We start from the raw sequence: 144,179 nt of genomic DNA, 5'->3' as shown, positions 1-144,179 counted from the left end.
TCCACACAGTCAGTCGCCTGAGTCGGGAATTGAACCCGGGTCTCAGGCGCTGTGAGACAGCAGTGCTAACCACTGTGCCACCGTGCCGCCCACATGTGTTGTAAGTTTTAAAATTACATTGGGAATGTTCGGAGGGTAGTGGAAAAGCCAGTGATGTCTCTGAGACAAAGATGGTGGTGTAGGAGGAAAGACTGAGGCACTTGGGGCTGTTCTCATTGGAGAAAAGAAGGTTTAGGGGAGATTTGAAAGAGGTGTACAAGATGATTAGGGGTTTAGATAGGGTAGACACTGAGAACCTTTTACCGCTAATGGAGTCAGCTGTTACAAGGGGACACAGCTTTAAATTAAGGGGTGGAAGGTATAGGACAGATGTTAGGGGTAGATTCTTTACACAGCGGGTTGTGAGTTCATGGAATGCCCTGCCAGTAGCAGTGGTGAACTCTCCCTCTTTATGGTCATTTAAGCGGGCATTGGATAGGCATTTGGAAGTTATTGGGCTAGTGTAGGTTAGGTAGGATTTGGTCGGCGCAACATTGAGGGCCGAAGGGCCTGTACTGCGCTGTATTTTTCTATGTTCTATGTTCTATGTGTCTCAGTGAGAAAGAGTAGGCAGTAGAAACTTAAAGGTGATAACGAAACTGCTGATAACTTTAACTGTAAGAGTAAGTTGTTTGGGTGTATTTTATACAGATTGATTCGCAACCGGATTTGTTTTGATTGGGTTGGGTGCTTGGCTAAATTAAATATAAACCGATTGGTTATTGGACAGGAGGATTTTAAAAAAAAACAGAAATACATAAAATGGTAGGGGAATTTGATAAAGAGTGTGAAGAAAACGGAGGATGTTCTTCTGATTTAGTGCTGTCCATAAAACAGCAGTGGGGTAAAGTTAGAGGTCAGTTAATTAGTGGGCTTGCAAAGAACAAACAAAAAAACAGGGATGCAGAAATATGGGAAGATTTATAAAAGCAGAGCAAAGTCCCTAAAGAAGAGGAGAGGAAGAAATTGTCACCGTTTTTGGGAAAAGCAGAAGAGTAGGTTAGATTAGAAGTAGAAGAGCATGTGAAGGGAAAGAAAGGGTCGATACTGGTTGGAAGAAAGTGGACAAAAGAAGCCGAAGAGAAAGAAGAGAGGAGGAGTCAAGGAGTAGCACAGATAGTGAAGACGAGTGGTCCCGCCCAGGGGGCGGTCCAAACACGTACCCTGTCACTTTAAAAGGCTCACTTACCATGCATACTGAACAAGGCTTCTCAGAGGTACAGCCTCCGTTTGAAAACAGTTATGATTTGTGATGGAGGGAGATATTGCGGCTGCCCATAAAATATCAGCACCAACTGCCTCTAGATTATAAAGGCTCTTTTATGGGGGATGTGTATCAGCCCTTTACCTATACGGATATGAATTGTATTTTGGATAAAATGTCCCCACCCATGGAGGGAGGTGGACCCTGGATGACTAAAGTTTGCCAGTACACACTAGGCTTCAAGTTGGCCATGGGCAATTGGAGAGCATTTGTGGGCAGACAATTGAGTATGTGGGAGGTACAGCAGATTGAAGTGTCTGCGGGGACCACCTTAGTACCTGACTCGGACCCGTTTGCGCAGCATGCCAACTGTGTGGGAAGGGCAATGAGGGATAGATTCCCGATTCCACCGGGAGTGATGCACTCGCTCACCTTCACAATGAAGGAGGGCGAGAAGATGCTTGCCTTTTTGGCTAGATGTAAAGGCACGTGGACAGATACTGCGGGGACCAGCCAGGGTCAGGTCAGCTACAGACCATGTTATTTAGGAATGCCGTTATGGCAGGGATGCCTAAGGAAGTAAAAGAGGTAATGGAGAGTAATCCTGATATCCCAGGGTGTTCTACAGAGCAGTGGGAAAAACATTTGATGCATCATATGAAGCGATGTAGGACAAAACAGAATGAAGGTAAACAGAGCAATGGGTCAGCACAAGTGCAGTTGCTGAAGTTACAGCTGGATGAGGCTAGACGGAAGGTTAATGAGACAAAGAAGGCCTCCCAAAAGACAACTAATCAGATGGTGCAGCAGCCGTTGCCACAAAATAACCGGATGCCATACTACCCCCTTTTAGGAGGGCAGGCCAAGAGGTGTTCCAGGAGGAATGAGTGGTAGAGGAAGGGGCCGTGAAGGAGTCAGAGGTTAGCCACCGGACACTTGTTTTGAATGTGGCCAACCTGAGCATTGGAGAAGAAAATTGTCCCCTGCTATGGGGCCCCCAGGGACGCCAGGGATTGATCCGAGGACAGTATGTCCCCTTAAATCAGCCTCCTAATCTGCCTTTGACATTGCCACTGATCACATCAGTGGCCGGGCAGACTTTTTATCACCAATATATTTCATCACCTGCATGCCCTATGAATTTGATGGGATGTGATTTGCTGGAGAGATGCGAGGTCCCGGTTCTGTGCTGACCAGACGGACTCGTAGTGACCTTTCCAATTGGCTATTCTGTTAATTGTTCTATGTCAATGATTCACTCTGGACCCCAAGTGATATTATCACCCAACGCATCACCAATGGTAGAAGGGCAATGGGCAGATATATACTGGGGACTCCTTGAACCTGAGGAAGGGCAGAATAACGGCATACAATCTTTATATAACCAAGGGCGACCCTTTGGGTCAAAGGGTCCCTCTAGGGTTCATTTTGTCACCTGGGGTGTTTAATCAGGTACTGAAACAGCAGCTGAAAAATCTGATGCTCCCAAAGGGGGTGGTATTGATCCGATATGTGGATGACATTCTTATGGCAGCACCCAACCATATTTCTTGTTTGGCAGCTACAAACTCATTGCTGTTACTCTTGTATAATGTCGGTTTCAAAGTTTCACGGGCTAAATTACAATGCTGCAGACAAACGGTGTCTTTTTTGGGCAGAATTATTTCCAGTAAGGGAGCAGGTGTGTCTCCATCCCATAGATCCTCCATTCTGCCTCATGCCAAACCAGTCACTGTAAAAGACATGCTCTCATTTTCTTGGGCTGGCAGGATACAGAAGACAATTTGTTCCCTCATACAGGGAGCTTACTTTCCCTCTAAGAGCCATGGTAAATGAGCAAGGCATGAGAAATTTGTTTGCCCATTTGCAGTGGACCACGGAGTGGACGACAGTTTTATATCTCTTAAACAGGCCCTAACGCGGGCTGCTGATTTAGTGGTCCCAGATTACAAAGAGCCATTTTTCCTCGATTTCTGAAAAAGAACACACAATAAATGGTGTTCTTTTTCAGAAAAAAGGGGGAGGCAGGCAGGTGCTGATGTATGTAAGAGTTACCCTTGACCCAATAGAGGGCGGCCAAGAATCAGCCCAATTGGCTGAACTACAGGCAATGAGTGAAAATTATATCAGAGAATGTAAAACATGTTCAGAATATAATGTAAAAGCAACAGTGAAACCACAAGAGGGAAAATTTCCTCCCCCAAGAATGCCAGGTCAGGAAATAGTGATTGACTACACTGACATCGTAGAGAGAGTAAACGGATACCTTTTGGTACCAGTGGATGCATACACTGGTTGGCCAGAAGTGATACCTGCGAAAAAGGAAGATGCGAAGACAGTGATCAAATTCTTGATAAACCAATATATTCCAACACATGGGTTTCCAAGGAAAGTCAGGTCAGATAATGGCACACATTTTAAGAATAAAGACCTGCAAGAAGTAGAAGCAGCTTTAGGACTGAAACATGTGTTTGGAACGGTGTACCATCCTCAGTCACAAGGAAAAGTGGAGAGAATGAACCAGTCCATAAAGGGAAATAGGAAAAGTGTGTGCACAAACGAAGTTAAGCTGGGTGGATGCCCTACCTTTAGCCTTAATGTCTATTAGAAGCTCAGTAAACTCTATTATAGGGTTTACCCCGTACGAGCTAACAACAGGGCAGCAGTTTCTGGGACCAGGGGCTGGAATACAGATGTTAGAGGGAGGAGTCTCAATAAGGTACAAACCTTATTATGATCAACTAACAGCTTTGGTCTCAGCTTTCTCTAAACAGGTTGGATCGGAAAAGGGGGACCTACAGAGCCAGGCGCCATCCACCACAGAGTGGGTCCTGCTGAAGGTGATCAAACGGAAATGGTCGGAGCCACGGTAGACAGGACCTTACAAGGTGGTGGAAAGGACATTTCATGTGGTTCGACTACAAGGGAAAGGAGACACTTGGTACCATTGGAGCCAGTGTGCGGCCACAGAACCGCCAACGAGAACTCTAGAACAAATAAGAACAGAAAAAAAGTAGAAAGGTCTTAAACTTTTAATTGTTGTATAACAAATATTATGTTTATTTTAGTAATCAGCCCGCGTTATTCTAAGCTATTAAGCTTGGGAGTTTTCACTATTTTATGTATACATTTATGTATACTATTAATAAGGGGATCAACCGCGAAGGACGAACACACACACAGGGTAGGGAGTCCCAGGAATAAGAGATCAATAGGACAAGAGAGGGACAAATGTTTAAGGGAAGCAGGGAGCCGGATACACATCAGACATGATAAAAAGCGTGATACAATATACCAGTTTGACTTATGCCAAGTAATTGACTGAGGCCAAGATACAGGGAGCTGGAGGAGGTATGATGTATATCTTTGCATCTACGCCATTAATTCTCATCCATGCCCTTCGTGGGATGATGTATAAACATGGACTGGGGAACATTGGACCTAAGAAGTCGTCACCCTCGGATAATAGATGGGAGTTTAGAGACCAGGTGAGCTTGAAAAAGGGACCACTCGATCATTCCTCAGAGTTAAAAAATCCACTCTTGTTAACCCTGACAAGATTCAACACCAACCCTAGTCCCAAAGAGGTACAGTTTTTATTTTATAATAGGGGTAGATCAATCAGGAGTAGATAACATGGGACTAGTGAAGGTAACCTTGGTGAATCCTCCTACGAACCAGCCACAGATTGAAAATACAACAAGCGTGGTGGCCGAATCAAGTTCAGGAGTAGTGACAGTAGATTATAACAACCTCACGAGAAGGGACATTATTAAATTTAGAGGCTTGCACGGTGGCACAGTGGTTAGCACTGCTGCCTCACAGCGCCAGGGACCTGGGTTCAATTCCCGCCTCAGGTGACTGACTGTGTGGAGTTTGCACGTTCTCCCCGTGTCTGCGTGGGTTTCCTCCGGGTGCGCCGGTTTCCTCCCACAGTCCAAAGATGTGCAGGTCAGGTGAATTGGCCATGCTAAATTGCTCGTAGTGTTAGGTAAGGGGTATATGTAGGGGTATGGGTGGGTTGCGCTTCGGCGGGTCGGTGTGGACTTGTTGGGCCGAAGGGCCTGTTTCCACACTGTAAGTAACCTAATCTAATCTAAATTAGTTACCGGATATGGGGATAGGAATGTATGGCTGGACTGGATAACAGTGACTGCAATCTCAATTAATATGAGTGATTGCGTCGCGTGTTCTTCGGCTAGGCCAACTTTAATTACTACCCCAGCCCCATTGTACCCGAATGCAGACCCAGTAGGATTTCACTGCATGATGGCTTTCACCATGCAGGCGGACCCTCCAAATTGTACCGCCTTAAGTGCTATTTTTCCACCTGTCAAGAACTCTACGTTACCTCCAGTGTTTACCCCAAAGGCTAGCAATTATACTTGTTTTGTTCGAAGATCTAATACAGTCATGGGACATATCCCCGCTGACTGGTGCCAGAACACGATTGATGTAACCGGCTGGCGGAATGCTAGCACAATGGTTTGGGCCAGAGCTGATCTTTTTTGGTACTGTGGAGATAGAACACTACAGATTAGTTTACCTCCGGATTGGTCTGAAACCTGTGCAATGGTCAGGCTAGGGGTACCCTTAACACTCTTAGGAGAACGACGACAGGAAATAAATCAGCATGCACGAGTACGCAGGGATCTGTTTGACATTACCTCTGGCTCAACCACGTATATAGATGCAATAGGGGTTCCCCGCGGCGTACCTAATGAATATAAGTTGGTAGATCAGGCAGCAACAGGATTCGAGAATCTCCCAATTGTTAGTGCTCTATTCCCAATTACGCCGAAGAAAAACATTGATCGAATTAATTATGTACATTACAATGTACTCAGGCTAGCCAATAGAACTAGAGACGCCGTGGCGGGACTCTCTGAACAATTGGCAGGAACCTCATTGATGACAGTACAAAATAGAATGGCCTTAGATATGTTGTTGGCAGAAAAGGGGGGGGGAGTGTGCTCTATGTTTGGAGATCAATGTTGTACGTTCATCCCCAACAATACAACACCTGATGGCTCGGTAACCAGAGCCCTGGAAGGATTAAGAACCTTGTCTGAAGAAAATGCATGAACATTCAGGTATTGACAACCCTCTAGGAGGCATTTTCGATTCCTGGGTAGGGAAATGGAAAGGATTAATTGTGTCTGTGTTTATGTCCCTCGCTGGTATGACCATTGTGTTCGTGTTGTGTGGATGTTGTTATATCCCCTATATCAGATCTTTGTTGAACAGGGTAATTATTACAGCAATTGAAGGGAAGGCTCCACCGCCCTATCAGATGTCACAAATAGCGGCGGAAACCATGGCACTGGCAAGAGGGGAGGACTATGCATCAGAGAGTGAATGTGATGCATAAAACTGGTTTGTTGGTCTCATTTTCATGAGACCAAAAGGGGGAGTTGTGAATATATATATAAAAAACTTACCTGGAAACTAAATTGTCGAGTCTGAGGGGCGTGTCCTCAGCGCTCGGAGGTCACGTGGTCCTCTGATGCGCGCGCAGAGGATGATCACGTGATGCTCCGAGACGCGGGCGTGATCACGTGGTCTCCCTGTTTCGCGCTCCGGGAGGTCACGTGATCGGCCGTTTTGCACCCCGGAAAGTGTGCGAGACTGCCGTTTCGCGCTTGAAAGGAGGCCGCATGGTGGTCCGTTGTCTCCGAAAAGGGAAGGTCACGTGAGGTCGGACAGCAGGAAATGTGAGGAGCCGGGGAATGGAGTCGGAGCAGCAGCCAATTAGAAGACAATTTCACTTGAGTGATGGTATGATGTTTTCTTTGGTATAAAAGACTGTGTCAGGGACAGATTTATGCCTTTTGTTCTTTCTGAACTGACTGACTGAGTAGTTTGTCAGGTCAGAAAAGTTTAGACCCAGAGCTCTGTATACTTTATCCACTTACTGCTAGAATAAAACTAAAAGTGTAAGATTAGATATTTTTTCCTATTTCTTTATTTAAAGAGCACGCAGGACTTGGCTCACACATAAAAGATAATAAGTTTGTAGATTGAGCCTAAAGTCCGTCAACTGTTAAAGGCAGAATTCCTGGCAGTGTGGAGGAACAGGAGGATTTTGGGGTCCAGGTCCATCGATGCACAGTATATTATAGAGAACAACAGTCTCTGTGTATATGAAACAGAACAGCAATATATTACAGATAACAGGAGTTATTAGAAAGAACAACAGTCCTGTGTATTTTGAGGAGGACAGCAGACCCCGGGCATAGTGTGTTGGTTGCTGTGTTATTTACAAAGAGAATCTGTCCCTACTGATTTATACAGAACAACAGTATCTGTCTAGAGAACAGTAATCTCTGTGTATAGTATGGAGATCAGCAGTCCCTGGGAATGTTATAGAGAACAACAGTCCCTGATTATTAGATTACCTACAGTGTGGAAACAGGCCCTTCAGCCCAACAAGTCCACACTGACCCGCCAAAACACAACCCACCCATACCCCTTCACCTAACACTACGGGCAATTTAGCATGGCCAATTCACGTAACCTGCACATCTTTGGACTGTGGGAGGAAACCCACGCAGACACGGGGACAATGTGCAAACTCTACACAGTCAGTTGCCTGAGGTGGGAATTGAACCCAGGTCTCTAGTGCTGTGAGGCAACAGTGCTAACCACTGTGCCGCCCACCAATATTACAGAGAAGAGCATGCCCTGTCTATACTAGAGAGAACACCAGTCACAGTATATATTACAGACAACAGGGAAGAGCAGTTCTTGTATATAATGTATATAATGCAGAGAACACAAGTTTGTGTGTATTGAGAAGAACAGAAGTCCCTGCATATATTGTAGAAAGCAGATGTCATTAGGGATGTTATCAAGAACAATGGTCCTTGCCTATAGAATAGAGAACAGCAGTCTACGATGATACTCCAATGAACTGCAGTCCATGAGTATGTTATAGAGAACAGCAGTACCTGCGCATACAAAACAGCAAACTGTCACTATGTTGTTTATCAATAACAGCAGTCCCTGTGTATATTATAAAGAACAACAATCCCAGACAATGTCCTGACTATATTACAGAGATCAGCAGACCCTATGCACAATACAGAGAACAATAGTGTTTGATTATATTATATTGAACAGCAATCTCTGTGTACATAATTCAGAAGGGCAGTCAAGTAATTTTGAGTCAGACTGAGATACAGACAGACTCACACCTTTAATGCATTGTTTGAGCTGAGATGTCACCTTATTTTATAAAACCTTAAGTCGCATTTTCAAGATAACTTAAAAGAAGTTCTGGGGTTTATATATTAATGAACTGAAACCTGCAACGCATTCTAAAAAATGAAAGATTTAACAACAATCTAGATTGTTCAAGATATCATTGCAGTTACATCACACTGTAAACTTTTAATATAAATTCTGTGTGTTTTGGTTCCACTCCACAACTACCTGAAGGAGCAACGCTCTGAAAACTAATGCTTCCCAATAAATCTGTTGGACTATAAAACGGTGTTGTGTGATTTTTGACTTTGTCCACCCCAGTTCAACACTGCCTCCTTCACATTGTAGTGTAGAGAACAGCAGTCTCTGTCTGTATTGCAGAAAACAGCAGTCTCTGTCTGTATTGCAGAGAACAGCAGTCCCTGTCTAGATTGCAGAGAATGGCAGTCCCTGTCGATATTGCTAAGAACTGCAGTCTCTGTCTATATTGCAGAGAACTGCAGTCCTTGTCTATATTCCAGAAAACTGCAGTCCTTGTCTATATTCCAGAGAACTGCAGTTCCTGTCTATATTGCTTAGAACTGCAGTCCCTGTCTAGATTGCAGAGAACTGCAGTCCCTGTCAATATTGCAGAGAACTGCAGTCCCAGTCGATGGTGCAGAGGACAGTGAAGAGCAGTTCATATTATGCACAAAACAGGTGTTTCTGTGGATATTGAGAACAGCAGACCTTTCACAGATTGTGGAGAACAGCAGTCCCAGGGAAAGTTGGAGAGAAGAGAAGACCGTCTTTCTTCCAGAAAACAGCAGTCCCTATCTATATTACAGAGAACTGTAACATAGAGAACAGCAGACCGTGTGCATGTTATAGAGAACACAATCCATGTTTACACTGTACATTTGTTGTGTACATGAAGGAGAACAGCAATATCTGTTTTTATTACAGAGAACCACATTCCTTATTTATATTACAGAGAACAGCAGTTGTATTTTTGCATTCTACTCAACAGCAGTCTCTGTGCATATGAAACAAATTAACAGTCCTTGTTAATATTTAAGTGAAGTGCAGTCTATGCGAAAATGAAACAGCAGTCCCTTTGTCCATGATGGAGAACACCAGGCCCTGTGTATGTTATTGACAACGGCAGTTCATCCCTGTGAATACTACAGAAAACAGTTCTTCCTGTAATTCTTGCAGATAACAGTAGTTCTTGTGTATATTTTAGAGAACTGCAGTCCTCATGTATATTGAGTACCAAAGCAGTCCCTGTGCAAATTGTAGAGAAGTCCCTGTGAATGATGTAGAGGATAGCAGTTTCAGAGTATGTTACAGCCCGGTCCCAGTCTACATAACAGAGAACAAAGAGCAGTTCCTACATGTAACGCAAAGAACAGGACTCTCTGTGTATATTGAGGAGAACAGCACTCCCTGAGTATATTGTTGAGAGCAGCAGTCCTGATCTGTAGTATAGAAAACAGCAGTCTCTGTCCATATTATGGACAACAGCAGACTCTATCTATAGAATCGAGAACCAGTCCCTAACCATATAAAGGCGAACAGCAGTCAATGTTTGTATTATACAGTCTCTCTGTATATGAAACAGAACAGCAGTCCCTGTATACAGTATACATAATAGCAGTTACTGTGTATATTGAGGAGAACAGCAGACCCCGTGCAGATTGTGGACGACAGCTGTGACTATCTATATTGTCGAGGACAAACTTTATTAGAGACAAAAAATAGTCTGGATGCTGGAATCCAAAGTAGACAGGCAAGAAACTGGAAGAACACAGCAAGCTAGGCAGTATCAGGAGGTGCAGAAGTTTTCTTCAGGACTGGGGGTGGTTGTGTGGGGAACCTGCAGATAAAGGAGGTGACAGGCGCAGAGTGGTGAAGTAGGGACGGGTACAGGGTTCGACTTGGTTGGTGAATGGGAGGAAAGAATCTGGTTGGTGGCAGGAAACAGTGTGAAAGGATGGGGAGGGGATGGGGAGGGAGTCAGGGGATAGGGAGGGGGTTATTTGAAGTTGGAGAACTCAATGTTGAGTCCTCTGGGCTGTAGAGGTGGAAGATGAAGTGTTGTTCCTCCAATACGATTTGTGGTTTGTTTTGGCAATAGATGAGGCCAAGGATGGTCATGTTGTGGAGGTTGAATCACAGCTCCCCTTTAAATCGCCACAGGGGAGGTATCTGCATTTAAGTACTCTCCATCTTTGATCGGTTGTTTAAGGCTAACTTTGCCCATTTGATTGACAGGACTAAGCAAGATCTTCAGCGATGGGAGACGCTTCCAATATTTTGGCTGGACTGAGTAGCCCTTATCAAAATGAATTTCTTTCCCCTTTGGCCGTACTCTAAATGAATGCTCCCTTTAATTTTTCCTCGGTAAACATTCTAGAGACTTAATGGCTGGTTTAGCTCCTTTATCTGGCACCGCAGGTGTGCTCCTCTTAAGCTGGCTAAATTGCAGTTGCCCCATGGGTGTCTCACAAATAGTAAAAGATACCAATTAAGTTTCCTTCTATCTTTTGTTGGTGACTGGGCTTGTGAGAATCCAGCATCAATGTGGCTAGATATTGTGGCCTCCCAGGCAAAATGTCCCCTCGTTAGCCTGTTGTTCTTAGAAAAAATGAAGATGGTTATGGAATATTGCCGTAATCCAATAATTATTATTACTGTTAAGGCATGGAGGGCAATGTGGCAGAGTGAGGGTAATTTATCCAAAATTCCTTTCTCACCAGTGGTATGCCAGGTTTTCAGCCAGGTTTAAGTTTTGGGCAGCTGAGGGAGTCTCCTGTTTGGGTGATTTATTTGAAGGTGAAATAATGATGTCCTTTGGCCAAATAACCCTTACGTACGGCTTAGCTAGCAGAGACCTTTTTTGCTTTTTCCAGGTCAGGGATTATATTAAAAAAGGGGCCACACTTTTGACTGACCCCTACAGATCTGTTAGAGGGTACTTCATGGTAAAAGTACTCTCTCCACGAGTACTTTTTATCGTATGACTTGGAAGAGCTGGTGTTGGACTGGAGTGGACAAAGTTAAAAATCACACAACACCAGGTTATAGTCCAACAGCTTTAATTGGAAGCACTAGCTTTCAGAGTGCTGCTCCTTCATCAAGTGGAGGTGATGATCACGCTCACAGAACTTAAGGCCATAGGAGTCCAGTATCATGGAGATTAGAATCCCTACAGTATGGAAACAGGCCATTTGGCCCAAAACGTCCACACTGAAATTTCAAGGAGTAACCCACCCAGACCCATTCCCCAACCCTATATTTACCCCTGACTAAAGCACCTGCAACTTAGCATGACCAATTCACCTGACCTGCACATCTTTGGATCATGGGAGGAAACCAAAGCAAACCCACACTAACACAGGGAGAATGTGCAAACTCCACACAGACAGTCACCCGAGGCAGGAATTCAACCCAGGTCCCTTGGTGTTGTGAGGCAGCAGTGCTACCCACTGAGCCACCGTGCCACTCTAAGATGTGATACAGTAAACAATCTTAGATTAAAACTTTCATTTTTTTATAATGGGATATGCTGGTTTCTGTTCTTTGATATGTAATTCCCACACTTCTTTTAAATTATATTCTCAAATTAGCTCAGCTTTTTAAACAATAGGTGTCTGTCTGTGTCCCAATGCTATGTCAGACTGACAAACCCTCTGTATAGTCTTACAGAGTTTTCCATGGATTCGTGCAGTTTTTGAACAAAGCGAAATGTAATTCTGCAAAAATAAATTCACTCCATAAGCTTGTATGTGTGCGCATGTAGGAGTGACAGATTGAGTGTGCGTGTGAGTGTATGCATGTGGGAGTGAGTGCGTGTGATAGAGTGTGTGTGTATATGTGTGTGTGAGTGTGATGGGGTATGTGTGAGAGGGTCCAAGATATTCAGCCTCTGAGCTTCGGGTGACCATCCTCCAAGGCGGACTTCAGGACAAGCAACAACGTAGAGTGGCCGAGCACAGGCTGATAGCAAATCACTGGGACCTTGGCTTCATGCCACACTACAGATGACCCCACTGCACAATACACTCTCCCACACACATACTTCTAGATACTCATGCACCCATGCAGACCCTCTCTGATACACAAACTCTCTCATATGCACACACATATTCCTCCTGCACTCACACCAACACACGCACCCTCTCACATGTAGGGTCCATTTGGCCCCAGACAGTCTCTCAAAATTTAAGGTGGGAGTATGTTCATTATGTCCTCAGTGTAAAATAGGTCTCGGTACTCTCACTCATTGTTTATGGTCTTGCCACAGGCCCCATACATATTGGAGAGCTGTGGCAGGATTTATAGAGAGGGTCTTAGGGACCAAGGTCTTTCTTCTCTATCTCTCTTCTCCAGGGCCTACCCAATATATCTTCTCTGGACACTCATGAGAAAAAACATTTTAATATTCTCACTTTTTATTCAAGGTAAAATATTCTGATGCGATGTGAGCTGGGGCGGGGGGGGGACGGAGTCTGTTAGGTTGGCACATGCTTGTCATGGAACATACCCCCCTGGACATGTTTAACAAATATGGTACACTGGAAAACTGAAACGTTTCAAGGGATATGGCAGTCCTTTTTGGACCCATCTGGATATAGATTGATCTGCCATCTTAACAAGGGCTTTTGTGTAGCTATGACAGTTTGATCTAACGTATTTGATATCCCTGAAGGAAGAAGTTTGAATAAATTCGAGCTAATGTTTTATTGTGCTGAGCTGTTTTCTTTCTTTATTTATTATTACCTTTACTGATTTTCTTCTTTTGCACAAGGGTATATTTGTGTTGTTTGTTTTGTTGGTCTGTTGGTGTTGTAATCTTGTGTAATTTTATTAAAAATCTTTCTTTCAATAAAAGTATCTATTAAGAAAAAAGGACGTAAAGGGCAACTTTTTCACGCAGAGTGTGGAGCGGGTATGGAATGAGCTGCCAGAGGAAGTGGTGGAGACGAGTACAATTACAACAATTAAAAGGCATCTGGCAGCATCCAGGACTCCTAACATGTGACAAGCAACACATTCCACTCAGCTGGCCTCTCCTGACATCTCCAATTTGCAACTCATGCCTTGGACTAGAATTATTAGACTTATTTTGTTAGACTTATTACTCTATCACTAAGCTTAGGAAAAGTTGATTTGCAACTAAGTTTCCACTGCTCTTATTCTGGGGAGAACCTGAAGAAAATTGGTAGTATTCGGGAAAACGTGCTGGGAAACCTGCATGGATTAAAGGATGGCTTAATCCTCAATAATCATAAAATAGAGTTCAGTTTCCATGATTAGCCAAGGAAGGGTTGCTCAGATTTTCTGGGGCACTGATAGAAACCATGAAACATTGGTCTTATCTGCTTTCCTTTATGTGCACTACCATCTGCGTGTAAAAGTTACTCCTCAAGTCATTTTTGAATCTTTGGGACTCACCCACACCAGGAAAGCAAAACTTGGCTATTCAACCCATACATGCCCCTCATGATTTTAAACACCTCTCTAAGGTCACTTCTCAATGAAAGATGCTCCAGGGAAAAAAGCCCCAGCCTATTCAGCCTTATCAGCTAACTGAAACCCTCCAGTCCTGGCTAGTAAATATTTTCTGCATCCTTTCGAATTTAATAACTTCTGCCTGATGAAGGGCAACCAGAATGGTCCATAATAATAGAAAATTGGCCTGACCAACATTCCGTACCACTGCAACCTTTCATTCCCTATTCATAAATTCAATATTCTGACCAATGAAGGTAAGCAGGCAACACAGCCTCTTCACTACTCTGTCGAACTGCAACTCCAGTGTGTCTGAGAGAGAACTGCAGTCCTTGTGAATATGAGAGAGAACTGCTATGCCTGCTTATCTGAGAAAAAAGCTGAAAATGTGTTGCTGGAAAAGCACAGCAGATCAGGCAGCATCCAAGGAACAGGAGATTTGACGTTTCGGGCATAAGCCCTTTTTCAGAAATGACTTGCTTATGCCTGAAACGTCGAATCTCATGTTCCTTGGATGCTGCCTGACCTGCTGCACTTTTCCAGCAACACATTTTCAGCTCTGATCTCCAGCATCTGCAGTCCTCACTTTCTCCTATCTGAGAAAAAAAATCACAAACTGCTTACCTGAGAGAGAACACCATTCCCTGTGTATCAGAGAGAGAACAGCAGTCCCTGTGTATCTGAAAGAGAACATCATTTCCTGTGCATTGAGAGAGAAAAGTAGTCCCTGGGTATCTGGGAAAGAACAGGGTTTAGATTAGAGTGGTGCTGGAAGAGCACAACAGGTCAGGCAGCATCTGAGGAGCAGCAAAATTGACATTTTGGGCATTCCTCATCAGGAATGGAGGAAGGAGTGCAGTACCCACTTCTGCCTATCTGAGAAAGAACCTGTGTATCTGAGGGAGAACAGCAGTACCTTGTGTCTGAGGGAAAACACCAGTCCTTGTGTATCTGAGAGAGAACAACAGTTTTGTGATTCTGAGAGAGAACAGCATTCCCTGTGTATCTGACAGAGAACAGCAGTGCCTTTGTAGCTGAGAGAAAACAGCAGTGCTTGTGTAACTGAGTGAGAATAGCTGTGCCTGTGTAACTGAGAGAGAACAGCAGTGACTGTGTATCTGAGAGAATAGCAGTCCCTGTGTATCTGAGAGAGAACAGCAGTGGCTGTGGATGTTAGAGAGATAACCAGTCCTGTTTATCAGCAGTGACTGTGCCTCTGAGAGAGAACAGTAGAGCTTGTATATCTGAGAGAGAACACCAGTCCCTGTGAATCTGAGAGAGAACAGCAGAGCCAGTGTATCTGAGAAAGAATAGCAGAGTCAATGTATATGAGAGAAAACTGCAGATCCAGTGTATCTAAGAGCAAACACCAGTGCTTGTATATTTGGGAGAGAACTGCAATGCTTGCATATCTGGAAGAGTACAGCATTGCCTGTGGATCTGTGGGAGTACAGCAGTGCATGTGCGTATTAGTGAGAACAGCATTCCCTCTGTATCTGAGAGAAAACAGCTGTGCCAGTGTATTTGAGAGATAACAGCAATCCCTGTATATATTAATGAGAACAGCATTCCCTGTGTATCTTATTGAGAATGCCAGTGCCTGGGTATCTGCAGAGAACCTGAGTGCCTGGGTATCTGCAGAGAACATGAGAGCCGGTGTATCTGAGAGAGAACTCCAGTCCCTGTGAATCTGAGGGAGAACAACAGAGCCAGAGTATCTGAGAGAGAACTGCAGATCCAGTGTATCTGAGAGAGAACACCAGTGCTTGTATGTTTGAGAGAGAACAGCATTGCCTGTGGATCTGTGGGAGTATAGCAGTGTCTGTGTATATTAGAGAGAACAGCATTCCCTCTGTATCTGAGGGAGAACAGCTGTGCCAGTGTAATTGAGAGATAACAGCAGTCCCTGTATATAGTACTGAGAACATCAATCTCTTATTGAGAACACCAGTGCCTGGGTATCTGCAGAGAACACGAGAGCCTGTGTATTTGAGAGAGAACACCTACCCCTGGAAAACTGAGAGAACAGCAGTGCCTGTGTATCTGACAGAGAACAGCAGTGTCTGTGTATCTGACAGAGAACAGCAATCTCGGTGTATCTGAGAGGGAACAGCAGTGCCCGTGTATCTGAGTGAGATCAGCAGTCACTGTATATCTAAGAGAGAACAGCAGTCCCTCTGTATCTGAGAGAGAACAGCCATGCCTGTGGACGTTAGAGAGAACACCAGTTCCTGTATAACTCATAGACGACAGGAGTCCCTTTGTATCTTAGACAGAACAGGATTAGCTGTGAATCTGAGAGTGAACAGCAGTCCATGGGTGTCTGAGAGTGAACAGCAGTCCCTGAGTGAGTGAGAGAGAGAGAGAGAGAGAAGCAGTGGCTATGTATCTGAGGGAGAACATCAGTCCCTGTGTATCAGACAGAGAACAACAGGACCTATGCATCTGAGAGAGAACTGCAGTCATGGTGTATCTGAGAGACAACATCAGTCCCTGAGTATCTGAGACAGAACAGCAATTGTTGCTGATCTGAGAGACAATATCAGTCCCTGTGTAACCGAGAGACAACAGCATGTCACTATGTATCGGAGAGAGAACATGAGTGGCTTTGTAATTGAGAGAGAACAACAGTGCCTGTGTATCTGAGAGAGAACAGCAATCCCTGTGTATCTGAGAGAGAACGGCAGCCCCTGTGTATCTGAGAGAGAACGGCAGTCCCTGTGTATCTGAGAGAGAACAACAGTACCTGTGATTCTGAGAGAGAACAGCATTCCCTGTATGTCTGAAAGAGAACAGCAGTGCCTTTGTATCTGAGTGCATGTGTATCCGACAGAGAACAGCAGGACCTATGCATCTGAGAGAGAACAGCAGTCATGGTGTATCTGAGAGACAACATCAGTCCCTGTGCATCTGAGAGAGAACAGCAATCGTCGTGTATCTGAGAGACAATATCAGTCCCTGTGCATCTGAGAGAGCACAGCAGTACCCATGTCTCTGAGAGAGAACAGCAGTCACTGTATATTTGAGAGAGAGCACTAGTCCATGTGTATGTGAGAGAGAACAGCTGTCCCTTTGCATCTGAGAGTGAATAGCAGTCCCTGAGTATATGAGAGAGAACAGCAGTATCTGTGTATCTGAGGGAGAACCCCAGTCCATGTGTATCTGAGAGGGAACAGCAGTCTTTATGATTCTGAGAAAGAACAGCATTCCCTATGTGTCTGAAAGAGAACAGCAGTGCATTTGTATCTGAGTGCATGTGTATCAGACAGAGAACAGCAGGACCTATGCATCTGAGAGAGAACAGCAATCATCGCGTATCTGAGAGACAATATCAGTCCCTGTGTATCTGAGAGAGAACAGCAGTGCCCATGTCTCTGAGAGAGAACAACAGTCCCTGTGTATCTGAGAGAGAACAGCAATCCCTGTGTATCTGAGAGAGAACGGCAGTCCCTGTGTATCTGAGAGAGAACAACAGTACCTGTGATTCTGAGAGAGAACAGCATTCCCTGTATGTCTGAAAGAGAACAGCAGTGCTTTTGTATCTGAGTGCATGTGTATCCGACAGAGAACAGCAGGACCTATGCATCTGAGAGAGAACAGCAGTCACGGTGTATCTGAGAGACAATATCAGTCCCTGTGCATCTGAGAGAGCACAGCAGTACCCATGTCTCTGAGAGAGAACAGCAGTCACTGTATATTTGAGAGAGAGCACTAGTCCATGTGTATGTGAGAGAGAACAGCTGTCTCTTTGCATCTGAGAGTGAATAGCAGTCCCTGAGTATCTGAGAGAGAACAGCAGTGTCTGTGAATGTTAGAGAGATAACCACTAGTCCCTGTGCCTCTGAGAAAGAACAGCAGTGCTTGTATATCTGAGAGAGAACACCAGTTCCTGTGAATCTGAGGGAGAACAGCAGAGCCAGTGTATCAGAGAGAGAACAGCAGAGCTAGTATATCTGAGAGCGAACACCAGTGCTTGTACATCTGAGAGAGAACAGCAGTGCTTGCGTTTCTGAGGGACAACAGCATTGCCTGTGGATCTGTGAGAGTGCAGCAGTGCCTGTGTATATTAGAGAGAACAGCATTCCCTCTGTATCTGAGAGAGAACATTTGTGCCAGTGTATTTGAGAGATGACAACAGTCCATGTATATATTACTGAGAACAGCAATCCCTGCGTATCTTATTGAGAAAGAGAAAGTGAGCGCTGCAGATGCTGGAGATCAGAGCTGAAAATGTGTTCCTGGAAAAGCGCAGCAGGTCAGGCAGCATCCAAGGAGCAGGAGAATTGACGTTTCGGGCATGAGCCCTTCTTAGGAGCCCTTCTTATTAAAAACACCAGTGCCTGGGTATCTGCAGAGAACATGACAGCCTGTGTATCTGAGAGAGCACCTCCCCTTGGAAACTGAGAGAACAACAGTGCCTGTGTATCTGACAGAGAACAGCATTCCCTGTGTATCTGAGAGAGATCAGCAGTCCCTGTGTATCTGAGAGAGAACAGCAGTGCCTGTGTATCTGACGGAGAACAGCAGTGCCTGTGTATCTGGAAGGGAACAGCAGTGCCCGTGTATCTGAGTGAGATCAGCAGTCACTGTATATCTGAGAGTGAACAGCAGTCCCTGTGTAACTGAGAAAGAACAGCAGTACCCATGTCTCTGAGAGAGAACAGCAGTCACTGTGTATCGGAGAGAGAACATGAGTGGCTTTGTAACTGAGAGAAACCATCAGTGCCTGTGTATTTGAGAGTGAACACCAGTCCATGTTATATGAGAGAGAACAGCAATCCCTTTGCATCTGAGAGTGAAAAGAAGTCCCTGTGTATCAGAGAGAACAGCAGTCCCTGTGCATCTGAGAGTGAAGAGCAGTCCCTGAGTATCTGAGAGAGAACAACAGTACCTGTATATCTGAGAGACAACAGCAGTCCCTGTGTATCTGACAGCGGACAGCAGTTCCTGAGTTTCTGAGACAGAACAACAGTACCTGTGTATCTGAGAGAGAACAGCAGTCTTTGTGATTCTGAGAAAGAACAGCATTCCCTGTGTGTCTGAAAGAGAACAGCAGTGCCTTTGTATCCGAGAGAGAACAGCAATTGTCGCGTATCTGAGAGACAATATCAGTCCCTTTGTATCTGAGAGAGAACAGCAGTCACTGTGTATTGGAGAGAGAACATGAGTGGTGTTGTATCTGAGAGAGACCAACAGTGCATGTGTATTTGAGAGAGAACACCTGTCCATGTGAATGTGAGTGAGAACAGCAGTCCCTTTGTATCTGAGAGTGAATAGCAGTCCCTGAGTATCTGAGTGAGAACAGCAGTCCCTGTGTATCTGAGAGAGAACAGCAGTCTTTGTGAATCTGAGAAAGAACAGCATTCCCTGTGTCTGAAAGAGAACAGCAGTGCCTTAGTATCTGAGTGCATGTGTATTAGCAGGGCCTATGCATCTGAGAGAGAACAGCAGTCACAGTGTATCTGAGAGACAACATCAGTCCCTGTGCATCTGAGAGAGAACAGTGGTCTTTGTGAATCTGAGAGAGAACAGCATTCCCTTTGTATCTGGAATAGAACAGTAGTGCATGTGTATCTGAGTGAGAATAGCTGTGCCTGAGTATCTGAGAGAGAACAGCAGTCCCTGTGTATCTGAGAGCGAATAGCAGTTCCTGTATATCTGAGAGAGAACAACAGTACCTGTGTATCTGAGAGAGAACAGCAGTCTTTGTGATTCTGAGAAAGAACACATTCCCTGTGAAAGAGAACAGCAGTGCCTTTGTATCTGAGTGCATGTGTATCAGACAGAGAACAACAGGGCCTATGCATCTGAGAACAGTAGTCACGGTGTATCTGAGAGACAACGTCAGTCCCTGTGCATCTGAGAGAGAACAGCAGTACCTATGTCTCTGAGAGAGAACAGCAGTCACTGTGTATTGGAGAGAGAACATGAGTGGTGTTGTATCTGAGAGAGACCAACAGTGCAATTGTATTTGAGAGAGAACACCTGTTCATGTGTATGTGAGTGAGAACAGCAGTCCCTTTGCATCTGAGAGTGAATAGCAGTCCCTGAGTATCTGAGTGAGGACAGCAGTACCTGTGTATCTGAGAATGAACAACAGCACCTGTGTATCTGGAAGAGAACACCAGTCCCTGTGTATCTGAGAGAGAACAGCAGTCTTTATGAATCTGAGAGAGAACAACATTCCCTTTGTATCTGGAATAGAACAGCAGTGCATATGTATCTGAGTGAGAATAGCTGTGCCTGTGTATCTGAGAAAGAACAGCAATGCCTGTGGATGTTAGAGAGATAACCAGTCCTGTGTATCAAAGAGAACAACAGTGACTGTACCTCTGAGAGAGAACAGCAGTGCGTGTATATCTGAGAGAGAACACCAGTTCCTGTGAATCTGAGGGAGAACAGCAGAGCCAGTGTATCTGAGAGCGAACAACAGTGCTTGTGTATCTGAGAGCGAACAGCAGTGCTTGTGTATCTGAGAGTGAACACCAGTGCTTGTATATCTGGGAGAGAACTGCAGTGCTTGTATATCTGAGAGAGAACACCAGTGCTTGCATAACTGGGAGAGAACAGCATTGCCTGTGGATCTGTGGGAGTACAGCACTGTCTGTGTATATTAGAGAGAAAAGCATTCCCTCTGTATCTGAGAGAGAACAGTTGTGCCAGTGTATTTGAGAGATAACAGCAGTCCCTGTATATATTACTGAGAACATCAATCCCTGTGTATCTCAATGAGAACACCAGTGCCTGGGTATTTGCAGAGAACCTGAGAGCCTGTGTATCTGAGAGAGAACAGCAGTGCTTGTGTATGTGACAGAGAACAGCAATCCCTGTATATCTGAGAGGGAACAGCAATCCCTGTGTATCTGAGAGGGATCAGCAGTGTTTGAGTATCTGAGTGAGAACAGCAGTCACTCTATATCTGAGAGAGAACAGCAGTCCCTCTGTATCTGAGAGAGAACAGCAGTGCCTGTGGATGTTAGAGAGAACACTAGTCCCTGTATATCTCAATGAGGATAGGAGTCCCTTTTTTTATCTAAGGCGGAACAGGAGTAGCTGTGAATTTGCCATTCCCTATAATGTACACAGACACTGTTGCTCTCTATAATATATACAGGCACTGCTGTCCTCTGTAATAAAGTCAGGGACTCCTGTTCAGTATAATAAACACAGTCTGACTGTACTCTATAATATGCACAGGAAATGTTGTTCTCTGTAATGTTGTCTGGGACTGCTGTTCTCTATCATATACACAGGCACTGCTGTTCACTGTAATGTCGAAAATGACTACTGTTCTGTATAATATACATAGGGACTGCAGTTCTCTATAATATACGCGGGGACCAGTCATCACAATGCTATAGAGAGGGATTGCTGATTTCTCTGTTATGCACAGGGACTGTTGTTCTCTATAATATATAATGGGACTGTTGTTCTCTATAATATACCCAAGTCTCTGCGTTCTCTAGAATCAGGACAGGGACTGCTGCTCAATCTGATTTGCACAGGGGTAGCTGTTCTCGATAATTTACACTGGAACTGATATTCTCCATATTAGGCATTGGCACTGCTGTTCTCGTAAGTATAGACAGGGCCTCCTGTTGTCTATAGTATACACAAGGACTGCAGTTCTCCGTGATAGATAAATGGACATTTATTCTCTATAATATACACAGGGACTGCTGTTCTCCGTATTATAAACAGGCACTGCTTCTCTGTAATATGCACAGGGGCTTTCTGTTCTTTGTAATATACACAGGGTCTACTATTCTCCGTCATATACACATCTACAGCTGTGCTGTAGAAACATGACAAGACCTGCTGTTCATTTAATAAACACGGGCAATGCAGTAATATACACAGGGACTGCACAAGATGTGCAGGGACTGCTGTTCTTTGTATTGTGCACAGGCATTGCTGTTCTCTATAATATATGCAAGAACTGCTGTTCCCTATATTATACACAGAGACTGCCATTGTCTTAATATACACAGGGACTGCTGCTCTCTTTAATATACACCATGACTGCTGTTCTCTATTATGTAGACAGGGACTGCTGATCTTTAGAATATTCACATGCACTGCAGGACAGTGCATAGACAGGGACTGCTCTTCTCTAGAATATGCACAGGCATTGCTGTTCTCTATAATCCAGACAATGACTCCAGTTCTGTATCATATACACAGGCTCTGCTGCACTCTATAATATATACATGGACTCCTGCTTTCTATATCATACACAGGGACAGCTGTACTTTGTAATATACACATGGACTGCTGTTCTCAATCATATACACAGGGACTGCTGTACTCTGCAATATATACGGGGGACTGCTCTTCGCGACAATATACACAGGTTCTGCTGATTTTTCTGATCAAGGTGCTTTGACCTCTATTGCCTCTCTCAATAATCTGGGATAGACACCGTCAGGCCCTGGGGAATAATCCACCTAATTGCTCTTCAAGAAATCCAATACCACTTCTTTCTGGATCTCAAAATACCCCAGCATATGAGCATGCTCCACACAAGCCTCACCATCCTCCATATCCTTCTCCTGGGTGAATACCAATGCAAAGTACTCATTTAGGATTCACTCACATCCTATGCCTCCAAGTGCAAGTTATCCTTTATCCTTGAGTGGTCCTATTGTCTCCTTAGTTATCCTCTTGCTTTAGTGTATTTACGGAAAGCCTTGGGATTGCCTTTAACCGTCTTCCAAGGTTATTTCATGCCCCTTCTTGCTCTCCTAATTCCCTGTTTGATTACTTTCCTGCTTTCCTTGTATTCCTCATGGGCTCTGTCTGATTTTAGTTTTCTAAACTTAATATTTGCTTCTTTTTTTAACATTTTGACTAAATTCACAAGTTCCCACCTTATTCAAGAGTGCCTTGCCATCCTTGTCCTTTCTCCTTGCTGGAACATGCTGATTTTGATTTCTTCCCAGCAGACCTTCAAACTGTTCCAACTAAGTACCTTCCCACAAAGTCCTGACTTACCCTTATATATATAGTTATCTTAAAACTTAGGTAGCTGTGATCAGTGTTTAAGAAATAAGACAGCTTAATTTAAAACTATTTATGAATTCCGTGCATTTATCACATTTACATAATCCCAACAAATTCACTTTTCATCACTCCTGAAAGCTGTCATTTAGTACAAAAATCACAGTCTGGGAAAGATGAGGGTGAAAACCTCAAAAATTGCTTTTCAGTCTGAGAGTAAAAAATGAGGTCTGCAGATGCTGGAGATCACAGCTGAAAATGTGTTGCTGGTTAAAGCACAGCAGGTTAGGCAGCATCCAAGAAATAGGAAATTCGACGTTTCGGGCATAAGCCCTTCATCAGGAATGAGAGCCCTTTCAGTCTGAGAGCTAAATTTCAAATCCTGGAGAGTGATCCCAATCTTTGATGGCTTCCAAAGCTGGGAGTAGACAGAAACTGTTGAAGTACTTTTGAGTAAGTGGTTTCTTCCCTTCTACATTAAAACACGAAACCAGTCAAACACCTTCCTGTCATTTCAACTGCATGCCCCAAGCCTGAACCTGATAAACCCAGAAGATGCAGAAAGGAGCCAGGCAAAGGGTATTTTTGAGATTATGTTAACATCTGTACTGATCCTAACCCAAGGGATTGCATGCTAAAATCCTGCTTTAACTATGGTGCCAGAAACAGAGAACCTTTGCCATTCATTTCCATTCGGCTTTACCATTCCTCACTTCCATAAAATGTGATGGGGATTGTAATTTTGACCTGGGTGCAGCGGTGCATCTTCTGGTGACTATCACTGAGTTTGCACTCCATCCATTCAATGATTATTATTTCCGGTTAAATTTCCTGTATGCAGTGTTCACCGTGTCCTTATTCATGTGGCCATAGATTGTTGCCTTCACTTTCGATCACTTTGTCTCCATTTGTTTGTCAAAAACACAAAAATCTAAATATTGCACGAAGAAAACTGCTGAAGTGGTTTTAGATTTACAAAAGGCCCATGATAGTTTTAAGAGGAACATTGCCAGTTGGTATCACACAACAAAGGGCAGTGTTTCAGGCACTAGGAGGGTCCAAAGGGATGGAACATGCGTCACAATGGCTCACTAGTTCGCAGTGGTGCTTCACAGCACCAGGGTCCCAGGTTCGATTCTAGCCTTGGGTGACTGTCTCTGTGGAGTTTGCACATTCTCCCCGTTTTTGTGTGGGTTTCCTATAGTCCAAAGATATGCAGGTCAGATGAATTGGCCATGCTAAATTGCTCATTGCATTAGGTGCATTAGTCAGAGGGAAATGGGTCTGGGTGGCTTACACTTTGGAGGATTGGTGTGGACTGGTTGGGCCAAAGGGTCTGTTTCCACACTGAAGGGAGTCTAATCTAATCTAACTGAGTTAACAGAAAGCAGAGCTTCTCGAATATCGATACTAACCGGGAAGATGATTTACACAGAATCCAGTGAGAATGGACAAAGCTGAGAACTGTCAGCTGCCAGTCCACAAGTGCATTGCCTGGTAGAGTCACACAGGTTGGAGAACAAGCAGAACATTTCCTGAGGAATAGGGAAGATAAGAAGCAGCAACCTGCCCCTTTCATCAGCTCTGCTTCAATTCTCACCTCCACCCAACAAGGAAACCAATCCATTACTTCTAAATGTAAATTTCACTGCCGATGCTGGAAATCTTATGAAGATGATTGGTCCATTTTTTGACAGAAAAGTCTTAATGATCTCCTGGCCCTTTCAAATCTCTGTGATCTCTCTTGCCTCTCTATCTCTGTTTTGACATGCATCGCCTTCTGCATCTCTCTCTTCCTCTCTCCCGCTGCTTCAATTGAGAGATAACGTCAAAAGAATGGGGTCTAAAACCACATTTGGAGAACCCAAACCCAATGAATAAATACATTTTACTTGATGAAGAGACACCAACAAAAGTCAGTGTTGTCAAAGAGCTGGAATTTGAATCTCGAATTGTAGATATCCCAGAGATTTATGAGTTGGGGAAATTTACAAATACTGCATTAACATTTGAGAGGGAGGCGGGAACCTGAATGTTAGTTCCACAGACAGAGACTAGCTGCTGAACATCGATATTTTACTTTGCTTTACAGACATCAATTGTCTGAAATAATGTTAATTTTTTTCAGTCTGATATAACAAAAAAAGAGTTTACTTACATATTTTTGTTAAATGAATGCAAATAATTATGATGATGATCTAATCTTTTTGACTCCCTGGAGGATGAATGGCTGCATAAATATAGATTTGTTTTCATTGCCTCAGGTTGTGAGTCAGTCAGATTAAATTAGCTCGTATACAAATCACCCATCCTCACAGAAAATGGGGAAACAAGCTATTCTGCTGTTCAAAGAGATTTACTATCCGATTCTTGCAACACTTGCTCTCCCTGGTGAGTCGTTGCAGGTGCTTGTTGTTGATCAATGTTAACTGTCTCCTTGTTCATACCATTTTGGATTAGGTAACCTGTTTCCTGATATTAGTAATCGACAATGAATATTCTACATAACAAACTCATCAATGTTCTGTTTGCATTGTACTGAAAACCTTTTTACTGATAGGATGCTCCTTGATGGTGCAGCAGAAGGTGTTTAGTAGATTATTGGGCTGTCTTGTCATCCATTACAGGGTCAGCTCTGGAGCAGCTTACTAAATACTTGAGTAGCTTTCCTGTTGTGATAATGCAATGCAATGATTGTGAATGCTGTCAGCAGATATATCCATATCTAATTCAACCAAAAATTCAAATGTTACTTTTCTCTCTCTCTTACAGCAAACTTGATGACTATTGTGATACTGTCACGAGGAAATTGTGGTCTTTCAAAGTGTATCTTAGTTTACATGATGGCCATGGCAACAGCAGATCTTCTTGTTATTATCCTGTATGTAAAAGTGTATTACATTTTCAGTTATCACCTTCCATTTTCATCCCTGTCACACACATCTTCGTGTACGGGAATTATATATTCCTGCGCTGTCTGTCTAGATTTCTCTGTTTGGTTCACTGTCTCCTTCACATTTGATAGATTTGTTGTGATCTGCTGTCAGAAGTTTAAAACAAAGTATTGCACAAAAAGAACTGCAACTATGATTTTAACAACCATCTCTTTCCTGATTGTGTTGAAGAATATTCCACTTTTGTTTGCTTATGAACCTCAATACATAATCAACAAGGTGCAATGGGGCTGTCAAACAAGTGTAGCCTTTTTTTCCTCCTCTGCAGGTATAGGGTACATCTGGTTCTACAGTGCTTGGGTTGTTTGGATTCCTTTTAGTCTGATTGCCATGTTCAATTCTTTAACTCTCCAACGTATTATAGTGGCCAACAGAGCCCGTGCCAGACTGCAGGGTCACAAAAGTCAGGGTAACATCAATTCAGAGACAGAGAGCCGACGGAAATCCATCATTTTATTGTTCTCTATATCAGTCGGTTTTATATTGCTTTGGTTAACCAATTCAGTGACTTTGGTGGTTACCAAAATTGCAAATGCCAATCATTACCAAGGTGGCTTCACAAACCCAAATTATATTGCCACTGAAACTGGAGACTTTCTGAAATTGTTAAGTTGTTTGCTCAACCCATGTATTTACGCAGTGACTCAGAGCAAATTCAGAGAGGAGCTGAAGGCACTGTTGAAATCTCCATGGAGACTAACTGGTAAATTATTTGAAAAATGTCAATAAGAAGAATCACTCCCAGCTGTTTTTGTTAAATTTCAACCACATCCTTTTCATCGTAGAAACCCAATTTCAACTCATATACAATATGATTGTGTTTTAGAACATTGAACATGGAACAATACAACACAGAACAGACCCTTCAGCCCTCGATGTTGCGCTGACCTGTGAACTGTTCTCAGCTCATCCCCCTACACTATCCCAAAATCATCCATGTTTTGTCTGAACTTGTCTTCGGTCTTGTGTCAAACAGTCAATGTAAGCATTACTTTTAGTTTTTCAGAGTCATTCCTGGTCCAAGAAACGTATTTCTTCAAATGTAAAACATTAACGATTCAGTGTCCCAAACTAAGTATTGTTGGGTTCTGCTATGATATCGGAAATGTGGACAGTTTGAAGGAAGCTACTGCTGATGCTGAGATTTGAGGCACCAGCCTAACATCATCAGTCAAGGTTCCTTAGGTGCCAATAAATGCTTTGTATTTGCTGACCTCGACAATTTTTCTCAAGTCTTGTTGTGAATATTGCACATGAAGGCTTTGCAAATGGGCATAATTCCTCAATGATGAATATAACCATGCTGCTGTCAAGTGATGAGTCTTGGAATGCATGAATCCTGCAGATGTTATGGAGACATGGAGCATGAAAACAGCATGGAAATAGACTCTGCGTGCCAACTTGTCAATGCCGACCAGATATCCTAACCTGACTGAGACCATTTGCCTACATTTGGCCTACATCCATCTTAATCTTTCCTATTCACGTACCTGTCCAAATGTCTTCTAAATGTTGTAATTGTACTTGCTTCTAAAACTCCCTCTGGCAGCTCATTGCATACACACACCACCTTCTGTGTGTGATGAAGCTGTTCCCTTAACAAGGTTAGATTGTCCTTGGCTTTTTTCAGAGAGGTTGTAAATGACATAGGTTCTGGAACATCTGTGGTTGGATGAATTTTAGGGCCAATTTGTTTACAGCTAACAGATAGTGCCTCAGGCTTTGAAGATTTGGAATAGGCTTGCATAATGAAAAGGGAGTGGCCAGTTCTAGCAGCTGTTCTTTTGGTTTGGTTTTAATGCAGCAATGTGTATTGTGTACGAGCTGCTGGTTCTCTTTCCCTGACTTCAAACCAGTAAGGACTTGTGCTTCATTTTACCTTTTGTGCCAAAGGGTGTTTACATGGATTGTTACAAGTATTTTGGAATAGGGAGGGATAGAAATTGTGAGGGATAGAAATTGGGGAAAAGAGAAATCCTCACGTGTTGGTGGTTTCGGAGAAGCACTGGAAAACCAGATATGGGACAACAGGATAAGCCAGTGAATTTTATTGGAGTGGGAACAGAAAGCACAGTCGAGGCTAGGAAGCTGCACAAGATTGTCGAAGGTTGGTTAAGGAAGAAGTGCCAGATCTTCTTAAAACATATACCTGGCGAAGATAAAGTTTATCCACAGAGGCCAGGGGCTGAAGGTAAATAGGTTAGAGACATATGAAGAGACATAGGATCCTCTCAGTCTGTGATGCTCAAAAATGAGGAGATATGTACTTCTGAAGGACTATTGCCAGAATCATGATTGTAACAGGAATTCATGGTGAGACAAAATGTGCTCAATTATGTAAAGTGAGGTTAGAGTGTCCGGAGAAGAGTGCACAATTTGTGGTAGGATTACTGAACAAACTCTCAGCTCCAGGAATACAATTTGTCGTTGCTAATGATATAGCTGATTCAGTAGGAGTGCTGTCAACTATGGAAACTCAGGCAACTGGGAATTTTCTTGACTGTGTGGTAATGAGGTCACAAAGTCACTAGTTGAAATAGGAGAGATCAAATGTATACATAAGAAAGCTGAAGTGAAATTAGCAGAGACCATGTTTGATCAAGTAGTTGAGATAAAAGCAGATGATAATGCTGACATCTTTAGCTCAGATAAACTAATTGAGTTACAGCAGAAAGATGAAAATTTAAAGCAATTGTATCAAAAGACATACATTGAGAAAGAATCAGAATGTATCCCTTCATGTTATGACCTTAAAAATTATGTCTTAATGAGGAAATGGAGACCATCACATATTCAGGCAGATGAGAAATGATCAGAAATTCATCAAATCATATTGCCAGTGGGGTATGGAAAGGATGTACTGGGGGTGGTGCAAGAGCTACCACTAGGGGGTTATTTAGAAGTGAGGAAAACACAAGCTAAAATACAAAAAAAAACATGGTTATGTCTTGGAGTGTACAAGGGTGTAGTTGAATATTGCTGGATTGGTCATACCTGTCAGGTAATTGAAAAACCATAGGCGGTAATAAAACCTGCACCTTTAATACCTATTTCTGCATTTGAGGAACCTTTTACAAGAGTATTAGTTGATTGCACAGGTCCCCTACCTCAAACAAAAAGGGGGGATCAGTATTTGTTAACAATAATGGATGTGTTCCCTGGATTTTCAGAGGCTGTCCAACATGCAATATCACAACTAAAAGGATTGTAGAGGAAATACTCAATTTTTTCACTAAATATGGACAATCAGATCCAGGGTCAAGCTTGACATCAAAGTTATTCAAAAACGTTATGGACTGCTTAGGAATAAAACAATTCAAATCTACTATGTACCATCCAAAATCGCAGGGAGTGCTAGAAAGGTGGCTTATACTCATGGAAAAGCGCAGCAGGTCAGGCAGCATCAAAGGAACAGGAAATTCGACGTTTCGGGCATAAGCCCTTCTTTTGAATTTCCTGTTCCTTGGATGCTGCCTGACCTGCTGCGCTTTTCCAGCAACATATTTTCAGCTCTGATCTCCAGCATCTGCAGACCTCACTTTCTTCTGGCTTATACTCATGGCTATCCAGATGATTGGGAAAGGGAATTCCTTTTGTGGTTTTTGCAATCAGAGATTCACCAAATGAATCAACCAAAGTCAGTCCATTTGAATTAGTTTTTGGACATGAAGTGGAAGGACCATCAAAATTGATTAAGGGGAAATTGGTAAGTAGACCACATATTTGGACAATGTGTCAATTTTAGGGAATAATTAATAGAACTGGGGAGTTGGATAGACAGCATTTAAAGTATGGTAAAACAAGGACTGCAGATGCTGGAAACTAGATTCTAGATTAGAGTGGTGCTAGAAAACTCTAAGCACCACTCTAAACATTTAAAGTAAGACAGCATACAATGAAACAGGAAGCAGACAAGAAATCAAAAATTTGCAATTTTGCTATAGAGATAAGGTATTAGTGTTATTTCCAGTGATAGGCGAACCATTAAAAACAAGGTTTACAGGACTTTATCCAATTGAAAGAAAATTGAGAGAGGTGAGCTACTTGACAGGAACTCCAGACAGAAAGAAATCTCACAGAGTGTGTCATGTGAATATACTCAAAAGGTATTTTGACAGGGAAAGCAAGCAAGAGGAGATGTGTTATTGATTACAACACAGAGGGAAGAACCAAGTGCAGAGGATTCTGAATTAGACATTTCTCAAATTACATTGGACAATGAGGAAGTTGTCAAAACTTGAGACAAAGTATTGAGGTACCTTCGCAAGGAAAATTGAAATGACCTGAAAGAATTATTACTATCACATAGGGAGATAAGTAGAAATAAGCTGGAAAATACTAACATAATTAAACATGATGTTGACATAGGAGCTACTGTTCCGATTAAGCAAAATCCTTATTGGCATAACCCTTTAAATTTGGCACTGATTCAAAAGGAGATTGAATGCTTGCTCCACGATGACATAATCGAAGTGAGTTATAGTGACTGGAGCTCACCCATCATAATGGTGCCAACACCAGATGGTACCCAACGGTTATGTGTGGACAATGCAGTTACACAGACTGATGCATAACCAATTGCACATTTGGAAGACTGTGTTGAGAAGGTGTGACAAGCAACTTATATTTCTAGGTTGGACTTGCTCAGACGTGACCTTTGTCAGAAGGAGCAAAGTCAATTTTGGCTTTTGTAATGCCAAATGGATTGCACCAGTTTAAAATCAAGGCTTTAAATAGCTTAATAATGCGCCAGCCACAATTCAGAGACTAACCAATAAAGTCATTGCCAGACTACCCAGCTGTCTCATTTATATAGATGACCTGGTGACTTTTAGTCAGACATGAATGAACATTTACAACGTTTCTCAGACTTGTTCAATTGACTTCAAAAGGCAGGCTTGGTGATAAATCTGGCTAAAAATAAATTTGCCAAACCCCAAGTCACCTTCCTGGGCCACATTTTTGAACATGGAGAAACGGTTCCATGGAATGCAAAAACAAAGGCATTTGGGAAGTTTCCCATACCATCGACAAGAAGAGCAGTAATGGTTCCTGGGATTGAGTGGATTTTAACAGTGTGGCTGCTCCACTCACTGAATTGCTAAAGAAAGGCAAGAGGTTGCATTGGATAGCCAACTGTCAGAAGGCATTTGACAGCCTGAGTGCTGTCTTAACCACTGCCCCAGTATTAACCACACCTAATTACACAAAGCCATTCAAAGTGGCTATCGATGCAAGTGATGTGGGTGTTGGTGCTGTGCTCTAGCAAGAAGATGACAAGAAGCTAGAAAGATCCATTGGGTATGTGGGATACAGGTAAAGCAGTGTTACTTCTGCAACCATAATTGCTTATGCAAAGTGAATGAACTAACCTACACCAGTGTATAATTGTTTCAGTAAAGAGCTGAGTTACCTAAAATGTGCATACAAGAATGAAGACTATGTAAAGGAATACATAGTTTCTTCTGAGTTAGCTAAAATGTGCATACAAGAATGGAACATGCCTGCAAACAATGGAAGATGTTACAGACAAATAGATAAGTTGAAAAAGAACATCAAGATATTCGAAGCTCAGCAAATTTCCCTCATGTCAGCACTGAGGGAAGTCACTTATAGGGGGGAGGGTTGCCTGGCTTGGAGTAGGGGGAGAAATAAACAAGGGTGGAGTGCACCTGGGCAGGGGCATAACACAAGAAGGAATACTGATAGGTTTGAAGGCCAATGGGGTAAACGGGGAAGTACCGAGAATTAAACTGTATAAATTGTGGAGTAATTTCTGGATCGGGGTGCCTATTTGCTAGTCACCCCATCTTGCAAGAACATTTCAATAAAATTTGCTGCTTCAGAATTTGAGTTGGACTGAAATTTATTATATTGTAAGCTCTGTTTCTCACAATTTGGGCACTCGTCCGGGGTGCCCATCATCACCAGTGGGATAGGCACTGTCGATGGCTGGGAAGATGCATCCTGTTCCTTTTAGAATGGTTCTGTGTTCCTCAGCGGTGGGTTTCCCCTTCTGGTTGACTGATTGAGATCTGATGAGAGTCTATCTGAACAAGGTGAAAGGTTGTAAGTAGGCACAGGGAGCCAGGCAACTCCGTGCATAGACCAAGGTAGGAAAATTGACTTTTAAGTACTGCCTTGGTGTCTGGGATTGAGTTCTAGCACTTAATAAGTGACTAACAGAGGAACTCAATATGGGCTGTGCGGAGGGAAAGGAAAAGGCGTCTGGGAAAAAGAAAATGGAAATAGAGGCAAGGTCCATGACAACATACCTCCAGAAAGTCCGTTGGGCAGGATGTTGTGGAATTGGAAAAATAATACTTGTACAAGGAAAAACGATAGGAATAAGATGATTAAATGTTGTTGCTTTGTATGGACTAAGGAATCTATTCTTTGTCCCGCCGTCTTCTGGCCAAAGTACGGGTTGGACGAAGAATGTGTTTGTAAATATTTGAATTTAGTGGGCGGCACGGTGGCACAGTGGTTAGCACTGCTGCCTCACAGCGCCAGAGACCCAGGTTCAATTCTCGACTCAGGTGACTGACTGTGTGGAGTTTGCACGTTCTCCCCGTGTCTGCGTGGGTTTCCTCCGGGTGCTCCGGTTTCCTCCCACAGTCCAAAGATGTGCGGGTTAGATGAATTGGCCATGCTAAATTGCCCGTAGTGTTAGGTAAGGGGTATATGTAGGGGTATGGGTGGGTTGCGCTTCAGCGGGTCGGTGTGGACTTGTTGGGCCGAAGGGCCTGTTTCCACACTGTATGTAATCTAATCTAATCTAATATGTCAAAGGAAAACAGCCTTACAATCAGGAGGAATCAGACTATGCTTCGTGTCAGAAGGGCTAGTAGCTGAAGGGCTACTGAGGGTACACTTCGTAACTAAATCATGGCTAGACATCCAGAAAAATATTCAAACGATAGAGGGGTGAAGCGAGAAGGCTTTAGAGTTGTTGTCGTGGGAAGCTCAGAAAGTGTGTGTGTGTGTGTGTGTGTGTGTGTGAGAGAGAGAGAGAGAGAGAGAGAGAGAGAGAGAAAAGAGCTGTTCAGCTAATAGAAACTTTAACCTTTTGTGATTCGGTTTAAATGCACATTTGTTTATTGGTGACTGAATGTTTGTGGTTTGTTCTCTGGAGCTTGAGATCCGGGACTATTTTGAAACTGATTTCTATAATGGAAATTTAATATGATTTCTTTTAAGGTTAAGGATTTTACAGTGATTATGAAATAAAATGTTAACTCGTGTTCTTTTTACAGGTCATGACTGCCTTACTATCAGTTTCTAACTAATCTCTTTTATCCTTACGCAAAAGCAATTTATGAAGGACAGTTGAAGTTTCAGTTCAACATTAGATTGTAATCAATAAAAATAAATCCTATGGTTAATCTCAGTGACATTGGATTCAGCCATTATTCATGCATTAGAAGTTTTTTTAACTTGAATAGACAAATCCTTTTAAGGTAGCTCCGATTATTTCACGACCTATAGCATTGTAATTGAGCAACCACTGGGCAGGACCACTTAAGAAAACTAATTTTGGATTTAAATCAAGGGACTAAAACCGGGTAATTATAGTGGATTTCAAAGTTGGGAACTGTATGCATTTTACATTTTAAAATATTAAATCCTGAACAAGTAAGATTCCAAAATGTATAGTTAGGAACAGGTGTTAAAGCATAAATTGATAAATTGTATTTGAGATTACAGGGAGAAAGAGGCTTCTGGTATTTGAAGTTACAGGGTGAAGTTACAGAGAGCAGAGACTCCTGGTATTTGAGGTTACAGGGAACAAGAAATATTACAATATTGCTGAAAACAAATCAAGGTCTAAACAAAACATTGGGTGATGAAGAATGGCCCAAAAGCTGTTCAATTGGTTAAATGGCTCAGCAATTGATCTGGCAACGTAACATGAAAAGCAGAAACGAAAGACAAAAATAATGATAGCGACAGTTGATGAGGTATTGAAGAAAAGGACAAACCTAAGAGGAGAAGGAAACCGGAATGGTGGCGGGCAGCATGTTGAAAATAAAGGGAGGAGAAGAGATCGGGAAGGAGGTGTTAAAGGGTCTGGTGGACAGGAACAAGGAGGTGGAGCTGTTGACATTGAGGAAGGATGTGGCAAGTTACAGCGGGATATAGATAAGCTGCAGAGCTGGGCAGAAAGGTGGCAAATGGAGTTCAATGTAGCTAAATGTGAAGTGATTCACTTTGGTAAGAATAACAAGAAGACGGGGTACTGGGCTAATGGTCGGATACTTGGTAGTGTGGATGAGCAGAGGGATCTTGGTGTCCATGTACACAGATCTCTGAAAGTTTCCACCTAGTAAATAGTACTGTGAAGAAGGCATATGGCGTACTGGCTTTTATTGGGAGAGGAATTGAGTTCCGGAGTCCTGAGGTCATGTTGTATAAGACTCTGGTGCGGCCGCATCTGGAGTATTGTGTGCAGTTTTGGTCACCATGCTATAGGAAGGATGTGGAGGCACTGGAACGGGTGCAAAAGAGGTTTACCAGGATGTCGCCTGGTATGGTAGAAAGATCGTATGAGGAAAGGCTGAGGCACTTTGGGCTGTTTTCATTGTAGAAAATAAGGTTTAGGGGTGACTTGACAGAGGTGTACAAGATGATTAGGGGTTTAGATAGGGTTGACCATAAGAACCTTTTTCCACGTATGGAGTCAGATATTACGAGGGGGCATAGCTTTAAATTAAGGGGTGGTAGGTATAGGACTGATGTTAGGGGTAGATTCTTTACTCAGCGAGTCGTGAGTTCATGGAATGCCCTGCCAGTAACAGTGGTGGACTCTCCCTCTTTATGGGCATTTAAACGGGCATTGGATAGGCATATGGAGGATAGTGAGCTAGTGTAGGTTAGGTGGGCTTGGATCGGCACAACATCGAGGGCCAAAGGGCCTGTACTGCACTGTATTTTTCTATGTTCTATGTTCTATGCTCTAAGGATTGAAGTGGAAATCCCCACAGGTGGGATGTTACTACTGTGGAAAGACAGGTCACTTTAAGAGAGTGTCCAGATCTGAAAAAGGAAGCAAAGGCAGTACCGTTTATGAACCTTGATGAAGAATAGGGGTGTCAGGGGTTCCTGCCCCCGGGAACCCACCAGGAACCCTTACAAAGAGGATGTAGTTTTCTTAGTCAATATGGGGGCAGCAAGGTCATCCTTAAATTTTAAGCCCAAGGGAGCGGGAACGAAAGGGTTAATTGGATTATGGCGACAGTTTTGTGAAGAGAAGCATGAAGAATCAGTTTTGTGTTCATGACATCAAATTGGGGATTGAATTAACTGCAAATGGTGCTATAAAATCTGTTGAGGTTCTTAAAAATGAATGTGCTCGAGCAAAACAATTACAGAAACGGAATGAGAAGTCACAAGTGTCTGGTAAACAAACAGAACTGCACAATTACATATTTTAAAATGTTTTAGTCACTTGTTGCATTTCCACCCTGCATTATATAATATATAATTAATATTTATAATAAATCAATTGTGTTTGCCTGAATCAATATTAATTGGCAGGATCCCTTCACACATTCTCAGTGACCTGTCATATTGATTCATGGTTAATTTAAAACATGATTGCGTTAATTCATTGTTAATTAAAGAATGGAAAGCTACATTACTGGCCAGAGTGTGTGCAGGCAGTGGCAGCAACAACCTTATTGGTAGAGGAGAGTCGGAAACTTACTTTTTGGAGGAGCCTTAATGGTCAGCAACCCACATCAGGTACGGACCATACTAAGTCAGAAAGCAGGACGATGGCTCACAAGCTGTAGGATCTTGAAATATGAGACAATCTTAATAGAGCAGAATGACTTTGTGTTAGTCACAGACAGTTGCTTGAATCCAGCAGCATTTCTGTGACGGGGAGAGGGGGTGGCCCTTGACAATCCAGAACACGACTGTCTTGATATTATTGAATATCAGACTAAGGTGCGGATGGACTTAAGGGACATCCCGTTGCATGCGAGAGCTCAGTTGTTTATCAACAGGTCCTCCCGGGTGATTGAGGGTAAAAGGCATAATGGATATGCTGTCGTAGGTGGGATAGAGGGAAGCATTATCGAGGCTGAAAGACTACCTCATGGCTGGTCAGCCCAACTTAGAACCTTCGTAAACAAAGAAGGAATGGTATATACAGACTCCAAATATGCGTTTGGAAAAATTTGGCAAAACAGAGGACTGATAAATAGCAGAGGAAAAGAACTAGCACACGAGGAATTGATAAAACAAGTTTTGGAATCTCTGTTACTCCTGAGAGAAATAGCGGTAGTTCATGTAAACGGACATCAGAAGAGAAATGAACTGGAAGTAAGGAGAAATAAACTGGCCGATGAGGTAGCTCAAGAAGCAGCCCTGAATCCACAGGGAGCAGTGATACACTCCCTAATACCTGCAATTCCAGATCTTCAGGGTACCCCGTTGTTTATTGCAAAGGAGGAAGATTTAGGAGCTGCAAAGATGGGTACTGGATGTTACCCGATGGGAGGGAAATGTTGAATAAAATTATGATGCGAAAGATTATGGCTGACTTACATCAGGGGAGTCACTGGGGAGTGCAAGCAATGTGTGATTTAGTCTTAAGGAAATAAGAATGCAAAGGGATATATACAATAGCCAAACTGATATGTGAGAAATGCATAACATGTAAAAAAACAAGAAGGTGTTAAGGAAACAAGTCCCAGGAGGTAGAGAACCTGGGTTAAGACCATTCCAGATCATTCAGGTAGATTATACTGAATTACCCCGAGTGGGAAGACTGAGGTATATACTGGCAATTGTTGATCACCTATCTGGATGGGTGGAGGCGTACCCTTTAGCCACTGCCACCGCAAGTGGGGTATCCAAGATAATACTCGAGCACATAATCCCCAGATATTGGATAGTGGAATGCATAGATTCAGATCAGGGAACTCATTTTACTTCCAGGATACTCCAGGGAGTAATGAAGGGGTTAGGAATCTCCTGGGAGTTCCACACCCCTTGGCACCCACCTTCATCAGGAAAGTTTGTTGGCACAGAATACACCCCTTGAATTCACTATCCATCCAATCTGACTGGGAGATTGGGTCCTATTCAAATCACAGACTGAGATCAAGTCGCAACCAGACTGGGAGGGGCCGTACCAAGTACTCTTAACCACTGAAACAGCGATAAGAACAGCAGAGAAAGGATGGACTCACTGGGGAGTGCAAGTAATGTGTGATTTAGTCTTAAGGAGATAAGAATGCAATGGGGTACATACAATAGCCAAACAGATATACAGTAGCCAAACAGATCCATTACACTCGGATCAAAGGGCCAGTGGAATCTCCAGTTGAGAAAAAGAAGTCTGGACAGCGCGGGATAGTTTCTGTAGTATTGTATGCTAAGTCTCTCGGTGCTTCAATACCACTGTAGAATGGGAAGAATGTATAGGTACATTATAATAGCTTTTCTAGTCTTAGAATTCTGTCAGGCCATTGTATGGTCGTCTTACTTAGTGATGTTAGAAACAAAATTCAATAAAATTTAGATGAGACCACCAAAACTGGAAACAAGACAATTTATTACGAACTTGCAAGTAAGGGCTTCAATTGCATAAGCAAATGAGCAAATTAGAACTTAGGTTAGTGTACAGTTATACCCTTTGAGCTGAGTGAGATCATTTCTCCAGACTCCTAATTACCCAATCTCTCTTACTGTGCCAGACCACTGCCCAGCTGCGCTCCACCTTTATTACTTCCCCCTTCCCCAGGTTAGCAACCTTCCTCCCTGTAAGTGCTGACACATACATTTATTTTGTTGACAGTACATCTGGATCTGGTTTAACATTTTGTATCAATTCTGCTGGTACATTCCATCCTTGGACATTTCATTAACTTGTATCATTTTGTATAGCTCAAGCATTTCAGTTATCTCAGCTTTTTGCTGAAAGCATAATTTTACAAAAAGAACTTTTTGTTATAATAATTACACACCAAAGTTAGTATTTAATTAACCACAATTATACACTGAAAAGTCCCTAAATACCTGCAGGGTTTATAGCTCTCTTGCTGTACCCCTTTTCTGTATGTTTTTTCTATATCTACAAAAACAACACTTTACCCCATTTCTAACAATTCCCCCATTTCTTTTCTTAACCATTTGTTGATTTTGCAATCTTATTTTCTGCCCTCTTTTCACCCTATGGTGCTGAGGTTCACAATCTAGTCATTTCTGTCCTTCTAAGTTTGTCTTTTTTCAAACTCTAGGAGTAATCTGTTACTCTCTCTTTCTTGCGCTTGTGCTATTGTCATGACCATTATTGGTTGTTGTCCTCCCAAAGACATTACCAGCTTAGTCATTATCCATTCTAACACATTAAACTCTACCAGTATACCTACAATTAGTAGCACATAAATGCCTAAATTCACCAACCATTTTCCCCACCCGGTCAATCTCCAGTTACCCCATTCCCAACCCCATCCTTCATCTTTTCAGAGTTCATCTCCAATTTGTCTTATCTTGTTTATCTTTTTTTTATTATTTCCACCTTATCTTCCATATTGGAAGAGGTGCCTGGGATGAAGGTGCAGCATTCCTTACCAATCAGAGCACAAGTTCCCCCTTTTTCGGCCAAAAGATAGTCTAAAGCCATTTGATTTTGTAAAGCTGTTAGTCTCGTGGCAATCATTTCAGTGGTTATGGCCGATATTTGGGATTGAGTTTCCCCCATTGCGCCGGTGGTACCATTAATTAAATTTTCAAGGGCGGCCGCCAGTTTCTGCATTTCCACTCCTGCCCTTGTAGTGCCGTAGTTTGGGAGCAGTGTCCACAGTAGACGGTCTTCATCAGAGATCTCTCGGGTCTTACGTCTTATCCCCCCTCCTTTCCCAGGTTGGGCTCATGCTTTTTCGCAGCAGAGAGCTGGGCGGAAGTGAAGTTGGAGCGCAAAGCCGGTCGGGAAGGTGAGTGATTGTTATTTGAATGGAGAAGGAACCCGAGACACTACACGTGTAGTGTCTCCCACTCTTCCTCCTCCTCTAACCCCCAAAAAAAAGGTAAGCTACTTAGTGTTCTTGTTTTGGAGACTAAGTGTAGAGTTATGGCAGCGCAGGCAGTGGAATGTTCCTCCTGCAGGATGTTTGAGGTCGGGGTGACCACCGATGCTCCTGCCGACTTCATCTGCAGGAAGTGCAGCCAGCTCCAGCTCCTCACAGACCGCGTTAGGGAACTGGAGCTGGAGTTGGACGAACTGAGGATTATTCGCGAGGCTGAGAGGGTGATAGATAGAAGCTACAGGGGCATAGTTACGCCAGAGAACAGAGGTAGCTGGGTAACAGAGGTGGGAAGGGGAGGAAGCAGGCAGTGCAGGGATCCCCTGTGGTCGTTCCCCTCAACAATAAGTATACCGCTTTGGATACTGTTGGGGGGGATGGCCTAGCAGGGGTAAGCTGCAATGACCGGGTCTCTGGCACGGGGTCCGGCTCTGAGGCTCAGAAGGGAAAGGGGGAGAGGAGGAGAGCGCTAGTTATAGAAGACTCTATAGTTAGAGGGACAGACAGGCGGTTCTGTGGACATGGGCGAGACTTTCGGATGGTTTGTTGCCTCCCGGGTGCCAGGGTCCGAGACGTCTCGGACCGTGTCTTCAGAATCCTTAAGGGGGAGGGTGTGCTGCCAGAAGTTGTGGTGCACATTGGCACCAACGACATAGGTAGGAGGAGGGGTGGGGAGGTCATTCAGGAGCTCAGGGAGTTAGGCTGGAAGCTAAAAGCTAGGACGGACAGAGTCTTCATCTCTGGGTTGTTGCCGGTGCTATGTGACAGTGAGGCAAGGAATAGGGAGAGAGTGCAGTTGAACACGTGGCTGCAAGAATGGTATAGGAGGGAGAGCTTCAGGTATTTGGACAATTGGACTGCGTTCTGGGGAAGGTGGGACCTGAAGAAGCAGGAAGGGTTGCACTGAACCAGAAGGGCACCAATATCCTGGGAGGTAGGTTTGCTAGCACTCTTCAGGGGGGTTTAAACTAATTTGGCAGGGGAATGGGATCTGGACTTGTAATCCAGCAAGTAGGTTAGCTGTTTTTCAGGATGTCCAAGAATGTAGGGAGGCTGTGGAGAAGGTAGCACTGACAGGGAATACTTGCAGACACAAAGATGGGCTCAAGTGCGTATACTTCAACGCAAGGATTTTCAGAAATAAGGTGGGTGAACTTAAGGCGTGGATTGGTACTTGGGACTACGATGTTGTGGCCATCACGGAAACATGGATAGAAGAGGGACAAGAATGGTTGTTGGAGGTTCCTGGTTACAGATGTTTCAGTAAGATTAGGGAAGGTGATAAAAAAGGAGGGGGTGTGGCATTGCTAATTAGAAATGGTATAATGACTGCAGAAAGGCAGTTTGAGGGGAATCTGCCTTTGGAGGTAGTATGGGCTGAAGTCAGAAATAGGAAAGGAGCAGTCACCTTGTTGGGTGTTTACTATAGGCCCCCCAATAGCAGCAGAGAGGCGGAGAAACAGATTGGGAAACAGATTTTGGAAAGGTGCAGAAGCCACAGGGTAATAGTCATGGGCGACTTCAACTTCCCAAATATTGATTGGAAGCTCTTTAGATCAAGTAGATTGGACGGGGCGGTGTTTGTGCAGTGTGTCCAGGAAACTTTTCTAACTCAGTATGTAGATTGTCCGACCAGAGGGGAGGCCATATTGGATTTGTTAATCAGTAACGAACTGGGACAAGTGATGGGCTTGATAGTGGTTGAGCATTTTGGTGATGGTGACCACAATTCTGTGACTTTCACCTTGGTTATGGAGAGAGATAGGTGTGTGCAACAGGGTAGGTTTTACAATTGGGGGAAGGGTAAATACTATGCTGCAAGACAGGATCTGAGGAGCATAAGTTGGGAGCATAGGCTGTCAGGAAAGATGTCATTGAAATGTGAACTTTTTCAAGGAACAGATACAACATGTCCTTGATATGTACGTACCTGTCAGGTAGGAAAGAGATGGTCGTGTGAGGGAACCTTGGTTGACGAGGGAGGTTGAATGTCTAGTAAAGAGGATGAAACATAAAGTTGAGGAAACAAGGTTCAGACAGAGCGTCGGAGGGATACAGGATAGCCAGGAGGGAGCTGAAGAAAGGGATGAGGAGAGCTAAGAGAGGGCATGAAAAATCCTTGGCGGATAGGATCAAGGATAACCCCAAGGCCTTTTATGCGTATGTGAGAAACATGAGAATGACGAGAACGAGGGTAGGTCCGATCAAGGACAGTAGTGGGAGACTGTGTATTGAGTCGGAAGAGATAGGAGAGGTCTTGAATGAGTAATTTTCTTCAGTATTTACAAATGAGAGAGACTGTATTATTGAAGAGGAGAGTATGAAATGGATGTGTAAGCTAGAAGAGATACTTGTTAGGAAGGAAGATGTGTTGGGCATTTTGAAAAACTTGAGGATAGACAAGTCCCCCGGGCCTGACGGGATATATCCTAGGATTATGTGGGAAGCAAGAGAGGAAATTGCAGAGCCGTTAGCAATGATCTTTTCGTCTTCACTGTCAACGGGGGTGGTACCAGGGGACTGCAGAGTGGCAAATGTTGTGCCCCTGTTCAAAAAAGGGAATAGGGATAACCCCGGGAATTACAGGCCAGTTAGTCTTACTTCGGTGGTAGGCAAAGTAATGGAAAGGGTACTGAGGGATAGGATTTATGAGTATCTGGAAAGACACTGCTTGATTAGGGACAGCCAGCATGGATTTGTGAGGGGTATGTCTTGCCTTACAAGTCTTATTGAATTCTTTGAGGAGGTGACCAAGCATGTGGATGAGGGTAGAGCAGTGGATGTAGTGTACACGGATTTTAGTAAGGCATTTGATAAGGTTCCCCATGGTAGGCGGAAAGTCAGGAGGCATGGGAAGGTGGGAAATTTGGCCAGTTGGATAGAGAACTGGCTAACCGGTCGAAGTCAGAGAGTGGTGGTAGATGGTAAATATTCAGCCTGGAGCCCAATTACAAGTGGAGTTCAGCAGGGATCAGTTCTGGGTCCTCTGCTGTTTGTAATTTTTATTAATGACTTGGAAGAGGGAGTCGAAGGGTGGGTCAGTAAATTTGCAGATGATACGAAGATAGGTGGAGTTGTGGATAGTGAGGAGGGCTGTTGTCAGCTGCAAAGGGACTTAGATATGATGCAGAGCTGGGCTGAGGAGTGGCAGATGGAATTCAACCCTGCCAAGTGTGAGGTTGTTCATTCTGGAAGGACAAATAAGAATGCCGAATACAGGGTTAACGGTAGGGTTCTTAGTTAGGTGGAGGAGCAGAGGGATCTTGGGGTCTATGTTTATAGCTTTTTGAAAGTTGCCACTCAGGTGGATAGAGCTTGTAAGAAGGCCTATGGTGTATTAGCGTTCATGAGCAGAGGGATTGAATTCAAGAATCGTGAGGTGATGTTGCAGCTGTACTGGACCTTGGTTAGGCCACATTTGGAGTACTGTGTGCAGTTCTGGTCGCCTCACTTTAGGAAAGATGTGGAAGCTTTGGAGAGGGTGCAGAGGAGATTTACCAGGATGTTGACTGGAATGGAGAATAGGTCGTACGAGGATAGGTTGAGGGTGCTAGGCCTTTTCTCATGGATGAGGGGTGAGGGGTGACTTGATAGAGGTTTATAAGATGATCAGGGGGATAGATAGAGTAGACAGTCAGACATTTTCCCCGGGTACAACAGAGTGTTACAAGGGGACATAAATTTAAGGTGAAGGGTGGAAGGTATGGGGGGATGTCAGGGTTAGGTTCTTTACGCAGAGAGTGGTGGGGGCATAGAATGCGCTGCCTGTGGGAGTGGCAGGGTCAGAATAATTGGAGACCTTTAAGCAGCAATTGGATGGGTACTTAAGCTAGGACAAATGTTCGGCACAACATCGTGGGCCGAAGGGCCTGTTCTGTGCTGTATTGTTCTACGTTCTATGTTCTTTTCTATTCAGAGGTGAGGGACTATATAAGCGAGGTAACAGCAGCCACTCCAACCTTTCAGGTTTTCAGGTAGTGTTTATCACACGAACATATTTTTCCCCGGGAATAAATGGATAGGCCTTCAGATCGCATACCCAATATGTTCCGTTTAATATTCGGGGAGTGATCGTGGCAGTAGCTTGACTGACGTGGACGCAAGATGATTTTCCTAGTTGGAAAGGTGCAGCATCATTCTGATTACAGAAACAGGTGGTATTTACTGCTCCTTTCGGTGGGGAAATTCTCAGACTATCAATAGCGCCCTGATTTTTCAGAGCTGGCCTTGGGAACCATCCCGCAAAGCTAAATTTACTTCTTTCAAATCTCCACTTTGTATTATTTGAACCCACATCAAATTGTTGTACACCGTATACTTCCTTTTTAGTGAACGGTATTACCGAGGTGGGGATTCCAGATTCGCTATGGTATGAGACCTCTGCACAGACCCAACAGTCGGCAAGTCCCTTTTGTTCATCATAATTTGGCATAGTGAAGTAAAGTGATTTTTCCCATCTCCTTGAATAGTTAGTACTACTAACGTTACAATACTATAGCATACTAATACCCGCCTATCCCTAACCCCTGTCTACTGTCCTGCGTTTCTGTCTTAATCTTTTAGGCGCCAGGGAGAGGTGAGTCCACACAGCTCTTACAATCAATAACAATATATAATCAGCAAATGTTAAAAGAGTCTTTTGTCTCAGTTCATTCTTTCGTTCTCAGCTAAACTTTCAGAAGGTTGTCTGTAGGATGAGCGTGCCACCCTGCCAATGGGGCATTCACAGGACCTTTAACGCGAGTGTGATGACTCCACCCTTTCTCAGCAGGCCGGATAGCTGTCTCAGTAGTCAGGAGGGTTAGGAATGGTCCCTCCCAGCTCGGGTGCAGTTTGGTATCTTTCCAGGTCTTGATCAGGACTCAATCACCTGGTTGTATTCGATGTACTGCAAACTCGAGTGGCGGTGTCTGCACCAACAGGCCTTTATTCCTAAGAATAGACAAAGAAGAGCCGAGCGCCACGATATAGTTCTTTAAAAACTTATCATTGAACTCTGACCAGCCATTATGCAGTCTTTCAGCCTCGATAATGCTTCCCTCTATCCCGTCCACTACAGTATATCATTGTGCTTTTTACCCTCTATCATCCGGAGGACCCGTTGATAAACAACCGAGCTCTCGCATGCAATGGTACGTCTCTTAAGTTCATTCGCACTTTAGTCTGATATTCAGTAATATCAAGTCAGTCATGTTCTGGATTGCCAGGGGCCACCCCCCTCTCTCCGCCACAGAAATGCAGCTGGATTCAACTGTGTCTGTGACTAACACAAGGTTTTATTAAGATTGTCTCATATTTCAAGATCCTAGAGTCTGTGTGCCATTGTCCTGCATTCTGATTTAAGAATTCTTTGCCTTTTACTCCAGAAACTTTGAGACCTTTGTTAGTTAATTTAACACCGCTAGGTCTAAAGCTTAGGGATGATCGTGCTGCTCCCGTATCCACTAAAAACACTGTTTCCTTTCCTTCAGGTCCCACCTTTACATTTATCAAGGGTTCCCGGTGGGTCTCAGGAGGAGGGAACCCCTGACTCCCCTAATCTCCATCAAAAATCATCACTGATACCGCTTCTCTTTGTCGTCCTAACTTTGGACATTGTCTTTTAAAGTGTCCTGTTTTTCCGCAGTAATAACATCCTGCCAGTTGCTTCCTTCTCCCTACCATCTGCTCTCTGTCTCTCTTGTCCTCCTTTGTTCTCTGATTCTAACTTTCTCGTCGTAATTTCTTCGACTGCTGCAACCATTATTTTAGCTTTTTGTTTTTGTTTCTCCACTTCCATTTTCACATACACTTTCTGTGCCTCATATAACAAATCTTCTATCTGTTTTTCACTCCAGCCTTCTAATTTCTGTAATTTCTTTTGTATGTCCAGCCATGATTTAGTCACAAATCGGACCTTTAAAAGTCCCTGTGCCACCGGATCATCGGGATTCATTCCCGAATATTTTCTAGTGGCTTCTTTTAATCTCTGTAAAAAGGCTGACCGGGCTTCCTCCTTTTCCTGTCTTAGGCTTTAAGAAAATTCTGAGATTTAGGTGCTGCTTCTTTAATACCCAAAATGACCATTTCTCAAAGGTCCCTCATTTTGCCTCTATCGTGTTCATCCATACTCTTCCAACATGGGTCCACATTGGGGAATTTGTTTTTGGCTGGTATCACTCCCTCACCCACCGGATGTCTTTTTTTTCATTCCCTCAGAGCAGCTCTTCTAATCATGCCCCTTTCTCCTCCTGACCGTACCTGATGTGGGTTGCTGACTATTAAGGCTCCCCTAAAAGTAAGTTTCCGACTCTCCTCTACCAATAAGGCTGTTGCTGCCACTGCCTGCACACACTCTGGCCAGTAATGTAGCTTTCCATTCTTTCAATAACAATGAATTAATGCAGTCATGTTTTAAATTAACCATGAATCAATATGACAGGTCACTGAGAATGTGTGAAAGAATCCTGCCAATTAATATTGATTCAGGCGAACACAATTGGTTTATTATAAATATTAATTATATATGTTATATAATTCAGGATGGAAACACAAAAAGTGATTAAAACATTAGCACCTTTTGCAGTTAATTAAATCCCCAATTTGCTGGCAATATCTCGTCATGAACGCAAAACTGATTCTTCATGCCTCTCATCACAAAACTGTTGCCATAATCTAATTATTTTTTTTTCGTTCCTACTCCCTTGGGCTTAAAATTTAAGGATGACGTTACTGCCCTCGTATTGACAAGGAAAACTACGTCCCTTTTGTAAGATCCCATCTTTAAATTTATCAAGGTTTCCTGGTGGGTCCCCCGGGGGCAGGAACTCCTGATACCCTTATTTTTCATCATGATTCATAAACGGCACTGCCTTTACTTCCTTTTTTGGATCTGACACTCTCTCTTAAAGTGACCTGTCTTTCCACAGTAATAACATTCCGCCTGTGGGGATTTCCACTTTGATCCTTGTTCCTGTCTACCAGACCCCTTAACATCTCCTCCACGATCCCTTCTCCTCACTTTATTTTCAACATGCTGCCCGCCACCATTCCAGTTTCCTTATCCTTTTAGTTTTGTCCTTTTCTTTATTACCTCATTAACCATGGCTTATCATTATTTTTGCCTTCTGTTTCTGCTTCTCATTTAACGTTGCCAGATCAATTGCTGAGCCGGTTTAACCAACTGAACAGCTTTAGGGCCACCTCATGGCCATTCCTCATCACCCAATGTTTTGTTTAGACCTTGATTCTTTTAAAGAAATATTGCAATATCTTTTGCTCCCTACAATCTCAAATACAATTTATCAATTTATGCTTGCTTTTCTTTAAAGCCTGTTCCTAACTATACATTTTGGAATCTTACTTGTAAATATATATTTATATATTATAAATTCATTTATTCAGTGTTTAATATTCAAAACGCAAAATGCACACAGTTCCCAACTCTGAAATCCACCACAATCATCCGGTTCCAGTCTCCTGGTTCAAATCCAAAACTAGTCCTCCCAAGTAGTCCTGCACAGTCATTGTTCAATTACAATGCTATAGGTCATGAAATAACCTTAAAAGGATTTGTCTTTTCAAGTTAAAACTTCAATTGTCCTCCATAAATCGCTTTTATGTAAGGATAAAAGAGATTAGTTAGAAACTGCTAGTAAGGCAGTCATGACCTGTAAAAAGAACATTTTATTTCATAATCTTGCAAAATTCTTAACCTTAAAAGAAATCATGTTAAAATTTCCATAATAGAAATCAGATTCAAAACAGTCCGGGATCTCAAGCTCCAGGGAACATTCAATCACCAACAAACAAATGTGCATTCACACTGAATCACAAAGGGTTAAAGTTTCTACTAGCTGTACAGCTCTTTTCTCTCTCTCTCTCACACACACACACACACACAGACACCATGTCTCACAGACACTTTGAGTCTCCTGCAATGACTCCTCTAGCTTTTGAATATTTTTCTGGGCGTCTGGCCATAAGTTAGTTACGAAGTGCACCCTCAGTAGCCCTTCAGCTACTAACCCTTCTGACACGAAGCATAATCTGATTCCTCTGACTGTAAGGCTGTTTTTCATTGACATTTTATCATTTTTTTTATCCTTTCCTCGCGTCCAAGGATTGTACTTCCAATCTCCTAACATTTTTTCTAAAGGACTGTCCATTGGGATGTGGTCCTCGGACGTCCCTCTCATGTCCCCTCCTAAACTTAAATCCCTATTTTTATTCCCCATTTCTACGATCGGCCGTTTCTTTATGTAATTTAGTTAACCTTACTGAGGTCTGGTGTCACTTTCTTCCACACCCACTTCAGGGTCCTGACTTTCGCGTGGGGGATTTCCCCTCTTAACAACCGGTCTAAGGCTGGATGATCGAATCAAGTAGACACCTTACTCATCAGATTAATCTTAGCCAATTAAACACTTTAATTTAAGAGTTGCCAATTACCCGTACTTCTCGTACATCCCTTACTTCTCGTACGTCCCCGACCACCAAGGCAATACTTAAAGGTCCCTTTTCTTACCTTGGTCTGTGCACAAGAATTACCTGGTCAAATTCACGCGCCCTTATCCCTCAGCAATACCCTGGATATATCCACCTGGCAACTGTGACAACTGCTACCTATCCTGGTTGATCGGGTTCGCCTAATCCGGTCACCCAGAACCCCGGTTCCCCGGATATATCCAACTGGCACCGGATACGTGGACACACCCAACTGGCAGCAAATACCGCTGCCGTTCTCCCGGATGTATCCACCTGGCAGCAACTACCGCTACCAACTCCGGTCGCCGGTTACCCGGATATATCCTGAAGAAGGGCTCATGCCCGAAACGATGATTCTCCTGCTCCTTGGATGCTGCCTGACCTGCTGCGCTTTTCCAGCAACACATTTTCAGCTCTGATCTCCAGCATCTGCAGTCCTCACTTTCTCCTGCCTGGATATATCCAACTGGCAGCAACTACCACTACCTACCCCGGTCGCCCAGATACATGGACACATCCACCTGGCATCAAATACCGCTGCCCGTCTCCCAGATGTATCCACCTGGCAGCAACTACCGCTACCAATCCCGGTCGACCGGAACCCCGGTTCCCCAAATCCCCGGATATATACAACTGGCAGCAACTACCGCTGCCAGCCACCCGGATACATCCACCTGGCAACAATATCAACGGCTACCCACCCTGGCTGACTGGATTAGCCTATTCCAGTCACCAGCACCCCGGTTCCCCAGATATATCCGAATGGCAGCAAATACCGCTGCCTACCCCGGTCGCCCGGATAAATCTTTTAAGACCTTTCTTACCCGGGTCTTGTGCACACAAGAGTCACCCGACCGAACCCGCCGCGTCTGCCCGTCTTGTTTCCAGGGTCTCCCAGTCTGGATCATGCTCCTCCAAAGCCGCCTCGGCAACAAAGGGAAACTAGAGATCACCAAAATCAGCGAGGTGCACCTTCTCCGCTTCTCCAAGAATGCCAAGCGACCGGAGCTTGGGATCTCGGAACGAGCCCCCAAATCTGTTAAAAACAAAATTCAATAAAATTTAGATGAGACTATCAAAACTGGAAACAAGACAATTTATTACGAACTTGCAAGTAAGGGCTTCAATTGCATAAGCAAATGAGCAAATTAGAACTTAGGTTAGTGTACAGTTATATCCTTTGAGCTGAGTGAGGTCATCTCTCCAGACTCCTAATTACCCAATCTCTCTTACTGTGCCAGACCACTGCCCAGCTGCGCTCCACCCTTATTACTTTCCCCTTCCCCAGGTTAGCAACCTTCCTCCCTGTAAGTGCTGACACATACATTTATTTTGTTGACAGTACATCTAGATCTGGTTTAACATTTTGTATCAATTCTGCTGGTCCATTCCATCCTCGGACATTTCATTAACTTGTATCATTTTGTATAGCTCAAGCATTTCGGTTATCTCAGCTTTTTGCTGAAAGCATAATTTTACAAAAAGAACTTTATGTTATAGTAATTACACACCAAAGTTAGTATTTAATTAACCACAATTATACACTGAAAAGTCCCTAAATACCTGCAGGGTTTATAGTTCTCTTGCTGTACCCCTTTTCTGTATGCTTTTTCTATATCTACAAAAACAACACTTTACCCCATTTCTAACAGTGATAATGATTCCTGAAAGTACAAATGCACAAGTCATAGAAACAGATGCCTGCAGTCTGGTGGATTGTGTAGACGTAAGAGATCAAAGGCAATACAGTAACTCAGAGATACATCTAAGGTTCGATGAAAAAGGTCCCAAAAGGGGGGCATGGGATAAGACTAACAGGAAGAAAGTGTCCCGGAGAGAGAAGTGTAAGGGGTATCTTTGGGATAAAGAATGTAAAGAATGGCGGAGACAGGAAGACCTCAGAGGTGATCTCTTGATTAATCCACTCGTTACAATACACCGAGGCCCCTTCCGGCCAGCTCAAATGTCCTGACAAAAAGTGTAACCCAATATATTTAACAATAATGAAAATGGTATGGTATGGGGAGAAACCTATCAGGTCCAATTAGACCAAATATTTGGGATAGAGATGAAAGCAGACAGGAAGAATTTCCTGGGATGTTGTTTTAAAATACAGGTGAAAGACAGACCTGAGTAGGAGAAAGGAATAGTAGAGTCCTTTGCTCTGACCCTAAGGCGATTAAAAACTGTAGAAGTAAAGGACTTAAAGCAGACCATTGAAGTAGAAACAGGATATGGGGATAAAAATGCCAGGGTTGAATGGGTAAAGTTTGAATAAAAGCAATTGTTATGCATGTGCCTCTGGGAGACCAATGGACCAAGTAGTCCCCTTTCTGCTCAGGTGGAAGCGAAACAGGAGGGGTATGACATGCATATGATAGCCCTGTATGAGGATGACACTATATGCCCCTTCGGTTAAAGTTCCCTCCTTTAAAGAAGGAAGGCTTAAAGACGCCCCCCTCACCTCCCCCCCCCTCCCTCCCCCCCACCCGCCATGTTTTCCACTGTGGTCGGAAATCACACATCGTGTGTAGACAGGTGAGGAACAGATCGGTCCAGATATTTGAGGGAGCTGAAATCATGTACTGAGATTGAGTGCGTGACAGAAAAGGGAGGGAACTACTCAGCATTAAGGATTCCCCAAGCGGATCTGTGGTGGTACTGCAGAGAGAAAATATTGAGACCCACCCTACCTCCAGATTGGAGGGGCATGTGTGCAATTTGTACAATTGGCAATTCCGTTCACCCTGGCATTTGAAAAGAGGTAGTAAAGGGAGGGGGACGAAGTAAGGGATCACTACTGGATACTTTGTTTGATGATCAGGTATATCTAGACTCTATAGGAGTCTCAACAGGGATACCTGATGAGGTCAAGGTTCGTAACCAGATCACGGCAGGCTTTGAATCCGCCCTCTTCTGGTGGCTAACAGTCAACAAAAATGTGGATTGGATAAACTATATTTTTGATTGATTAGATTACTTACAGTGTGGAAACAGGCCCTTCGGCAACTAGTCCACACCGACCCGCCGAAGCGCAACCCACCCATGCCCCTACATTTACCCCTTACCTAACACTACGGGCAATTTAGCACAGCCAATTCACCTGACCGGCACATCTTTGGACTGTGGGAGGAAACCCACGCAGACACAGGGAGAACGTGCAAACTCCACATAGTCAGTCGCCTGAGTCGGGAATTGAACCCGGGTCTCAGGCGCTGTGAGGCAGCAGTGCTAACCACTGTACCACCGTGCCGCCCAATTACACTAGAGACGCAATTAAAGGTATAGTCAAACAACTTGGTGCAACCAGCAGAATGGTAGGGGAGAATAGAATGGCCCTAAATATGATCCTAGCAGAAAAAGGGGAAGTGTGTGTAATGTTAGGAGGGAACTGTTGTACCTTTATTCCAAATAACACAGCCCTAGATGGGTCTAGTACTCAAGCCCTGCAAGGTTTAACAACACTTAGCCGAAGAACTAGCTGAAAATTCAGGAGTCAGCCCATCATTCAACAGGTGGCTAGAATTGTGGTTTGGAAAGTGGAAGGGTGTGGTGGTTTCAGTCCTTACCTCCTTGATCGTAGTAGTGGGAGTACTAATCGCAATAGGATGCTGTATCATACCTTGCACACGGGGGTTAATCCAAAGATTGATTGAAATAGCTTTGGCCACACAAAAGCCTCTAAAGAACAATCTGGGGGAAGGGCCTTACCTGTTAAACAATGAGGGAATAAGTGTCCTCGGGGAGATTCCCAAAATACATGAAATTTCAGAAAAGGTGCTAGTCAATTTGGAAGCGACATATAAAAAAAATGCAGAAGATAACAAATGTTAATTAAAGAAAAAGGGGGACATTGTGGGATATAGGTAAAGCAGTGTTACTTCTGCAACCATAATTGCTTATGCAAGGTGAACGAACTAACCTACACCAGTGTATGATTGTTTCAGCAAAGAGCTGAGTTAGCTAAAATGTGCATACAAGAATGGAACATGCCTGCAAACAATGGAAGATGTTACAGACAAAGAGATAAGTTGAAAAAGAACATCAAGATATTCCAAGCTCAGCAAATTTCCCTCATGTCAGCACTGAGGTGAGCCAAGTCACTTATAGGGGGGAGGGTTGCCTGGCTTGGAGTAGGGGGAGAAATAAACAAGGGTGGAGTGCACCTGGGCAGGGGCATAACACAAGAAGGAATACTGATAGGTTTGAAGGCCAATGAGGTAAACGGGGAAGTACCGAGAATTAAACTGTATAAATTGTGGAGTAATTTCTGGATCGGGGTGCCTATTTGCTAGTCACCCCTTCTTGCAAGAACATTTCAATAAAATTCACTGCTTCAGTATTTGACTCAGCCTGAAATTTATTATATTTCTGTTTCTCACTGGTATTTCTCCAGGAAGTTGAATGTTCATTAGCAGAAATATTCAATGGTTGAGAAGGGGACTTTGAGCTTGGTGTTGGCATTACAACATTTCAGTACTTATGTTACCAGTAATGTATCTGAGACAACCATATACATTGATCATAACCCCTTGAAGTGTGTGGAGAAATTTAAAGACAAAAATACAAGCCTGTTTAGAGGAAGATTGTTGTTACAGACATTCAACTGGAAAATTGTGCAGTTGGCAGTTTGAGAAAACATGATTGCCAAAGCATTGTCAAGACTCAAATGAGATGTTGAAAATTACACAGGTTCTAGAATGTCTGAGGTTGGATAGATTTTGGTAAAGAGTGTAGACTGCTCAGGCAAAAGAATGTTGATAGTTCAGTTTAAGTGATCAGAGTGTGAAAATAGCTGAACAATGGTGTGTCTATTGTTCTACCATTCTCACTTTCTGATCATTTAATCTGAATTATCAACATTCTTTCTCCCCCAGCACTGTATACTTCACAACCCCCAACTTTAGCATAAATGCTGTCCCCTCCACACTTCACGTCAGCTCTGAAGAGTTATTTAGATTTTTAAAAATTACCTTGCTCACTCCCATTGATGTTGTCTGACCCACTGTGATCTCCAGCGTTTGTTGTTTTCAGTACAGATTCCAGCATCTGCAGTGATTTCATCCTGATTTGATTCAATCTGATTTATTATTGTCATGTGTTCCAAGATGCATTGATTATTGTTTTGCATGCTAGCCAGAGAAAAATCATACCTTACACAAGTACATCAAGGTAATAGATGCAGAATATAGTGTTACACCAATAGAGAAGGTGCAGAGAAAGATCAACTCTAATATATAAAAGGTCCATTCATAATTCAGAAAACAGCAGGAAGGAGATGTTCTTGAATCAGTTGTGTGACAATGTTGTTTCTTGAACAAAGTTAGGTTGTCACCGTTTTTTTCAGAGGGGTTGCAAGGACAGAGGCTCTGTTTAGTCTGCATTTATTTATCAACTAGAAGAAGCTTTTAAGTTTTAAAAAACACACTTGTACAATGAAAGGCCAGTTCTTCCAACTCAGTCTTTATCTGGTTTGGTTTTAGCAGTTTGGCTGTTCAGAGCAAGTAGTCGGTCTTTTTGAGGCTGCTGGTCAAAGAAACAGCAACATGGAAGAAGGTGTTCCATGCTGAATTCTCCACCATCTCCATCTGTCTGACATCGCTCCTGGAAGGAGAAAGTAAGAACTGCAGATGCTCAAGATGAGAGTTGAAATGTGTGGTGCCGAAAAAGCAAAGCGGGTCAGGCATCATCCCAGGAGTAGGAGAGTACGCCCTTCACCTGGAGTGTGGTGGGATGCTGAGAGATAAATAGGAGGGTGAGGCTGGGAATGGAAAGGGAAGATAACTGAGAGCGCGATTGGTAGATGTAGTTGGGAGGGGATTGTGATAGGTCACGGGGATGGAGAGGATGGATGGGGAGGAAGATGGAAAGATAGGATAGTTCAAGACGGCAGTGTTAAGTCAGAGGGTTGGATCTGGGATGAGATGGGGGGAGGGGAGATAAGGAACATGGTGACATAGGCATAGATGCCGTGTTGTTGAAGAGTCCCAAGGTGGAAGATGAGGCCAGTTGTCAGGTAGCTAGGATTTGGTAATGGACAAGGCCGAGGACTTGCATGCCCTTGATGGAGTGTGAAGGGGAGTTGAAGTTGTCAGCCACAAGATGGTGGGGTTGCTTGGTATGTGTGTCCCAGAGGTGGTCCCTGAAATGTTCTGCAAGTTGGTGTACTGTCTCCCCAGCGTACAGCAGACCACATCGAGAGCAACGGCACAGTAATTGAGGTGGATGGATGCGCAGCATGTAAGTGGCACATTGGCTAGGACTGCAGCATCACAGCGCCAGGGACCCAGGTTTGATTCCAGCCTCAGGTGACTGTGTCGAGTTTGCACATTCTCCCTGTGTCTGCGTGGGGTTCGTCTGGGTGCTCAAGTTTCCTCCCACAGTCCAAAGGTGTGCAGATTAGGTGAATTGGCCCTGCTAAATTGCCCATAGTGTTCTGGAGTGTGTGAGTTAGTGCATTAGCCAGGGATAAATGTAAAGTAATACAGTAGGGTCTGGGTGGGTTACTCTTTGCAGGGTCAGGATGGACCTGTTGGGCCAAATGGCCTGTTTACACAGTGTAGGGATTCTATGATTCTTTGCCAGATGTACAATGATCTTTTGGAGCCTTGGAGAGAGGTGAGGCAGTAGGTGTGGGCACAGGTTTTACATCTCTTGTGGCAACAGGGGAAGGTACCAGGAGTAGTGGGTGGGTTGTTAGGGAGGCGTGGACCTAACAAGGGAGTCGGAGGTAATTGTCTCTGCTGAATGTAGATAGGGGTGGTGAGGGAAATATATCACCTGCAGGGGGTCTGATTATTGGTGGTGGAAATGGCAGAGGATAATGCGCTGTATCCGGAGACTAGTGGGTTGGAAGGTGAGGATTGGGTGGTTCTATCCTTGTTGGGCTGGGGTTCAGGGCAGAGGTGTGGGAAGTGGAGGAGATGTGCTGGAGGGCATTGTTGATTATGTGGGAGGGGAAATTGCAGTCCTTGAAATAGGAGGCCATCTGGGATGTTGTGGAGTGGAATTGTTCCTCCTTGAAGCAAATACCATGGAGGCGGAGGAATTGGGAGTAAGGATTGGCATTTTTGCAGGAGAGGGGAGTCGGTGGAGACATATTCCAGGTAGCTGTGGGAGTCAGTGGGGTTGACATAGATGTCTGTGCTGATTCGGTCATCAAAGATGAAGGTGGAGAGGTCCAGGAAGGAGAGGAAGGTGTCCAAGATGGTTTAGGTGAATTTAAGGTCAGGGTGTAAGGCGTTAGTAAAGTTCAACCACCTCCTGGAAACAGTCATCAAGAAGCAGGGGAAAAGGTGAGGGATGGTGACATGTAACTGCCGAAGATGGACTGTTCCACCTATCCTACAAAAAGATAGGCATTGCTGGGGTCCATGCATGTGCCCATGCCTCCCCTTTGGTCGGTAGGAAGAGGGAGGATACAGAGGAGAAGTTGTTGAGGGTAAGGACCAGTCAGCCAAATGAATGAGTGTGTTGTTGGAGGGGTACTGGTTGCGTTGGTGGGAGAGGAAGAAATGGAGGTCTTGGAGGCCTTCTCCATGGTGGATGGATGTGTATAGAGACTGGATGTCCATGGTGATGAGGTTTGAGGGCCAGGGAAACTAAAGTCATGGTGGAGGTGGCGAGCGTGGGTAGTATCCCGAATGTATGTGGGGCATTCCTGAACCAAGGAAGACAGGCTGTGTTAAGATATGAAGAGATACATTCAGTGGGGCAGGAACAGGCGGACATAATAGCTGACCAGGGCAGTCAGCTCTGTGGATTTTGGCTTGATGGTAGAACTGGGCAGTGCTGGGATCCAGAACTGTGAGGTTGGAGGCTGGGAATGAGAGATTCCTTGCGGTGATGAGGTTGTGGATGGTCTGGGAGATGATGGCTTGCTGATGGGAGATGAAGTCATGATCAAGGGGGCTGTAGAAGGAGGGGTCTGTGAATTGAAACCTGGCTTCAGTGGTGTAGAGGTCGGCGTGTCAACCTATCAATGTGCCACACTGCTTGTCAGCTGGAGTGGAGGGAGTGGAGAGTTGCGCTTTGTGAGGGTGAGAGTTTGGAGGGGCTGAGAGAGGTGGACAATATGTAGAAAGGATGCATTATTTGTTCTAAGCAAATGATATTGGCAGAGGAAAAGCAACCAGTAATTCTTCTTTCTGTTTGCGGACCAACAGCATTTTCGATTATTATTCCCGGAGGTATCAGATACTAAAACCTTTCAAGAGTTCATGGATTTAGTTAAGGAATATTACGACCCCAAGCCTTCTCTAATTCTGAGATACTATCAGTTTTATTCGGCAGCCTGAGAACCGAGGGATTCTGCATTGGGATTTTTGACAAGGTCAATTCCATATTGCATCAGGAATCTTTCCTGGATACACTGACAAAACTGCTCCATCCAAACTATTTGAACTAAGTAGGTTCCATCCAATATTAGGCAAGTTAAAGTCACCCATAACAACAACTCTGTTACTTCGACACAATTCAAAAATCTGTCTTCCAATCTGCTCCTCCATGTCTCTGTTGCCATTGGGATCCTGTAGAAATCTTCCAATAAAGTGACTGCTCCTTTTGTGTTCTGACTTCCATCTATACTGACTCTAGAGAAACCCTCCTTTACCATCTCCCTTTCTACCTCTGTGATATTATCCCTGATTAGCAATGCTACTCCTACACCTCTTTTATCTCCCGCCACACCCCACTGCTTTTGAAATATCTAAACCCTGGAACATCCAGCAACCATTCCTGCCCCTGTGCTATCTATGTCTCTGGATTGGCCAAAACAGTATAGTTCCTATGAATACTGTTCTGTTCTGTAAATTCATACAGAACAGAAAGAATCTATCTCGCTGATCTTACCTGGACTAGAAGAATTTTCGGTTTCCTTCCAGATTCCACACTGTGTTAAAAGAAACATTCTCCCCATTTCACCTGTTTTGATTTTGTGAAGCAGCTAAACCTTAAATTCTTTGTTACGAGTCCTCCAGCCAATTGCAGGAACAAGATTAGGTTACCCAGGCTGAATTGTAATTTCTGTTCTAGATTAAAGGTGTGGATCCAGAGTCCTAAAAGAAAGCATAAAAGAATTTGTGTGCTCTGTCCACCTTCTCTGTTCTATTCCAACAGTCATGTTATTACTGCTTCAATATTAGGATAATCTCAATAATGATGTATTGGAAAAAGCACTTCCTATTTTTCAGGCTGTGGTGTTGTGTTCAAAGTTCAGCGTTCCAGCAAGAACCATGTGTTGACCCCATGTGGATCCCATCAAGTACAATATAGTCCACATGAACTAGGGTAATGCCTACAGTCCGGAGATCAGCATGTTCATGGCTGTTCTTCAGCTTCTTGTCACTCCCTGGTCAAGGCCTGAAGATTGATTGGACAAGGAAGTAGTTTGATTCACAATATCCTGGCTTGAGAGAGTTCCTAGCTGTTCATGAGAAATATTGTGAAACTCCAGGTGGGGGAATTGGGTTGGTTGCAACTGGCCTCTGGCAACCTTTGGTTTGAAGGAGGTTAGTTGAGTTTCCAGGGGTTTCTATCTGTGCAAAGATGCCCAAGACTTCCTCAATTCCACCTCCTGGATATTTCTGCTGGTTTAAAAAAAATGCTTTTGCAGTGCTGTTTCTAAATCCACCTGAGCTAGTTGGACGACTATGGAATCCATTGCTGGTTTGGATGGTCGGCGGAGTAAGAGATATACAGAAATTGTCAGGGAAAAGAGCATATGGCAGTGTTAATTAAATACTGAATGAGCAAGAGATGGTGTTTGGCAGAAATAAGGTGACACTCTCGATAACCCAGAGAACAAAAACTAGGTTTAGCCAAACTTTGAAAGGCACAGCCACTGAAATCGGAATTGTGCAGTACAGAAGAATGGGTGGAGGTTATTCAGTTGCTCCAGTCTATTCTTCCAGTCAATTAGTTTATGGATCATCCACATCTTAACTCTACTTGCTCAAAAGACATGTGAAAGTGAGAGCTATACATTTCCTCTTGCCTTTGTATGAAGAATGCTTACCCCAAACATCCTTGTTCTCATAAGCAGTTCAACTCGCTCATTTCTGAATTTCCCTTTCTGGGGCAATAGTTTCTCCCTTTGTGTCGTACTATTGTTTTAATCAGCATGAGATCACCCCTTCAGCTTCATTATCTAGGAGAATAAAAGCCTTGTCTATGAAACCAGGTCTGATCACTTTCAGTTGATCAAACTGCTGCACCCCTTCAAGGCCCAATTTCATTGAATGTAAAGAGCTGGGTTGATAAAATAAAGGTTCTACTCTTAATGTTTAGAATGATTTTGTCATGATTTGTGGGCATTGCTGGCAAGGTTAGCATTTGTTGCCCATCCCTAATTGCCCTTGAGCATTTGTTGCCATTTCAGAGGGCAGCTAAAAGTCAACTGGAAAAACAGCCAATTTCCTGTCCTAATTGACTATTATGACAATCGGTAGGACCATGACTAAGACGAGCTTTTAATTTCAGATTTATTGAATTTAAATTCCACCAGTTGCCACGGTGAATTAGAACCCAAGTCCCCAGAGCTTCCAGAGTCATAGAGATGTACAGCATGGAAACTCGGATACTGAAGATCTGAAGCACTAACCAAAGTGAGCCACCTCTCTGCTGAGATGTTGAAGCTTAGGTGTACAGGATGACATAGCCCCTATTTCTAAGACCTGAGGGAACACACCCAGGCATTTATCTGATCTTGCGGCCTCAACCATCACCTAAACCAGTTTGAACACTAACTAAAAACCAAAAGAACCAGACTATATTCCAGCAATAGTTCCACTCACTCAAGTGCATTTTGGCAAGATACTATTGAATCTGTATCTATTTCCTGTTACAGTGATAAAAGCAAATTTTAAATGGATTGGATAAATACTTGAAAAGAAACATACATGAAGTTGATGAAAGGGCAATGCAGTTGAAGCTAAGTAACTAAAGGCAAACTGAGGACAAACCTGATTTTTTTGGCACATTATCAATCTAGTGGTTGGTTAGTTCCATTGGCTGGCCTACTGGTTTGTGACGCAGTGATAACAAATTGGATCCATTTCCATACCAGATGAAGTTACCACGAATTAATTTCCTTCTCTACCTCTCCCCTCACCTGAGGTATGATAATCAGACAATACAGCTACTGCCAGTTTTGTCTCTCTCTCCCTCAAATGAGATATCAGTCCTATGATTCTCTGGAACAATGGCAACTTAGAGTCATACAGCACGTAAACAGGCCCTGTGGTCCAACTGCAATCCATGCTGACTGTAATTCCAAACTAAACTCGTTCCACCAATCTGCACTCGACACATGACCCTCCAAATGTTTCTTATTCATGTACTAATCCAAATGTTTTGTAAATGTTGTAACTGCACCTTCATCCACCACTTCCTCTGGAAGTTCATTCTACACATGACTCACTCTCTGAGCCCTCCATTAACATCTGATGAAGGAGTGTCGCTCCGAAAGCTAGTGTGCTTCCAATTAAACCTGTTAGACTATAACCTGGTGTTGTGTGATTTTTAACTGTTAAAAAAAATTGCCTTGCATATCTTTTTAAAATCGTTCTCCTTTCACCTTAAAAATATGTCAAGATCCCCTAGTCTTGACATCCCCATTCTCGGGAAAAGACACCTGTCTTTATCAAAACCCCTCATGGTTTTGTAAACTTCTATAAGGTCATCCCTCAACCTCCTATGCTCCAGCAAAAAAAAATCCCAGCCTATCCAGCATCTCCTTATAATTCAAATATACCATTCTGGCAGCATCCTGGTAAATATTTTCTGAATCCTTGCCAGCTTAATAATGTCCTTCCTATAACGGGTGACTAGAACATGGGCGCCACTGCTGCCTCACAGCGCCTGAGACCCGGGTTCAATTCCCGACTCAGGCGACTGACTGTGTGGAGTTTGCACGTTCTCCCCGTGTCTGCGTGGGTTTCCTCTGGGTGCTCCGGTTTCCTCCCACAGTCCAAAGATGTGCGGGTTAGGTGAATTGGCCATGCTAAATTGCCCGTAGTGTTAGGTAAGAGGTAAATGTAGGGGTATGGGTGGGTTGCGCTTCGGTGGGTCGGTGTGGACTTGTTGGGCCGAAGGGCCTGTTTCCACACTGTAAGTAATCTAAAAAAAACTACACATAGTATTCCAGAAGAGGCCTCACTAATGTCTTGTACTTGACCTTGACCATAGTATCACTAAATATGAATGCTCTCATCTTCCCCTTTGAAAAGCAACAGTTTCATCTGTGTCTTTTTGTTTCGGGTTTGCCAAGCCTCCTACACAATCAAACCTCTTCATGATTTCAAATATGTATATTAAATCTCTACATATTCTTCTGTTCTTCAAGAACAATTCAGCTTTTTCTCATCTTTCCATGAACCTGAATTCCATCATTCCCTGGAAGCTCAACAATCTATTGTATACCAGCTGGGTTAGGGCAAAGGTGTCCAGGTAGGTACGGAGTGAGGAGGTGCAAATGGGCTGGGAGAGGGAGGGGTGGTATGAATAGGGACTGAGGGAAGAGAGGAACTGTGGGTAGGGGCTGAGGAAGGAGAAAGGTAGCAGATAGGGGCTTAAGATGAGGTACAGGCAGACTGAGAAAGGGAAGGCTTGAGGAAGGAGGAAGATTTGCAGGCGCTGAGGAAGAAGATATGGGTAGTGACTGAAAAGTGGGGTGCATGTATGGCCTGAGGAAGGAGGAGGGGTTGCGGATAAGGGCTGAGGATTTGGTGCAGGTAGGGTCTGAGGAAGGGAAGTGTGGGGAAGGGGTGCAGGCAGGGGCTGAGGAATGTTGTGTGAATAGGGGCTGAGGGATTGTGTGCAAGCAGGGACTGAGGAAGGGGCAAGAGGTACAGTTTGGTGTTATGAAAGGGGAGAAATTTCAGTTAGGGGCTGTGGGAGGGAAAGGGGCTTAAGGGCTGAGGGAGTGGAGTGTAGCTTGGGGTTGTAGGAAAAGGCTTTAGAGGTGGATAGGGGTTTGGGAAGGGAGGAATGCATATAGTGTGCTTCAATGACTACCATCCAGTGGCTCTGACCTCCATAATTATGGGGTACTTTAAGAAGTTAGTCAGGGTTCAAATTAATTCTATCCTCCCAGCCTGTCTTGATCCCTTGCAACTCACCTGCCATTGCAACAGGTCCATGGGAGACATCATCTCCCTGGCTCTACACACATCCCTAAAAACATCTAGATAACAAGAATACCAGATCAAGTTCCTACTTATTGACTCCGCCTTCAACACCATAATTCCAAACAAACTAACCTCCAAACTCCGAGAACTAGGTCTCTGCTCCACCTTCTGCAACTGGAAACTTGACTTCCTGATCTATAGTCTATAATCAGTGAGAATAGATAATAACACCTCTTCCAGGATAATCCTCAATACACTGACGCCCCATAAGGCTGCGTACTCAGCCCCTTACACTCATGACTGTCCTAATCCTGTCCTAATGCCATCTACAAATTCGCTGAAGACACCACTGGTGTAGGCCAGATCTCAAACAACTGTGAGACAGAATACAGGAAAGGGAAAATGTTTAGTGGCATGCTGTAAAGACAATTATATTTCCATCAACAACAGCACAACAAAACAGCTGATTATTGACTTCAGGAAGCAAGTTGAAGGGCACACTCCTGTCTACATCAATGAGATGGAGATGGTCGAGAGCATCAAGTTCCTAGGAATTGGTAATCACCAATAATCTCTCCTGGTCCACCCATGTTGACCTTATAGTCAGGAAAACACAATGCCTTTACTGGAGGGTAAAGATATTTGGCACATTCTCATAAAGACTCTTACCATCAGACAAACTAGCAGGATTTAGATCTTATCTCCCTTGCCTTGATAAAAAGAAATGGAAATGACATCACCCACTTTAAGAAACCAAGACTTGTAAACAGAGAGGCGGGACATACCATCAACACTTCACCAGGTACTCTCACTGATGATGTTACCTAGTATGACGACAAAACGTCTGAAAACAAACCTTCAGCTAACTTAGAGTCTTACCAATTCTTATAGATGCACCACAGAAAGCATTCTATCTGATGCATCATGGCGTGATATGGCAACTGCTTTGCTCAGGATTGTAAGAAACTAGAGTTGTGAACACATTCCAGTTCATCATGCAAGCTAATCTTTTACCCACTGAGTCCATCTGGACTTCTCAGAAAGGCAGCCGACATATAATCAAAGACCTCTCCCACCCAGCCCAGTTATAATCTCTTTTCAACCTCTTCCGTCAGGCAGTAGCTTAAACACACGTATCAACAGATTAAAGAACAGCTTTTTCCCTGCTGTTATTAGACTCCAGAACTGACCTCTCAAATTTTAAATTTAATGTTGATCCCGCTCTTTGTGCACCAACTCTGCAGCTGTAACACTGCATTCTTCGCTCATTTCTATTACCCTAACGTATGGCATGATTTGTCTGTTCTGCACACAAAACCTTTCACTGTACCTAGTGACAATTATAAATCAAATTAAAAATTCAAGTTACACCACAGCGCGGTGTGGGGCGGTGATGGATTAGTGAAAGGGCCTGTAGAAAGAGGCAGCTCTGTGGGAAAAGAGCGAGGTTGCAGGAGGGAGATTGCTGTGATGTGGAGGGCTGTGGTGGACGAAGTTAAAATTCACACAACTGGATAGTGATGTGACTAGAATGGCAACAAAACGTCTGAAAGCAAACCTTCAAGCACAGCGAGCTAGCAGCACAGCAGTTACCCAGGTTAGCTCCCTGACAAAGGAGCAGCACTCCGAAAGCTAGTGTTTCCAAATAAACCTGTTGGGCGATAACCTGGTATTGTGGGCCTTTTAAATTGAGGCTGGGAGGTACCACACTGAGCGTCGAAATGCTTAGGGTAGGATCGGTTTTCGAATATTTGGAAGGGTATATGAATAGGAAGGGCATGGAGGGATATGGGCCGGGTGCTGGCAGGTGGGACTAGATTGGGTTGGGATATCTGTCGGCAAGGACGGGTTGGACTGAAGGGTCTGTTTCCATGCTGTACATCTCTATGACTCTATGAACAGCGCCCACTGTAATGGCGGGACCCGAGGGGAACAGGGCAGTTGAGCAATGGGGCAGGGCTACATCCGGGGCCCGAGGGGAACAGGGCAGTTGAAGAATGGGGCAGGGCTACATCCGGGGCCCGAGGGGAACAGGGCAGTTGAGGAATGGGGCAGGGCTACATCCGGGGCCCAAGGGGAACGGGGCAGTTGGGGAATGGGGCAGGGCTACATCCGGGGCCCGAGGGGAACAGGGCAGTTGAGGAATGGGGCAGGGCTACATCCGGGGCCCGAGGGGAACGGGGCAGTTGGGGAATGGGGCAGGGCTACATCCGGGGCCCGAGGGGAACGGGGCAGGGCTGCATCCGGGGCCCGAGTGTTATAAGTGATTTCTGTCTAGGCTTTCTGAATCTCCGGAGAATAGTTCCTGAGTCAGGAGTCCCTGGTGGAGTAAACGAGAAACAGCGAAGCCCAGGGTCTCAACATATTTACAGATACACATATCTTGTGACTCAAGCTCTAGGTGATAAACACTCAAACATTCATGCACTAACGAACAGATGACTTTCAGCCAGAAACACAACAAAATGTAATAGCTTCCGTTCTCTCTCTGTAGGTCCTCACACACAGCCAGTCTCTCTCTCTCTCTCTCTCTCTCATACGGTGTTGGTCTCTCTGTCTATGTCTGCCTGTCACTGTCTCCTGTGTCTGCGCATCGGAGCTCATAGCGACCTCCCCTCGACCACCAGGTCTTCAAGTGCTAATTCTTTTCCCCAACTATCTCCACTCCCAGTCTCCAGTACTGCTGGGCAGTCCCCATGTGGCAGATCTTCCCCCCCTTTTTCCCGGAGGTCACTGCTCTACATATGGAACTGTTCAGGGTCGGTTGTCAGTAACATTTTAATTCTTTCAAGCACATCGCAGTTGTCAAATGTAATGTTTTCCTTGTGTCTGGGCGCATCCGCCCCCGGAGCTCCCGCTCCCTACCTACTGTTTTTCAATGCAGCCCTACGTGCCGTATAGCCCCCACGAACAATCTCAGCGCAATACAGTCTACTTACTGTCTCAACGTCCTGAAACTCACTCTCAAGTTACCCATATTAATTCGCATCTACCCTCAGAATTCTGTTCCCCCCTGCCTTATCAGCAGCCTATTTCTTTGTACATCTGTTCCGGAGCCACTGCTCCCCTGCCTCACTGGCAGCCTATTTTTCTTTCTGGGTCCCACTTAACCCTGTCCGGAGCCTCCTCTGTTAGCTGCAGGTATAGTCTTTTTGTAAGAGTAGCATAATTATATATCCAGAATCTGCAATAACCTAGCAAACCCAGGAACTTTCGGAGTTCCCTCTTAATTCGGGGTAGTCCTAATTCTACAATTCCCTTTACTCTTTCAGGGCTTATTCTCTTCTGCCCTTGACTGATCAAATGCTCTTACTTCCCGTTCCACATACTGTAGTTTGTTCTGACTAACTCGCAATCCCTTCACTGCAAGGTAGTTTAATAAATCTTTGGTTCCCTGCTGTGTGTCAGTTTGGGTGGGACCGGACAACAGGAGGTCGTCCACATACTGAATTAACTTTAAAGTTGGTCTTAAAGTCAAGCCCTCAAGAACTTGTTCTAGGATCTGTCCAAACAAGTTTGGTGACTCGGTAAAACCTTCAGCTAAGACAGTCCACCTATACTGCTGTTTTCTCCCAGTATCAGGGTCCTCCTTAAGTTCTAATAAAATCATATCATGAGAAAAAAAATAACGTTGAGCATTCATAAAATTACAATCAAAAATAGCGCACTGAATCAAATGACAAACAACAAGTTGCACACATAAAACCATTAACAAACAGATGAATTCAAGCCAGAGCACAAAGTGTTAAACTGCTTGTTAGCTGAGAAGCCTTTTTTAAAAAAAAAATCCATACACAATCACAAATTCTCACATCCACAGAGACTTTTTTACAATCAAATTTACACACACAAAGACACACATAAATCTTCACCAACACAAAATTCCTATCGGGGGCCGGCCCACAAAGACATAAATATTCAGATTTAGATAACCACCTTATTTATCCGACTCCTTTTGTCTTTCATACAGTCCTCCCTTACTACTCATTTCTACCGTTCCCGTCCTCTATCTTCTGTAACTTCTTCTGGATATCAGGCCATGCCTTTGTCACAGAGTGAACCTTTACCATCCATCATCCTATTTCCCCATCTGGGTCTATACCCGAACATTTCCTAACCGACTCCCTTAATCTGTGTAAGAATGCACAGGGAGACTCGTCCTTTCCCTTTTGTTGTTTGGGGATGCAAGTTTGTATCCCTTGGATTATCAAATTTTGCATGTCTAACATATTATTCCACCCTTCTATATTGTGGTGGTCCCAGTTAGGGTTCTGAAGGGGATATTTGTCTTCACCCCTAACCATCCCCCTCTCATGCCAAATTGTCCGGCAAGCTTAATACCGGCACTGCTACTAGTTTTTTTTTAATCTCAATTAACACTTTCCCTATCCAGTATCCCCATATAAGTCTCCTTTCTCCCCCAGTAAATAGTATATTCAAAAATAGACATTAACTCAGCCCACATATACAGACTGGGCCTCAAAAATTAATTTGTTCTGACAATCCGATCGGATTCTCATCCAGGACCGTCATTTCCTTCTAAATGTTCTGACCTCCCCACTGGTGAGGGGGTCACACACAAACCCAATCTCCTTGTCCCCTATCGGCACTTTAGTCGATACGTTCTTCCTTTTTTTTAAGAAATATTGCAATGTTCCTAGCTTCTCATATCCTCAAACACCAATTTATTAATTCATGCTTGACTAATTTTAAAGCCTGTTCCTAACTTGTAAACATATTTATATATTTACGTCCATTTATTCAGTATTCAATATTTAAAATGTAAAATGCATACAGTTCCCAATTTTAAAATCCACTGTATTCACCCAGATTTAGTACCCTAATTTTAGATCCAAAATTAGTTTTCTTATGTACTCCTGACCAATTATTTCTCAATTACAATACTTTAGGTCGTAAAATAATCAGAGCTGTCTTACAATAATTTGTCAATTCAAGTTTAAAAAAAAATTCTAATGGCCGAATCCAAGGTCTCAGATAATAACCATGGAAGTTATCGTCTTTTTTTTCCCGACAGTCTACTGTTGAACTGAAACTACAACTGTCCTTCACATATTGAAAATAAATCATGTTAAGTTTACATAAAGATCACATTTAAAACAATCCTGGAACTCAAGCTCCAGTGAATAAAACTTCTTCATTCAATCACCAACAAACCAATGTGCATTCAAACCGAATCACAGAGGGTTAAATGTTTTGCGAGCAGTTCTCGCACTCTCTCTCTCTCTGTCGGTCTTACTGCAAGCTGCTGGTAAAAAATAAACTTCAGTTGTCTTATATAATTTGAGTTTAATGGGGCTACAACAAATCCTGTGGTCCGTTCCCCAAACGGGACCTCCCGTAGGGGACACAGTCTCACTACTTCTTTATCACCTTTTCCCCTCATCTCTCTCTCCTTTAGTCGTGCAGATCTCCTTACCCCCTCAGCCCCTGCTGCTGTGGCTTCTACGTCCCCTTCGCCAGATCCCCTGGATCCCACTCCCGATTCTCCAACGGCCGCTGCCGTTGTTCCTCCTGAAGAGCATATGGCGGGGGTGCCACAGGCAGGGGTAAGTTCTCTAACACTTCCCACTTACTCTCATTCAGTGGGGCTAAAGGATATAAGGGTACTGGGGTTGGAGCAGTTGCTGTCAGGTTCCCTACCCAACATGCAGCATACTCGCTCTCCTTTAAACCTGGATACTGTTTATTCTTTACATAATCATTTAAAATTTGACAAACCCAATCCTCGTCCGATCCAAATTTTGGCCAGATCACTGATGGCGGACGGATGGGTTCTTTTACCCAAACAAAACAACAGTATTTTATCATTTCCTTTTTCTTTAAGCCCCGACTTTCGTAGGGACTCCAATTCCCCAATTTTCGTCCCAGCGGACTATTGAGAGGAATCTGTGGGGTTTCGTTTTCCCGTTCCTTTTTAGACCTGGAACCTCGGCCACCCATGGTTGGTCTTCAGGCTAACCTACACTCTGGTTACTCAATTAACCCTTGTATCCCGGTTACCTGTCACAACCACCGAGTCGACAAGGCAGTGTACCCTTCTCAATTCCGCGAAAACCCCAAAATACCAGAGAAGGTTCTTACCTTGATCCTGTGCACGGAGTTGTCCGACTCAAAGTAAAAAATCACCTTTTTACTTTTTCGAAGCTTCAACCTTTTTACTTTATTGCGAGCGCCACCTATTCACATCGTTTGCTCAAACATCTGCGTGTGTGTCACAGTGTCCCAGAATCATTCAGAGCCTCCCGTGGGAGTTCTGTTTAGGATCCCGGACACGAGCCCCCAAATTTGTTATAAGTGATTTCTGTCTAGGCTTTCTGAATCTCCGGAGAATAGTTCCTGACACTTGGCTAACTATTCTAACTCTAGGGATCTGATTCAGAACAACCGGGTCCTGCCTCCGAACTCTGCCAACCGAGGACTGTCCTTTAACCCTTGTATCAAGGGAGACTGTCCGCAAGGTTAAGTTCAAAAAGGCGAACTCCAAGTTGACTGGTATCAGCCCTTATCCCCACCGGCTATCACTTCTCCCGTGGCAAATCGAAATACTTCGAGACACACACAAACAGAGCAACAGATGTTTATTCAATCTTCGAAGATTGGGCGAGTTCCAAAAAGGACTTCGGAAGTCGCAACGGAAGATTTTACAGCACTAATACTTATACATTATTTTTCCATTCAAATACATTGGTGATAATTTCATTGGTTTAAACATCTCACGCTATGGATTTTCTTACATTAAAAATCATTAATGACAATTCCATTGGTTAAAGCATTTCACGCTTTTCTCTGCCAATTTCTTTAATTAAAATGTTATATTATTTTACAATTTCTGCTGTTTGGTATCTTCATGTTCTACTAGTTATAACATTTATTGATTTTTGTGTATGTCATGAAAAGAGCTTTCATTGTATTTTGCCCTCTGTGTCTAATTGAAGCATTCCTTGGTTTCTTGCCCAAGGTTACCATGTTCCTGGCTTTACAGAGGTAACTTCTAGTTCATGCTTCATTATGGCCTAGTCAATCATTAGTTTCATAATTTAGCTTCTATTCATTAAACCTCAGTTTTAGTACAGTGAGTGTGTGTGTGAGTGTGTGAGTGAGTGTGTGGGTTATGTGTGAGGTGTGTGTGTGTGTGTGAATGCATGAAACTGCAGAAATTACATTAACCATATCACGAGGGGAACGGGGCATTTGAGGAACGGGGCAGGGCTACATCCGGGGCCCGAGGGGAACGGGGCAAAGCTACATCCGGGGCCCGAGGGAAACGGGGCATTTGGGGAACGGGGCAGGGCTACATCCGGGGCCCGAGGGGAACGGGGCAAAGCTACATCCGGGGCCCGAGGGAAACGGGGCATTTGGGGAACGGGGCAGGGCTACATCCGGGGCCCGAGGGGAACGGGGCATTTGGGGAATGGGGCAGGGCTACATCCGGGGCCCGTGGGGAACGGGGCAGGGCTGCATCCGGGACCCGGATGACCCCCCACCGTCGACAATGAAATTTCGAACGAACTTGGACTTCAAACCATCCCGCCTCCTCGATTAGCCAATCAGAGCACTCCATGGCGAGCCAATCAGGGCAGAGGAGAGGCAGCCGACTTGGTTGCCGTGGCAACGGTACGACGACGCGTTCAAACAACATGGGTCCGAGACAGGGTGCGGTGGTAAATGGCCTATGCATGAAGGAGGATCCAGTCACGGAGGGAGAACCGGCTGCGGAAGGGGCCCCGCTCTCGGACGACGGTCCGGTCTCTGAAGATGGTCCGGTCTCTGAAGGGGCCCCGCTCTCTGAAGATGGTCCGGTCTCTGAAGGGGCCCCGCTCTCTGAAGATGGTCCGGTCTCTGAAGGGGACCCGGTCTCGGAGGACGGTGCGGTCGCCGAGGCAGAGCCGGTCACGGACTGGCCTATGTGCCGCCGCCGCCGCCGGGAAATGGTGCAGACTCACTTCTTCAAAATGGCCTCGACGACGTTCGGGTTCCCCCGGTGTAAGCTGAGGGTCAGCACCGCGATGAGGGCTCCGGAGCGGGCCCAGCCTCGGCTTCCCGCGCGGCTGCCGGTGGACCAATCCCTGCAGCGGGAGGAGGAGGAGGAGGAGGTGGTGGGGGTGAGGGCGGAGGCGGCACGCTCAGGCTTGCAGGCCGGGGGCTGGAATGAGGCCGAGTACACCGAGTGGCTGTCTGCCCGGAAGCGGCAGCGAGCCGAGCTGCAGGTCATGGAGAATGTGCGGAGGTGGATCAACAGCAAAATCTCCGCCAACGACCTGGAGCTCCGCGTCCTCGAGTCGTTGGAGAGGCAGCAGCGGGCGCCCAGGCACAAAGACAGCCTAGGCTTGAGTGAGCCCACCCCAGTCGAGGTCAGTTCCAGTGCTCTTTCCCCCACCCTGTTTATCCTCTCCACCCTTATATCTGTCCCTGTTTCCTCCCTCGTTCTTCCCCAATCCGCACGCCTTAGTTTTCAGCAAATATAGAAGAGCATAGAACATCTGTATTAAAAAAAAACGTTGTCTCGCTTTCTCCCTTTCACCTTAAACCTATACCTCCTTGTACTTAAGTATCCACGCCTCTAAGCTTTGTATATGCACTTCTATCAGGTTGCCCCTCAGCCTCCTACATTCTATTGAAAACAATCTAAGCTTGTCCAACCTCTCCTCTTAGCTAATAAATTCCAAACCAGACAACATTATTCTGGTAAACCTCTTTTGCAGCATTTCCAAAGCCTTCACATCCCTCCTGTTAGTGTAGTCCTCAATCCAAATGTGGCGTAACTAAAGTTTTATATTACTGCAACATGGTCAGCCACGTTTGTATTTAGCATCCAACTGACAAAGGCAAGCATGGTATGTACCATTACCACCTTATCCACATGTATGCTGCCACTTTTTAGTGAATTATGGATTTGTACCCAAGGATCTCTCTGTCCTAAAGGTCCTGCCATTTACGTATACCTATCTTTTGTATTTCCTCCCCTTGTCCCTGTTCTCTTTTCTCCTTCCACACACGTACACATCTTCTAATTGAATGCTTCTACTGAACTCAGTGAGGCAAGAAATTCTGTGAAGACTTGGGAATCACAAAGTACAAAGTGAGAGCTCAACCGTCGTGCCCAGACATCTTGAAATAGTTACTTGCAAATCACTGTCACGTGTCAAATGTCAGCAAAGCCATTAATGTAATCAAAATTTCCAGAAAGAAGCTTGGAATGGTTTGGGTAGATTCCAACGGAATGGTTTAGTTGGTGTGTTGAAGCAATCAGGTCAGGTCTGCTCTGGGATTGGTGATTCACCCCAGCCAAACCTGTAATGGACAGGAAGATTTTTGGGAGCCTCTCGATCCTCAGGTATAAGATTGCTTCGAGGCAGGACAGACAGCAGAAAGCTTCCTCATCAGCCTAGAGGAAGCCTTTGGCAGGAGATTACATGCCTACTTGTTGGGATGTAATATCCAAAATGGGCTTGGGGAAGGGAATCTACAACTGAGGTGACTGCTCCTTTTCCTGTTTCTGACTTCCACCCAGAAAACAATCAAGACAAACTTCCCTTTCTGCTGCTGTGATACTATCCCTGATTAGCAATGCCACTCTCCCACCTCTTTTAACTCGTAGTCCCTCCCCTATTCCTTTTGAAACATCTAAACCCTGGAACAAGGGAAGAGATTGCTGTACCTTTGGCAATCATCTTTGCATCCTCACTGTCCATTTCAGTAGTGCCAGATGGTTGGAGAGTGGCAAATGTTATTTCCTTGTTGGAGAAAGGCAATGGGATATCCTCAAAATTACAGACCAGTCTGTGTCTGTGCTGGGAAAATTATTGGAGAGGATTCTGGGAGACAGGATTTATGATTCAAAGTTTGTGAGAAGATTTGTAGCTCGGGTGCTCGTTGTTGTGGTTCTGTTCGCCGAGCTGGGAGTTTTTGTTGCAAACGTTTCATCCCCTTTCTAGGTGACATCCTCAGTGCTTGGGAGCCTCCTGTGAAGCGCTTCTGTGCTGATTCCTCCGGCATTTATAGTGGTGTCTCTCTGCCGCTTCCGATTGTCAGTTGCTGTCCGCTGCAGTGGCCGATATATTGGGACTAGGTCGATGTGTTAGTTCTGGTCGTCTCATTATAGGAAGGATGTGGAAGCTTTAGAAAGGGTGCAGAGGAGATTTATTAGGGTGTTGCCTGGACTGGAGGACATGTCTTATGAAGAAAGGTTGGGGAAGCAAAGAAGGGTGAGAGGCGAATTGATGGAGATGTACAAGATGATGAGAGGTATAGATAGTGGATAGTCAGATTTTCTCCCAGGCTGGAAATGGCTATAATAGGGGGGATAATTTTAAGATGATTGGAAGAAGGTTTGGGGAGATGTCAGAGCTGGGTTCTTTACACAGAGTGATGGGTGCGTGGAATGCACTAGCAGTCAGATGCATTAGGGACATTTACGTGACTCCTGGATAAGCACGTGGATGATAGTAAAATGAAGGGCATCTATGTTAGTTTGATCATAGAGTAGGATAAAAGATCGGCACAACATTGAGGGCCGAAGCGTCTATGCTGTCCTGTATTCTAATATAATAATGTATCGTATATTCTAATTCCATGGTGCACCCACATTTTCCAGCTGAATTGATTGCTTGCAACTATCACAGTTAGAATCATAAAATCTCTACAGGGTCTTGCAATAACTTATTTTACTTATGAAGTGTATTTCACCTTATCTTATACTGTGGTGTCCATCAGTTTTGCTCCTATTGATGTCAAGCTGACAATTCTGTAGTTACCCTTTGCCCCTTTCTTAAACAATAGAACATAGAACATTACAGGGCAGTACAGGTCCTTCGGCTCTTGATGTTGCGCCGACCTGTGAAACCAATCTGACCTACGCTATTCCATTCTTGTCCATATGTCTATCTAATGACCATTTGAATGCCCTTAAAGTTGGTGAGTCTACTACTGTTGCAGGCAGTGCGTTCCATGCCCCTACTTCTCTCTGAGTAAAGAAACTACCTCTGAGATATGTCCTATATCTACCACCCTTCAACCTAAAGCTATGTTCCTTTGTTGTTGTGGTTCTGTTCGCCGAGCTGGAAGTTTTTGTTGCAAACGTTTCGTCCCCTGGCTAGGCGACATCATCAGTGCTCTGGAGCCTCCAGCGAAGCGCTTCTTTGATGTTTCTTCCGGTATTTATAGTGGTCTGTCCTTGCCACTTCCGGGTGTCAGTTTCAGCTGTCCGCTGTAGTGGTTGGTATATTGGTAATATACCAACCACTACAGCGGACAGCTGAAACTGACACCCGGAAGCGGCAAGGACAGACCACTATAAATACCAGAAGAAACATCAAAAAGCGCTTCGCAGGAGGCTCCAGAGCACTGATGATGTCGCCTAGCCAGGGGACGAAACGTTTGCAACAAAAACTTCAGCTCGGCAAACAGAACCACAACAATGAGCACCCGAGCTACAGATCTTCGCACAAACCTATGTTCCTTTGTGCTCGCCATTGCCATCTGAGGAAAAAGGCTTGCACTGTCCGCCCTATCTAACCCTCTGATTATCTTATATGTCTCATTTAAGTCACCACTCAACCATCCTCTCTAATGAAAACAGCCTCAAGTCCCTCAGACTTTCCTCATAAGACCTTCCCTCCATCCCAGGCAACATCCTCATAAATCTCCTCTGAACCCATTCCAAGGAATCCACATCCTTCCTTTAATACAATGACCAGCAGTGTATGCAATACTCTAAGTACAGCCGCACCAGAGTTTTGTACAGCTGCACCATGACCTTGTGGCTCCGAATATCAATACCTCTACCGATAAAAGCTAACACACCATATGTATTCATATTTGTAGTGTCACATTTGTAACCCTCCAGTAGCCCGGAACTAATACTGGCTGGAAAATGTCTGTCAACGCTTCCTTGATTTGCTGCCATACCCCTCTCAGCAATCTAGAATCATTCCACTCAGGCCACTTTCGGCCCACGCCCGCCCACCCACCCATCCTCCACTCCTGGCATCTTCCCTTGCCGCTGTAAGAGGTGTAAAACCTGCGCCCACACCTGCCCCCTCACCTCCATCCAAGGCCCCAAAGGGATCCTTTCACATCCAGCAGAGATTTTCCTGCACATCTAAGCACCTCATCTACTATGTCTGTTATTCTCGATGTGGTCCCCTCTACAGAGGGGAGACGGGATGTCAACTTGCGGAATGTTTTGGGGCACATTTCTGGGGGACACATACCAAACAACCCCCCACTGCCCTGTGGCCAACCACGTCAAATCCCCCTCCCACTCTGCCAAGGACATGCACGTCCTGGGCTGCCTCCACCGCCAAATCCAAGCCACCTGACAACTGAAGAAAGAATGCCTCATCTTCCACCCTTGGGACCCTCCAAACACACTGCCTTATCTCCACTTCCCCCGCTTCATCCCAGATACAACTCCCCAACTCTGCACTGCCCTCTTGACCTGTCCATCTTCCTTCCCACCTATCCAATCTATCTTCTCCTCCGACCTATCACTATCACCTCCCACCTGCATCTACCTATCGCCTTCCCAGATGCCTTGCCCCAATCCCACCCGCCTAATTATCTCTCAGCCCTCTTCTCCCTTCCCCATCCCACATTCCTGATGAAGGGCTTGTGCCCGAAACATTGACTCTCCAACTCCTCGGATGTTGCCTGACCTGCTATGCTTTTCCAGTGCAACACTTTTCAATTACATAAACGTTACGTTAAATATATTAATGTTTCATAACCACAGGCAAAGATGCACTGTACTCAACTGCAAATCTGTTCCACACACTACACTTGGTTCCGGGGTCTGAATTTCACATTTCCTATTTATAACAATATTTTAAGAAGTACATTTTGTTTTAAGTTACACAATACAGAATTTAAGTTCAATGGACTAGAACAAAAAGTAAAGAAAATATCGAAATTTACCAGGTTTATGGGAAATCAGAGGCTGTCGGGTGTGTACACAACCTTTTGATCCGGAGAGGAATTGAGAGAGGCACTCACTAATCTTGCTCCACTCGCCAGTACTTTCTCTTTTTTAACATATGCCATTGTGGAAAATGCTAGTCCACAGAAATATGATACTAGAAATGGCAAGAGTACAGAAATAGCATGACCAGCAATCATCAGATATTGGCATTCTGCTGAGAGCCAACATATGTACAAATGCGCATTTTCAAACTTCAGCTTCATTGTGCACGCCATCCGTAGCTCTGCATATTTCTCTTTTTCTTTTAATGTTAGCTGTTGTGATGAAATATGGTTACAGTCAAATTAGTGACATTACTAATGTTAGCTTGTTTTACTATTAACAAAAAAAAAGACATGTGAATACTGTTGCATGGTTTCTATGATCACTATTACAAACTATCATGTCATCTTAATTTTGCCCTTTGGTGACCTGTGTTTAGAATATTCATGTTTAAGAATCAAAACATTGATTCCTTGCTGTTACTTTGATTAATTTTCATGAATTTTAAGAGTTGTAATTTTGACTAGATAGAATAATGTTTGTTTTACCTTGATTCTTATTATCTTTGTACAAACGTTCACAGCACAGTTGGACAGTTCTCACGCTATAATGGTGTGCCACAGCTGACTGGTTGAAAACTCTGGAATAAAGCACTTCTCTACCCCTATGCACCCCCTTCCCTCACTCTTCCTCCCTTCCCTCTCACTCCCCATTACTCTCCTCCACACTTACTCTTCCCCTCGCTCTAACCCACATCTGTTCATGTGCCCTTCTCCTGAACCTGCGGCAACAAAATTTGGGGCAATGTAGTAAGACATTTCCGTCTCCCTTTCCTCCTCTACTCTCCCGAACCTTCCCGTTGCCTAGATTTCCACCCTGTTTATTAGTCCTCCTCCTCATCCTCCCCGCCCAACCCCCCACCCCCGACCACTTGTCCATCACCCACCCTGTACTTTTCATCCCACCCCACTTCTTTCATTCACCTCTCTCCACTTCCTTCCTTCCTCCCCACACTCCGCCCCACCGCATCACCACATCCTCACCAATCTATGCTCTCAGCCTTCCTCCACTTTGCTCTGCCTCCGGCTTGCATACCCTGCTCTCACTTGCCCCAATCTCCTACTCACCTTTTTCATTCCTGCCCCCTCATAACAAAAATGATAATCATCAAGTATTTAGTACTCAGGTTATTGCAATAATTTGGACCATGTGTTACAGATAAGCACTTCACAGAAAGAAATGGAATTGAGCTCATTTTATGACATTGGTTTGATGATGAATTTATTCTCTCTGGAGCCAGAGGAACTACTTAAGGAAAATTGGGATCAAGAACAACAGAGATCTGAGGACATCTTTTCAAGCAGTAAAACAGAACAGAAAGAGAATCATTCACAAGATGTCTTCATGCAGTTTGACAAGGTGAGGATCTCGAAGAATTTAAATTCAGTGACTGACTTGTCAAGGGGTCAGTGAACATGATCTAGTCTTGATGCACACGGTTCAGTATCTGTGGAATCATGAATGGACTGGTGCTGAACATTGTGCAACCATCAGAGAACATCTCTACTTCTGACCTTATGGTTGAGGGAAGGCCATTGCTAAAACAGTTGAAGATGGTTGGAACTAGTCACTTATTGTGAGGAATGCCGAGGGGTCTGTTGTGTTGCAGTGGCAGAATCGCTACCTCTGGTCCAGAACACCCAGATTTAAGTCCCACCTGCTCCAGAAATGTGTAGTAACATTTTTGAGCAGGTTATTTAGCAAATATCTACCTTACAGAGCATATGCAGTATTGTTATGGGCCTTAGGTGATTAATTTCCAACAACTGCAACAATCCTTTTGTTCCAGGTAGCACTAACCAGTGGAGAGCTTTCCCCCCTGATTTCTATTGATTCTGGTTTTGCCAGGGCACCATGACTCTAGTGCTGCCATGACATCAAGAACAGTGTCAGGAATAGGGTGAATGTATTCTGTCCTTTTTCCAGGATTGGGGATTAAGGACGAGAGGGCATCGGTTTAAGGTTAGAGGGGAAAAGAATAAAAGGGAACCTGAGGGATAACTTATTTACACAGACAGTAATAGGGCAGCACGGTGCTAAGGATCCTGGTTTGATTCCAGCCTCAGGCCTGTGTGGAGGTTGCACGTTCTCCCCTTGTCTGTGTGGGTTTCCTCCAGGTGCTCTGGTTTTCTTCCTTAGTCCAAAGTTGTGCAAGTCAGGTGAATTGCCCATGTTAAATTGCCCATAGTGTTAGGCATTAGTCAGAGGGAAGTGGGTCTTGGTGGGTTACTCTTTGGAGTCGGTGTGGACTTGTTGGCCAAATGGCCTGTTTCCACAGTGTAGGGAATCTAACCTAATATGCATATGAAATGAGCTGCTCACAGAAGTGGTTTCGGTCAGTACATTAACAGCATTTAAAAGGCTTATGGATAAATACACTGGTTACGAAAGGTTTAGAAGAATAGGGACCAAGTGCAGTGAAATGGTGTTAGCGTGGATGGACATTTTGGTTGGCATGGACCAGTTTGGGCTGAAGGGCCTGTCTGAGTGCTGTGTGACTCTGACTCTGTGGCTTCACTGATGATCAATAATAGACTAATGGGCATAATAGGGTTAGATTTGCCCTGTTTCTTTGTATAGTACATACCTGGGCAATTTTGCAATTTGTGAGTAGATGCCAATGTTATAGCTGTACTAGAACAACTTGGTTAAAGGTGCAGCTAGTCCTATTGTTGGAATAATGTGTAAGCCCAGAACTACTGCATATCCAGTGTCTTCTCCTATTTGGTGATATTGCATTGAACTAATTGACTTTCAATGTTTGCATAAAAATTTGTTGCGTGGGTGCCAGTTGCTATAGTTGTGGGTATATTCGCTGAGCTGGGAAGTTGATTCACAGATGTTTCGTTCCCTCTCGAGGTGATATCACCTCGAAAGGGGACAGAACGTCTACGAATCAACGGTCAAGCTTGGCAAATATACCCACAACTACAGCAACTAATTGAATTTGCTCATAGCTTGCATTTATGATGCTGAGGATCTTAGGCAGAAGCTGAGATGGCTCATCGACTCCAAGATTTTGGCCAAAGCTTGCCGTAACTGCATCAGCTGTGTCTTTTTCACTGATGATCTGGGCTTCCTCATCATTTGTGGAGCCTCCTTCTCTTGTGGACCAGAGGTCGGGATTCTGCCACTGCACCCCAACAGACCCCTCGGCATTCCTCACCATAATTGACTAGTCCCAACTATCTTCAGCTGTTTTAGCAATGCCTGTTAATTAATTGTGCACCACAATTAATGACCGAATGTGACAAGACGATGGAACCTTGATCTGATCTGATATTTCTGGCATCATTTAGCCCTTTTTAATGGATGCTGCTTAGCTACTTGGCATGAAAGTCAAATGAAATGCCAAATAGCTAAGTCTTGTATTGCAGCACTACCAGGTTGAAATGTCATGTTGGTTAAAGTACAACATTGATATTGGCCAAGTCTTGATGTAAGTGTTATTGGAAGTGCTCTAATTTGTCACAGTCATAGTCATAGCCAGAAAGAGACTGCCAGAGCAGCTCAGACAATGGCATGCTTAAGTTAGAGCATTTCTCCTTCTTCATCAGGCTGTGTTGGTTGATGTGTGACAGAAGGCTGTAATGGATAAAAAAGGCTTACAGAAGTTTTAAATAAAGATGTCAAATGACAAGTCATATTTTGAGTCTTTGAATTTGCTGCATTTGGACAGTTATTAAATGCAGTGAGCTTTACCTGCAAAAATATAACACGCTCTGTGTGTATGATGGATTCTCAAAGAGTCAGAGCAATGATGTTAATATAAAGGCAAATTGTCGAGAGGTACAGAAACAGCTAGACATGAAGAGTGGGGGAGGGGTCAACCAGTTCAATATTAATGGAGATAAATTCAGTGTGAAAGACACAGTGGCTGCAGAATTTTGTGTTCAGAATTTTTTAACCAGTCTGTAACAAAACTAACAAGAGGCAGGGTCATTTTGCACTTCCTTTTAGGATGTAAGGGATGTCCCTAATGAAAAACAGTCAGATTTAATGTAGTTATGTAAAAGAAAATACACTTCACTTGAGTATGATCCCAGAAATCAAGCTTCTCTACTCCCAGAGTCACGACAAAAGTTAAATGATTTTTAAAAATGTAGATTCCCCCAATTTACCAGGCCAAAAGACTGTACTCATCAAGAATTACTGTTTATTACCAATAAATAGATTCTAACTGCAGATAGACAATCATGATTCATTGGCGTACAATTCTACTCATTAAAACTCACTGTTGGAATATTGCTATTGGCCTACTTCATATCGGAAAGGTGTTGTGAAACTTGAAAGGGTTCAGAAAAGATTGACGAGGATGTTGCCAGGGTTAGAGGATTTGAACTATAGGGAGAGGCTGAACAAGCTGGGGTTGTTTTCCCTGAAGTGTCGGAGGCTGAGGGGTGACCTTCGAGAGGTTTACAAAATTGAGGGGCATAGATAGGATAAATAGACAAAGCCTTTTACCTGGGGTCGAGGAGTCCAGAACTAGAGGGCATAGGTTTGGGGTGAGAGGGAAAATATAAAAAAAGACCTGAGGGGCAACCTTTTCACATAGAGGCTGGTATGTGTATGGGTTGGGCTGCCAGAGGAAGTGTTGGAGGCTGGTACAATTGTAACATTTAAAAGGCATCTGGATGGGTATGTGAATAGAAAGAGTTTGGAGGGATATGGGCCAGTTGCTGGCAGGTGGGACTAAATTAGATTGGGATAACTGGTCGGCATGGACGCGATGGACCGAAGGGTCTGTTTCCATCCTGTAGATCTCTATGACTCTAACTACTTAAACTCCTCTTTTATACACACATACAGACAAACACAAAAAAATGCCTGTGTGTTAATGGGCTGTAGGGAAGATTAGAAAGGTAGTGCAGTGATCTCTGGTTGCAGGATTTGCTGAAATTCTATTTGCACTGATCAAAATGCTGCTTCTTGATCTTCCTTCTCCAGGTATTTTTGCTTGTTTGCAGGAGGCACAGAGTGATTGGTTCACACTTATAAAGTATTTCACTTGTGAATTAAACATCGTAGCTTACGATAACTGGAAAGGGAAAATAAGCTGGGTTAAACTTCAGGCTTGTGATGTTTTCTACGACAGAGCGTAATGGTTTGTTCCCTGCCTGATGGCCTCTGACCCCACCTTAACTTCACACAAGGTATTCAGCTACCTTGGACTCAATTGCATAGTTGTTGGCAATATTTCATGAACAAATCAGATACTTGTTGCTGACTTTATTGGTAGGTCTTGTGGCTCTATCTCACAGGTAACTAGGCTTTCTCCCTGCTTGAACCATCAGCTTTGTAAACAGCACATAAAATGAGTTTTAAAAAGTGTAGCAGAGGTGGAAGTGCCTTATGTCTTGAAACATATAAAGGTGGATAAATCACCAGGACCTGATCAGGTGTACCCTAGAACTCTGTGGGAAGCTAGGAAAGTGGTTGCTGCGCCTCTTGCTGAGATATTTGTATCATGGATAGTCACAGGTGAGTTGCCGGAAGACTGGAGGTTGGCTAACATGGTGCCACTGTTTAGGAAGGGTGGTAAGGACGAGCTAGGGAACTGTAGACCAGTGAGCCTGACATTGGTGATGGGCAAGTTGTTGGAAGGAATCCTGAGGGACCGGATGTACATGTATTTGGAAAGGCAAGGACTGATTAGGGATAGTCAACATGGCTTTGTGTGTGGGAAATCATGTCTCACAAACTTGATTGCGTTTTTTGAGGAAGTAACAAAGACGATTGATAAGAGTAGAGCGGTTGATCTGATCTAAATGGACTTCTTTAAGGCGTTCGATAAAGGTTCCTCATGGTAGACTAATTAGCAAGGTTAGATCACATGGAATACAGGGAGAATTAGCCATTTGGATACAGAACTGGCTCTAAGGTAAAAGACAGGCGGTGGTGGTGGATGTTTGTTTTTCAGAGTGGAGGCCTGTGACCAGTGGAGTGCCATAAGGATCAGTGCCTCTGCTTTTCATCATTTATATAAATTATTTGGATGTGAGCATAAGAGGTACAGTTAGTACGTTTGTAGATGACACCAAAATTGGAGGTGTAGTGGACAGTGAAGAAGGTTACCTCAGATTACAACAGGATCTTGATCAGATGGGCCAATGGGCTGAGAAGTGGCAGATGGAGTTTAATTCGGATAATTGTGAGGTGCTGCATTTTGGAAAAGCAAATCTTAAGAGGACTTATACACTTAATGGTAAGGCCCTAGGGAGTGTTGCTGAACAAAGATACCTTGGAGTGCAGGTTCATAGCTCCTTGAAAGCAGGTAGATAGGATAGTGAAGAAAGCATTCGGTATGCTTTCCTTTATTGGTCAGAGTATTGAGTACCAGAGTTGGGCGGTCATGTTGCAGCCATGCAGGACATTGGTTAGGCCACTGTTGGAATATTGCGTGCAATTCTGGTCTCCTTCGTATTGGAGAGATGTTGTGAAACTTGAAATGGTTCAGAAAAGATTTACAAGGATGTTACCAGGGTTGAAAGATTTGAGCTGTAGGGGGAGGATGAAAGACTGGGGCTGTTTTCCCTGGAGTGTCGGAGGCTGAGGGGTGACCCTATAGAGGTTTATAAAATTATGAGGTGCATGGCTAGGATAAATAGACAAAGTCTTTTCCCTGGGGTCAGAGAGTCCAGAACTAGAGGGCATAGGTTTGGGGTGAGAGGGGAAAGATATAAAAGAGACCTAAGCGGCAACTTTTTCACGCAGAATGTCTGGAATGGACTACCGGAGGAGGTGGTGTAGGCTGGTACAATTGTAACATTTAAAAGGCATCTGAATAGGTAAATGAATAGGAAGAGTTTGGAGGGATATGGGGCGGGTGCTGGCAAGTGGGACGAGATTGGGTTGGGATAGCTGGTTGGATGGACGGGTGGACCGAATGGTCTGTTTCCATGCTGTACACCTCTAAGACTCTGTACGCAACCCTTGGCATTTAAGGCTTCCATTTGCCATTTTAGTTTTCAATTAAAGATACAAAAAAACCTAAAAAGGTTTGTTTTTATAAAAAGGACAAAGATCAAGAAGTAGTAAAAGTTCTCACCTGGGGAAAGGGCAGATTTGAATAATGTGGTTTGGCAACATGGGCTAAAAACAGCAACTTGAAGATAAATGTGTCACAGCAGTGTGAAGTAATTAAGAGAGAGAGAGTGAGTTCAGAGCAAGTATCCTCCCACATATGTTAGAATTCAGCAGTGTTAATTAACTTGCTTACATCTTTGCTATCAAGTTCTGAAATAATTCAAAATGATAAAACTTACCGATGACAGTGATTATACTTTGTTTAGGATAGTATATATGGTACACTAACTTATTGTTACATATATTTATGAAAATACAGGAAAATGTGTATAAGAGACCATAATTAGTCCGCCACCATTTTAAATACATAAGTTTTTATTTTTAAGTTATAATTTAAGACAAATTTCTTTTTTTGTTCAAACCATGGCTTCTTGATTTTTTTCATAAGTGGCTACAGGACACGCCTTACTGCGCAGCTATCAAAACCTCGAGGCCACAGCACCAAGGACACATCGTGGTTAGTTCTGCTGCCTTACAGCACCAGGCACCCAGATTCAATTCCTGCGTTGGGTGACTGTCTGTGTGGAGTTTGAACATTCTCCCTGTGTCTGCGTGAGTTTTCTCTGGGTGCTCTGGTTTCCTCCCAAGTCCAGAGATATGCAACTTAGGTGCTAAATTGCCCTTAGTGTCCAGAGCTGCATAGGTTAGGTGCATTAATCAGGGGAAATATTAGGTAGGGGAATGGGTCTGGGTGGGTTACTCTTCGGAGTGTCAATGTGGACTTGTTGGGCCAAATGGCCTGTTTCCACACTAAGGATGAAGCACGCTGAAGCAGCCCCTGCCACCACTGACCGAACCTAATATGTCACCTCTGCCAACTGATACTCCAGCCTCCACCATAGCCAGGAGACTGTACCAACTCTCGAGGACCAGGACCCATTCTCAACATCCAAATTAACTCCTGAGAATTCACACCACCGAAACAGCAAAGGTAAAAAAGATTAACCCCAATTCATTGATGCTGGAACAGGTGCTCAAGCTGTGACTGGATCCGCCACTTAATAGCTTGTGGCAACGTCTTTCTACACTACCGCAGCTGCAAAAAGAAGAAAAAATGTATTTGATTCAAAGGTCAAATGAAGAAAAATAAAATTTAAAACAAGATGTGGTCAGTCACATGAGAGAATAGACGGGCCAGAAGCCTGAACATAATTTACCATTGTCTCTGCCATCGGGTAATGTCCCTGTCATTATATCAAAACATAACTTGACCATTGCACTACGTGGAACTACTCCCTGGATGTGGCCTTGATAAAGTTGCATCAGTCATTATGATACTGTGAGCATCTGTCTTCTTAGGGCACTGGAAAGCCATTGGAAACCAGTTTAACACAATAATCTTCTTACTATTATCTGAGTAGTCCCGTAGCTAGCTACTTGCTGAAGACAGATCAGATTCTCAGGATCTCTCGCCTCACACTCTGACATCCATCAGTTTATAAACATTTTGCCAAGCTTGACAGAGTGAAAGAAATAAAATAGTGTGTGAAATTCGCTATAGCTAAGCCTCTGTTATTCTTCCAAACTGATTATCATCTTCTTCTTTTACCTTTTTTAATGCTTTGTTTGATTTCTACATTTGATTTATTCGCTTCCTTTCAAAGGCTTCAGGGCCAGCAGAATAGATGGTCAACAGTTTGGACAAGGAGGTTGCCTGTAAGAAGTATCTTAAAGGAAGTGAGTGATGTAGATATTGATTGATTGATTGAGAGTATTTCAGTTTTTAAGGCACAGGTAATCGAAGGTTGGAGGTGGGTTAAAACTATGGATGATAAAAGAGGCTACAGAGAAATCAGCAAGGTCTATGGTGCTGAAGGAAAGGAAGGGATAGAGGAGGGCAAGGCAATGGAAGGAATAGGAATGAACATTTGAAAATCAAGATGTAGGAAGTCAGCACAGAGGCCAGTGTAGGTCAGTGGGCACAGGGGTGACAGGTTAATTGGGACTGGGTATGTGTTCAAACACAGTAAACAACAATTTTGGACAGTCTCAAGTGTATGGACAGTGTATGGAGGAAAGACTGTGGAACACCAGCCAAGTGTATGTTGGGACAGTCAAGTACAGAGTTAACAAATACATAGATGAGGGTTTCAGCAGCAGATGAGCTGAGAAAGTGGTGAATGATCTCTAGATGGAAATAGACCATCTTGAGGATGGCATGAAAATGAAGCTCATTTTGGAGTGACTTATGAAACTAGGGGACTCAACAAAGTAATACATTGTCTGTTTGATATTTTGGGGAGAGATGGATTCAGAAGCCTGAAGAACAATTTGGAGAACAGCCTGCAAACCATTTTTAAAAACTAAAAGAATTGTGGATGCTAGAAAGTTCAGCAAGTCTGGCAACATCTGTGGAGAGAAATCAGAGTTAGCATTTCCGGTCCAGTGACCCTTCCTCAGACCTGTTCTGGATGCCGCAGGTCTGAAATAGAACACTGACCATGAACTTTGACCTCTGTTTTGATCACACCCCTTCCCTGGTGTCATCTTTGAGTTTGCTTTCAGCAGAGCTGACGTATTTTAAACTGTAGCATTAGCACCCTCTGTCATTTGCTCTCAACAACAGTTCCTGATGCTCCTTCTCTGTAATAGATGACTTTTCTTTGGATTGAAAGGGAATGAAAAGTAATGTTGGACTCAAAAGCTTTGCTCTGTTTCTCTTTCCACAGATCCTGCTTTATCTGCTGAATTTCTCCAGCACTTTCTGATTTTATTTCTCCAGCACTGTATTTTTATTTATAGCTTCCTAATCATGATTTCAATTCCAGGTTTATCAAATTCAAATTCCACTAATTGCTATGATCCTCAAATCATTAATTGGATCTCTGCATTATTTGTCTAGTGAAATTGCCACTATTCCACCATCTTGCCATTGATACTACATAGCACTAAAAGAACAAATGGAAAGTGAATTGTAATAAACTTTAGAACTGCAGAAAACTAATTTGTTATATCATTAAATCATGAACTTAATCTCCCACTTTGTTCTTATCCATCTTCTGAATGGTTGTCATAAAATAATATTTTTCACCCAATTTACTTTTACTCTCTCTGACAGGTTCTAGTGTGTAGAACTCTGATGCTGATTGATTGTATCAACATCAGTTTCTCCGATCTGGGGTCAGTAGGGTCAATTCCTTGAACTAGGATAAAGTGAGGACTGCAGGTGCTGGAGATCAGAGTTGAAAAGTGTGGAGCTGAAAAAGCACAGCAGGTCAGGCAGAGGAGCAGGAGAATCGATGTTTTCAGGAATCCACTTACACAAATCCAGATAGTCATAGCAACAGGCCCTTTGGTTCAACTTGTTTGTGCCGATTTGAGGAGCAGGAGGATCAACATTTCGGGCACGAGCCCTTTATCAGACTCATGCTCGAAACATCTGTTCTCCTTCTTGGATGCTGCCTGGCCTGCTGTGATTTTCCAGCACCACACTTGACTCCGTTGTTGGTTTGTCACTCTAATACAAAATTAACCATTTACTGTTGTGTTGTTGCCAATCAGCAGTGTTCTGTAGCTGATGATTGACTCCATTGATTCTGGCACCAGAGAGGCAGTCTCCCACACTGTGCCTTTGAATCAACAACATTGTATTTGTCAACTGTCTCTTTTGCCAAGGTTAACACAGAGATTTGGTACAATCTAAATCCTTCACAGTGTCCTCCCAGTTGCTCCCTGGGAAGTATAGCAAGTAAAACTCCAGTCCTCTTGAGTTTCCCATACACCCAGCAGCCCTTGTCTGAGACATCACCAAATATTTCTCACCACCTCCCCAACACTGGTATCTCTGTATTGTGTGCATCCTGTTGAGGAGAAAAAGACCCATAATGCTTTGATTTTTTTTTAACTTTTGGACTTGTATGTGTTGCTCTCTCTTTAGAAACACATATTTAAGTTTACTATGTTTTATTTTTGCCTGTACCTTTGCCAAGTGGGCCTTTCTTTTTGATCATCCAATATACTGAGCAGAGAATTTCAACTGGATTTTGAGGTCAACTAATTGGACCTTTTTTTTCATATAATTGACTTCCTTGCCAAGCACCATTTCTAAGAGATGGTCAGGCCAGTGAATAGGGCAGTTCCCTTGGAGAGACTCATGGCCGTTATTACCTGGATTGTTGTCTCTGTCAACAACAGGACTCTCTGGTTTTGCTAATGTTACAGTCAATTTATTAACTGAAAGATATGATTCAATATTTTTCATTTGTTATCTCTGTTCTCTTCTGAACCTTGCAGGACAAACTGCATCACATGGATTTGATGGAACAATGTCTGCTTGTGAGAGGAGAGAAGCGTACCATAGCCTGTCATTCACTACCGACTACAATAGCTGGAGAGATGGGAAAGGCAAACAATGTGCATAGGCAACGCTGCCTTGAGGAATATAAGAAAATCCTGAAAATGTGCCAATACTATGGCATCTCTTTTACTGAAAGAATGCTCGAGAAAGGTAACATTCAAATGTAACTCTATGCAGCCTACATCCCAAATTCCACCAAATGCCACAATAGAAACTTTCATTGTGGTCAGTTCTTGTAAATTCCAATTTAGATCCCCACTTTTACAATAGAGTTCGGAACCCTTTTTTTTGTCGTGGATCCATTATTTTAACAATATGGATAAAAATGTTGGATATAACCTGACATCTGTACAAACATGGCATACAGTCATGGAGTGATCATGGAGAATTTAGTAATCTTTTTTTCCCCTCCTGTCTATTCTGAAACTTAACCATCTCCTGTGTTTGCAGGCCACTCGTTGTTCAATTACTATTTTGTGTATCAATTCTTATCTTGAATTTCTTCATTTCCTTTTCAACTTGTTGACAGTTCTCTAGTATGTTGTTATCAAACTGAAATGTAACTGGTTTCTTTATTTCAAAACTTGAACTTCACGACAGTGGTTGTAAGTAGCTACATGATTGGTCAGAAGCATAATACCATAGAGGCTGGAGATCTGAACTAAAAACCGAGAATGTTGGAGATCCTCAGCACATTTAGCAACATTTGTGGAGCGAGAAACCGATAACATTTCAAGTCCTATCTTACAGTGCTGAGGAACTCAACAGAAGTGCCACATTCAACTCTGAGCATTAATTCCATGATCATGTGTCAACTTATTGTGACTATTCCCTGACTAGTTTTAACTATTGCATTTCTACAACATGTATATTTGAGTGGAATTTGTTGATTCACTGAGTTGAGTACAGAGCTAATCTGGAATGTGATGTAGAGGTGAAAGGGTTCTGAATGCTTTAAAGTAATGTACAGTACATTCCATATGCATACCACGCATGTCAGTATTTCATATGCACCACCTGCTGACTTTCTACAGCACTTTGTATTTATTTCAGATCTCCAGCAGTTTTGTTTCTGTTTTATACACCCCAATAATCTTACACTCTGCTTGGCCTCCATGTCTTGCTCCCAGATGCTTCACAATGCATGATCCCTAGCCATGCTTTTAATGCAAAGACTTCATTCCTCCGCCCTATCATTCTCTTGGACTCTTTACAAGAGATTCACTCCTAAGGGATAAAGGTACATGCAGTTGAATCAAAAAGATTTGATTCATCTTAGCTGTATAAGGAAATCCAATTGCAATCCCTTTTTGGAAGATGTTCTCAAAGGTGAATTCCTTCAGTGCATCTTGTATATGTTATGTTCACTGATGGAGCGAGTAAATGGTGAATATTGAGGGTGGTTGATGTGGTACCAATCAGACTATTTTGAGTGCTGTTGGAGCTACACACATCCAGGTAGTCATAAGAGTCATACAGCAACAGGCCCTTTGGGTCAACTTGTTTGTGCCGATCAGAGATCCCAATCTGAGTCAAGTGTGTGGTGCTGGAAAAGCACAACAGGTCAGGCAGTATCCGAGGAGCAGTACAATTGACGTTTTGGGCATGAGTCCCCTTTATCAGACTCATGCCCGAAACGTCGATCCTCCTGCTCCCCGATGCTGCCTGACCCGCTGTGCTTTTCCAGCACCACACTTTTGATCCTGACCTCCAGCATCTGCAATCCTCACCTTCTCTTAAGAAGTCCCATTATGACCTTGTCTGATTTGACAGCATTTGACCCATATCCCTCTAAACCCTTACAATCATATACAGGATCCAGATGCCTTTTAAATGTTGTTATTATTATATAACTGCTTCCACCAATCCCTTTGGCAGCTTGTTCCATAGGTGCACTGCACTCAGTGTGAAAAAATTACCCCTGAGGTCCTTTTTAAATCTTTCTCTTCTCTCCTTAAATCTATACCCTCGAGTTTTGGACTTGCCCATCCTAGGAAAAAGACCTGAGCTATTCACCCTTTCCAGGCCTCCAATGATTTTATACACCTCTGTAAGATCACCCCTCAGCTTCCAACACTTCAGAAAAAGAAGCCTCAACCTATTCAGTCTGTTCCTATGATTCAAACTCCCCCAGTCCTGGCAACATCCTTGTAAATCCTTGTGACTTAAAGCTCACTGGTCTAGAGTTTCCTGGCTTTTTCTTATAGCTTTCCTTAAATAATGGCACCACATTAGCCAACCCCCAGCTTTCTGGAGAGTATTCTATCATACTTGTAGATTTAATTGGTATCATCTGGTTCTTGAACCTTCCATCGTTGACAATGGCTCCTCTTCATTGACTCACCTAGATCCCTTACGAATCTTAACACTTCTTCTAAATCTTCTTTCAAACCCTCTTTCTTTGAAGAAGACCAGTCCTATGTTATTCAGTTTATCCCCTTGCCCCTGTATCCAGAGCAATTCTCATAAATTTTCTGATGCAGAATTGAACGTAGTCCTCTATTTGAAACCAAACCAATGTTTTATAAAGGCGTTTTATTCTTTCTTGGAATGTCTGCCAGAATTTGTTGTTGATTCTTAATTATTCCAGAGAGGATGGCAATTGCCGCCTTGTATTGATGCAGAGTTGTGTTGCACATGCACCTACAGTGCTGTTCAGAAGAGAATTGAAGGATTTTTCTCCTGAAGATGCTGCAGGAAATGTAGTGTATTTCCAAGTCAGGACGGAACTGACTTGGAGGGGAGCTTACAGATGGTAGTGTTTCCAGGTATCTTTGTCCTTCTAGATGTTGGAGCTTACAGGTTTAGAAGATGCTACCAAAGGAAGCTTGGCAGCTGTGCATCTTGTAGATGATGTATATTGCTACCACTGTGTGTGAAGGGGTGCAGGGAGTGAAGGTGCTTGAGCTTCTTAACTCATCCAGGTGAATGGAGAATATTCCATCACATGCCTGAGTTGTGAATGTTGAATAGGTTTTGGGATTTGGATGATGAGATAATTACTGCAGAAGTAAAAATATAGAAATTCTGAAAAGGAATTGGCCATTGAGGGGAATCTGGCTTAGTGATATAATTGCTTTACTGTTAATTCAGAGACCTAGATATTTTCTAGGGACTTGAATTTAAATCCCACTATGATAGATGATGGAATTTGAATTCACTATAAATCTTAAGAGTCTAATATTGACCAATGCTGATCATCAGAAAAAACCATGAGGTTCACAAAAATGCTTTACAGAAGGAAACTGTCATCGTTACCTGGTCTGGACCACACCTGACTCCAGACCTAATGTGTTTGACTCTTATTTGCCTATTAAGGAGGAACAATAAATGCTGGTCTAACAAGTAATGACCATATCCTGTGAATGATTATTTTTTAAAAAGGTTTAGCCCATTGAGCTGTTTTCTATTTGATACGATCATGCCTAATCTGTCTGTCAATATCTTATTCCTGCACTGCCCCACCTTTAATCTCTAGAAATTTAATTAATTCCTGAATATATTCATTCACTTCAGCTCCACAATTGTCTTGTTTAGAGAATTCCATATGTTCACTACCCTCTTTGAGTGAAGAAATTTCTCCTTATCTCAGTCCAAAATCACCCACCACCTATCATGAGACCTGGTTGCTTTGGATCCCCAGCTGAGGAAAATATCATCCCTACCTCCAGTCTTTCAGCCCTGTCAGAATTGGATATTTCAATGAGATTTCCACCTCATTCTTCTGATCATCAATTTATATCTCCCTCATTTGGAAGATTGACCACCACCAGTTTCAGTTAAATGAACCTTTTCTGGTACCCTCTATGGCATGTATATTTCTTGGGTAAGGAGAGCAGGAGTTCGCACAATATTCCAGATGTGGTCTCTCCAAGCACTGTACAGCTGCAGTAGTACTTCCTTGTATTCAAATCCTGTTTGGTGAAGGTCAACAAGCGATGTGGCTCCCTAAATGTTTGCAGCACCAGAATATTAGGTTTCAGTGACCTGTATACAAGGACACTTCATGTATATCCTTTGTATATCAATATTTCCCAATCTATCATCATTTAAGTAATATTCTATCATTCTGTTTTTCTCACTTCATTGGCCAATCTCCACACTATACTGTATCTGCCACGTATTTGTCCACTCACTCAACTTGTGTAAGTAACTTTGGGCGGCACGGTGGCACAGTGGTTAGCACTGCTGCCTCACAGCGCCAGGGACCTGGGTTCAATTCCCGCCTCAGGCGACTGACTGTGTGGAGTTTGCACGTTCTCCCCGTGTCTGCGTGGGTTTCCTCCGGGTGCTCCGGTTTCCTCCCACAGTCCAAAGATGTGCGGGTCAGGTGAATTGGCCATGCTAAATTGCCCGTAGTGTTAGGTAAGGGGTATATGTAGGGGTACGGGTGGGTTGCGCTTCGGCGGGTCGGTGTGGACTTGTTGGGCCGAAGGGCCTGTTTCCACACTGTAAGTAATCTAAGTAATCTAATCTAATCTAAACTCTTTCCATACTCTTTACCACTCTCAATCCCACCTAGAATTGTGTCATTTACAAACTTGAAAATATTGAACTCGTTTCCCTCATCCACATCATTGAAATATATTGTGAAAAGCTGGGGCCCAAATACTGATCCCAGAGGTGCCCATGTGTCACTCCTTTCCAGTTCACTAACAACGTTTTTATTCCTCCTATTTCTGTCAGCTAACAAATTCTCAATTCATGCCAGTATATCACCCCCAGATTTTGAACAACAACCTCTAGCTTTATCTAAAATGTTATAGACCAGGCTAGACCCCTTCAAAATATTTTAAGAAGGTAGCCTATACCCTAACTTTTTCTTATTTTAAAGGCAGATGTGAAATGGATATTCCAGGTGGGATACAGCTGGTTAAACCACTTGGCTTTAAGCAGCACAGAAATTATTTAAACATTATTGTTGAAACATAAGCAAAAGAAAAGGGAATTTAGAATAATTTATCTATTGGAAAACTTAACTGACCTTAATCAGCAACTTAACTAAGGAATTGTTTCAATCCAGTAACGTTGCAAGGGGTGTGTTTACCCCTTGGCAGAAAAGGTGAATGAAACACAGATTCTTGAGGGCAGAACATTTCAGAGAGAAAGTCAGTCAGGAATCATGCTGAAGATACAACCTTCCTGGACTGCAGCGTCTTGTGACTGCCACAGGTCAACCAAAACCAGAAAAAACCTGAAAGGGGAGAACTAGTCACTCCCTTGCCACTATTAAGTGAGGTTCTTTCTAGCCTCCTTGACATCTCTCCCTTTACAACCTCTCTTCAAGAAACCCAAGGACAAAATGACCTTGTTAAATGGCATTGTCACAAAAGCTTCCTAAAACTTCCAAGCGTCAAATCCCCCCCAACTTACAGTACTGATATGACTGGTCCAATTCATTTTCTGGTCAATGGTAGCCTCCAGGATGTAGCTATCAAGGGGAGATGGTTATATTCTGTCTTAGAGATGCTGTTTGCTACATATTTGGAAAAGATGTTGCACACCACTTGCCTAAATATTGTCCCGTTGTTGCTGCATGTGGACTTGGATATTTCTATATGTGGGGGATTGTGAATTATGTTGAACATTATACAATTTATCAGGGATTAACTTCATTTTTGAATGAATGACAGGGTTCAATATCCATGGAAGCGAGCCAATTCTTCACAAAAAGCCTGTAACAGAGTTTAGCATCTATTCCATTTAATGTAATAGTAGTGCCACACAACCAATGTTACTTCTCCTATTTCTGGTATCTGTGAGTAGACTGACTGGCACATTGAGCAGAAGCAATTTTCTCAGTGTTATCTATTGAAGGTGTACATGTATATAATTTTGCAGTTACAGGTATTCCATCTACTTAAATAAATAAATTTGTTTACTCACCTCAGAAGTCTGGGCTCCTGTCTAGTCATGTCACTACATAATTTAGTAATCTCTAAATTACTCCAGTGCCATGTGCAAGTGAGTATAGAAATAACAGGATAATGGATATATTGCTGGAAATTTTGTGCAGTAGAGAGGTCCTTACATTCATGAGGGACTGGGAGTGGCTCTGACAAAAATAGCACCTGTACAAATTAGGTGCACTGAACGCCTTGTCGGCATCTTGCTAGTGCCATTGGGTGGACTTTAAATTTGCTTGGTATGGGCATGGGAACCAAGAACGATTAGTAGAGCAGAATACTAGGACTTGCTGGCACAGGGCTTGCAGGGAAACAGCTGGCACTAGCATGCAGAATAATAATTTAATCACCGAAATCAAGTAGGAGATAAAGAAAGGACGTCCAATGCATAATGCATGTATGTTAATACACAGAGTATAGTAAATAAATTTAAGAGGTACAACCCAGATTGCAGTGTGGATTTGTGTTGTTGTGGTGGTGACAGAGCCTGGATCAAGGAAGGGTAAGATAATGTGTTAAATATTCCTGGGTATAACTTATTCAGGAAAAATAGAGAAAGGAAGGAAGGGGTCGAGGTGGCAGTGTTTGCTAAGAAGACAATTACAGTGCTGGAAGGAAGATGTCTATGTGTAGAGTAAATGTGGCCAGAGCTATGGAAAATGAAGGGGAGGTGGTAGTTTAGTAGCAATGTCACTGGATGATAATCGAGAACCCCAGGCTAGGTTTCTGAGGATATGGGTTGCATAGGACCATAAGAAATAGGAACAGGAATAAACCTTTCAGCCTCTTGTGTCTGCTGTACCATTCAATGGGATCATGGCTGATCTAACATTCCTCATGTCCACTTTCCTGCTCTTTCCCCATAGTTCTTGATTCCCCTATTGATCGAGAATTTATAAGTTTAACTTTATTGGTGAAAACCTTCTAGAAATATTTATTCAGAATAGAATTAGTAATCTCACAGAGAGAAAGTTTGGAAAGATTAAGGATTTCTAAGGGGGAATTCACTTTGCTGGTATGTTTTGAAGAGATGATGCTGTTTATGTATTATACATTGGTTTCTAGAAGGCGTTTGCCACTCAATAACTTGTGACAGATGTTATACAAATCATGGCATCATGAACTCAACATTGGCTGAGTTGATTAGACTAGATTACTATATTATCTTGGCCCTTCATCCCAACAAGTCCGCACCGACCCGCCGAAGCGCAACCCACCCTACATTTACCCCTTCACCTACACTACGGGCAATTTAGCATGGCCAATTCACCTAACCTGCACATCTTTGGACTGTGGGAGGAAACCGAAGCACCCAGAGGAAACCCACGCAGACACTGGGAGAATGTGCAAACTCCACACAGTCACCTGAGATGGGAATTGAACCCGGGTTTCTGGCGCTGTGAGGCAGAGTTATAGAGTATAGAGCTTAATGCTCAATTAATATTTTCTGGGCGGAAGGAAGATTCATAGTAGAATTCCCCAAGGATCAGTTTTGAATATTCCTTTACCTGATATGAGTTAATGATCTGAATCTTGATGCACAGGGAAGAATTTCAAAGTTTGCAGATGACACCAATTTTGGAAGAATTGTAAACTGAGTAGGATAATATGGAACTCCTAAAGGACATTGAAAGGTTGTTGGCATGTAGAGATAGTTAGCAGATGTGATTCAATGCAGAAAGTTGTGAGGTAGTGAACTTTGGTCAGAAAACATTGACAGACAATGTAAAATAGGGCCGACAATTCTCAATGGAGTTCAGGAGCAGAGAGATCTGAATGTATATGTTGAACAGATCATTGAGGGCAGCAAGGATAGAAACTTTGATTGGGGTGCAGAGTACAAGAGCAAAGAGGTAATCTTGAGCTTGTGGAAGATACTTGTTCAACTTCTACTGAACTAATGTGTACAGTTGTGGGTACCATATGGAAAGATGTGAATGCATTTGGAGAAGATGCAAAAAAAGGTTCACAAGAATGGTCCCAGAAATGAGAAATTTCAATTATGAGGACAGATTGAAGAAATTGGGACTGTTCTTCTGACTGAGAGGAAATTTGACAGCGATTTTCAAAATCATTAATGGGCTGAAAGGAGATCAGTGTTTCTGCTCATAGAAGAAGAACGTGCAAGAAGACATAGGTTTAAAGTGATGTGCAACTGAAGCAAGAGTGATGTGAGAAAAACATTTTTCACTCTGAATAGTTAGGATAGTTAGAGGGACGGACAGGCGGTTCTGTGGACATGGGCGAGACTCTCGGATGGTTTGTTGCCTCCCGGGTGCCAGGGTCCGAGACGTCTCGGACCGTGTCTTCAGAATCCTTAAGGGGAAGGTGTGCAGCCAGAAGTCGTGGTGCACATTGGCACCAACGACATAGGTAGGAAGAGGGGTGGGGAGGTCATTCAGGAGCTCGGAGTTAGGCTGGAAGCTAAAAGCTAGGACAGACAGAGTCGTCATCTCTGGGTTGTTGCCAGTGCCACGTGATGGTGAGGCAAGGAATAGGGAGAGAGTGCAGTTGAACACGTGGCTGCAAGGATGGTGTAGGAGGGAGGGCTTCAGGTATTTGGACAATTGGACTGCATTCTGGGGAAGGTGGGACCTGTACAAACAGGACGGGTTGCACCTGAACCAGAAGGGCACCAATATCCTGGGGGGTAGGTTTGCTAGCACTCTTCGGGGGGGGTTTAAACTAATTTGGTAGGGGGATGGGATCCGGACTTGTAGTCCAGCAAGTAAGCTAGCTGTTTGTCAGGATGTCCAAGAATGTAGGGAGGCTGTGGAGAAGGTAGCACTGACAGGGAATACTTGCGGACACAGATGGGCTCAAGTGCGTATACTTCAACGCAAGGAGTATCAGAAATAAGGTGGGTGAACTTAAGGCGTGGATCGGTACCTGGGACTACGATGTTGTGGCCATCACGGAAACGTGGATAGATGAGGGACAGGAATGGTTGTTGGTTACAGATCTTTCAGTAAGGTTAGGGAGGGTGGTAAAAACGGAGGGGGGGTGGCATTGCTAATTAGAAATGGTATAACGGCTGCAGAAAGGAAGTTTGAGGGGGATCTGCCTTTGGAGGTAGTATGGACTGAAGTCAGAAATAGGAAAGGTGCAGTCACCTTGTTGTGTGTTTACTATAGGCCTCCCAATAGCAGCAGAGATGTGGAGAAACAGATTGGGAAACAGATTTTGGAAAGGTGCACAAGCCACAGGGTCATAGTCGTGGGTGACTTCAACTTCCCAAATATTGATTGGAAGCTCTTTAGATCAAGTAGATTGGATGGGGCGGTGTTTGTACAGTGTGTCCAGGAAGCTTTTCTAACTCAGTATGTAGATTGTCCAACCAGAGGGGAGGCCATATTGGATTTGGTACTCGGTAATGAACCGGGACAAGTGATGGGCTTGTTAGTGGGTGAACATTTTGGTGATGGTGACCACAATTCTGTGACTTTCACCTTGGTTATGGAGAGAGATAGGTGCGCACAACAGGGTAGATTTTACAATTGGGGGAAGGGAAATTACGATGCTGTAAGACAGGATTTGAGGTGCATAGGCTGTCAGGGAAGGATGTGGTGGAAATGTGGAACTTTTCAAGGAGCAGATATGACGTGTCCTTTATATGTATGTACCTATCAGGCAGGAAAGAAATGGTCATGTGAGGGAGCCTTGGTTGACGAGGGAGGTTGAATGTCTAGTAAAGAGGAAGAAGGAGGCTTACATAAGGTTGAGGAAGCAGGGTTCAGACGGAGCAGTGGAGGGATACAGGATAGCCAGAAGGGACCTGAAGAAAGGGATTAGGAGAGCTAAGAGAGGGCATGAAAAATCCTTGGCGGATAGGATCAAGGATAACCCCAAGGCATTTTATGCGTATGTGAGAAACATGAGAATGACGAGAACGAGGGTAGGTCCGATCAAGGACAGTAGTGGGAGATTGTGTATTGAGTCGGAAGAGATAGGAGAGGTCTTGAATGAGTACTTTTCTTCAGTATTTACGAATGAGAGGGACCGTATTGTTGAAGAGGAGAGTGTGAAACGGACTGGTAAGCTAGAAGAGATACTTGTTAGGAAGGAAGATGTGTTGAACATTTTGAACAACTTGAGGATAGACAAGTCCCCCGGGCCTGACGGGATATATCCTAGGATTATGTGGGAAGCAAGAGAGGAAATTGCAGTACCGTTGGCAATGATCTTTTCGTCTTCACTGTCAACGGGGGTGGTACCAGGGGACTGGAGAGTAGCGAATGTTGTGCCCCTATTCAAAAAAGGGAATAGGGATAACCCCGGGAATTACAGGCCAGTTAGTCTTACTTCTGTGGTAGACAAAGTAATGGAAAGGGTACTGAGGGATCGGATTTATGAGTATCTGGAAAGACACTGCTTGATTAGGGACAGCCAGCACGGATTTGTGAATGGTAGGTCTTGCCTTACAAGTCTTATTGAATTCTTTTGAGGAGGTGACCAAGCATGTGGATGAGGGTAGAGCAGTGGATGTAGTGTACATGGATTTTAGTAAGGCATTTGATAAGGTTCCCCATGGTAGGCTTATGCGAAAAGTCAGGAGGCATGGGATAGAGGGAAATTTGGCCAGTAGGATAGAAAACAGGCTAACCGGTCGAAGTCAGAGAGTGGTGGTAGATGGTAAATATTCAGCCTGGAGCCCAGTTACAAGTGGAGTTCCTCAGGGATCAGTTCTGGGTCCTCAGCTGTTTGTAATTTTTATTAATGACTTGGATGAGGGAGACGAAGGGTGGGTCAGTACATTTGCAGATGATACGAAGATTGGTGGAGTTGTGGACAGTGAGGAGGGCTGTTGTCAGCTGCAAAGGGACTTAGATATGATGCAGAGCTGGGCTGAGGAGTGGCAAATGGAGTTCAACCCTGCCAAGTGTGAGGTTGTCCATTTTGGAAGAACAAATAAGAATGTGGAATATAGGGTTAACGGTAGGGTTCTTAGTCAGGTGGAGGAACAGAGGGATCTTGGGGTCTATGTATATAGATCTTTGAAAGTTGCCACTCAGGTGGCTAGAGCTTGTAAGAAGGCCTATGGTGTATTAGCGTTCATTAGCAGAGGGATTGAATTCAAGAGTCGGGAAGTGATGTTGCAGCTGTACAGGACTTTGGTTAGGCCACATTTGGAGTACTGTGTGCAGTTCTGGTCGCCTCACTTTAGGAAAGATGTGGAAGCTTTGGAGAGGGTGCAGAGAAGATTTACCAGGCTGGTGACTGGAATGGAGAATAGGTCGTACGAGGATAGGTTGAGAGTTCTCGGCCTTTTCTCGTTGGAACGGCGAAGGATGAGGGGTGACTTGATAGAGGTTTATAAGATGATCAGAGGAATAGATAGTGTAGACAGTCAGAAACCTTTCCCCCGGTTACAAGGGGACATAAATTTAAGGTGAAGGGTGGAAGGTATAGGGGAGATGTCAGGGGTGGGTTCTTTACCCAGAGAGTGGTGGGGGCATGGAATGCGCTGCCCGTGGGAGTGGTAGAGTCAGAATCATTGGCGACCTTTAAGCGGCAATTGGATAGGTACATGGATGGGTGCTTAATCTAGGATAGATGTTTGGCACAACATCGTGGGCCGAAGGGCCTGTTCTGTGCTGTATTGTTCTATGTTCTATACGAAATGCACTACTTGGAAATATTGTCAGGGCAGATTCAGTTGAGGTATTCGGGAAGGTATTGGATGTTTATTTGGATAGAAAAAGTATGCAGAAATATGGAGAAATTGTCTCTAGATAATATAACTAATAGAGACACAATGGGCTGAATGGTCACCTTGTGTATCATATCAACTAGGGAGAGGCTGAAAAGTCTGGGGCTTTTTCCCTGGAGCATCAGAGGCTGAGGGGTGACTTTAGAGGATTATAAACTGATGAGGGGCATGGACAGGGTAGATAGACATGATCTTTTCCCTGGAGTGGGGGAGTCCAGAGCTAGTGGGTATTGGTTTATGTTAAGAGGGGAAAGATTTAAAAGGGACCTAAGGGGCAACTTCTTCATACAATGTATGGAATGGGTTGCCAGAGGAAATGATGGAGGCTGGTACATTTAGGAAGCATCTGGTTGGGGATATGAATCAGAATGGTTTAGAGATCTGGCAAATGGGCCAGACAAATGTTGATATCTGGTCAGCTTGGACGAGTTGGACGAAAGGGTCGTTTCTGGGCTGTACATCTCTATGACTAATTCTGTGCTATCAAAGCACTAGTGAATAGCATGAAAGTTAACTTATGGAATTCAACCTGGAGAAGTGAGTGGTGAGGTACTGGGGTGGGTAAACAGGCAAAGCAAAATGTATTTAATACTAAGAAGTGTAGAGGAAGTGAGAGCACTAGGAGTGAATATCCACAAATCCCTGAAATTAGCTGGACAAGTAAATAAGATTATTAAATAAGGTCATATGGAATCCCTTGTTTTTTTTTTAAGCTGAGGTATAGAATGTGAGATTAAAGAAGTTGGACTGCAGAACTATAAAACCTCGAGTTAGGTCATAACTTTAGTACTGTCTGCAATTCTTAACACCTCATTACAGAATAGATGTAATTGAACTGTTAAGGGATATAGGAGATTTATGAGGACATTGCCAAGACTTAGATAACTGTAGCTATGAAGAAAGATTGGATTGGATTGGATTTGATTTGATTAAGGCATATAAAATTGAGGAGCATGGATGGGAAGTGTCGGGGTCAGTGATGTTCTATATGGTTGTTGAGAGCATTCATGATTGATTGAATGCTTTATGCACCCATCCAAGGGACTCTTATCAGAATAGAGAAGGAGATTAATTGAGACAAAGCTGGGACTAGTTCTGTCCTAATATAGGTCATATTCATGTGCTTCGAGAGGCTGGTCATACCCCACATCAACTGTAGTCTCCCAGCCTGCCTTGATCCCCTATAATATGGCTACTGATGTAACAGGTCCACAATGGACACCATTATCCTAGCCCTGGAACATCTGGACAACAAGGACGCCTATGTAAGATTCCTACTCATTGACTACACTCCGTGTTCAACAACGTTATCCCCTCCAGATTGATCTCAATTCTAGAAGGTCTTGGACCTTGCCCTCTGCAACTGGATCGTCATTTCTCTGACTCCCAGATCGCAATCAGTGAAGATAGACTATACCACTTCCACAAACGTACTCAACACTGGATCCCTCCCAAGAATGAGTCCTCAGCCTCCTACTGTACTTACTGTACACCCACGACTTTTGCCAACTTCTGAATCAACTCCATCTGCAAGTTTGCTGATAACACAACTATGGTAGGACAGATTTGTAACAACGACTATTCAGAATACAGAAAGGAAATTGAGAACTTGATTACGTAGGTGGGCTGTGTTCTCCTCCTTTCTTTCTGAATTTCTGATCAGTTTTTTTTTAGTTTTGTCAATGTTGACAGATGTTGCTCTCATTGCACCATGTTAGTGGAACTGAGGTCGAGAGGGTGGGGAACATCAACTTTTTTAGGAGTGATGATAACCGACAACCTGTCCTACACTTTCCATGTGGATGTGACGGTCAGGAAGGCACAACACCTCTTCTATTTCAGGCAACTCAGAAAATTTGGCATGTCCAAAAGATCCCTCACCAACTTTTATAGATGCACCATTGAAAGCATACTATCTGGGTACATAATAGCCTGGTATGGCAACCACTCTTCCCAGGACTGTAAGAAACTACAAAAGGTGATGTGCACAGTCTGGACCATTATGGAAGCCATCCTTCCATTCATGTACTCTATTTACATGATGTGATGCTGCAGAAAGGCTGCCAACGTCATCGAAGACCCATCCCATCCCAGTAACGTTGTGCTACAACTTCTTCCGTCAGGCAGAAGATATAGAAGCTTGAACACTTGCACCCGCAGGAACAGCCTCTACCCAGTAGTTGTTACTGATGAATGGACTCCAAAGCTTCAAATAATGCTGAATCTTGCTTGGTGCACACCCGATGCAACATAACCTGAATGCACCTAAGTATTTTTTCTATTCTATGATCTGTATGTCCTTGCTTACTATGATTTGCCTGTACTGCTCGTAAACTAAGCTTTTCACTATACTTTAGAACATGTGACCATGAATAAAGCGGCACAGTGGTTAGCACTGCTGCCTCACAGCGCCAGAGACCTGGGTTCAATTCCTGCCTCAGACTGTGTGGAGTTTGCACATTCTCCCCGTGTCTTCGTGGGTTTCCTCCGGGTGCTCCGGTTTCCTCCCACAGTCCAAAAATGTGCAGGTTAGGTGAATTGGCCATGCTAAATTGTCCGTAGTGTTACTGGAATAACTCAACAGGTCTGGCTGCATCTATGGAGAGAAAGCACAGTTAACATTTTGGGTCCAGTGACTCTTGTTCAGATCTGATTGTAGCTTGGAAAAGGTTGGCATATATGCTGAAGCTATGTTGGGAGGTTGGGAGGTAAGAACATAAGATTGGTGGAGATGAGCCCAGAGAGAGAGAGAGACAGACAGACAGACAGACAGACAGAAAAGTAGGGCAGATTATGATTGGATATAACTGAGCCTGGCAAAATCCATAGCTGCTAATTGGAGCAATTAGTAGCTGACAATGAGTTTGTTGTCGTAGCAGCCCACATGAAGACAAAGGCCTGGTGTGTCAGGGTTAAGGCAAAGACATGGGAGAAGGTGCCCAGGCCCTAAACTTAATGAACTCAATGTTGAGCCCTGAAGGCTGCAGGATCCCCAAGCAGGAAATGACTTGCTGTTATTCCAGCTTGTGTTGAACTTTGTTGGAACATTGCAGCAAGCCCAAGGCAGAGATCTTGGTCAGGGAGCACAGTGATGTGTTGAAGTGGCTGGCAATAGGAAGCTGGAGGTCATTTTTGCAGACAGGACAAAGGTGTTCCGCAAAGCAGTCGCCCAGTCCACATTTCATTTCTCCACTGTAGAGGAGACCACATTATGAGCAGTGAATACAATAGACTAGATTGAATGAAGAGCAGGTTTCATCTTGAAGGTGTGTCTGGACCTTGGATAGTGAGGAAATAAACAGGTGGGATTTACACCTGTGATTGCAGGGGAAAGTACCACAGGGTGGTGTTAGGAGTGGGCAAGGATTGGACCAAGGTTTCCAGAGGAACAATCACTAGGTAAGGCTGACAAAAAAAGGGAGAGGATTTCATTTGATACTGGTGAAGGCTGGTAAGTGAGAACTAGGGGTCCCTTTCACTGTTATGAGTGGGAAAGGAGGAGTGAGGGCTGAAGTGTGGGAGATGGGTTGGACGTGGCTGAGGGCCCTGCAAAACGTGGTGGTGAGGAATCCTCAGTTGAGGAAGGAGGTTGGTATGTTTATATATAGATATATATATATCTATATAGATATATATCTATATCTTTGGGCTCCATCTCCACCAATCATTTACTCATGGATGAGACAGTCAGTTTGTCATGGATTGGTCAGAATTTGGATTAGTTTTCTGAGAAAAAGGAATCTGGCTGTTGATTCTACAATTTGAATATTCAGAAGCTCCCTGCCTAACCTCCTTTATCAGCTCTTAGAATCTCAGAAAATAAAAAAAGCTAAATCATAAGTATTACTGCCTTTATCTGAGTGAATTGTAAAGGTGACCCTGATTGTTTCCTGGTTGATTTTCTGAAGATATCAATGTGTTCTGGGTCCTCTTTTGTTTGTAATTTATATTAAATGATTTGGATGAGAATATAGAAGGCATGGTTAGTAAGTTTGCGGATGACACCAACATTGGTGACATAGTAGACAGTGAAGAAGGTTTTCCAAGATTACAAAAGGATCCTGATCAAACAGGTCAATGGGCAGAAAAATGGCAGTGGGAGTTCAATCTGGATAAATGCAAGGGATTGTGATTTGGTACAAGAGTAGGGATCAATCTCGATTTCATCAGTTTCTTCATTTCCCCTCACCCCACTTTATCCCAGATCTAACCTTCCAATTTGGCACTACCTTCTTGAACTGTCCTACCTGTCCATCTTCCTTCCCATATATCTCTTTCCACTCTCCTTTCTGACCTATCACCATCACCCCCCACCTCCATCTACATATCGCATTCCCAGATACCTTACCTCCATTTGATGAAGAACTTATGCTCGAAACGTCAACTCTCCTGCTCCTTGGATGCTGCCTGACCTACTGTGCTGTTCCAGCACCACACATTTCAACTAGGAACCATTGGGATTAATTTTGAGAGGTGTAATTTTACTGTGTTACAAGTACAGAGGTTCTGTCTCCATATCATAACTGCTGAAATCCTCACTCCATTCCTCTGACCCCCTAGATTTCACAATTCTGTCATACTCTTGACTGGCTTCCTATCTTTGTCCCCACAAACTCCCTAAATTCTAAGTTCCTTCGAAACCCTACTGCCCATATTTTATCTCATGTATTCCAAGACCAGTTCACCCCCCAACATTCCTACACTCGTCAATCTATCTTGGCTTCTGGTTACCCTGATTTTCACACACCATGTCTGGTAAATGTGCCATCAACTATTGTGAGCTGTAGGAGTTCTCTCAGTAAACCCCTCAAACTCTCTCCACTTAGTTTTAAGAAGCATCTTTTAAAAAAACAACTTTTTGACCTTGCTATTGGTGATCACCCTCTTATGTCCTTATACAGCTGTTGATGATAACTCTTGTGAAGCATTTTGGCATGTTTTACTATCTTTACAAGTTATTGGTGTAATGTTACAGTGGAAAATACTGTTGACATCAAATTTGAAGAGTTGTCTTTCATCTGTAAATCTATCTTTCTCGGCAGCTTTACTTCATCCTGGAGACAAATTGAAAATGGAGCCAGGTTTGAAATTAAGGCCTCCTGGGACTGGCTTGTTACCTAAACATGAAGTGGAAAAATGGGTCTCCACCAGGTAAAGAGGGGAGCCATGATTTGTCTCTGTGTGTCATTGTAAGGGATTTGTGCAAAACTGGCTTCTACCTGTTAAGGTAAAGGTTGAGGTAATGGTGCACAGGAAAGTTCACGTAGGAAGGGAGATAAATCAGATCATCCTTTCAAAAAAGGCACTTGATCTGAAAATAAGCATGTAAGGAAAAGGAATTGGAGTAAATCATATATCTGTCAGCCTACACGACCATTCAATATGATTGTGGTTTCAACTCTGCTTTCCTGTCCACTCCCCATATTCCTGAATTTCTTGAGACCAAAATCATGGCTATCCTAGCCTTAAATGTATTTTCACCGAGAATCCACAACTCTCTGGTGTAATGAATTCTAAAGATTCACAAACTGTGGAAAATAAATTCTCCTCATCTCCATCCTAAACAAGGAGTCCCTTATCTACTCCTTTCTCCCCATTTTCCAGATACCCTGCCCAGGAAAGTAATCATGTAAATTTCAGTGGCATCATCTAATGTCCTTCTGAACTCCAGGGAACATGGACTTTAGCAAGTTCTGAGAAGATTTGTAGCTCAGGTTGAGGTTCTGGATGGTTTACTTGCTGAGCTGGAAGGTTCAATTTCAACGTTTCGTTACCATACTAGGTAATATCTTCAGTGAGCCTCCAGATGAAACACTGCTGATGTTTCCTGCTTTCTATTTATATGTTTGGGTTTCCTTGGGTTGGTGATGTTATTTCCTGTGTTGATGTCATTTCCTTTTATTTTACTTACGGATTGGTAAATGGGGTTCAAGTCAATCTGTTTGTTGATAGAGTTCCAGTTCGAATGCCATACTTTTAGGAATTCTCGTGCGTGTCTCTGTTTGGCTCGTCCTCGAATGGATGTGTTGTCCCAGTTGAAGTGATGTCCTCCCTAATCTGTATGTAAGGATACTAGTGAGAGATGGTCATGTCATTTTGTGGCTAGCTGATGTTCAGGTATCCTGATGGCTAGTTTTCTGCCTCTTTGTCCAATGTAGTGTTTGTTACAATATTTTGAAAATGACATTAGTTTTGCTTGTTGTCTGTATAGGGTCTTTCAAGTTCATTAGTTGCTGTTTTAGTGTATTGGTGGATTTGTGGGCTACCATGATACCACATTGACTTGGACCCCATTTACCACCCCCTGAGAAAAAGAACAGGAAATGATGTCACCAACCCATGGAAACCCAAACATATAAATAGAAAGCAGGAAACATCAGCAGTGCTTCGTCCAGAGGCTCACTGAAGAAGTTACCTAGTATGATAACAAAATGTCTGAAAATGAACCTTCCAGCTCAGTGAGCATACCTACACCCAGAGCATAGACGTAATTCACTCAGTTTTCTCTTAATGGACGACCCTCTTGATTGTAGAGAAAGCATAATCAAAAAAGAACTGCTCCACTTTGGCTGACGATGCAAGCACTTCACGATGTCTTTCTGCATTAATTATATAAGTGAACATTTATAAATTAAGAAATATGAGAAAGGACAAATAAAGTAAAAAAACAAACAGAAAACAGAATTATGAATCAGAAATGAAAGGAAAGGCAAAAATCATTGCAACATATTAATTCTATTTCTTTCTTCACAGGTAGTGCTAGACCTGCTCTTTTTATTTATGTTAGTTGATGGGATGTTGGCATCGTAGGTTGAACCAGCATTTATTGTCCATCCTTAATTGCGCTTGAGCTGATTAACTGACTGAGTCAACCATTTCAGAAGGCAGTCAAGAGACAACCAAATTATTGTGGTTCTGGAGTCATGTGTGGACCATAGTAAGGATGGCACATTTGCAGATTTCCTTTCCTAAAGGACATCTATGAACCAGATGGGTTTTATTAAGAATCAACAGTTGTTACATTGCTATCATTATACCAGGTTTTAATTCTAAATTGGGTGGGACTGGAACATTAGATTACTTAGATTAAAAGTCCAGTAACATTCCTATTTTTCCACCACCTACCGTTTTCCAACATTTTCTGCTTTCATTTCAGATTTTTGCAATCTGCAGTATTTTACTTTCGTTTCAGTAAATCTAGAAGCCAGGACTCCCCTCAATGGAATTTTAATTTCATTGATTAAATAAGCATGCATTGAAATGCTAGTATCTGTAATGAGCACAGCACTTTAAATCTTTGTTAAAAACAACAATTTGATTTATTAATATCCTTTTATGGAAAGAAATCTGCCTTCTTATCCAGTGTTGTCTACAGCAGGGACACAGCAAGGTGGTTAGATTTTGAATCAGAGAGATCTACCCCTCAGAGAAAGCACCTTTGGCCCATCAAGTCTGTGTAGGTCAAAAACATTACAATTCTAATTCAGTTTTCCAGCACTTAGAGTTATTATGTCATAGAGATGTACAGCATGGAAACAGGCCCTTCAATCCAACATGCTGACCAGATACCCCAAACTAATCATATCCCATTTGCCAGTGCTTGGCCCAAATCCCTCTAAACCCTTCCTCTTCATACATCCATCCAGATGCCTCTTAAATGTTGTAATTGTACCAGCTTGTACCACTTCCTCTGGCAGTTCATTCCATCCACACGCCATCCTTTGTGTGAAAAAATTGTCCCTTAGGTCCCATTTAAGTTTTTTCCCCATTCATCCTAAACCTATACCCTCTAGTTCTGGACTCCCCATCCCCAGGGAAAAGACCATGTCTATTTACCCTTTCCATGCCCCTCATGAGCTTATAAATCTCTATAAAGCCTCCGACATTGCAGGAAGAACAGCTCCAGCCTATTCAGCCTCTCCGTATAGCTCAAACCCTCAAACATGGCCCACAGTGCATATGCTTTAGCATTGCAAGTGTACGTAAATGTTATGAATGTAGCTGCCTCTATCACCCTTGCAGGCAGTGAGTTCCAGTTTCTCACCATCCTCAATTGAAAAATATTTTGGTTAAGCATTATCTGCCCTTTTTAATGGCCAGGATAGCCATGAAGTGGTACCAAACACCTAATAATATTGTTAGAGTTTCAGTTTCAATCAAATCTTTTCATTCAGATGCAACAAAAGCAGCCACAGCTGACTCTGCGTAATCCTCTTCTCTTTTGTCTGAGGATATGGACAAAAATGTTGACAGCTGCCCCATACATCATGAACTGACGGTCTGACATACCGAACAATATGTTTCAGCTACATCCCAGACTCCTCCACCACCATGCTGGGTATTCATACAACAACAGTGGCATAAACATGAGCAACATTCACTGTGGGACTGCTCAATATTGACTCTGAACCTCGCGATGCCTCATTTTATGAGTTTAAATACTGTACAGCAGGTCTACTGATTATTACCTACCGTCCTCCTTCAGTACTCCTTCATGTTCAACACAACCTGGAAGAAACATTGAGTGCAGTTTTATCGACAAATATCAAGATCTTGAATTAGGTAGCAAAACACTTTGAAAGACTCACAAATGTTTGATTGTAAATCTGTAGATTAACACAAAAATAAGTTTCCACCATTCCCTTCTGGATCCTTTCCTTATCTATAAATCAACTACCTATCGGAGAATAACACAACTTCTGTTTGTAATTACCTGTTCAACATGATATGACACATCTGCAACAGATGGAATCTTGTGGCCTATAGGAGGGGACACTATCATGTGACACTCAAGAACAGAGCTCTCAATTTTTAAAGAAATAAGTCTCAACACCAATTTAAGAAATCAGCTAATTAACAAGATTGAAATACTGCGAGACAGTGCAATGATAGGAGGGAGCTAAATTAAAATTATTTGGAAATATGCTACATTCAGCATGGAAACAGACTGTTCAGTCCAACTAGCCCACACCGACCATGTTCCCAAACTAAACTAGTCCCACTTGCTTGTGTTTGATCCATATCCCTCCAAACCTTTTCTATTCATGTACTTATCCAAATAGTATTTAAATTTTTTAACTGTACCTGCATACACCACTTCCTTTGGCAGTTCATTCCACCCACAAACAACTCACTGCATCCCTTGTGGTGCCCACCTATCAGTAAATGCTTCAAGACCACCAGTGATTGAAGTATGTTCCCTCTCCACGGATGTTGTGAAACTTGAAAGGGGTCAGGAAAGACTTACAAAGATGTTGTCAGGTTTGGGGGAGTTGAGAGCTAGAGGGCATGGGTTTAGGATGAGAGAGGAAAAGTTTAAAAAGGAACAGTGGACAATTTTTTCAGGCAGAGATTGGTATGTATATAGAATGAGCTGACAGGAAGCGGTACAAGCTGGTACAAATACAACATTTGAGAGGCATCTGCATGGCAATGTGAAAAGGAAGTGTTTAAAAGGATATGGGCCAAGTGCTGCCAAGTGGGACTAGATTAGCTAAGAACATCTGGTTGACATGGACGAGTTGGGCTGAAGGGTCTGTTTCCATGCTGTACCTCTCTATGACTCTCTACCCAGGCACAGTTGTAACGGTGGAAGAGAGGCAGGGCAATTTAAAATGACAACCTACTCCGTGGCCTGTTGCCAGATGGCTACTTTAGCCAAACACAGATACAGGCATACGATTAAGTCACCCCCATCTTCCATTGGATGCAGAACAATAAGGAAGTTGAGGCTGAAGAGCAGGCAAAACCGCAGCAGGTTCTTTAAATAACTAAAAAGTAAGTCAAACTTCCCACAACATATGTAAATGTGGCCCACAAAATCCACAGCTCCACAAACCAGATTGTTTGGCCAAACAGGTTGCAGGTCCCTCTGCGGCCCAGTCCTCTCTTTGTTTGCCTCCTGCATGGCTGGGTCAATGTCAGGCTAACCGCAAAGTGACTCCAGGCTGAGCACCACAATCTCCGACTCCTCAAGCCTGGATTTCTGCCTCTTTGTCAACCACTTGTGCGTGGAGTTTTGAATAGTAGTACTACTTGGACTTTTCACTTTGCAGGCATTACATTTCTAGCCATGGTCACACCCAGCCTTCTTAGGAACCATTCGATTTTGTAAACCATAAGAGTGAAGAGTTTCTGTAGAGAATTTTAGGATGACGCTGCCTGCTAACAGTGTAGAAAAGTCTTTGACTAAACTTCTCAATATCCTAGACAGCTTATTGCTTTGGAACAACTTAATCGTCAGTTGGCTGAAAAAAAAGGTGAAATTCAGAGGGAGTCGAAGCTTGAAAACATTACCCTGAAGGATGTCAGTCAAGAGACAAAGCTGAAGTAAGTGTGGCTTGCTTCTTTTCCCACCTGCTCGAGCACAACCTCCTCCACATTCAAAGTTGACTTTGAGAAGTTGCTAACTCTTGCTGGATCCCATTTCACGTGACAACACAGTGAATATGAGCTGGTCAGTCTCAGTTCCCCATCACTTATCCATGTCATTCTGCTTTGCTGAGTTTTGAATATTTCACCACAGTTTGAGGACTGGGAGAAAATTTTGCTAGTACTTCTCATTTGTTCTTCAAGCAACACCAGCACAAACAGATTAACAAATTATTTATCTCTATGTTCTTGGTGGGGATTTTGCTGTTCAAAAACAGATTGGCACAAATACTCATGTAAGATAATATTTGATCGTACATGAAGAGTACGGAGATATTTATGAGAATGCTGAACTGTTCCCTTATGAGTTTTATTTGGTAATGCACTGCTCCTCAGATGAACTTAATCCTGCCTAATGTATTCAATAGATCAAAAGTGGAAGCTTCCCCAGTTACACAGCAGCCACACTGAAACTCACGCCAGAGTTTCAACCATCCTGTTAGCTGAGAACTTAACTGCTCTCAAACATTCCCGTTTCCGACTAAAACTCTTGAGAATCAAGATGTTATCTGCTTTAAAGCAAGACGTTAGGTATATTCAATACAAGCCAGCTTATCTATTCATCCAGATGGAGGCTGGGAGTCCTACTCTGGATTACAAACCAGTGGGTGTGCAGGCATGTGTGTAGGAGACCTGATTAAGTTGTGAACTCTGGGTGAGTACAGGTGTGAGTCCTGCTGTGGACATCAATCCATAGATATAAATGAGAGAGTTTCTGGTGTGGCTGTGAAATGGAAGTATACATTTAGCTGTGGAAAGTTGGAAAATTGGAAATCTGTTTTTGACACTGTATTCTTTGAGATGGATAAAATAGTGAAAGGTTGAGATTTTCAACCTGTAATCTCATTCCATTGTGGGAAGATCCTGGAATCTGTTATTGAGGACAGTGTGGTTATGTATTTGGACAAATGTGAGTTCATCTGAGAGAACCAGTGTAGATTTGCAAAAGGCAAGTGAGGTCCCAAAAAACAGTTGAACTTTTTCAAGAGGCACAAATGTAGTAGATATGGGAATCTCTAGCTGCTTTTTGTATAGATTCTAAAAAGCCATTTTGAGACGTTTCTGCACAACAGTAATTTTGAGCATCGTAACACTAAACTTACCAGAGTTCCACAAACTCTCTCTCAGCTTTTGCCGCTTCTACTCAGCAGAGTTTATGCAGAGTATCCCTGACTACATGTGGTTTGGGGTGTGAGATGTTGTCCATATCATTATATGAGGATTATCAGCAAGATCCATATTTAATTTATTCCCTTGTCAACGAGTCTTTCAGTGTCCTCCCTTTCCTCTGACTTCCTTGAGATCAGCCATCAACCTTAAGTTGTGAAAAAAGGCTGATGACTTGGCATGTGGACATGCTGTTCAGAGATGATTTCACATTATCATGATTACAATACTGGAGAAAATAGCTTTAATGATAAAACTGAAATTAGTTCACCAGTCTTCCCACGTGACTTTGAGTTTAGAAAGGATGTGAAGACATTGGAGAGGGCACCAAAACTATTTATTCTGTTTCTGATTCTGTTGTATAAAGCGATAAATATCTAAAAGGGTTAGCTGACATCATATCGAATATTAGTGCCAGTGATGAGTAACTTCAGTTATGAGCTTACATTGGTGAAGTTAATACTATTTTTCTTAGAGAAAAGAAGGCTGGGAGGAGCTCTGATGGATGTTGGGGTCGCTTGTGCTAAAATCAAGAACAGAGGGCAGATTTAAAATGATTAGCAAAGAAGCGAAAATGATACAAGATTAAGCCTTTTCCCTGCAGTGAGTAATTCAGCTACGGAAGACACTGCCTGAACTGGACGTTTGTTCATTTTAAGGTTTTCATATAAACATAAGAAATATGAGCAAAAGTAGACAATCCAGCCCCTCAAGCCTTTATCAACATCCAACAGTATAGAACGTAGAACGGTACAGCACAGTTCAGACCCTTCGGCCCACAATATTATGCCTAGCATTTATCTTGATCTAAGTTCAACTTAACCTATACACCCCTCAATTTACTGCCATCCATGTGGTAGCCCAGCAGTCACTTAAATGTCCCTAATGTCTTTGACTCTACTACCACCTCTGACAGTGCATTCCACGCACCTACCACACTCTGCATAAAGAACCTATCTCTGACATCTTCCCAATACCTTCATGAAATCACCTTAAAATTATGACCCCGTTGACAGCTGTTTCTGCCTTGGGGAAAAATCTCTGGCTATCTACTCTGTCTATGCCTCTCATTACCTTGTATGCATCTCTCCGGTCTCTCTTCCTTCTTCTCTCCAGTGTGAAAATCCCTAACTCTCTCAACCATTCTTCATAAGACAAGCCCTCCTGGTAAATTTCCTCTGCATCCTCTCTAAAGCATCTACATCCTTCCTGTAATGAGCCGACCAGAACTGGACACAAAATACAAGTGTGTTCTAACTATAGAGTTTGAAGCAAAACTTCGCGGCTCCTAATTCCCCCTATTAATGAAAGCCAAAACACCATATGCCTTCTTAACAACCCTATCAGAGATTTTTTTCCCCGGGTACAACAGAGTGTTACAAGAGGACATAAATTTAAGATGAAGAGTGGAAGGTATAGGGGGGAATGTCAGGGGTAGGTTGTTTACCCAGAGTGTGGTGGGGGCATGGAATGCGCTGCCTGTGGGAGTGGCAGAGTCAGAATCATTGGTGATCTTTAAGCGGCAATTGGATAGATACATGGATAGGTGCTTAAGATAGGACAAATGTTCGGTACAACATCATGGGCCGAAGGGCCTGTTCTGTGCTGTATTGTTCTGTATTCTATTTCTGTCAACTTGGGGGGCAACTTTAAGAGATCTATCTAGATGGACCGCAAGATCCTGCTGTTCCTCCACACTGCCAAGAATCCTGTCTTTAACCCTGTCATTCAAATTTGACCTTCCAAGATGAATCACTTCACATTCATCCAGGTTGAACTTCATCGGCCACTTCTCAGCTCAGCTCTGCATCCTATCAATGTCTTGTAGCCTGCAACTGCCCTCAACACAGTATACAACACTACAGACTTTTGTGTCATCGGCAAGCGTACTAACACACCCTTCCACTTCTTCATCCGAGTCAGTTATAAAAGCTACAAAAAGCAGAGACCTGAGAACAGATCCCTGCAGGACACCACTGGTCACTGACCTCTAGTTGGAATACTTTCCATCCACTAGCATTTGCTGTTTTCTTTCGGATGGTCAATTATATATCCAGGATTTCCCTGCATCCCATACCTCCCATCCCTCCATTTTTTCAGCAGCAGCAGCAGGAGAGATGAGAGCAAAGACTGGGGACTGTCTGGAAGGTAAATTAATCCTTTAATACCTTATCTTGTGGGATCAGTGGCGTCCATTTTTGCAGCAGGAAAAGGAACAGTGAGAGGGAGGACTAGGCGGATGCCAGGAAAGTAAATTAATCCTTTTAAAAACTTACCTGGTGGGATCAGCAATCTCCATATTTGCAGCCGCAGCAGGAGTGGTGAGAGTGATGACCAGGGGACTGCCAGGTAGGTAAATTAATCCTTGAAAAACTTAACTCATGGGATTTTGCAGCAGCACTGACAGCGGTGAGAGTAAGGTCCGGGGGCTACCAGGAAAGGAAATTAATGCTATAATAACTTATATTGTGAATAGGCGGAGTGCACGCTGAACAGGAGCAGATATATCAAGGCTGATCTGTTTGTGTTCTACATTAAACATTCCCACATCCCTGTTAATGATTTTACTCCAAAAGAAAACTATTTCAATACTTTTATCTGAGACATTTACTTCACAAACCTCATTGCCATTGATTACTGCATAAGAAGTACCATCGAGTCATAGAATCCTACAGCATGGAGACAGGCCCTTTGGCCCAAACTGGTCCATGCCAACCAAAATGTCTGTCCATACTTAGAACATAGAACATAGAAAAATACAGCGCAGTACAGGCCCTTTGGCCTTCGATGTTGCGCCGACCCAAGCCCACCTAACCTACACTAATCCACTATCCTCCATATGCCTATCCAATGCCCGTTTAAATGCCCATAAAGAGGGAGAGTCCACCACTGGTACTGGCAGGGCATTCCATGAACTCATGACTCGCTGAGTAAAGAATCTACCCCTAACATCAGTCCTATACCTACCACCCCTTAATTTAAAGCTATGCCCCCTTGTAATAGCTGATTCCATACGTGGAAAAAGGTTCTCATGGTCAACCCTATCTAAACCCCTAATCATCTTGTACACCTCTATCAAGTCACCCCTAAACCTGAAAACAGCCCCAAGTGCCTCAGCCTTTCCTCATACGATCTTCCTACAATACGAGGCAACATCCTGGTAAACCTCCTTTGCACCAATTCCAGTGCCTCCACATTCTTCCTATAGTATGGCGACCAAAACTGCACACAGTACTCCAGATGTGGCCACACCAGAGTCTTATACAATTGCAACGTGACCTCAGGACTCCGGAACTCAATTCCTCTACCAATAAATGCCAGTATGCCATATGCCTTCTTCACAGCACTATTTTCCTGGGTGGCAACTTTCAGAGATCTGTGTACATGTACTCCATCTTCTTGTTACTCTTACCAAAGAGAATCACTTCACACTTAGCTACATTGAACTCTGTTTGCCACCTTTCTGCCCAGCTCTGCAGCTTATCTATATCCTGCTGTAACCTGCCACATCCTTCCTCACTGTCAACAACTCCACTGACTTTCGTATCATCCACAAACTTGCTCACCCAACCTTCTAGCCCCTCCTTCAGGTCACAAATAGCAGTGGTCCCAAAACAGATCCTTGCGGAACACCGCTGGTGATTGCACTCCAAGATGAACCTTTACCATCAACTACTACCCTCTGTCTCCTTCCAGCCAGCCAATTCCTAATCCAAACCTCCAACTCACCCTCAATGCCATACCTCTGTATTTTTTGCAGTAGCCTACCATAGGGAACCTTATCAAACGCCTTACTAAAATCCATATACACCACATCTACTGCTTTACCCTCGTCCATCTCCTTAGTCACCTTCTCAAAGAATTCAATAAGGTTTGTGAGGCACAACCTGCCCTTCACAAAACCATGCTGACTATCCTTGATCACATTATTCCTATCCAGATGTTCATAAATCCTATGCCTTACAATTCTCTCTAAGACTTTGCCCACAACAGAAGTGAGACTCACCGGCCTATAGTTACTAGGGTTATCCCTACTCCCCTTCTTGAACAAAGGAACCACAATTGCTATCCTCCAATCTTCTGGCACCTTTCCTGTAGACAACGAGGACATAAAAATCAAGGCCAATGGCTCTGCAATCTCCTCCCTTACTTCCCAGAGAATCCTAGGATAAATGCCATCAGGCCCAGGGGACTTATCTATTTTCACCCTTTCCAGAATTTCCAACACCTCTTCCCTACATACCTCAAAGCCATCCATTCTAATTAATTGTGACTCAATATTCACATCGGCAACAATGTCCTGTTCCTGAGTGAATACTGACGAAAAGTATTCATTCAGTGTCTCACCAATCTCTTCAGCCTCCACGTGCAACTTCCCACTACTATCCTTGACTGGGCCTATTCCTACACTAGTCATTCTTTTATTCCTGACATACCTATAGAAAGCCTTTGGGTTTTCCCTAATCCTACCAACCAAGGACTTTTCATGTCCCCTCCTTGCTGCTCTTAGCTCTCTCTTTAGATCCTTCCTGGCTACCTTATAACTCTCAATCACCCCAATTGAACATTCATGCCTCATCTTTACATAGGCCACCCTCTTCCCTTTAACAAGGGATTCCAATTCCTTGTTAAACCACGGCTCCCTCACATGACCCTTTCCTCCCTGCCTGACAGGTACATACTTATCAAGGACACTCGATGGTTGCTCCTTGAGCAAGCTCCACATATCGATTGCACCCTTCCCTTGAAGTCTACTTTTCCAAGTCAAGCATCCTAAGTCATGCCTCACCAAATCATAATTTCCCTGCCCCCAGCTATAACTCTTGCTCTGCAGTGCACACATTTCCCTCTCCATCACCAGAGTAAAAGTCACCGAATTGTGGTCACTGTCCCCGAAGTGCTCACCTACCTCCAATTCTAACACCTGGCCTGGTTCGTTACCCAGAACCAAATCCAGTATGGCCTCACCTCTTGTTGGCCTGTCTACATATTGTGTCAGGAAACCCTCCTGCACACATTGGACAAACACCAACCCATCTAACGTACTCGAGCTATAGCTTTCCCACTCAATGTCTGGAAAGTTAAAGTTCCCCCATAACAACCACCCTATTACTTTCACTCTTCTCCTGAATCATCCTCGCAATCCTTTCTTCTATGTCTCTTGGACTATTAGGAAGCCTATAGAAAACTCCTAACAGGGTGACCTCACCTTTCCTATTTCTAACCTCAGCCCAAACTACCTCAGATGGCGAGTCTTCATCCATCGTCCTTTCCACCGCTGTAATACTATCCTTGACAAGCAATGCCACACCTCCCCCTCTTTTACCCACACCTCTGACCCTACTAAAGCATTTAAACCCTGGGACCTGCAACAGCCAATCCTGTCCCTGTTCTACCCATGTCTTCGTAATAGCCACAACATTGAAATCTCAGGTACCAACCCACGCTGCAAGTTCACCTACCTTATTTCGTATACTTCTCGCATTGAAGTATACACACTTCAAGCCACCTTCCTGTTTACAGGCACCCTCGTTCGAGATTGATGCCATGTTCCTAACCTCCCTACACTCGAGGTCCTGCACCCTAAAGCTACAGTCTAGGTTCCCATGCCCCTGCAGAGTTAGTTTAAACCCCCCCAAAGAGCACTAATCCCATTTCCCTGCACTTGGCACATATCCTTCTAATCCTTTCCTATCCATGTGTTTGTCCAAATGCTTTTTAAATGTCATTAATGTTTCCGCGTCAACCACTTCTGCTGGTAGCCCTTTCTGAATGCATGCCACCCTCTACGTAAAAAAGGTTGTTCCTCAGGTTGCCTTTTATTCTTTCCCCTCTAACCTTAAACTGATGCCTTTTAGTCCTCCAGAGAGTGCATTCACCCTATCCATGCCTCTCATGATCTTATGCACCTCTATAAGAATCCCCCCCTCAGTCTCCAATACTCTAAAGACAAAATTCCTAGCTTGTCCGACCTCTCCGATTCACTCAGATCATTGAGTCCAGGCAATATCTTTGTAAATTTCCTATGCACTCTTTCCAGTTTAGTAACATCCTATAGTAATGTGACCAAAAGTGAACACACTACCCCAAGTGAAGTGCGGCCTCACCAACATCCTGTACAACTGCAAAATAACTTCCCAACTTCTATACTCGATGGCCTTCATTAGTCAAGGCAATGTGCCAAAAGCCACCTTCACTGTCCTGTCTACTTGTGACTCCACTTTCAGAGAGCTATGAACCTGAACTACAAGATCCCTCTGTTCCATTCACCATGATTTGACTTTCCAAAATGCAAGGGGGCCTCGGATTTATTTATATTAAACTCCACTTGCTATTTCTTAGCCATAATTCCTCCACCTCCAGTTATAGAAGCTAATGTATCGTTTTGTGAAGGCCAATTTGACTAGCAATGGGGCTAATATTTTCCAAAGAAGAATGCTGATGCAAATTGACACATGACCAGTGTGTCTGAAAAATGTACAAGCTTGACTTCCAATTTTGAATTCTGTTTTTAACCCATTTATGACAATGTGTCCAAATTCAATGCTCTCACTCCACAAAAAATAATTACGTCCTAAAATTTCTTTAAATCTGTCCTCCTCATGGTGCCAGTAAAACATGCTGATGACAACTTGATTTTAGTAAGACAGACCTTACTGAAAAGTACCTAACATTTGAGGCATCATTTAAGCTACATATACATTTATTTAACTTCCAGAATGTCCCTATTGTAGTCGGTGCCTTTTCCATTTCGGTGAGTGAAATACATTTAAAGCAATTTTAACACCAATTGATCCCAGACATTTGTTCCCAACAAAGCCAAAAAATGTTCAAAATTGCTTTTAATTGGTGATTATATTCTTGTATCTTGATTTCAGTTTTTCTTCAAGCCCACATGCTACTCCTCTAATAAGGGCCAGATTTTCTGGTAACTGGCAATCCCACACAAGTAGCTACTCACTTTTTTTATATATGAGAAAAAGAAGCTCTACATAAACAGTATTCTGATCAGGCCACCTTCTGAAAAGCAAAGGTGCACTTCCATTCTGATGCACAGATCTGTCAAACCATTCCTGCTTTTCACAGCAGTAAGCAGCCGTAATCTAAAATATAAATGTTTCGGACAGCCAGTCTGCTGTCAAGTATGAAAAAAAATAAGGTAAGGGTGATGTTGGGTTGCTGTGAGGATTGAAAATGTGTTGCTGGTTAAAGCACAGCAGGTTAGGCAGCATCCAAGGATCAGGAAATTCGACGTTTCGGGCCAGAACCCTTCATCTGGCCCGAAACGTCGAATTTCCTGTTCCTTGGATGCTGTCTAACCTGCTGTGCTTTAACCAGCAACACATTTTCAGCTCTGATCTCCAGCATCTGCACACCTCACTTTTTACTTGCTGTGAGGATTGACTGCTAAGTAGACAGGAGGATAAGGGTGCCAGGAATGTAATGTGCTAAGGGGAGGTTGGATGCCAGGATAACAAATGGGTAGAGATAGGGTGCGAAATAGGTAGTGTGCTAGGTGGGGTGTGGATAACGCAAGGCCACAAGAGAGCAGGTAAGGGTCGGGGTGGACGGAAACAATTTGGTTTGGCAGTGGAGGAAGGAGGTTAGATATTGCATCAAGGAGATTTAGATTAACAACACAGGCTTGGGTAGAGTCTGGCAGATTGATAGGGGTTGGATTGAATCAGGATAGTTTGGGAGAAGGGAACAGATGGTCGGATTGGGCTGCAGTGGTGTCAGGTTGGGTCTGGTGGCAGTGACATGGGCATGGGGTCAGATCAGATCTAGTTTAGTGTAGGTCCGAGTCTGGACGAGGGGATACAGTGGTTTGGGCCAAGGTTTGTTAGGTCCTGAGATGAACATTTGGTGTGGTAGGGTTGCCGGTTAGAGCATGTGGGTATAAGTGGTAAGAGTTGTGGGTTAGCTATGGGATCAATTTAATAATTACTCCGGTGTTTCCCTGTGTATTTTATTTAATTTCATCATAACTATCTGAAGTCTCCAATGTTTTTATGGAGAGGTTTGTAATGTTCTAGGCATAATGAAATTGTCCAGGGAAAACTTGATCTCCTGATTAGAAGGGAAGGAATCCTGCAATTGAGATTCCACAGGGTCCCCGTGCACTTTACCAATTCTAACTCCGCACTACAACTGCCCAACCAGGGAAAAATCTGACCTCAATGTTTCTTGTCCCTATTAAATTACATCCTTTATTTTGCCTTCTAGGCTGCTACTGTGTGACCTATTCGCAGTATTTATTTCAATGATTTAAGATCTCTTTCTCATGAAATGTTCATTCCCAGACCCACTGTTTGAGATGACATTATTTTCTTGCCTTCCATGCTTGTACTTCATGTTCCCAATCAATGACACCAACCTCCTGTACATTCATCCAGGTTTAGTATTTTCTAGTGGCCTTCCCAGCTGCATATATAATAGTCATATTTATCCACTCATTTGACCTATCTCACAGGCATTTGACTTTGCTTACCACTTCTGGCAGTTGTCCTTTGAGACTACCGACCTCATAGATTCAAATCATGGAATCCCTACAGTGTGGAAGCTGGCCATTTTGCCTATTGAATTAACACTGACCCCCTGAAGCACATCCCACTCCGACCTAGTCCTCTACCTAACTAGATAATGAAGTCAGCGTGACTAAGGGGAAGAGTAGGCAGGAAGCGGAGGGCGAACGCAGAGGGACTGGTGGTCTGAGGTGCATTTGTTTTAATGCAAGAAGTATAGTAGGTAAGGCAGATGAACTTAGGGCTTGGATTTGTACCTGAGAGTAAGATGTTATTGCTATTACTGAGACTTGAGGGAAGGGCATGATTGGCAACTAAATATTCCAGGATATCGATGTATCAGGTGGGATAGAGAGGGAGGTAAAAAGGGTGGAGGCGTTCCATTACTGATCAAAGAAGATATCACAGCTGTAATGAAGGAGGGCACAATGGAGGACTTGAGCAGTGAGGCAATATAGGCAGAGTTCAGAAATAAGGGTGCAGTAACAATGTTGGGATTGTACTATAGGTCTCCCAACAGCGAACGTGAGATAGAGGTACAAATACGTAGAGAGATCATAGGAAGATGTAGCAGCAACAGGATGGTGGTAATGGGAGACTTTAATTTTCCAAACATTGACTGGGATTCATTTAGTGTTAGAGGCCTGGATGGTGCAGAATTTGTAAGGAGCATCCAGGAGGGTTTTCTAGAGCAGTATGTAAGTAGTCCAACTCAAGAAGGGGCCGTACTGGACCTGGTGTTAGGAAATGTGCTCAACCAGGTGGTTGCAGTTTCAGTGGGAAATAGTGGGAATAGTGATCACCATTCCATAAGTTTTTGAAAACTCATGAAAAAGGATGAGAGTGGTCCTAAAGGAACAGTGCTAAACTGGGGGAAGGCCAACTATACCAAAACTCGTCAGGAGATGGGGAATGTAGAGTGGGAACAGCTGTTTGAAGAGAAATCCACATTCGATAAGTGGAAGGCTTTTAAAGGGAGGTTAATTAGTGTTCAGGTGGAATATGTTCCTGTGAAAATGAGGGATAGAAATGGCAAGATTGGGGAACCAAGGTTGACAGGTGAAATTGTGAGACTAGTTAAGAGGAAAAAGGATGCGCACATAGGGTCTAGGCGACTGAAGACAGATGAAGCTTTGGATGAATATCAGGAATGTAGGACCAATCTGAAACAAGGAATTAAGTGGGCAAAAAGGGATTACTGGATATCCTTAGCGAGCAGGGTTAAGGAAAACCCGAAAGTCCTTTATTCATCTATAAGGAGCAAGAGGTAACGAGGGAAAGGGTTTGCCCACTCAAGGACAAAGGAAGAAAGTTATGCGTGGAGTCAGTGAAAATGGGTGAGATTCTTAATGAGTACTTTGCATCTGTATTCACCGAGGAGAGGGACATGGCACATGTTGAGGTTATGGATAGATCTTTGATTACCCTAGGTCAAGTTGGCATAAGAAGGGAGGAAGTGTTGTGTACTCTAAAAGACATTAAGGTGGACAAGTCCCCTGGTCCGGTTGGCATCTATCCTAGGTTACTGAGGGAAGTGAGACAGGAAATAGCTGGGGCCTTAACAGTTATGTTTGCAGCATCCTTGAACATGGATGAGGTCCCAGAGGACTGGAGAATTGCTAATGTCCCCTTGTTTAAGAAGGGTAACAGGGATAATCTAGGCAATTGCAGACCTGTGAGCCTGACATAAGTGCTAGGGAAGCTACTGGAGAAGATACTAAGGGATAGGCTATTTGGAAGAAAATGGGCTTTTCAGTGATAGCATGGTTTTGTACAGAGAAAGTCGTGTCTTACAAACCTAATAGAATTCTTTGAAGAGGTGACAAAGTTGATTGATGATGGAAGGGATGTAGCTGTCATATACATGGACTTTAGCAAGGCATTTGATAAAGTTCCCCATGGTAGACTGATGAAGAAGGTGAAGATGGGGTTCCAGGGTGTTCTACCTAGATGGATACAGAAGTGGTTGGACAATAGGAGACAAGCAGTAGTAGTGGAAGGGAGCTCCTCAAAATGGAGAACTGTGACCAGTGGTGTCCCAGAGGGATCCATGCTAGGAGCACTGTTGTTGTGATATACATAAATGATTTGGAGGAAGGTGTAGGTTGCCTCAAGTTTGCAGATGACACTAAGATTGGTGGAGTAGCAGATAGTGAAGGGGACTGTCAGAGAATACAGCAGAATATAGATCGATTGGAGAGTTGGGCAAAGAAATAGCAGATGGAGTTCAATCCAGACAAATATGAGGTGATGCATTTTGGAAGATGCAATTCCAGAATGAACTATACAGTAAATGCAAATGTCTTGGGGAAAATTGCTGTACAGAGGGATCTGGGAGTTCAGATTCATTGTTACCTGAAGGTGGCAGTGCAGATCAGTAGAGTGGTCAAGAAGGCATATGGCATGCTTTCCTTGATTGGACAGGGCATTGAGTATGAAAGTTGGCAGTCATATATAAGACTGTTCGGTCACATTTCTGTTCGCCACATTACCAAAAGGATGTGGATGCTTTGGAGAGGGTGCAGAGGAGGTTCACCAGGATGTTGTCTGGTATGGAGGGTGCCAGCTATGGGGAGAGGTTGAGTAAATTAGGATTATTTTCATTGGAAAGAAGGAGTTTGAGGGGGGATCTGATTGAGGCCTCCAAAATCATGAGAGGTGTAGACAGGGTGGATAGCAAGAAACATTTTCCCAAAGTGGGTGACTCAATTACTAGGGGTCACGAGTTCAAAATGAGAGGGGACAGATTTAGGGGAGATATACGTGGGAAGTTCTTTACGCAAAGAGGTCCAGCGGAGGTGGTTGGGACAGGAACGATAGTGTAATTTAAGATGTTTATGGACAGATGCATGAAATGGACAGGGAGCAAAGGGATATAGTTCCTTAGAAGGTAAAGATAGGCAGCAGATTTAGATAGGGGATATGGATAGGCACAGGTGTGGAAGGCTGTGAAGGGTCTGCTCCTGTGCTGTGATGTTCTTTGTTCTCGATCCTGTAACCCTGCATTTCTACAGCTAATCCACCCAGCCTTTACACCACGGGGCAATTTACACAACCTTTGGACTGTGGGAGAAAACCAGAGTTCCAGGAGGAAGCCCATGCACACATAGAGAATGTGAAAATTCCTCACAGGCAATCATCCCAGGGCAAAATCAAGCCTTGGTCACTGCTGCTTTGAGGCAGCAGTGCTAACCACTGAGTCGCTGTGTTGACCTTTTTATTAAGCATCAGAACTGATCTGTCCATTATTAGACAAACTCAATTGCAGCAGTTTCATCTTCATTGCTGTGAATATTAAGGTATGAGAACTGCCTGGCTTCTCACTATTTTCTATAACTCTTCAGAATCTGTAAATTTGTAATCCACACGAAACAATCTTGAAGAGTGGACCTGAACGATTTGATTGCAACAAATTCAAAGAATGTGCAGTCCACACAAGTGCAGACATTAATTTACAGTTTGGCTGGTCTGTCAAAATCTTATGTACCATTTTACTGCATTACTCCAACAGCTAAAAGGACTTTCTGCTGCCAGATCCATAATTATTCTATTCATACTCACACATAGAGAGCACTAAATTCACCACTCTCAAACACCCCCTATTTTCAGTAAGAAACTTAGCTGGTGGTCCCATTCACTTTTCAATTACCACAGCCACAATTATTTTCTTATTGTTTTTCCTTTTATTATTGATGTCTGACAATATTTGCTTGCCAGGTGTGTAAAACATAAAACGAACATTTTACTTGATCCCTTTAAATCCATGACCATTATTTGCATTGACATGTCTTGCTAAAGCCAGACTTAAATATTAACTGTAACATTGTCATTCTCACATCTATCATTTACCTCTTTTGTGACCTTATTGTACTCACCATCCCTTATCCCTGTGACCTTTACTAAAAGTTTTAATATTTTAGAAAACATTGAGTAAACATTCTATCTAATTTTAACACAAAGTTTGTTTTCTAAATTTCTACCCTTTGATGTCAAGAATATCTTCTTTAATGTAGAGGGTATGTTCCATTAAAGGAATACAATAGTGTATCAATTATATAAATTACAAATTTACAGATTTTCCTCATGCAAAAGCTTTGTGGTTTCCTGTATCTAATTTCATCTGTACTTTCTTCACCTATTGTCCACTTAATACACAGAGATTCGAAGAACATTACCGAACAGGCCCTTTGGCTCACCAAAACAGCCAACACGTGATGCCTTTCTAAACTTAAAAACCTTTTGCCTCTGTGTGGTCAAATTCTCCAAAATTCTCAAACCATTTCATTCTATATTCATACTCTTGCGATATCCCAGTTGATGTCTGGGTAGTTCAATATTCTGCTCTCTTCTCCACTGCCACACTTTTGGACAGTCTCCTGTGCCAAGATACCCTATTCCCCATCTGGCCGTCCTCAAGACAGACTTATACACAAGGTAGAATGCTGATTAATACTATCAGAGAAACCAGTTTCAGAAGGACATCATTCTCTACCTCACCCCTCACCCAGTTTCCCTCAATGGGTACATGATTGCCTGCACCAACCCAGTTGAACCTGTATCTCTCCAGTAGGTATGATTGTGTAATTTGTACACCACTACTTGTTATGCATCACAATGTGTCCAACTCTTATTTTTGCTTAATGAGAGCAGACAACCAAATGCAGATGTGGTTACTTCAGTCTGTCTCTCTGTCTAAAAACTCCCACATTGTATTGACTAATGTTTGAAAGATTGACCATTGAACCTGACTGCCTAAAGTCGTGGGGAGAGGGTGCCTTCATTTGAAACATCAATTTTGGTCAAACTTCATTTTAAATAATTACTTAATTTTTTTCATTTAACTGCATTATTACCCCAATCCCACAGGAAAGGTCACAGGAAAAAGAAGGGTAGCAGAACTCATGCACCCAGCAACAAGAAACAACACATGACATTCGATGATTATGTGAAGTTCAAAAGGTTAGATTTCTTATGTAATATTATCTGAATATTGTGGTCATCCCTCAGTGTTTGCACAGTGGTTACGGGTTGCCCTGGAAATGCTGACTCTGGATTAATGCAGCTGCCAATGCAAGCGCTGCTGTGATGCTCCTACAGTTTTTAATGGTTGGCAATAACTGAGCTGCTGAAACATAAACTCCAAGCTCTGGAGTCAGTTCTGGAATCCGTGTGCTGACTGTAAACAGTGATATTTTGGGGGTGTTCACTTCGTGTCGTTCATCTCGCATAAATACATCATCAGAACTTCAGACACAAAATAGGTGGATCAGTCTACAGATTCTGGAATAAAAATAATAATTAATACTCTGGAGAATTGACACGCACTCAGATCCACTGACACGTGCTCAAATATGCAGACATGCACACACCCCACATGCATATACCCCCAGCACACACACACCCCATGAATATATACCCACCGAACATATACATGACACACAAACCACAACACTGCACACATGCACCCAGACGCACGCACACGCACATACACCCACAACACGTACATCCCTACACACGTACAACCCACACACATCATACCCCTCACACAGATGTACAATAATATACCCAGTCCAACAAAATGACTCACACAATCCCCATACACATCAAGCAGAAATTCTGCATCAATGCCCTTCAGGGAAGGAGATCTGCCATTCTCACCTGGTCTGGCCTACATATTACTCTGGACCCAGAACAATGTGGTTGACTCTCAACTGTCCTCTGAAATGGCCTGCTACACTTAGTTGTATTAGTCACTATGAAGTCTCAACAAATAAGTAAAGCTAGATGGACCACTTGGCATCAAACTGGAGAAGCCAACTGCAGAAATAGCCCTGTTGATTCTGCAAAGCCTTCCTTGCTAACATTTGGGGACTGTGCCAAATTAGGAAAGCAACAGCCTGATATGTTCACAGAATCACTAATCACTATTCTGTGGTAGGTCCTGTATAATTGGCAGCACAGACCCAGCAGTAGTGGTCTATGTCAGGAGAGATTTGCCCTGAGAGTCTTCAATATTGACTCCTAAATCCATGAAGTATCATGGCTTCACATTAAACATGGGGAAAGAAATCCCCTTCTGGTTATCACATACCATCCTCTCTGGATGAATCGATACTCATCCATGTTAAACAATACTTGGAGGGAGCATTGTGTCTGGTAGTGGTGCAAAATGTATTCTGGATTTCACTGTCGACTTCCAATAGTGGTTCAGCAGTAGCACTAGCCGAGCTGGTCTGATCCTAATGGACATAGCTACTAGACTGGGTCTGCAGCAGTATTGAGCAAACCAACAAGAGATAAAAACATCCTTGACCTCATTTTAACCAGTCTGCTGTTTACAGATGCATCTGTCCATGACAGTATTGTTAAAAGTGACCACTGCACAGTCCTTGTGGAGACAAAGTCTCACCTTCACATTGAGAATTGACAACGCATCATGTTGTGTGGCACCATCGCTGTGCTAATTGGGACAAACATCAAACACCTCTAACAACTCAAGACAAGGCACCCATCAGATATAGTGGGCCAGAATTGTATGTCTGCACAATCTACAGCCTCATGGCCTGGCATATCTCCCGCTCAACCATTACCATCAAACCAAGGGATCAACCCTGGTTAAATGGAGAGAATAGAAGGACATGCCAGGAGCAGCACTTCAGGCATACCTGAAGATGAGGCGCCAATCTGGTGAAGCCACCAGCCAGGACTACTTGCATGTCAAACCACATAAGCAGCATGTTATAGAGCGAAGAGATCCCACAACTAGTGCATCAGATCTAAGTTCTGCTGTCATGCCGCATCCAGTAGTGAATGGTGATTGATGATTAAACAACTCACTGGAGGAAAATTCTCCACCAATACCTTCATCCTCAATGATGGAAGAGCCCAATACAGTGCAAAAGATAAGGTGAAAGCATTCACAGCAATCTTCAGCCAGGTGTGCCTTGTGGATGATCCATCTCAACCTCCTGCTATGGTCCCCAGCTGCACAGATCCCAGTCTTCAGCCAATTCAATTCACTTCACGTGATATCAAGAAACGATAGGAGAAACTAGATACAGATGGGAAGCTGAGAGTTTGAATTAACTAATCCTTTTCAGAGTGGGGTGAATGCAGTGTCCAAATCTGGGACCTCAGCTGTTCACAATGTACATTAATGATTTGGATAAAATAATTAAATGCCATACCTCCAAATTGGCAGATGACACTAAGTTGGGTGGCCGTGTGTGCAATGAGGAGGATACTAAGAGGATATAGGGTGACTTGCACAGATTGGCTGAGTAGGCAGATAGCTGAAAATGTGTTGCTGGAAAAGTGCAGCAGGTCAGGCAGCATCCAAGGAACAGGAGATTCGACGTTTCGGGCATAAGCGCTTATGCCCGAAACGTCGAATCTCCTGTTCCTTGGGTGCTGCCTGGCGTGCTGCGCTTTTCCAGCAACACATTTTCAGCTCTGATCTCCAGCATCTGCAGACCTCACTTTCTCCTGAGTAGGCAAATAGTCAGCAAGTGCAATATAATGTGGATAAATGTGAGATTCTCCACTCTGGTCACAATAACAAGAAGGCAGATTATCTTCTGAATAGTGGCAGTTTACGAAAAGGTGAGGTGCAACGAGACCTAGGTGTCAGGGTGGAATAGTTGCTGAAGGTTGGTGTGCAGCTGCAGCAGGCAGTGAGGAAAGCTAATGCATGCTCTCCTGCAAGACAAGTATCAGAGTAAGGATGCCTTGCTGTGGTTATACAGTGGAAAAAGTGAGGTCTGCAGATGCTGGAGATCAGAACTGAAAATGTGTTGCTGGTTAAAGCGCAGCAGGTCAGGCAGCATCCAATTTGGATAATTGAGGTTCCACTGTACATAGTTATTTGAAAGTGGCGTCACAGGTAGACAGGGTGGTGAAGAATTTAGCATGCTGGTCTTCATCGGTCAAGACACTGAGTATAGGAGTTGGGATGTTATGTTGCAGTTGTGTAAGTCTTTGGTGAGGCTGCACTTGTGTACAGTTTAAGGAAAGACATAGTTAAACTGGAAAGAGTACAAAGAAGCTTTACGAGCATGTTGCCAGAACTAGTAGATTAGATTACTTACAGTATGGAAACAGGCCCTTCGGCCCAACAAGTCCACACCGACCCTCTGAAGAGCAACCTGCCCAGACCCATTCCCCTACATTTACCCTCTCACCTAACAATAAGGGCAGTTGAGCATGGCCAATTCACCTAACCTGTACACTGTGGGAGGAAACTGGAGCACCCGGAGGAAACTCTCTGGCGAAGTGAGGCAGCAGTGCTAACCACTGTGCCACCGTGCCACCCAGTAGGCCTGAGTTATAGGGAGAGGTTGGCCAGGATAGGAATTTATTCCTTAGAATGTAGGGGAATGAGGGATGACCTTATTGAGGTGCATAAAATCATGCGGGGTATAGATCGGATGACTTTATAGTCTTTTTTCCAGGGATGTAGATTTGAAAACTAGAGGGCGTAGGTTTAAGGTGAGAGGGGAAAGATTTAAGAAGGACCTGAGGGGCAGTGTCTTCACGTAGAGAGTGGTATGTATATGGAATGGGCTGGCAAGGAAGGTGGTTGAAGAGTTGAGAGTGTGGTGCTGGAAAAGCACAGCCCATTAGGCAGTGTCTGAGGAGCAGGAGAATTGACATTTTGAGCATAAGCCCTTCATTAGAACGTAGTTGAGGCAGGTGCAATAGCAATATTTAGAAAAAAAATTATGTACCTCCATCCCCCATCACGCGCCTACGTTCGGGACACCACCCACGCCCTCCACCTCCTCCAGGATTTTCGCTTCCCCGGTCCCCAACGCCTTATTTTCACTATGGACATCCAGTCCCTGTACACCTCCATCCCCCATCACGAAGGACTCAAAGCCCTCCGCTTCTTCCTTTCCCGCCGCACCAACCAGTACCCTTCCACTGACACCCTCCTTCGACTGACTGAACTGGTCCTCACCCTGAATAACTTCTCTTTTCAATCCTCCCACTTCCTCCAAACTAAAGGAGTTGCCATGGGCACCCGCATGGGCCCCAGCTATGCCTGCCTCTTCGTAGGATATGTGGAACAGTCCATCTTCCGCAACTACACTGGCACCACCCCCCACCTTTTCCTCCGCTACATCGATGACTGTATCGGCGCTGCCTCGTGCTCCCACGAGGAGGTTGAACAGTTCATCAACTTTACTAACACCTTCCATCCCGACCTGAAATTCACCTGGACTGTCTCAGACTCCTCCCTCCCCTTCCTAGACCTTTCCATTTCTATCTCGGGCGACCGACTCAACACAGACATCTATTATAAACCGACTGACTCCCACAGCTACCTGGACTACACCTCCTCCCACCCTGCCCCCTGTAAAAACGCCATCCCATATTCCCAATTCCTTCGTCTCCGCCGCATCTGCTCCCAGGAGGACCAATTCCAACACCGCACAGCCCAGATGGCCTCCTTCTTCAAGGACCGCAGATTCCCCCCAGACGTGATCGACGATGCCCTCCACCGCATCTCCTCCACTTCCCGCTCCTCCGCCCTTGAGCCCCGCTCCTCCAACCGCCACCAAGACAGAACCCCACTGGTTCTCACCTACCACCCCACCAACCTCCGTATACAACGTATCATCCGCCGTCATTTCCGCCACCTCCAAACGGACCCCACCACCAGGGATATATTTCCCTCCCCTCCCCTATCAGCTTTCCGCAAAGACCACTCCCTTCGTGACTCCCTCGTCAGGTCCACACCCCCCACCAACCCAACCTCCACTCCCGGCACCTTCCCCTGCAACCGCAGGAAATGCAAAACGTGCGCCCACACCTCCTCCCTCACTTCCCTCCAAGGCCCCAAGGGATCCTTCCATATCCGCCACAAGTTCACCTGTACCTCCACACACATCATCTATTGCATCCGCTGCACCCGATGTGGCCTCCTCTATATTGGTGAGACAGGCCGCTTACTTGCGGAACGCTTCAGAGAACACCTCTGGGCCGCCCGAACCAACCAACCCAATCACCCCGTGGCTCAACACTTTAACTCTCCCTCCCACTCCACCGTGGACATGCAGGTCCTTGGACTCCTCCACCAGCAGAACATAACAACACGACGGCTGGAGGAGGAGCGCCTCAACTTCCACTTGGGAACCCTCCAACCACAAGGGATGAACTCAGATTTCTCCAGTTTCCTCATTTCCCCTCCCCCCACCTTGTCTCAGTCGGTTCCCTCAACTCAGCACCGCCCTCCTAACCTGCAATCTTCTTCCTGACCTCTCCGCCCTCACCCCACTCTGGCCTATCACCCTCACCTTGACCTCCTTCCACCTATCCCACCTCCATCGCCCCTCCCCCAAGTCCCTCCTCCCTACCTTTTATCTTAGCCTGCCTGGCACCCTCTCCTCATTCCTGATGAAGGGCTTATGCCCGAAACGTCGAATTCCTATTCCTTGGGTGCTGCCTAACCTGCTGTGCTTTAACCAGCAACACATTTTCTTCTGTATATACTGCCTAATGGAAAGGTTGTAGGAGAGCATTACCGGGTTAGGATGGGTCTTTGACAATGTTGGTAGTCTTTCAACAGCAGTGAGGTGGTTTAAATGGAGTGCATGGATGGCAGGTTGTCTTCCATGATGATCTAGGTTGTGCACACAACCTTCTTATAGTCTTACAGTCCTGGACAGAGCAATTGCTGTACCAGGCCATTATGCACCTGGACAGTATGCTTTCTATGGTGCATCTGTAAAAGTTGGTGAGGGTCCTTATGGAAATGCAAATTTCCTAAGCTGCCTGAGGAAGAAGAGGTGTTGTAGTGACTTTTTGACCATCATATCTACATGGGGAGTCCAGAACAGGTGGTTGTTTATCATTACTCCTAAGAATTTGAAGCTCTTCATCCTCTCAACCTGCGCTCCATTGATGTTGATGGGGTGTGTTCTTTTTTCTTTCTAAAGTCGATGATCAGCTTTGCCAACATTGAGAGAGAAGTTGTAATCATTGCACCTTCAGTCTACTCTCGATTATCAGCAAAGTAATGGGCGGCACGGTGCACAGTGGTTAGCACTGTTGCCTCACAGTGCCAGAGACTCTAGTTCAATTCCTGCCTCAGGCGACTGACTGTGTGGAGTTTGCACATTCTCCCCGTGTCTGTGTGGGTTTCCTCTGGGTACTCGGGGTCCTCCCACAGTCCAAAAATTAGGGGAATGGGCCTGGCTGGGTTGCGCTTCGGCGGGTCGGTATGGACTTGTTGGGCTGAAGGGTCTGTTTCCACACTGTAAATAACCTAATCTAATCTAATGGAAGGGTGTCATCAACAGTGCTGTCAAGCAGCACCTGCTCAGCAAGAACCTGCTCAGTGACACCTAGTTTGGGTTCTGCCACAGTTAATCAGTTCCTGACCTATTTACAGCCCTCGTTGAAACGTGAACAAAGCAGCTGAATTCCAGAGGGAAACTGACTAAGACAGCCCTTGCCATCAAACCAACACCTGACCAAGTGTAGCTTCATGAATCCCTGGCAAAACTAGAGTCAATTGGAATCAGGGGGAAAGACTCTCTCCATTGGTTGGAGTCAATCCATGCACAAAGTAAAACGCTTGTAGTTGCTGGAGGTCAGTGTCCGAGACCCAACTATCTTTATCTGCTTCATCGATCATAAGGTTAAGAGTGGAGATGTTCGCTTATGATTGATTGATTGTGCAATATTCAGCACCATTTGTGACTCCATAGGTATTGGAGAAGTTCTTTATCTCTACACCCTGCCTCTATTCCTGATGAAGAACTTTTGCCCCACTGTTGTTCTTGTGTTTAAGAAAGGCAACAGGAATAATACAGGAAATGATAAGCTCATGAGCTTTACATCAGTGATAGGGAATTATTGGAGAAGATTGTTAGCAACAGGATTTATGTGCATTTGAAAAATAATGGAGTTATTAGGGATATTCAGCGTGGCTGAATGCAGGGAAGGTCTTGTTTCACTTTTAAGGAATGTGATTGATGAGGGTAGACCAATAGATGTTACCTACGAGGGTTTAACTAAAGCAAAAGCAGAAATTGCTGTAAAAATTCAGCATATGTGGAACGAAAGCAGAGTAAACATTTTGGGTCCAATGACCCTTCTTCAAAGGAAACAAAGGAATAACATTGGCAATTCTGCAGTCTTTTGGGACTATGTCTGTGGCTAAAGAGGAGACAAAGATCTCTGTCAAGGCCCCAGCAATCTCCTCCCTTCCTCCTTCAGCCTCATGATAGGCTGAACCAGAAGATTAAGTCCCTTGGAAATTGTATACAAAATTAGCATAGTCACAAACAGTGACTGCTACTGCACAGCGCCGAAGACCCGGGTTCAGTACCTGCCTCTAGCGACTCAGTGTGGAGTTTGCACATTCTCCCCGTGTCTGCGTGGGTTTCCTCCGGGTGTTCCGGTTTCCTCCCACAATCCAAGAATGTGCAGGTCAGGTGAATTGGTCATGCTAAATTGCCCGTAGTGTTAAGTAAAGGGGTAAATGTAGGAGAATGGGTCTAGGTGGATTATTCTTCGGTGGGTCGGTGTGGACTTGTTGGGCCGAAGGCCTGTTTCCACACTGTAGGGAATCTAATCTAATCTAAAGAAGCAGTTGTGGAAGGGTGTTCTTTCTGACTGGAGGTCTGTGATGACTGGTAAGGATTGATGCTGGATCCTCTATTATTTGTAATTTTTACAAATGACTTGAATGAAAATATAGGTGGTCATTATTCAGTCTGCAGACAACAGGAAAATTGGAGTTATGGATAGCGAGGAAGGTTGTCAGAGGATACAACAGGAAACAGATCGCCTGAACAGTTGGAGGAGAAATGGTAGATGGACTTTAATCTGGACGAGTGTGAGGTGATGCATTTTAGGAGGTTAAATACACGAGGAAAGTATACAGTTCATGGCAGAACCCTTAAGAACATTGATATGCAGAGAGATCTTGGGGTCCAAGTCCATAGCTTCCCTCATTATGACACACAGTAGGTAAGATGACAAAGAAGGCATACAGCCTGCTTGTCTTCATCAGTTGGGACATTGGGTATAAAAGTTGGGAAGTCAATTGCAGCTGTATAAAACTTTAATTATGCCATATTTGTAGCTTGGGTCCCCAAACTATAGGAACATGTGGAGGCTTTGGAGAGAGTGCAAAAGACGTTTACGAGAATGATGCCTGAATTGGAGTGTATTATCTATTAGGGCAAGTAGGACAAACTTGGATTGTTTTCACTAGAGCAGCGAAGGCAGAGAGGTGACCTAATAAAAGTATAGAAAATTATGAGAGGCGTAGATAATGTCGGCATTCGGAATCTTTTTCCGAGGGTGGAAATGTCAAATACTAGGGGGCAAAGGTTTCAGATGAGAATGGAAAAGTTTAAGGAAGATGTACGAGGAAAGGTCTTCACACAGAGCATGGAAAGTGCTTGGAAAGTGCTGCCAGGAACATTTTTGACGAAGACACATTCGCAAGGTTTAAGAGGTATTTAGCCAGACATATGAATAGACAGGGGAGAAAGGGATACAGACCATGTGTAGCAGACGGAATTAGTTTAGATCGGCATCATGGTCAGCACAGACATGGTGGGCCAAAGGGCCTATTCCTGTGTTGTAGTCTTCTGTGTTGTTCTGTGACTTCTAACATTTTCCCTATGACAGATGATCAAAGGGGCAAGTATTCATACTCCTTTTTTTGCAACTGGTGGTATTTTAAATTCAATCAATGCACAATATTCAGGTATTAAAATCGAGACTCTGGTAACATGAAAACGATTGATGATTATTGTAAACTGCACCTGTTCAGATGTACTTATGCCCTTTGTGGAGGGAAATCAGCTATCCTGCCCAACCTAATCTATATCTGACTCCAGTTTCATGGTAATGTGGTTGACTCTTAACTATCTTCTGAAATGACCGAGCAAGCTACTGAGTTCAAGAGTAATCAGAGATGGGCAACAAAGGGCCTTTTTTTGTGTGCTATAGCCCTCTATGAATCCATGTGCAAACATTTTGGATTGAATTGAGTCCCATAATCCACCAGAGTAAAGTCAGCTGCAAAGGATAAAAGCAAATTGATGGAATCACTGAATTTGTTTCTGTTGATTTTATTTTTCAGAAAGTTGAAGGTGAAGGCGCAGTCAGTGCCAGACCTGACCCACAATGCTCAGGCCAACCCATATGCCTTCTGGCCTGGCCATCTCTTGGACAAAGTGCGCATGTACCTCCCATATGTCACGTTAGAACACCAAGAAGTATTCTTCAGTAACACGCATCAAGTTGCAAGGCTCAGTCCCTACCGCTACTACAGCAACAATAACTGGCCCATCAGTGAACAGGGATATCTTACATATGGAGACATAGACATGCGCAAGCGCTACTGGCTGTGATCCACCAGTGTGCCTTTGCACAGGATCTGCGATTTTTATTTTCCCAGGAACTGTTCGACATTTGGGCAATGCAGAAAACTTAATTCCTTCCTGTAGTAAAAAAAAATGAGTTGTACAAATTCTTCAAAGTTGTGAAAGAATTTTAAAAGTCTGTGCGCAGATAGAAAGTACAGGACTTTTACCTTGTTGGTCAGAAAACTTTTAAATTTTTATCCCTGAAATGAACAAGTAAGTATGGTCACTAAGTACACTTAATCTTGTGACAGGAAAATAGCTTAAATCAATTACAATGTTTTATTCGCATTTCCATCACATGTTTGTTTCTCAGGTTTACTAATTACAAGTGTTCCCATTAGCTAATCTAGGGGATGCGCTCTGATTGAATTGCCCCATGAAGCAAAACATGCGTTGATTTTTGATTCCATCCTATCATGTCCCATCAATACAATCACTTTCAATCTTCTAAAATCCAATGTACAGTGGCCCAACCTATTCATCCCAAAAGTTCGTTGAGTGAATCTTCTCTGAATTGGTTATTAAGTTAATTAAATACTTTCTTGGCTAAGGGAAACAAAACGATGCATGTTATTTGAGCTGTGGTCTAACTAATGCCCTGTAAAAGTGGAACACATCTTCTCTACTTTTATACTTGATTCTCCTTGGAATAGAGGCCAACGTTCATTTCCTTCCTAATTATTTGCTGTACCTTGTTAAAAATCCTCACTGATTTTTCAATATTTTTATTTTACCCTCTTACCAGTTTTGGTTTGGACCTGTGAAATGTGAGCTCAAGATGACGTTTGGACAGAGGGCAGCACTTGTATTAAAACAAATTGTTACTTGTTTGTGAAGCCAGGCCTGAATATTAATTGCAAGTTGATTCTTGATCAAAGTACTCCACATATGCTTTGACACTGGGGAAAGCATTATGTCTAAGCAGATAGCAGACACTTGGCTATTAAAAAGGATTGGTTGTCCCTCTGTTCTGAGGGACAGCATTAATTTGCGTTTGGAGAGGCAGACAGTAATTAAGAACAGTCAACATGGTTTTGTTAAGAAGGGATTATGTCTGAATTGAATTTTTCAGAGGTGAGGCTAATACTTGGACTTCAGCAAGTTTTTTCATATGGAATTGAATCTGGATAAGTGTAGGCAGGACAAACAAGGCAAGGGAGTACACGATGAATGGTGAGACTCTGAGAAGCACCGAGGATTCGAGGGACCCTAATATGCATGAACATCTTAAGATGTCAAAGGAAAACAAAGTTGGGTAAAGTGATTAAGAAGGCATAGGAAGTACTTGCCTTTATTAGATGAAGCATAGGGTTTAAGAACAGGGACGTTATGCCGGTATTAAATAGTACACTATCTGTAGCTTAACTGAGTTCAGTTCTAGAATCCAGATTACATGAGGGATGCAATAGTATTGGATAGAGTGCAGTGGAAGTTTACCAGGATGTTACCTGGGCTGGAGAGTTTCAGTTATGAAGGGACAATGGACAAACTGGGTAGAGCAGAGGAGATTGAATAGCGACATGATTGAGATGTATACAATTATGAGGGCATAGATATGGTATCTTTTCCCCTCTGGTGGAGGTATCAGTGATGGGGGTGGGGGGGGGGGGGGGCAAAGATTTAAGGTAAGGGACAGGAGGTTTAGAGGTGATGTGAAGAAAAGCTTTCTCACCCAGAGGGTAGTGGGAATCTGGAACTCACTGCCTACAAGACACTGCCTTTTGAGGCAGGAACCCTCATAACGTTGAAGAAGTATTTAGAAGTGTGTTTGTGATTCCATGGCATAGAAGCTGACTGTTGGAAAATGAAAATAATTGGATATAGTCATACAGCATAGAAACAGACCCTTCGGTCTAACTAGTCCATACCGAATATAATTTCAAACTAAACTTGTCCTACCTGCCTGCTCCTGGCCCATATCCTTTCATCCAAACCTTTCATCCAAATGTCTTTCAGGTGTCGTAACTTACCGACATTCACCACTTCCTCAGGATGTTTATTCTACACCCGAACCACCCTCTGTATAAAATAAATTGCCCCTCGTGTCTTTTTAAAATCTCTCTCCTCTCATTTGAAAAATATGTCCCCTGGTCTTGAAATCCCCCATTCTAGGGAAAAGGCACCTACCATTCACCCTATCTATACCGCTCATAATTTTATAAACCTCTATAAGATCACTTCTCAACCTTTACGCTCAAGTAAAAAAATCTCCCAGCCTATCCAGCCTTTCATTATGACTAATTCTGGTTGCCCACTTATAGGAAAGACATTATTAAGCTATAGAGGGGTTTCAGAAGGGATTTACCATGATGTTGCTGGTTATGAAAGATCTGCTGGTTATTTTATTCTGTACAATAGATCTCAATGATTCCAAGTGCAGGTTTCTGTATATCGACATCGCTTCATAAGTCCTCAAAAGCTTTTAGTAAGTCAGTTAAACTTTATTTTCCTTTCACAAAACCATTGTCTTAAAGAGATTGCGAACTTTAAAATCAATATTTTCCTATTCACAGCATCTGTCCAAAGCAGATTTATTTCTGCCCTTTCTTTTATGGTGGGTGTGTATTTTGCTCACTCTTTGTTTCTGGGCACTAATTTTACAGCAAGCATGTTAAAGTTAGCCAGAAGTAAGGTTTATATTTCACACGTAATGGAAGTGATAAGATTCACATGACAGGCACACAATAAAAGCATACAGTGAGAGAATTGGAAACGATAATGGCGAAGCAATCAGGAGTAACAAGTACAAAAGAAAATAAGCAGGGGATTCTCGAGGTTTTTGGTTTAAAACTGAAATCCAAAATAAATAAGTCAGCATCAGCAGAATGTCAATGTGAGAATGGTTGGTTTGGAAAGTCAGTTGGGATAGATATTTGGTCAGGAGTGTTGGTGTGGGAATGTCGGACATGGTCAGGAGTGTTGGTGTGGGAATGTTGGACATGGTCTGGAGTGTTGGTGTGGGAATGTTATTTCAGTGATTTGATGTGGGTCGTGGGCTTCACAGGCGAGCCAGCATTTATTGCCTATCGCTAGTTGATCTTGAGAAGTTGGTGGTAAGCTGCCTTCTTGAACTGCTGCAGTTCCTGTGCTGTAGGTAAACGTACAGTATCGCTAGGGAGGAACTGCCAGGATTTTGACCCAGTGACAATGAAGCAATGGTAGTATATTTCCAAGTCAGCCATAGTGATTGATTTGGAGGGGATTCATAACCATTAGCCATTCCAGCTGCTGATCTTGCCATTTTAGTCTCAAGTCCCTCAGCCATTCCTTGTAAGACAAGCAACATCCTCATAAATCTCCTCTGAACCCCTTACACCAGAGTTTTGTACAGCTGCAGCGTGACCTCTTGGCTCCAAAACTCAATCTCTGTACTAATAAAAGCTAACACCTTATGCCTTCTTAACAATCAGATCAACCTGGGTGACAACTTTCGGGGATCTATGTACATGGACATCTACACTATTAAGAATCTTACCATTAACTCAGAGGAGATTTACTAGGATGTTGCTTGGTATGGAGGGAAGGTCTTACAAGGAATGGCTGAGGACCTGAGGCTGTTTTCATCAGAGAGATGAGGTTGAGAGGTAACTTAATTGAGACATATACAGAGGAACCTTGAATATCCGATCGAACTGGGCGGGCACTATTTCATTCAGATAATTGATTATTCGGTTAATTGATTCAATGCCTTTCCTCTAGGGCTCAGAGTTAGTCCTTCCAAAGTGAATCACCTCACCCTTTTCCACATTAAAGTCCATTTGCCAACTTGAATAAGCTCGACATTTCAATTGTGCAATGGAATGATAGTCAAAATTAGTTATGAAAATGCCGGGGAATGGTTGGGACCCACATGACACACCTGCGGATCAGAAGTGCTAGTGGGTGGGTCGAAACAAGGATTGCGAACAGAAAGGAGTGATAATGGTTACAAATCTAAACCCACAACTTGTTAGAGAAACAAATGGAAAGGGAATGGCCAGCTTGTAGCAAGTACAGTGAGTACAGAGGGGCAGGGTCAACCCATATCATAATATACCAACAACTGTCCTTACACTCCATGGCCACTAGGACAATAACTAGTGAAACTAATAGCTCCAAGAAATGGGGCACAACTAAGACCAGTGGAGGAAATGATCATCACCATTTTAAATGTAATTATGCAAATGAGATCATGTTAGTATACATGAAGTTGCGAGTCATGGCTACGGCTGGTATCCATGACGATAAGGTAGAAACAGCTGAAAAAAATGAAGATAAGACATCCAGCCCTGAACAATGAATCACAAGTGCCCACTCTAATCAGTAACTTGCTGATATTAGGTGGTTCAACTGGTTCTAAGCACCGGACTTATTTAGGGAATGTGAAAGGTAGAAGGTAGTTGACAAGTGTTTATTTAAATACAAAAAGGTAAGTATAATATAACTATGGCTCCTGCCTTTGGTTGTCTTGGTTTGGAACAGACCTGTGCCTGGAAGCTCTTGTTCAGATACCACTTGGTTGGCTTCCCCATCTCTTTGATGTCCTTTTGTTGTGATGATGCTTCTCGATGCAGCTTCTCTGTTCAGCCTGTGTGGTTCTTGAGTCCAAAAGCTGCTTGTTGGGGCTGGGAGCCAGTAGGGAAGCTGTTTATGCAGATGCTTGTTGTTGAAAAGGCTCTCTCCCAGGTAAAGTCAGGGCAAACAGTTGTACAGACTGTGCGCCCTGTTATCTCCTCTCATGTTGCCATTGTACTTCTGGTGTTCCCTTTGAGATAAATTGGCTTCTTCATGGTTAAAAGTATGTGTGAACATATTTTGATAGAAGTTGAATGTCCATTAACTTTGAGACTTCATATTGTCTGCTTTGTGCAGCCCGAGGTGTAAAAGTTAGTTAGTGTTAAGCTTGGTTGATTCCACTCTTGCAGTGGGAGTGTAAAATGGAACACCAGTCTGAACAACTGTCCCTGAAAAGCTGAGTGTGTGTTTTGTCCAGTTTTTTTAACATTTTGAAAAATAGAGTCCTACCCAATATTTTAGATGATGGGGATTTTATTTCAATCCTATGGAAGGCAGCAACCCACTGGGTAGTTAGAAAGAATTATCATTTGCAAAAAACTGTGTAAATCTCTGGAAATAGACTGAACGCGTTTTTTTTAATTCTCATTTGAAAACAAGTTTTTATGTTGTACAAGTTCAAGTTACTCTCACAGCATAAGTAATTTCATTTTGGAAGACACCCAATTCGAAGTTAGAATTTGGAATAAGAAATATTTTTCCATATAAAGTGCTGTAGTTGGTTTGTTCCCAAAATATTTGTTAAATAGTTTGGTAAATGGTTGAAAAGTGTGGCGCTGGAAAAGCACAACAGGTCAGGTAGCATCCAAGGAGCAGGAGAATCGACATTTCAGGCCATCAGGAATGATGAAGGGTTTATGCCTGAAATGTCAATTCTCCTGCTTCTTGGATGCTGTGCTTTTCCAGCATTACACTTTTTGACTCTGATCTCCAAACCTGCATTCCTCACTTTCTCCTAGTTTGGTAAAATAGCTAATTAAACTACTTATTGAAAATCATGTAAGAGAAATATAAAATTAAGATATATATGCTACTGTGTTGGTAATCTTCAAGATGTGAAAGGCATTTTCAGACAATGAAAGCAAGTTGGAAAAACCAAGAGAAGATTATCAACATTTAAAAGGTCAGTTTGAAATGACAGAAAATTTCAGAAGTGTTTTAAGAAAGCAAAAATTTGATAGCTTGGTTCCAGCCTCTTAGAACAACAGAGAATTAACTATTTCTGCTGGTAGCTACCATTTAATTTCACCATACTTCCCATATTGCTGAACGTATGGCTGTTGAAAACGTCCAATTTGGATTCAGGACTTAGATACTGGCCTTGACCAGTCAGGTCAGGTGTTATCTTCTAAGACAAAGTGTTTGAGATTGGGAAAATTGACTCTGATCTCTTGGATCTCTAATCTGAAATAACCTTTTAAAGCCACCAACGTTGGATAATCATAAATGTTAAGAATAAATACACATACTAATGATTCTAGGCAGGTGATAAATTCCAAAGGGAACATTTTACAGTGAATTTGTAATATTTTTTAAAGTGAAATTTCTGAAGAAATTTAGCAAGTTACTTTTTATTTTGGAAACCTAGGAGACCTAATTGTAAAACATTTCAGTCAGTGTTTGTGGATAAATAGGAATATTTGATTTTTGTTTTAAGAATATTGTGAGAATATTTTATTTGGATAGTGACAGGGAAATCAACACTAAAAGTGAACAATCCACTTTTGAAAGTAATTAAATAGGGAATTTCAAAAAAAAAGTACAGATAAAGCAAATAAAGCTGTATTAATCTGGAGATGTGTTTTTAAATTCATTTGTGGGATTGCTGGTAAGGCCAAATCCATAATTTACCCAGAAGGCAGTTAAGAGTCAACCACAATTCTGGAGTCCAGTGTCACATGTAAGCTAGACCAGGTAAGAATGGCGGATTCCTTTCCTGAGGATGTTAGTGAAGAAGTTGGATTTTTCTGACAATCAGCACTGATCATCAATAGACTCTTAATTCCAGATTTGGATTGAATTAAAATACCTATCATCTGCCATGATAGGATTCTAACCTAGATCCCTGGAAAATCATCCAAAGACATAGATAAGTAGTTTAGTGATCATGCCACTAGGCCTTTTAGACCACCTGTGATCATGACAGTGAACTATGAATACTGACATATCCTGCATTATGAAAGTGTCTGATTAATGTAAGTCCTTACATTGGTCACAAGCGAAACCCACATGATTAAGAAATTTTACGAGAACTAGAATTGGCCACCACTTAAAACATTGGGACTGAGCGGGGAGGATACCCATATCCCTCAAATCAATAAACCACATTTAAAATGATGAGGCATTGACACATACTCCTCAAAGAAACTGCCTTCAAATCCATCAGACAAAAAAAAAGTGATACCGGTAAAGGGAGAATTATGCTAATCTGATTTTTTTAACATTGTATTGAAGCATGAGACAGAAGTGAACCTTAAAATAAGTTGAAATGAAGGGCATAGATTATCACATGCAATACACATTACACTTGTGTCATAAGAGGGCTTAAACTGAATGAAATAACGAATAAGGATATGAAAAAAAAGGTGAAAATCAAGGATAATAAACTGGAGACAGCAATAATAAAAATCAAAAGCACACCAAAAGGTGCTGCATGCCATTGATTTGGGTAATCAATAGGTGGATACAGTAACTGAGGAGGCTAACAACTGGTCAGAGTTACGAGGTGGCTATAGCAACAACGGGGCATGAAGGAGGTAAATCTGGCAAAGTCGCATAGAGACATTTAGTAACCAATGGGAGCAGATACAAATAGACTTCACAAGTAGCCCTCCTCTCAGAATAAGAGTAAATTGTCTTGTCATCACTGATCAATTTGAGAGATGGGTAGAAATGTTTCTCATTTGAGATGGTTCAGCCACATCTGTTGCTTGAACAATGTTGGAGGAGGCCATTCCCTAGTGGGAAATTACTATCCCAGACAGATTCAGATGGGGAAACTCAACTTACAGCAAGAGTAATCAAGGAGGTTTGTAAATGGCTGGATATAAAGCAGAAGTCCCACATTGAGTCTCATCTGCAGAATTCAGGCATGGTTGAATGGAACAGTAAAAAGGTTTTAGCTGAAGCATTCAGGACACGGGAAATGTTCTACCACTCAGTATCTTGATGGGACCCAGTAAGATCAGCAGAATGACTGGATTGACTCTGTATGCATTATTTACAAGAAGGATCATGACACTACCAGGGGAGGTTGTCGCAGGGAGTAAGGAGGCAGGACCAGTGGGAGAAAGAATGAAACAGCTTGCAAGAGAACTGTGCAACAGCTGCACAGACTAAGACAGGTGCAGCCATGAGAAATATATGAACAGAATATAGAGGTTTATATTATATCCAGGGGTCCACAAACAAAATGTTGTTGCAATGACTGTGTCCAATTCAAGATTGGCATGACACTAGAAAGTTCTGTGGAACAAAGGAACCTTGGCATGTTTCTCCATGATCTCAGAAGGCCATGTCAGTATGGTGGTGGAAAAGGCATATTGGGCACTTTGTCAATCAGGCACAGATTACAAAAGCAGGGAAATCATGTTAGAGTTGAATAGAACCTTAGTGAGACTCCAGTTACTGTATGATGTGCAGTTCTAGTGTAAGGGTGTGACTGCACTGCAGGGGTGCAGAGGAGATTCACCAGAATAATGCCTTGAGATAGGAAATGTTAAGTTCTGAGGCAAGGTTGCATAGACTTGGGTTGTTTTGTTGGAGCAGAGAAGACTGACTAGTGATCTCATTGAGGTGCAGAAGATTAAAGGGGTATGGACAGAATGATTAAGGAACAACTGCTCCCCATCATTGAAGGATCAGTCATGTGGGGACATGGGTTCAAGGTGAGGGGCAGGAGGTTCATGGGTGAAATAAGGAAAAATGTTTTTACCCAGAGGGAGGGTGGTACAGACGAGTTGCCTCATATCCTTTAAAAAGTACATGGATGAACATTTGACATATCAAAACACTCAAGGCCAAGCACTGGTAAATGGGATTGAGGTAAAGATCAGATGTTTTTCATGTGTTGGTGCTGAAGGGCCTCTGCTGCACTATATGATTCAACGATTAAGATGAGGGGCAACATTCTTTTTGGGACGAGAGTGTAGGCAAGTACAAAGTGACCCAGTAAAGGAGGCAACACAGAAGGAAATGGTGGACTTTAATAGTATAAATAGTGGCAGCAGTACTTTCAACAAAGCAGGATGTAACACTCAGACGGCATTTAATGAAATGCACCTCCATGCATTGCTATACGTTATATACAAATAGACAATGCATTTGCTCATGATTAAATACAAAATTTGGATTTAAAAAAGGATCACACAATTATTTTCATGAAATCACATTTACAAAGATGATTTCACAAAAAAATGTTGACAAAGCAATAATGTAGCATCTGCAACACAGCAGACATAAACATTGAGAAACTATTTGCTCTAATTCACTGTCCATAGACAACCTATAGACTGCCTTCTGTATAGACTGGCCCCAAATAATATATCACCAGAATACACTACCTTTCTTTAAACTTCTGATGCTGTATAGTGTGAAACAGGATAAAAAATAGCATCACTGTTATAAGCTTTTTAAAAATAAAACATTGTTATCAGTTGCATTTTAAATAACAATTGTGAATTTAAATAAAACATCGAAACTACACACATCGATGACTGAGATGCATAAGGTTAGGGCATGATGTTCAATTGTAAAGAGAGAAACAGAATTTATAGCTAGGAAAGCAGTGTCCAGAATATGCAAATTGCAATATTTATAGTCCATATATAGTACTGTCACAGCGAGTAAAGTGAGCAGTATGTGTGCAGTGAGCAATGAGTGAAGTGAGTAGTGAATGTGGAAAAGTTAATGTGGTAAACAGTGACTAAGGTGAACAGTGAGTATAAGATGAGCAGTGGGTATGGTACATAGTGAATGATGTGCAGAATAAAATAAGCAGTGAGTGAGCTTAACAGCAAGAGTGATGAACAGTGATTAAAATGTTAAAGATAAGCAAAGAGCATGTTTACCGTTGTGTGAAGTGAGCAGTGAGTAAAATGAGCAGTGGTACTCAGTAGGGTGAGCAGCAAGTGAAGTGATCATGGACTATGCTGAGCAGGGAGTACAGTGGACAGTGCCTGAGATGTGCATGTGGAGTAAGGATGGAGGTGAGCAGTAAGTGAGTCTGACGTGACCAATGAGTGTCACGAGGAATAGTAACTGTGTTAAGGTGAGCAGCTGGTACAATGAGCAGTTTGGTGAGCAAAGAGTGTGATGAGCAGTGACTATGAACCAAGCAGTTAGCAGTGAGTGAAGTAAGTAGTAGGTACAGATAGGAGTGAGTGCAGTGAGCAGGGATTGTGAATGGTGAAAGGTAAGCACTGAATGAAACCAGCAGTGACTGAGATATGCTGCAAATGTGGTGAGCAGAGAGTGAGATGAACAGTGAGTGTAATGAGCATTGAGTCTGATATACAGTGAGCTGCATGACCAGAGTGAAGTGTGCAGTGAGTGTTTGAGAAGTGAACAATGTATTTAGGGCGCATTATAATCAATAGTTTGTGTAGGAAGCAGTATAATGAAGTGTAATCATAGAATCGCGACATTGTGGAAGCAGGCCATTTGTTCCTTCGAGTCCACACTGACCCCTCCAAAGAGCATCCCTCCTAGCCCCAGCCCTTTTCTCTATCCCTGTAACCCTGCGTTTTCCCATGTCTAATCCACTTAGCCTATACATCCCTGGACACTATGGGCAATTTAGCATAGCCAATCCACCTCACCCATACATCTCTTCACTGAGGGAGGAAACCAGAACACCTTGAAGAAATCCGTGCTAACACGAGAATGCGCAAACTCCACAGAGACAGTCAGTGTTAACTACTGAGCCACTGTACTGCCAGCGGTGAGGCAACAGCTTTTTCTAGAAGGTTACAAGAAAGAGAAATTAGAATTCAGGTGTTGCAGGGAAACAAAAGGGAGCAAACTCTTGCTGTGGATTTCATGCAAAATGGAGACAACTGATTGCTGCCAACAGTGAACTGCACATACCTCACAGTACCTCTCCACATTGAAGAATGCTTCATAAACCATTGGGTCAAATAGAACACAAAATTGGATATCCTGCAGTGGACATTTCCTCAAATACAGAACAGCTTTTAAACTGGCTTGTAAATCAGAAGGCAAATAAATAATAGTCAACAGTTGGAAGTATAACTGACAATACTATTGCTTGTCAGTGGATAAATGAATCATATGACAAATGCAAAAACTAAAAGCTTTTGAGAATTATTTCAACTTGAGAATTATTAAAATTTTGCAAAGCGTAAGATTGAATAAAAGAGTGCAACATCGAGGTAATGATCTCTACAGGCAATGGTGACCTTAAAGTCAGAATTCATAACAGACTGGACTTTGTTGGCATTACTGATGAATCTTCACCAGATTTATTACCGTCCAAACACCTGACTCTGCAGAAAGCCATTCAGATTGTGGGTGAAAGGGCATAAAACCCACAAGGAACCCGAGATCAGTCCCCGTTCAAACACAGATCATTCCCAAGAGAAGTTAAAATGTGGTCCTTTTCTTCAAGGACAAAACCACAGAAGGCACACAAGATAAATCAATGCAGTAGGTATGAAACACTAGAATCTGGGCTCCATCTCCACTTCCTGTTTACCCTCTCCCCACCCTCTGTCTTCACCTTTTCCTAGTTACAATCAGTTCGGAAGAAGGGTCACTAGTTCCAAAACATTAACTGTTTTCCCTCAAGAAATGTTGGCAGACCTGGCAATTTTTATTTTCATGCCAGCAGGTAAGTGTTCTTGCCAATGATATGAAGCAAAGAAACGTCACTGATGTAAACAATGCCCAGCTTTGAAAACTGAATGCTTTTCAATCTCGCTCATAAAACAAACAAGAATGAGAGGGCATAGATTTATAATGATATGCAAAAGAAGCAAGGGTTACGTGACAGAAAAAAATTCAAGCGAGTACATGAAATATGGTGGAAACAGGTCAATTGAAGCATTCAAGAAGTCATTGGCTTGTTATTTGAATAGAGATAATGTGCAATGATGTGAGGCTAAAGCAGGAGATTGGCACGAGAGAATGATGTGTATTTGATGAGCTAGTCCAGGCATGTGGACCATGTGTCTTCTGCCTCAGGAGCTTCCAACCCCAGGGCATCAATGTGGATTTCACCAGTTTCCTCATTTCCCCTCCCCCCACCTTATTCCAGATCTAACCTTCCAACTCGACACTGCCCTCATGACCTGTCCTACTTGTTCATCTTCCTTCCCACCTATTTGCTCCACCTTCCTCTCCGACCTATCACCATTTCCCCCACCTCAGTCTACTTATCGCACTCTCAGCTTCCGCCCCCCTCCAGCCCCACTCCCCCTCCCATTTACCTTTCCACCCAATGGGCTCACAAGCCTCATTTCTGATGAAGGGCTCTTGCCCAAAACGTCGATTCTCCTGCTCCTGGGATACTGCCTGACCTGCTGTGTTTTTCCAGCACCACTCTCTCCACTCTGATCTCCAACTTCTGCAGTCCTCACTTTCTCCTACATGGACCAAATGGCCAACTTCTGCACCATAACAATTTGCTGATTCAGTACGGAAGTTTCAGGAAAAGTGCTAAGCTAACACAGCCACAGGAAACAGAAATAAAAAAAGCAAAACTACCCCCACAAAGAGATAAATGAAATAGAACAGTCTTCAGATAGAAGACAAACACAAAGTTTTCCTCAGGGAAATCACAGACCCTAACCAAACTTTTTAGCATGAGGTCATTTCTATCAACAGGCAACTTATGGATTTCAAGATTGAAATGGGAGCAAGTGTTATAATATTATCATAGAGCCAGCTTTGATTGACAAAGCACTGCTGAAAAGCTGACAGAAATTCACCTTCACGGTTTGTTGGCATTGCATTTAGATGAGATCAGATTCCTTACAGTTTAGAAACAGGCCCTTCAGCCCAACCAGTCCACACTGGCCCTCCAAAGAGTAACCCACCCAGATCCATTTCCCTCTGACTAATGCACCTAACACTATGGGTAATTTAGCACTTCCAATTCACCTGACCTGCACATCTTTGGACTGTGGGAGGAAACCGGAGCACCCAGAGGAAACCCACACAGACACGGGGAGAATGTGCAAACTCCACACAGACCTCACCTGAGGCTGGAATTGAACCTGGGTCCCTGGCACTGTGAGGCAGAAGTGCTAACCACTGAGCCACCATACCGCCCCAAATTCTCCACAGCCAATAGCGTTCATTCCTGGGTGAAAGTGTACGCACTGACCTCAATCTCATTCAAAACGTGGAGTTGAACAACAAACGATGAAGGGAAAGCTGGTACAAAACTTTACTGGGATCTGTAAACTCAAAGTAGAACCTAAACAAAAACGCAGAATCTCCTGAGATTAGCTACACTGGAATAATAGCATAAATGGTCCCACATTGTCAAAACAATGGAAGGCTCTGACTATAGTGG

At 43.3% G+C, this 144,179-nt stretch overlaps 1 protein-coding gene across 1 annotated transcript; it reads left to right on the top strand.

Moving 5' to 3' along the window:
* The first annotated feature begins 68,109 nt into the window (after positions 1-68,109).
* On the top strand, positions 68,110-131,922 carry LOC132822041 (uncharacterized). The gene is made up of 7 exons (XM_060835048.1): positions 68,110-68,901; positions 74,730-74,930; positions 84,891-85,104; positions 101,613-101,721; positions 106,780-106,899; positions 121,560-121,652; positions 130,801-131,922. Exons 1-7 carry the CDS (start codon positions 68,110-68,112, stop codon positions 131,069-131,071), a joined length of 1,800 nt encoding a protein of 599 aa, XP_060691031.1. The 3' UTR covers positions 131,072-131,922.
* The last annotated feature ends 12,257 nt before the right edge of the window (positions 131,923-144,179 follow it).

Source organism: Hemiscyllium ocellatum, chromosome 14, assembly GCF_020745735.1.
Source record: "Hemiscyllium ocellatum isolate sHemOce1 chromosome 14, sHemOce1.pat.X.cur, whole genome shotgun sequence".
Taxonomy (NCBI): domain Eukaryota; kingdom Metazoa; phylum Chordata; class Chondrichthyes; order Orectolobiformes; family Hemiscylliidae; genus Hemiscyllium; species Hemiscyllium ocellatum.
This window is presented reverse-complemented; position numbering and strand designations above follow the sequence as displayed.

Bases quoted from the DNA above. Each gene is read 5' to 3' on its own strand.
- LOC132822041 (XM_060835048.1), top strand. From the start codon at position 68,110: ATGGCGAGCCAATCAGGGCAGAGGAGAGGCAGCCGACTTGGTTGCCGT. The intron at 85,105-101,612 runs GTAACATTCAAA...CTTTCTCGGCAG, and splicing joins TGAAAGAATGCTCGAGAAAG to CTTTACTTCATCCTGGAGAC. The intron at 106,900-121,559 runs GTAAGTGTGGCT...CCAATCCCACAG, and splicing joins AGTCAAGAGACAAAGCTGAA to GAAAGGTCACAGGAAAAAGA.